Source organism: Bos mutus, chromosome 5, assembly GCF_027580195.1.
Source record: "Bos mutus isolate GX-2022 chromosome 5, NWIPB_WYAK_1.1, whole genome shotgun sequence".
Lineage (NCBI taxonomy): Eukaryota > Metazoa > Chordata > Mammalia > Artiodactyla > Bovidae > Bos > Bos mutus.
The window spans coordinates 79,768,963-79,913,141 of NC_091621.1; the positions used below are offsets into that span (position 1 = coordinate 79,768,963).

A 144,179-nucleotide genomic window follows, 5' to 3' on the forward strand; every position below is an offset into this window, starting at 1 on the left:
GAGACATGGAGAATATTAAAACACCTATACCAAACTTCTAGAGATGAAAACTATAATGACTGAGATGAAAAATACATTCAATTGGATTAACAGTAAATTATACATTGCTGAAGAAAAAGTTGGTAAGGTTATAGATACATTAAAAGAAACCATAAAAATGAAACAGTAAAGAAAAAACAACTTATAAAAATGAAAATGATTTGTTGGAGCTATGGAAAAACTGCCAGTGATTAATGTGCTTATCACTGCAATCTCCGAAGGAGGAGTGAAGGAGTGAAAATATTTGAAGAAATAATGGCTGAAAATTTTCTAAATCCAATGCATTTCAAGAATTCAATAAACCCCAGAACAAGAAAAACAGACCAGACCACACCAACATGCATTTACTACAGTATCTTCAGAAAGTTACCCCTTTGAGTTTCAATTTTACCATCTAATATTACTTATTTTCTGTTTTGTTCTAAGATCTAATGAATTAGAGCTTGCAAAAAAGGTTAGAAAATTGTAAAACACCCATCACTATATTAATATGATGATAGTTGAAATTATACAACACATTATTGTGATGAATCAGTTTCAGAATTGGCTGATCACTCCCCATGACTGTCAGTCTGTTTTTTTCTGCTTTCATTGAATTACCCTTTACAGCCAGAACATAGCAACAAGGTTATAGAGAGAAAAGAAATTGCAGTTACAGTGCCTACCCTCCAAGAATTTACCATAATGTTAGACAAATATACATAAAAAGAAATTTAATCAAAACACAAATTGAACAATACCATTATACTTGAATCTTTATATACATGCATTCTCAACATGAAATACAGTTGATTTACAATGTTGTGCCAATCACTGCTCTACAGCAAAGTGACTCTACATGAATCTTGGGGGGCTGGATGCTGGCTTGAGTACTGTGATGGGAACTGGGTGGATTTAACCATTATAGATTTCATAAAGTGCTTTAATCTTAAGCTGGGTTTTGAAGGCTTAGAAAGATACTGCACTAAAGCTATGAAGGCAGTGGGCCTATCGGAAGGAATGGATGTAGAGATGGACATGAACTAGTTCTCAGGGCAGAGAAGAACAAGGTCTGAATGGGGATTGAGAAATCCTGGATTTTGTCCCTAATTACCAAGCAGGAGACTCTGCAGCCTCCTCATTGGCAAATGAGATTGAAGGGAGCTCTAGTATTTTGTATGGCTCCAAAATCCGGGTTCAAATCCTCTAAAAATATTGAGTTGTTTTGGAAGCACACATATTTTTTTGGTTCCAGTAAGAGTCAAAACCATAGCCTCTTAGGATATGATAATATTAAGATAAGGGTGATGAGCCAGGGTACAGAATCTAGAAACCACACAGAAGGAATTTAGGAGCCATTTAAATCTTGGGAGCAGGAAAATCATATGGTCGATCATCTATGATATTTGAAAATCCTGGAAAACACATAATAAGAAGCAGCCATTCACTGATCCCGAGGTAGAGAGAATCTAGACAAACTACAGCCGGGCAAGTGTCTTCTAAGGTTAGTTTTCCTGTGCACTGATCAGCATTAGAACACGGTTAACAGAGTCTCCTGTTCTGGGCTAGGTGGGCCTTGATTGAAATATCTCAGTATTTTCCCAGAAGAAATCAGACTCAAAATGTAAGTATCCAACCAGAAGTTTATTATGGAAGAATCACACATCTTAATTCCCCCTTGACCTTCACTTCGTTTCATATTCATTACTTTTCAACCTGTGGGCAGGAAAGAGGGATGCAGCCAGACAAGAACGTTTAAGGAACAATTAAGCGATTTGTATGTTTCTATATAGTTCAGTAATGCTACTGCAAGGGAATACAAAACCAGGCACCAGGCTCTGGAAAGAGACTTTTGTCCAGTCTCATTTGGCCCCTCGGCGCTGCCGGAAATAACGGTCGTAGGCAGCGTTGTATCCGTACACCATGGCATAGCGTTCGCAAAGTTTGAAGTCATCACAAGCTTCCCGGTTGAGCTCGTATTGAGGCTTGTTGAGTTCTCGGATTCTAGAAAGTGAGGAAAAAAAAAAAAAAAAAAAGCCCAAATTGAGAGGCGTAAAGGAAGTGGAGAAGTAAGAAAAAAAGAATGCGAAAATACCGTAGAGAGATCCCATAGTGTTAGTGGATCGGGTGTGTCTCTTTGTGACCCCATGCACTGTAGCCAGCCAGGTTCCTCTGTCCATGGAATTTTCCAGGCAAGAATACTGGAGTGGGTAGCCATTCCCTTCTCCAGGGGATCTTCCTGACTCAGGAATCGAACCCAGGTCTCCTTCACTGCAGGTGGATTCTTTACAGTCTGAGCCACCAGGGATTCCCCCAAGATGAAGAGATATTTACAGAACAAGGAGGAAAGGTGAAAGAGGGGGAATTTTCTTTTTCAATAAAAACAGAAATTTTCTGTCTTTCCTCCTTTACCTCCTCCCTCCCTTTCCTTTCTGGGCCTTTCACAGAATAGTCTTCTAGAAATTCACTTGGTTTTCTACATTGTTTTTAAATTCTTTGATTTTGGAATATGCTTAGAAATAATTCATATTATCGAAAAAAAAAAATCCATTTCTCCCTCCATTCAGATCTGGGAATAATGATCTCCCCCATCGCGTGTCATCACCTACCTCTCTTGGGCTTTCGCTCTCCATCTCTGTTGTGGTGATATAAAGCTGTTAGCGTTTCTCCTGTTAATGAAGGGATCTTAAAACAGAAAATAGGTGGAGTTTTAGGCAATCGGTCATTGATAATATTTCTGTGAGTATTCTCTGACACAAATATATTTGAAAACTCACTCATTCATTTGTGTATTTCATGTAACTATGAAAATTAGTTTCATAGTTTCATAACTATGAAGAGTAAAGGGGGAGATAAAGCAAATTTCATAAACTGCCTGATCCAAAGAAATTAATAACCTACATGTGGGTTACTAGAGACTTGGCACACAGGCTACTGTAGACCTTGCTTGTTTATTTTGCTTTGGGTCGTCATTTTGCCTTTCTCGATTTTGGTATTTCTACTCGAGTGTATTTTTCATTCCTATAAGGAGAAATCCTCTTTGTCCTGAGGCCTTAAAACATAATTTTAGATTTTCAGTAAATGAACAGTTTAAACATCATAAAACCATAAACACATTAAAGATAAGCATGTTATTTATTTCTCTACTCAGTCTTTATAAGTATTTATATTTATATTCAATAGTGTCCAGCAGAATGCTGATGTGTGTGGTCTCCCAGCTGACTTGGCCGCCAAGCCTGTACTTTGTCATTTGTCACTAGTCCTCATTTTCCATCTGTGTGGTTGTTGTGGTGCCAACTTGAAATTTCCAAATGAGATTTTATGGTTCGTAAGTATGTCGAAAGCATACTTGCCATCTTACAAATTTAAAAATTGCTCATCTGGTGATTTTTTTTATAGTCATTGACTTTTAAAATTTACTTTACTTTTCCAAAAGATATCCTCTTTTTCCTCTCTGTTATGGGTATTATCATTTTGTCTTTTTAAGAATTAGGAGATTCTTCAATACCTGAGATTCCAATAAGGAATTCAAATATTTACTTACTGATTTCATAGGATTCCAGGCTTTCGTGAGATTCTGGAATAAAAAAAAAAAAAAGATTCATTTTATTGTTACTTTTTACAGACCACAGGAGTTTAAATATAGGGAAGGAAGGGAAGGGAAGAGTCAAAAAGATGGGAGGAGTATATTTGGCAGTGTGGTTATTACAAATTTCAGGCATTTAGGATTTATGAGCTGTTTCTCTAGCTCTGTTCTTGCTGGGATACGTCTATTCTTTAGTTTTTCTGGTGTTAAAGGAGCCAGTGGCCCTGGTTTAAGCTAAAATTTTCTAAGAGCTATGAAGTCTTTAGGCTGGTAAAATAATTTAAGTGCTGCATGTAAGTCTCCAGGGAGCCTTCCTTGATTTAATTTGGGACCTGAAATCAAGGAAGGGACATAACATTGAGGAGACAGGCAAGACTCTCCAGGCAGGCTGGGCAGATGGCTTGGCCGGGCTTCTCCACGACAGGTTCCTAAGAGGTTCTGAAAGCCTCTTAAGAACCTGTGTTAAACTGACAGCCACAGAAACCACTGGCTTCAGCTGACATCTCACATTGGGCACGATGCCAGGTCAGAGAAAGAACTGAGACGATGCCGAAGGAAAAGATTTCTTCTTTCTCCCATTCTCCTAGGCAAAGCAGGTAAATTTGGCAATAAGAAACTCATAGTTATAAGCATATGAGTGTGCTTGAAAAGTTAAAAAGAAAGTGAAAAACCAAATACTCTGATACAGAAAACTGGCAAATAATTTCAAGACTAAGGAGTAAACTACAGATAGCTGTTAATATAATTGAGGCTCAAGGAAACCTAGAATATCCACATAATTGAACCATAAGACTGAATGACCTAAATCATGTTGCCTGAGATTTCTTTTCATTAGCTTTGAACAGACACACATATATTTAACAACACAGAGAACCAGGCAAAATTGGTCTTTTAACAATAGAAACTAAGAAGGTGATTTTTCTCTGAGATTCTTTAAATGTAAAACTTTTTTTTTAAATTCATTCACTAAAAAAAATGTTAACTTCATGAGATTGTTCTTCTCCTAAAGAAGGCCATACATATCACTTCGAGTGAAAACTGGTTTTCTTAAAGGTAAGTGATTCAACCAGTACCCTTAACCAATTGTAACCAAAGTCAAAATAAACATCCTTATTTGTTTAAATGAGAGCTTAGGGGCTGGAGAGTTGATATCTTTTTTTTTTTTTCCCTGAAATAGCAAAGTTTCCAGGTATAGAGCAACTTACCATAGAAAGAACTTGTCTGTTAAGTTACATACAAGAGTCTGGATATTGAAGAGGTAAAAAATATGATGAAAAAAAAAAAAGACTTGATGGAGCAGATCAGTGCTCAAAGGACTTGGGAAATGTCAAATTCATGGTCCTCTAAGATTATAAGAGCAAAAAGGAAAGAAGAGAAGGAGGGAGAGGAAAAAATCCATGAAAACTGAAGTCAGAGGCAGAAAAGAAAAAAACAAAAACAGAGAGAGAGCAGGAGAAAGTTCTCACCATAACACAGAGCTGCCACGGCCAAGGCAGCCAGGATGGAGAGAAGGAGCAGGCTCTTCATGGTGTCTCCGGGTCACTTGCACCGTCTCCTGGAGCAGCAGTGGGGAGAGACAACTACAGGCTGTTGGTGAAAGGCTGTGGGGTTTTTATAAGAATCAGAGCAGCTGAAAGGGGTGGAACCAGTGGGAGGGGGCCGGAGAAGGTGGAGACTGGTTGGCATTCAATGAGCACTGGGACTTTTCCCAAATACTCATTCCTTCCAGATATTATCTACTCCGGGTGGGCAGTTTTCCCTCACTCCTGGACCTGACTTGTATGGCAGGATACTGCCCTGGTACACAAGTTGTGGCTGCCCTATGTTTGGGTCAGACCTGGGCTCAGGTCCACAGAGAAGGGAGTTGCCACAAACACGTGTTTGCCTTTCTAATTCCTTCTCTGGTCTGCCCTCTCTGGCCTTGACTTTGGGTCTTTCAGGTTTGGTCCATACACAAAGCCATAGTGTTCTCTTCACTCCCCTGATGGATGGATGCGAGGTTCTGGGGGAGAAAGGACTTCACTTTCTGTGCTGGTTCTAATTTAGAATTATTTTCCTAGTAGGGCTGAACTGTTAATCCTAACCACTTGGGTGTTCGCCTGGTGATATACCCCTTTCGCAGTTTTTCCAAGTGCTCAGCAGGACGGGGATGGCCAAGGACCCCCTGGCTTCTGTTTCCTCCATTGGCTCAGCAGCAACTTGCCCATCCAGTTTTGTGACTTGAGTGCAGACCTGCACACTGATGCCCTCTTAGGCTGGCTATCACTCATCTAAAGTGCAGCAAGGATACCCACCTCACATTGTCTGAAGGCATTGTCTTGATAATGAAATAATTCAATACGCTTTTAGTGAGTGGCAGATGAGATGCAAGGTACCTGCTAGGTGATGTGGGGACCTAGAGACAAACAAGACAGTCCCTAAGGAGGTAAGAACCTCCTTATTATTCACTTTGCTCTTGAGCTGTCCTGTATCCTCCAAGACAGATTTTCACAAACACACACCTTCACAAACACACACCTCCATAAACACACACCTCCATCAGAATCAGAAGCTCTATTTCTCTATTTCTTATTGCAATCCTTCTATTGCAATTTGGTGTCTCTGGTTGTCTTGTAGACAAAGATCTTTTATTTTTTTATCCTCTTGGACAATCAGAAAACCTTTTCTATCAGATGTGTCCCTGTTGCCTGGGTACCCAAGAGTCTTCTCAACAGAAAAATAGACTTGTGTCACAGAACAGCAGATGTGGAAGAGCTAAAGTTGCAGAACCTCTAACTTGGGCTGGAAGAGCAAAAGGGGCTGCAATGGGGTGAGTGGGTATACTTTTCAATGAAGATTAATTTCTAGGAGCAATGATGAACAGCTAGACAGAGCCTTTTACCTCACTGTTTTTGCCTTATTGGGGTGGACTTCCCTGGTAGCTCAGACGGTAAAGAATCTGCCTACAATGCAGGAATCCTGGGTTTGATCCCTGGGTCAAGAAGACCCCCTGGAGAAGGGAATGGCTACCTACTCCAGGGCCTGGAGAATCCCAAGGACAGAGGAGCCTGGTGGGCTACTGTCCATGGGGTCGCAAAAAGTCAGACATGACTGAGGGACTAACACTTTCACTTTTACAGATTCTCTCTTCTCCAGCTACAAACGTGCTTTATGATGTACACTAGCTCCATCTTTTTCCAGTTGATTCTAACAATCCCCTCTACTCCCAAATGCAGAGAGCAGTTATGCTCTGTCAGCTTTCTGATCTCATAATTATTTATTTTTCCATTCTCTAAATCCAAACTTGAAAATCTTATATTTCTCTTTCCAATTTAAAGTGAAGTGAAGTCGCTCAGTCATGTCCAACTCTTTGTGACCCTGTGGACTGTAGCCCACCAGGCTCCTCCATCCATGGGATTCTCCAGGCAAGAACACTAGAGTGGGTTGTCATTTCCTTCTCCAGGGGATCTTCCCGACCCAGGGATCGTACCCAGATCTCCCGCATTGCAGGCAGACACTTTAACCTCTGAGCCACCAGGGAAGCCCAATTTAAGCTTCACCTTTTTTTCACAAGTCATTTTAAACACAGCCTCCACTGGGTTTCCTAAACGTTTATGCATCTCTTTTTATTGTCCTTTTTTTTTTTTTTTAAATAAAGGATTTATTATTTTCTTCTCAGGAAAAACAGGAAGTTAGGGAAAAACATTACATTTTACAGCCCATATTAGTTTGCAGTTGATCCTAACTCTTCCTGGCACAACTGTCAACATCTTTAGCTGTTTTAACCAGAACCAAGGTGTTCATTCTCAATAGAACATACACAGATGACGCTGAAAGACTGCAAGTTTTCCTCTGAGAGTAGCATCAGACTTGTTTTGGGTTTTGTAAGGCTAACACTTCCTTTTGGAAACTGTCCCTCATAAGTCTCTCATCTTTCCTTTCACTGTTTCCATCTCTGCCTGAGTTCTCCTATGCTCAATTCCATTTATGTAGGATTCGTAAATGATTAGCATTCATGCATGTGTGAGAATTCAGAGCCCTTCTATTTCTTTCCTCCCGTATCACTTGGTCTTTTCTAGTGCCAACTGGCTATCTAAATTGTCTCAAAGACAATTCTGTATGTGTCAACTCCAGTCATGTATCCTTATAAAGAGGATTTGGACTAACTCGATGGAGCTTTTGTATGGGAAAAGGCCAAGATTGACTTATGAGAGAGAGAAAAAAATAGGGGTAGAAAAAGTGGAGGGGGAGAAACGAGGAAGAGCTTTGTAGGCTTGGTTTGCTGGATGGGGGAGTTTAAGGAAGAGATTGAATTATAGAGAGAAAAGCTTTGAGACAGCTGTAGGATGTGAGACATATTGAAAATAAGACATGAAAACAGACAAATCAGAATGGCTTTGGTTATGAATAGTATTGTTTAAGGTTGTAAAGGATTGAGAACTGGCAAAAAATATTAAAATTGTATTTAATTAATGTTGGCTGCTAGTTTGCATTTTTAAAATTTGGATGTCTTGTAAAGACCAGACCACATGAAGTTTTAACTTATATTTGGATTTTTGAAATCCAAATTAAAAACATTTATATAGTTATTTCCCCCTAATTACTCAAGAGAAATATTTTTCAGTGAAGAGAATATTTGAGGACACTCCCAGAAGTGAAAACCAAGCTCTGAGAAAGGCAATGATAGGATTACCAGTTTTTATTTAGATTGTGTGGGAATTTTCTCATGTGAAATTGGCAGTGTGGTATAATCCAGGCAACAGAAATACAAGATCTCCTATTCTACCTGTCTCAGGAGGAGAAGACAAGGAAGGCCACACCTTTCAGAACCAGAAGTAGCCTCAAGGTTTTAGTCATCCATCCATCAATCCATCTCACAAATTTATTGAGCATTTATTTCGGAGAAGGCAATGGCACCCCACTCCAGTACTGTTGCTTGGAAAATCCCATGGACGGAGGAGCCTGGTAGGCTGCAGTCCATTCGGTCACTAAGAGTCGGGCACGACTGAGCGACTTCCCTTTCACTTTTCACTTTCATGCATTGGAGAAGAAATGGCAACCCACTCCAGTATTCTTGCCTGGAGAATCCCAGGGACAGAGGACCCTAGTGGGCTGCCGTCTATGGGGTCGCACAGAGTCGGACATGACTGAAGTGACTTAGCAGCAGCAGTAGCAGCAACTCTAAGCTGGAAATACAGGGACAAAAAATGGAGATATAATCTCTGCTGTCATGAATAAAGTGTGTTTTTAGATCACAAATTTAATCAGTGGCTCTTCTTATATGGACATTTGTTTAGATAGCCGATTGGCACTAGAGAAGACCAAGTGATATGCTTTCTCATTGGACTGACTTTTTTATGGACACTCAGGAGTGCCTTTGTTTGCAGAGCCTCGTGAAAAACACTGAGGACAAGCTCAGAATTCAAGGAGAGAATTTGACTCGGGGAAGGTTGGCAAAGCTGCCAGGAATTACTAGGGGAGAAGTTCCTCAGAAAAACTTGTGCTGGGACATATGCCAAAAGAGTTATTGCTTTTCTGCAGCATTTCTGTGACTAAAATAATGGTACAGTATTAAGGACTGATGCTAAAGCTTCAATACTTTGGTCACCTAATGCAAAGAGCTGACTCATTGGAAAAGACCCTGATGTTGGGGAAGATTGAAGGCAAAAGGAGAAGGGGGTGGCAGAGAATGAATTGGTTGGACAGTATCACATACTCAATGGACATGAATTTGAGCAAACTCTGGGAGATAGTGAAGGACAGGGAACCCTGGTATGTGCAATCCACAGGGTCACAGAGAGTCGGACACGACTTAGCATCTGAACAACAACAAATAAAGTGAATGTATTTCTCCACCAATCCTACATCTTCCTCTTTCTCTTCTTTCTTGCCCTTTCTCTGGGGTAGAGACTGCTACCTTTATTTCAGACTGCTAGGCATTTTGTCTTTTTTAGGAATTTTCCTGGCTCCCATCAAGCTTTTTTTTTTTTTTTTTCTGTCCCATGAAATTCAGCTTTATTTACACAATGTTGGTTTTATGAGTTCATATTATTATTTTACTGGCAGCACTAAAACCTCACTCTTGCCAGTAAAGCGGAAAAGGCAAAGAAGAGAAGAGGAGGAAGCAACAGCCCTGAAAATAAAAACAGGAATCACTTTCTAGGACGCCAAAAGGCAATGAATTGAAAAACATCTAACCAATTTTATGAGACAATGCCCACCTCTTTGTTCTATTCCTTTAAGGGAAGCTCCTTGAATGGATTCTTCATCTCATATTCATGAATCCACATAGCTTTCTGTGAATCAAATTCCTCAGTCTTTTTCTTAATTTGTCTTGTAGCTGAACTAAGTGGAAAATCAATCTTTGTCAAAATCAAGTATGGGAGGAGCATCTTGGAAACTTATGCACAAAATTCTGGGGAAATGTGAAGAAAGCTGGATAAACTGAACTCCTGGCTAGGAATGGCTGTAATTTTTCTCTTCTTACTATATAGATGATTTCCTATACCCTTTTCTTTTCTATTAAACCTTCATTTAAAAAAATGTAATAGCAGATATAAAAAATACAACTATCAAAGTAATATATCATACATCAAGTCTCTGCTATATACTAAGTACTGTGATAATCACTTTTTAGTCATTGTGTTTTTTACTTCTCATAATAATCCTACATACCAAACATAATTATTTACATATTGTATATGAGAAAATTAAGCTCAAAGAAGTTGCATATTTAAACCAAGGCCATATAGCAATTAAGTGGCAAAGATGAGATTCAAACACAGGGTTGTTTGACTTAAAAGAGTATGATTTTAACCACTGATACAATCACACATTATTTCCTAATGTTCTGATTTCTACTTAAATAATTCTGTGATTGTGTCTGCAGGGAACATTGAATTCCCAGTTTCAGAGCTAAAGATAAAATCAAACAAGGATATACATATTTAATATAATAATTTATTCAATGTCCTCTAAATTTTGACAATAGAAATCACGATTTTCATAATGCCATTTCATCTTAGATAGTTTAATGACATAAAATCAAAGAAAAGGGATGCATTTGGTATTGGAACCCAAGTCCCTCATTTCTCTATCCAGCACTCTGCATGCAAAATTGCCTGTCCAAACAAGCTCCAACTCAAAAAGTTCCTTGCCCAAACCTTTCAGCTTGCTTCAGAAATCACCAAGTCATCTGGTTTCGTATAAGAATATAGGCTCCACGGTGTCTACAAAGCCAATTTCTACAGTTACTTATACCAAACCAGATGACAGTCAGCAAACGTGAGTGTTCATAGTTTGGGATGAGACTTGGTGATTCCTGAAGCAAGCTGAAAGGTTTGGGGAAGCAACCTATTTGGCATAAGAATACAGGCTCCACGGTGTCTACAAAGCCAATTTCTACAGTTACTTAGACCCCAAGAAAAGCTGGAAATCTAGACTCAATTTACAAAATGCTCCTTCAACTCAAAGCAAAACAGAGAACAGGTTCTGTGTCTCGAATCTTGGCCAGACATGAAGTTGGGGAAGGCTGGCTGCTTACTCATCAGACTCTGACTGCTTCCTGTGGGAAAGGTGTGAAGTTGAAGTCTGGGGAACTTTTCTCATGGCACCACGACCTTAGCTGGAAGGGAAGGGGCCCCATTAGATCTGTTCTCCTCCCATCCCACCCTTTGCCACACCCTGTGTTCTCCTTTCATTATTCCAGCTCACCAACATAAAAATAGTTCTTCCTATATTCAGGAAATTTACAATGGTAAGAAATAGAGTCAAGTAACTTGCAGGAACTGAAGAAGGTATTGGTGACTGGCAGAAACAGGAGGTTTGGAGATGGGGCTGGTAAAACGTGATATGAGAAGGGTGAAATGGTGTCTCTATGGGTAAGACGAAAGCAGTGCTCGGTTGTGTTCAACTCTTGGAGACACCATGGACTACCGCCCACAAAGCTCCTCTGCCCATGGAGTTTTCCAGGCAAGAATACTGGAGTGGGTTGCCATTTTCTTCTTCCAGGGGATCTTCCAGAACTAGGGATTGAACCTGCATCTCTGAGGTTGGCAGGTGGATTTCTTTATCACTGCACCACCTGGGAAGCCCAAGGTGAATGCAGAGCAGGACTGTTTTAAACATTTGTAAAAATCTAAAGGGAAGGGAAAGGATGATACCTTCGTTCACCAAATCACAACACACAAGAACTTGAGAGTACAGTTTTAAATTACAAAAAGTAGTTTCAGGGAAGATAAAACAATAGCTTTAAACAATAGTGAATGATTCAAGAGAAATTTAAGTAAGCATAATAATGGTATCATTATTAATAAGACGTTAAAGATAGTTAACCACTTTTAAAGTTGACCTGAAGAAATGATAATATGTTCTTTGAACTCCCAGCTGGATGGACCTTGAGTATAATCCAAAAGTACATCATTTAAGTGGAAATTTAACTAATTCTTAAGGTGATTTTAGCTTTAGGTAGTAAACCGAGTAGGCTTCCCTGGTGGATCGGTAGTAGAGAATCCATCTGCCAATGCAGGAGACCGCGAGTTCAATCCCTGGAAGGAGTGATGATCCCTTGGTTTTACTCCACCTTGGTATTCCTTCTGTATGTTTGCTACTTCCTCAGAGAAACAATCTTCATATAAGCTAGACTGGGTTCTGAAGAAAGGTCCTGTAATAGGTAAATAATCCTACTGTTTGAGGGATGTTATTTTTGGAAATGACCTAAGTGTCCACCCACAGATGACTGGATAAAGAGAAAGTGGTACCTAGACAATGGAAAGTTATTGTGTGACATTTGACAAGTCATTTAAGTTCCTGAGCCTCATATTTCTCAGTGACACAGTTAGGGGATATAAAACTTGACTGATGGGACTGTTGATTGGATTAAATAAAACAACACATGCAGAGTTTTCTCCACTAATGATTGGATGTAATGCCATCAAGTACACACACACACACACCCACACACACACAATGTTATTTCAAAAAAGATTGGCTTAACTCCATTGGTTTAGTGTTAAACCATATTTTTGGTTTGGTTTGGACATATATTTTGATTTTCCCCCAATAGTCAAGGAATAGATCAAAACAGAGGAGAGAAGGCGAAAAGTGGGAGCAATTGAATCAGCAAGGTTTCATCCAGTGGGAACCAAATTGGAAGCCGGAAGGGCTCAGTTTAGTTCCAACACTGCTGCAAAATGCCTGTGTGACTTTTGAACAAAACATTTAATTCTCTTTCTAAACATGAGTTGTAATAGACTGCTATAATTGTGTGCTTCTAAATTATTTAATCCTTGGAATAGGTAAACAAGATAGAGAAATAATTTTATAATCCAGGGTTTGAAGGAACACTGTGTTCTTAGTGCTGTTTTGCAAGTGTTTCTTCCAGGGCTGATGGGTATTTGGGTGTCCACTCTGGGCTTGAAAACCACTAGCAAGATGCTTTGCAAAAACTTCATCCAAATCACTGCTTCTCAGTCAGCCCTCTCATTTCCCAGTGTTGTCAGATAATTTCATTCATTCAAGCTAGACTTTGATGTGCTTTGAAATCCTTGGGACACACACACACACACACACAAAAGGCAATCTTTTTAGCCAGGGTTTGGTCACTAGAAAAAAGTCTCATGGCAGAGATCTAAAACTCTGCAATTCCTCTCCTTTGTCTCATCATCTAGTCACTGCAAACCCTGGAAATCGGATGAGATTCAGAAAAAGTTGAAAGAGGACAGGAAGGAAAAATCTCCAGGTTAACAGTAGAGAGAGCATAATGCAGAGCATGTATTTGCTAATCAAGCTAAAAAGTGAACAGGCTGTGAATAAGAGATTGTTTTCACATCTGACTGCTCCCTGATAGAACTATGATGGAAAATACTGTTGTGAAGTGTGGGTTGGTATGACCTGTGGAAATTTAATTTGGCCTGCTTGTTGCTGTTCTCTTAAACAGCCTATAGCCAGTGTTTGTCAGAATCTTGGAGTCATCATCCTCGACTGTGATTTTTCCAATTTATCATTCTCCATGCTTCCTGTCTTTCTTGTAATCCTAGGTTATTTCATTTCTTTCCACCTTGAAATTTTAAAATACATTTTTATTCTATTGAGGAGAATGAAAGGATTTTTTCACTTGAATGCTTTCTTTGGCTTTTGGTAGGAGATAAATGAGTTGGAGTAAGGATGGGATCAAAAGGAAGAGGAGAGAAACTACAGGGAACAAGATGTAATGTAAATTTTGGTTTTGTTTTGCTTTGAGAGAGCAACAGAAGGGCAGGTGAAATAGATATGGGCTGTGGTGTAGGATGTGTAAGGAGGACAGTCCAGCGTGAACTCTTATTTGTCTTGCTCTCCCATCAAACTGTGAGGTTTTTGAGGTTGGCCACTGGAAATATGTGTGTGTGTGTGTATATATATATATATATATTTCTTTCTTTTTGTTTGTTTGTGCTTTGCAGCATGCAGGATCTTAGTTCCCATACCAGGGTTCGAACCTGTGCCCTCTGCAATGGAAGTGTGCAGTCTTAATCTCTGGACCACCCGGGAATTTCCTAGCCAGTTGGATATTATTCATCTTTCAAACCTCCAACAACTGTCTGGTGTTTGAATTGAGCCAATATCCTTCTTATCTAGGTCTGGTGACCTAGTAGATAGTGGAAGAGAGCATGTGTTTGGAGTTAGCAAGATTGAATTTGAATTCTGTTCTCTCACTGAGTGATCTGCTGTTTGTTTAATTCTCATTTTCTTTATCTAAAGAATGGGGATGCTGATGAAGAATAGCTTATAGAGTTGGGTGTGCAGGTGTGTCCTTAGTTGCTCAGTCGTGTCTGATTCTTCTGTGATCCCCTGGATTGTAGCCCACCAGGCTCCTCTGTCCATGGAATTCTCCAGGCAAGAATACTGGAGTGGGTTCCCATTTCCTTTTCATGGGATCTTCCCAACCTGGGGATCGAACTCGTATCTCCTGCCTCTCCTGCATTTGCAGGCAGATTCTTTACCACTGAGCCACCTGGGAAGCCCCTAACGGACTTGTAATGATGACTAAGGCACAGTGCTGACATATAGTAAATGTTCCATGAAAGTAGCTCTTATTTTTACTTTTGCTGTGTGACCCTGGATAAGTCATTTCCTCACTGTAGCATGTGAAGGATGATAATCATTACATAAATTGCAAAGATTTAATCAGATAATCCTTGTAGAATACCTAGTGTCTGAAATACAGTAGCTGCTCATTAAATACTGGTTTCGGTCCTTATATCCCAGTTGTCTGTTTCACTCTTTTCCTTCACTTTTTCACCTGCATGTGACCAGTCCTTCAGCCAAACTGAGTAACTTATTCAAAGATGGTGCAGTGTTTGCCATCACATCTTTTGCTCATTGCATCATCTTTTTTTCTGCATTCCTGCCTCTGTCTATAGCAACCCTGGGCATATTTTAAGGCCTAATCTCAAATACCACTTGCTTCGTGATGTATTACATAAGTAAGCTTCCCAACTGGGTTATTTCTCCTTCCTTCAAACACTCCCTTAGCATTCTGTTTTCTTTCTTTCTGAAACAGAGAAAGGCCATGCAAGGAAATGTGTGGTTCATGCCTTACAAAACCCTAAACTCTTATTTTATTTCTTTACCAGTGCATACCTTCTTCCTTTTTCAAATTATAGGTCTTCTGTTCTCTGTATGTGTCATAAACCCACTCCCCAAATATTGATAGTACAGTCAGCAGTCTCCTACTTATCCACCAATCCAGACACATTTATCCACCAGACTCTAACTGATTATCTAGGAAACCTTCATCTCTAGAAAGACTGGATTCTTTCTTGTGGAAAGAAGAAAAAAAATTATTTTGTTGAATTCACATATTGAGTTAACTGCCTTTGGTGTGTCCTCATAGTAACCCTAGGACTCCCTTTCATAAATCACACCTGATTTCATTGCAAAATATTGGAACTGTTTACATGAGTGAATCCTACACTGAATTTTAAGCTCCTCAAAGGGAAATCAGAACTTGTATTCTATTCGTCTTTGTAGCCCTAGTCCCATATACATTGCCTTATCTGCTAACCATGTGCGGTGTTTGAAAATCATAAGAACTAGGTGAAGATACCCTTAACAATCCACTCTAGCAGTCTCATAACACACACAGAATATTCCTGTCCATTTGTTGAAGCACAAATTTAATTCCTTGTGAAAACAGAAAATTGCTGTACTTTGAAAAACTGAATATGTATGCTCAAAAAAGGGGAAAATACTATTTCTCTCATATTTTTTCTACATTTGGCTCATATGGCTACCCAACTATTAAATTAGCTAATTATCCGCTTTATGAAATGGAAATATTCCTGAAAAACTTCCAGATGATAACATTGTAAAATTAAGTTATGGTTTAAATACATGAAAAAAGTATCCCCTCTCTTTAAAGAAAATCACTTGAATAGCAAGAATGCTTCTGGAAGAGCAAAACAAGAAATGCTCCCTTTATCATGTGTGGGATGTAAATTTTTCCCTTATGTACTTTTCTTTACATCTAGACTTTTACATATTGATGAAACCTGTACATATCAGTTGAGGTCATGTAAAGAAACTGACTCCATGTATAGCAGCCAACATTGCAGATAATAGATAAAAGAATTTCAATGGACCAAAAATAAGAACATATGAAAGATGGCCATATCATGTTTTTCATTAAGTTGATTAATTTTTATTTATTAAATAATATTATTTCACTTCTTTCTTTTCTCTTCATTTTTCTGGTTCACCCAAGCAAGCCTTTCATCTATACCAACTATCTTAAAAAAAAAAAGCACAGTTTTTTTCAAAAGGAAAAATATGAATGTCTTATCTATAATATAAACAAAGTTAATTCTTGAAAAAGAGACTGCAAGGCTATTCAAAAAGCTTCTTGCGGCTCGCTCTCTACATGCAATTTTTTTTTTTTTTTTTGCATTCACTGAACATTTGCTGAATAGCTGAAGGGAAGAAAATTTTGTTCCATTTTCCTTTTCCCAGAAGTTGTGCTGTATTTCTTGGAATGAATTTCAGTCCTTTCTTTCCATCTTCAGATAACGATGACATATGAACTTTCTCACAAGGTCAGCAGCCAGAGCTAGAGGATTTGTGGGGATATATGTTTTGAAGCCAAAAAATCTTGGGAATGAGAAAGAACTTGAATACAGATATTGGCTGTTCTCTATACTGTGGACTCTCCAGAAAAGATGGGCTTAAATATTTAGTATTTTGGTGCTGGAAATGAATCAAATGGACAATGGTGCAAAAGTAAAAATGTGGAGGTCAATTTTGACCTTGGCTAGTGTGGCAACTTGAACTTGGATTTCTCAGCTGAACATTTGGTCTTCATATTATGCTTTGTACCTAAACTCACCCCTTCAAGAGCCAGGCACAGTTCCTCTGGTTGGCTGAGGTTTTTCCTGTGTGTTCTCAGAGATAAATAAAACAACCAACTCACTGCTCCTCTTGCCAATGTGTCTTTCCATTGCACAAAAAGAAAACAACCATATGGGCTGCCATGAATAGAATTGGCAAGGCTGGCTTGTAGGGATAACTTCCATACGGTGTAAGATTAGAATTAATCATTCAAACAAAGACAGTTAAAGACCCTTCAGGCATTTTAAGTGTTCTGAAAGAAAAAAAAAAGATCAAGAAAGGAAAAGATACTGAAACATTTCAGAGTCTCTCTAAATAAATTTATACAGGCCCTGGCATATAGCATATTATTTAAACTATCTAGGACTTAAATAATACTTTAAGGAAAAAATGTTCACTATTGGCATACACCAAAATTGATTAAAAAATAGAATAAATACATACAAAAGAGGCAATTCTTAGTACTCTTCAAAGAGGATCAGTAAATAAAAGGTATGCAAACAACCAAGCAAATCGACAATAAAAATTCACACATGCATATGAACACAAGAGTCTAAAATATTATCTTGATAAAGAGAATATAATTTATCCTTATAAAGTTCTTATGGAGAAGGTGACACTCGGAGTTGTCAATTGACTTGCCCAAAAAGATATCATAGGATCATAGGCTTGGATGCCTTGGATTTCACCTGACTTCAAACAGTTCTCTGTCTGCATGTTTGTATATGAGTGTATGTATCATTTGTATTGGATTGGATATCATTTTTATATTAGATTATAGGTATCTAATGAGTGAAGATCATGTATTCTAATATTCATAATATCTGTGTTCTAATGTAATACATAAATCATTGCCTGGTAAATGATAAACACTTAAAAATTATTTGCTGAATAAAATTTATAAAAACAAGTCAACATATTACTGACAAGGCAATTTCTAAGCACAATAATGATAATACATTCATTTGCTAATTTTCTACAATCACTTTTAAACTACTTACTGTATTTTCAGTTCAGTTCAGTCGCTCAGTCGTGTCTGACTCTTTGCGACCCCATGAATTGCGGCACGCCAGGCCTCCCTGTCTATCACTCAAACTCATGTCCATCGAGTCGGTGATGCCATCCAGCCATCTCATCATCTGTCGTCCCCTTCTCCTCCTGCCCCCAATCCCTCCCAGCATCAGAGTCTTTTCCAATGAGTCAACTCTTCGCATGAGGTGGCCAAAGTACTGGAGTTTCAGCTTCAGCATCATTCCTTCCAAAGAACACCCAGGACTGATCTCTTTTAGAATGGACTTGTTGGATCTCCTTACAGTCCAAGGGACTCTCAAGAGTCTTCTCCAACACCACAGTTCAAAAGCATCAGTTCTTCAGTGCTCAGCTTTCTTCACAGTCCAACTCTCACATCCATACATGACCACTGGAAAAGCCATAGCTTTGACTAGACAGAGCTTTGTGGGCAAAGTAATGTCTCTGCTTTTGAATATGCTATCTAGGTTGGTCATAACTTTCCTTCCAAGAAATAAGCATCTTTTAATTTCATGGCTTCAATCACCATCTGCAGTGATTTTGGAGCCCAGAAAAACAAAGTCTGACACTGTTTCCACTGTTTCCCCATCTATTTGCCATGAAGTGATGGGACCAGATGCCATGATCTTAGTTTTCTGAATGTTGAGCTTTAAGCCAACTTTTTCACTCTCTACTTTCACTTTCATCAAGAGGCTCTTTAGTTCCTCTTCACTTTGTGCCATAAGGGTGATGTCATCTGCATATCTGAGGTTATTGATATTTCTTCCGGCAATCTTGATTCCAGCTTGCGCTTCCTCCAGCCCAGCGTTTCTCATGATGTACTCTGCATATAAGTTAAATAAGCAGAGTGACAATATACAGGCTTGACATACTCCTTTAGAGATTTGGAACCAGTCTGTTGTTCCATGTTCAGTTCTAACTGTTGCTTCTTGACATGCATATAGGTTTCTCAAGAGGCACTGTATTCTAGATACTGTATTAATTAGAATTCATATCAGTCTCAAGAATTTTATAGTATATAGATGGCTAGGAGGATATATAAATAAATAATTGTAAGTACCATGATAAATCTTTCATCAGTTATATAAAAAAACATAGTACTGTAGTCTAGTCTTAATAAGTGGTAATTCTAGTTAATGTAAATGGGCCAAACTCACCAATTAACATACAGACTATGGCTTCCCTGGTGGCTCAGATAGTAAAGAACCTGCCTGCAGGTGCAGGAGATGTGGGTTCAACTCCTGGGCCAGGAAGATCCCCTGGAGAAAGGAAGGGCAACCCACTCTGGTATTCTTGCCTGGAGAATCCTATGGATAGAGGAGCCTGGTAGGCTATGGTCAATAGAGTTGCAAAGAGTTGGACTTGACTGAAGTGACTTAGCATGCATGCATGAGTTAAATGTATAAAGGAGGTAATAAGAACAGGAAGAGAAAGAGTCTTACAGGCTCAAGGAATGATAACTATATAAATTGTAAAGTGGTGCAAAAATCCTTAACAAAATTCTAGCAATCAGAATCCAACAACATATTAAAAGATCATACATCATGACCAAGTGGGCTTTATCCCAGGGATACAAGGATTCTTCAATATCTGCAAATCAATCAATGTAATACACCACATTAACAAATTGAAAAATAAAAGCCATATGATTATCTCAATAGATGCAGAGAAAGCCTTTGACAAAATTCAACATCCATTTATGATAAAAACCCTCCAGAAAGCAGGAATAGAAGGAACATACCTCAACATAATAAAAGCTATATATGACAAACCCACAGCAAACATTATCCTCAGTGGTGAAAAATTGAAAGCATTTCCCCGAAAGTCAGGAACAAGACAAGGGTGCCCACTTTCACCACTACTATTCAACATAATTTTGGAAGTTTTGGCCACAGCAATCAGAGCAGAAAAAGAAATAAAAGGAATCCAAATTGGAAAAGAAGAAGTAAAACTTTCACTGTTTGCAGATGACATGATCCTCTACATAGAAAACCCTAAAGACTCCACCAGAAAATTACTAGAGCTAATCAATGAATATAGTAAAGTTGCAGGATATAAAATCAACACACAGAAATCCCTGCATTCCTATACACTAATAATGAGAAAATAAAGAAATTAAGGAAACAATTCCATTCACCATTGCAACGAAAATAATAAAATACTTAGGAATATATCTACCTAAAGAAACAAAAGACTTATATATAGAAAACTATAAAACACTGATGAAAGAAATCAAAGAGGACACGAGTAGATGGAGAAATACACCATGTTCACGGATCAGAAGAATCAATACAGTGAAAATGAGTATACTACCCAAAGCAATCCATAGATTCAATGCAATCCCTATCAAGCTACCACCGGTATTTTTCACAGAGCTAGAACAAATAATTTCACAATTTGTATGGAAATACAAAAAACCTCGAATAGCCAAAGCAATCTTGAGAAAGAAGAATGAAACTGGTGGAATCACCCTGCCTGACTGCAGGCTCTACTACAAAGCCATAGTCATCAAGACAGTATGGTACTGGCACAAAGACAGAAATATAGATCAGTGGAACAAAATAGAAATCCCAGAAATAAATCCACGCACCTATGGACACTTTATTTTTGGCAAAGGAGGCAAGAATATACAATGGAGAAAAGACAATCTCTTTAACAAGTGGTGCTGGGAAAACTGGTCAACCACTTGTAAAAGAATGAAACTAGAGCACTTTCTAACACCATACACAAAAATAAACTCAAAATGGATTAAAGATCTAAACATAAGACCAGAAACTATAAAACTCCTAGAGGAGAATATAGGCAAAACACTCTCCAACATAAATCACAGCAGGATCCTCTATGACCCACCTCCCAGAATATTGGGAATAAAAGCAAAAATAAACAAATGGGACCTAATTAAAATTAAAAGCTTCTGCACAACAGAGGAAACTATAAGCAAGGTGAAAAGACAGCCTTCAGAATGGGAGAAAATAATAGCAAATGAAGCAACTGACAAAGAATTGATCTGAAAAATATACAAGCAACTCCTGCAGCTCAATTCCAGAAAAATAAACGATCCAATCAAAAAATGGGCCAAAGAACTAAACAGACATTTCTCCAAAGAAGACATACAGATGGCTAACAAACACATGAAAAGATGCTCAACATCACTCATTATCAGAGAAATGCAAATCAAAACCACAATGAAGTACCATTTCACACCAGTTGGAATGGCTGTGATACAAAAGTCTACAAGCAATAAATGCTGGAGAGGGTGTGGAGAAAAGGGAACCCTCTTACACTGTTGGTGGGAAGGCAAACTAGTTCAGCCACTATGGAGAACAGTGTGGAGATTCCTTTAAAAACTGGAAATAGAACTGCCATACGACCCAGCAATCCCACTGCTGGGCATACACATCGAGGAAGCCAGAATTGAAAGAGACACACGTACCCCAATGTTCATCGCAGCACTGTTTATAATAGCCAGGACATGGAAGCAACCTAGATGTCCATTGGCAGACAAATGGATAAGAAAGCTGTGGTACATATACACAATGGAGTATTACTCAGCCATTAAAAAGAATACATTTGAATCAGTTCTAATGAGGTGGATGAAACTGGAGCCAATTATACAGAGTGAAGTAAGCCAGAAAGAAAAACACCAATACAGTATACTAATGCATATATATGGAATTTAGAAAGATAGTAACGATAACCCTGTATGCGAGACAGCAGAAGAGACTCAGTTGTATACAACAGTCTTATGGACTCTGTGGGAAAGGGCAAGGGTGGGATGATTTGGGAGAATGGCATTGAAACATGTATAATATCATATGTGAAACGAATCGCCAGTCCAGGTTTGATGCATGATACAGGATGCTCAGGGCTGATGCACTGGGATGACCCAGAGGGATGGTATGGGGAGGGAGGTGGGAGGGGAGTTCAGGATGGTGAACACGTATACACCCGTGGCAGATTCATGTTGATGTACCGCAAAACCAATATAATATTGTAAGGTAATTAGCCTCCAATTAAAATAAATAAATTTATATTTAAAAAGTTGTAAAGTGGAATTAGGCATTGTGTTTTTTAAAAGCACAAGATCTTAAGTGTACTAACCATACACATACATACATACATACCATACACACACACACACATATGTACAAGGTAGCTATGTGAGGTGATAAATGAGTTAACCTGACTATAGTAATTGTTTCACACATTGCTCAAAAAATCACACTGTACAACCTAAATAGATACAATTTTTGTCAATTTTACCTCAATAAAACCAAAACACAGAAGATAAGTCTGGGGAATTAGGCAGGACCATGTGAAAATGCCAAAGGTCAAACTTTTGAAAATCCTTTTAAAAAAAAAACTTTAAAAACTTATTTCTTTATTTGGCTGCACTGGGTCTTAGTTGCAACATGCATGTCTTTAGTTGCAGCATGTGAGATCTAGTTCTCTGACCAGGGAATGAACCCAGGTTCCCTTCATTGGGAACATAGACTCTTCGCCACTGAACCACCAGGGAAGTCCCATAACTTCTTTGAACCTTAAAGGTATTTGAAAACCATTGAAAAACTTTAAGAAAGAAAAGAGTGATATAATTAAATTGTGTTTTTAAAAATGAGTCTGGCTGCAGTGAAGATAATAGATTAGAAAGAGGTAAGAGTTTATGCATGGAGATCAGTTTAGGAGGTCAGTGTAGTAGCTCATGTACAGAGTGATGGGAGCTTAAACCAAGAAAATGTTGAAATGGAACAAAGGAAGAGGGATATGAAAGTTATTTAGAAGGTAACATTGAACAAATCAATGTAGAGATAAAGGTGTGTTGTCAAAGATGGAGGCCCTTGTTTTTGGTATGCACAAATTGGTGCTAATTGAGATTAGTTCATAGCTTGTGGGAGAAATGAAAATGGATATATATAGTGAGTTGAAATGCTTTCATGATATCTAGTTAGAAATATAGCGTAGGTGGTTGGGGTTCAGTGTCTCATCTGAAGTGGAAATACAAATTTGAGTGTCATCAGCTCATGCAAATAAAGTGGCTACATTTATTTTTTAAAATAAATGGAAATACACCTTTTCCTAAATGGTTTCCCATCTGTCTTCCTCCACAGAATAGATGGCTTTGTATTCAGGGATGAGGAAGGGGATGAATGAGTCCTTAGGAGTAAGTGACTGTCATTTCCTTTTGCTTACTATTTTTCAACTCTTTCACCAATAACTATAATAAACCAAATTATAATAGTAGTAATAATAAAATCAAACAATATATTGCACAATCTCAACAAAATTAAGCTATATATAGTGAATTTAAACCACTTAAGTCCACTGGAATGATTTGTTCAGAGTAGGCGATCAATACATATTTGCTGCTTGACCAAGTCACACGAAAAGTATTACTAAATCACTTTATAATGATGGCTTATAATTGAGTTTGTTGTAAGAACCATAACGATGGCCATAAATACTTTTATGTATTTGAGAAGACAAGAGAAAGCCCTTCCAAACATGGAGAAGCTGACATTGGCTACCATAGTTCAGCGACCTGGCTTAACCTCAGACCCAAAGTTTCAGGCTGTCACTTAGCCTTTGGTGGGCTGTGGGCCTTCACACCTAATATAATTTGGCAAACACAAAGTGTTTTATAAGACAGGTGATGTGGAAAATACTCGGTAATTTTGCCAGTGTTTTTAACCACTCACCGTCCCAAATGCTGCCTAAGTCAAATTAATTTACAAAGGTCTTGTATTTTCCATGTCCTTTTCCATTCCCTCTCTAGGGACCAAGGACTTGGCATGAACCCTAGCTCTAGTAGCCCCATGGGATCAGGCTGAATAGTTAGTTGTCTGGAAAGACCATAAAAAGACACGATTTAAGAGGCAAGTTCAAGGAAAGTAAGTCAAGGGTAAAGCCAGAGGGACAATATATTATACACTGGTGCCTAGGGTAGAGTTTGGGGCAATAGACAGGAAATGTGGTAAGAAATCAAGAGATCAGTGATAGGTGTCCTACCCAAATGCTAGGATACAAGAATATGGAAGAAGATCTGAATGTAGTTGTGAAGACCTTTGCAAATTAATAAATAATTAATAAAATAAAAAATAAAACAAAGGTGTCAGGAGTTTCTTTTATTGGGGTTGGGCAATGGGGGCATTTAAAAGTTCAGGATCGTCTCAGACACCTGAGTTCTTTTGCAGTACAATCCTCCTTTCTTTTGGAATGTTTCCCTTTCCCTTTGCTAACTTAAATCCTTTCTGTTTTCTGCACACCAATTCAAGTCCTATATCTTGTGTAAATGTTGATATAATATTTAATAGGCCTGAGACTAGTGTGGGAAAATCCATTTCCTAATGAAAATGCCAAGTCACTATAGCATGTTTGTTTTAGGAAGTAAATTTTGCCATCTTTGGTGTGTCTTAAAGTATTGTGTCCTCTTTTCTCCAGAACTTTCAGCAAATTCTTCTCTTTTCTTTTTTTACCATTAAAATTTTATTTATTTATATATTTATTTCTTTATTTTTGACTGTGCTGGGTCTTTGTTGCTGTGTGCAGGCTTTCTCTCATTGAGGTGAATGGAGGCTACTCTCTAGGTGTGGTATGTGGGCTTCTCCTTGGGGTGGCTTCTCTGTTGCAAAGCAGAGAACTCAAGTGGCGTGGGCTCAATAGTTGTGATGCACTGGCTTAATTGCCCTGTGGCACGTGGGATCTTCCCTGGGCAAACAATCAAACTTGTGTTCCCTGCATTGGCAGGTGAATTCTTACCACTGGATCACCAGGGAAACCCCTCTCTTCTTTTGCTTTGGAAAAGTTGTCTATTTTCAGGGAATAATTACTGAGGATGTCTTAGCACATTAAATTTAATGTGTCATATACTTCATGAGGGTTTCCTAGGTGGCGCTCAGTTCAGTTCAGTCACTCAGTCATGTCCGACTCTTTGCAACCCCATGAACCACAGCACACCAGGCCTCCCTGTCCATCACCCACTCCTGGAGTCTACCCAAACTCATGTTGATTGAGTCGGTGATGCCATCCAACCAGCTCATCCTCTGTTGTCCCCTTCTCCTCCTGCCTTCAATCTTTCCCAGCATCAGGGTCTTTTCAAATGAGTCAGCTCTTCGCATCAGGTGGCCAAAGTATTGGACTTTCAGCTTCAACGTCAGTCCTTCCAATGAACATTCAGGACTTATATCCTTTAGGATGGACTGGTTGGATCTCCTTGCAGTCCAAGGGACTCTCAACAGTCTTCTCCAACAAAAGCATCAATTCTTTAGTGCTCACCTTTCTTTATAGTCCAACTGCCACATCCATGCATGACTACTGGAAAAACCATAGCCTTGACTAGATGGGCCTTTGTTGGCAAAGTAATGTCTCTGCTTTTTAATATGCTGTCTAGGTTGGTCATAACTTTCCTTCCAAGGAGTAAGTGTCTTTTAATTTCATGGCTGCAGTCACCATCTGCAGTGATTTTGAAGTCCAAAAAAAATAAAGTCAGCCACTGTTTCCACTGTTTCTACATCTATTTGCCATGAAGTGATGGGACTGGATGCCATTATCTTTGTTTTCTGAATGTTGAGCTTTAGCCCAACTTTTTCACTCTCTTTCACTTTCATCAAGAGGCTCTTTAGTTCTTCTTCACTTTCTGCCATAAGCGTGGTGTCATCTGCATATCTGAGGTTATTGATATTTCTTCCAGCAATCTTGATTCCAGCTTGTGCTTTCTCCAGCCCAGCATTTCTTTTATGTACTCTGCATATAAGTTAAATAAGCAGGGTGACAATATACAGCCTTGACGTACTCCTTTTCCTATTTGGAACCAGTCTGTTGTTCCAGACTGGTTCCTGACTGTTGCTTCCTGACCTGCATACAGGTTTCTCAAGAGGCATGTCAGGTGGTCTGGTATTCCCATCTCTTTCAGAATTTTCCACAGTTTATTATGATCCACAGAGTCAAAGGCTTTGGCATAGTCAATAAAACAGAAATAGATGTTTTTCTGGAACTCTCTTGCTTTTTCGATGATCCAGCGGATGTTGGCAATTTGACCTCTGGTTCCTCTGCCTTTTCTAAAACCAGCTTGAACATCTGGAAGTTCACAGTTCATGTATTGCTGAAGCCTGGCTTGGAGAATTTTGAGCATTACTTTACTAGCATGTGAGACGCTAGTGGTAAAGAAATTGCTGCCAATGTAGGAAATATGGTTTTGATTCCTGGGTTGGGAAGATCCCCTGGAGGAGGGTGTGGCAACCCACCCCAGTATACTTGCCTGGAGAATTCCATGGACAGAAGAGCTGGCGGGCTACAGTTTATGGGGTCACATGGAGTCTGACATGAGTGAAGCAACTTAGCCCACAGCACATAATACTTCTTGCAGGTTACGAATCATGTTTTACTTATATTGCTTTATATACTTTTGAATAATAAGGATATCTATCATTCATGAAGTCCCACATATATTCCAGATATTTCACCTTTATTATTTTTATTTTCATAAAAACTGTTCCAGATATGGATATTATTCCCATTTTGGGTTTAGCAAGGTTGTGCTTAGTCACTCAATCATGTCCAACTCTTTGCTACCCTATGGACTGTATGTAGCCCATCAGACTACTCTGTCCTTGGAATTCTCCAGAAAAGAGCACTGGAGTGGGTTGCCATACCCTCCCCCAGGGGATCTTCCCAACCCAGGGATCGAATCCAGGTCTCCTGCATTGCAGGTGGATTCTTTACCACCTGAGCCACCAGTGAAGCCCTTAGAAAGTTTAACTTGCTCAAAGATTGAACCAGTAGATGCTGGGGTTGAGATCAGAACTCAGGTTTGATCTCTCTTCTCTACACTAGGCTGTCCTGGAACATTTGTTGACTTAATTGATTTGAATTGATTAAAATTGTTGATAATTTATGTTCCCCATCTCCTAGAGTTTCTGTGATATCTCCAGAGCCAGTCTAAACAGGAGCTGATGAGAGAGAGAGAAGGAGAAAAAGAGAGAGATCCGCATTTTGTGCCTTCTGTTTCAAGTGAGAAAAGCTTCCATTTCTTCTCTTTTGGTTTTTGTCTTTCTTCTTTTATGTCTTTTCTACTTTTTGTACTTTTACTTGCTCATAAACACACTCATTTATTTTAAGAAAATTAATTTTCTTGCATATCGATCCTTCTTACCACCTCCCTGATACAATTTTCCATCAGTAAATGGCTGGTCTAATCTAAAAATTTTGCAAAAGCTCTTTAGATAATGAGTTAAATTTTAAAAAGTTAATTTATTTAACAGGGGTTGCTAATTTCTATGGCCTTCCAAAGGGGAGGGAAATATACATACAGTTTCTTAGAGGAGAAAACCAATAGATTCCAGCAAAGATATTCTTGGAGGCAGCGAAGCTAATTTTCTAAACCAAATAGATAAACTCTGTAGAGTCTCTTGATTTGTTCAGATCTGGTCCTGAGGTTTGCGGCTCTACTTACTCTGCTCCAGCCTTGTGTTCAAGAGCCTTCTATAGGCTCAGATAGCTCTGAGTCTTTTGATGGTCATGGTCATGGGCTCATACATTATCAGAGCATCATAGATGTGATGGTGGAAAGAAACTATTTAAAACAGGTTTGGAGATGTTTCCCAGAGATCAAAGCTATGTATTGTGCTCTCAGTGTGTGCTATATGCTTTGTAAATATAGATATATATATCATGATATATAATATATCATTTAAATATATAATATATAATAAATTAATAATGGGAATAAGAGGAATGAGACCCAAGGAAAGTTCCAGAGAGACCCATTTGAGTGGGGCCCTTGATGATTGATGAGGGGCTGCCAACAAGGAAAGGTGGGGGTGGGCATTTCTAGGTAAAATGAACAGTTAATACCTTAGTACAAACCAGGCAAAGGAAAAACAAAGAAAGCTTGTGAAGTGTGTGACAACTGCCCATTTTTAAATATTTCTCAAGTAGGATAACAGATACGTGCTCTGTGCTAAGTTGTTTACTTGTGCTATTTCACTTAATCTTCACCTAGGAAGTTAGTATCAAAGAACTGATGCTTTTGAACTGTGATGTTGGAGAAGACTCTTGAGAGTCCCTTGGACTTCAAGGAGATCCAGCCAGTCCATCCTAAAGGAAGTCAGTCCTGAATATTCATTAGAAGGACTGATGCTGAAGCTGATGTTCCAATGCTTTGGCCACCTGATGCGAAGAACTGACTCATTAGAAAAGACCCTGATGCTGGGAATGATTGAAGGCAGGAGGAGAAGGGGATGACAGAGGATGAGATGGTTGGATGGCATCACTGACTCAATGGACATGAGTTTGAGTAATCTCCAGGAGTTGGTGATAGACAGGGAAGCCTGGTATGCCGCAGTTCATGGGGTTGCAAAGAATCGAACATGACTGAACGACTGAGCTGAATTGAACTGAACTGAGGAAATTAGTTCTGTTATGATTCCCATTTTACATGGTAGAAACTGAGGCACAGAGAAACCAGTAATGTTTTGAGAGTCCGTACTTTTATTACACTATTGGTAAGTAGTAGAATCAGACTGTCTGCCCCCAGAGTCTGTGTGCTAAATGCTATGTTATATTTCCTTCCACATGTTTTTTGAACTAGAAATAAATAGTAGTGTTAGTTCCTTCTGTGGGGCACTTGTGTCTTTCACTAATTGTAAACCCCTATGTATTTTTAATTAATTTTTATTGTAGTATAGTTGCTTCCCTAGTGACTCAGTGGTTAAGAATCCTCCAGCGATGTGGGAAGATCTTCCCTAGGCTGGGAAGATCCCCTGGAGAAGGGCATGGCAGCCCACTCCAATATTCTTGCCTGGGGAATCCCCATGGACAGAGGAACCTGGTGGGCTACAGTCCATGGGGTCACAAAGAGTTGGACATGACTGAGTGACTAGGTACATAGTTGTTTTACAATGTTGTATTAGTTTCTGCTGCACAGCAAAGTGAATCAGTTACATGCATATTTCCTCCTTTTTAGATTTCCTTCCCATTCAGGTCACCATAGAGCACTGAATAGAAGTCCCTGTGCTGAACAGTAGGTTCTCATTAGTTGTCTGCTTTATACATAGTGTCAATAGTGTGTATATATATCAATACCAATCTCCTAAGTTATCTCACTCCTGCTTCCCTTGGTAACCTTAAATTTGTTTTCTACATCTGTGACTCTATTTCTGCTTTGCAAATAAGTTCATCTGTATCATTTTTCTAGATTTCACATATAAGTGATATTTTAAGATATTTGTCTTTTTCTTTCTGACTTACTTCATTCTGTATGACAATCTCTAGGCTCACCACCTATGTCATTGTAAATGGCACTATTTTGTTCCTTTTTTATCACTGAGTAATATTCCATTGTATAATATACTGCATCTTTTTTTATCCATTCCTCTGTTGATGGACATCCATGTCCTGGCTGTTGTAAATAGGGCTGCAATAGCCTATAAATCCTTAAATTTTAATAGCCCTTCATAACATCTCCTGAGGAGAGAGGGAAAAAAAAGCAGATCTAAAGGAAAAGAAAACCCTTAAAAGTAGAAGGGAGAGGGCCAAAAATAAACTCAATCCTGGGTTTAGTTATAGGTCTGAATATCATGTTGAGACAGGAAGTGATAAAGACCACCATCCTTGGTTAACACTAGAAGGGCAGTGAGAGCCCCCAAAACATGGAAGGCAAGATTCAGACAAAAATGTGTCTCATTCACTGGGATGAATGTGCCAACTTTCATCAAAGGAAGATAAAGGCTCCTGCTAGGGTTTAGGTAATTCACGTTACTGCCAGTTGCCTTTAGGAATTTCTTGTATTCTGGGCTCTATTTTTCACTGAGGTGCTTTACACAGATCTGAGGGAATAAGCACATGTTGGAGCCCTGGATTCTGAAGGCTTTGGGGGAGCAGATTTGTGAGAAAAGAGTGGGAAGGAAGCAAGGAGGAGGATGTTTATTTTTAATAAAGAGACCCTGCCCTCCCTTCCTGAACTCAAATCTGTCTAGACTTGTTTTTTCCATTTTGCACAATGTTCACAACAACAGAATAAATGTATTAAAGTCAAACAAGCTGGGGGCTGAGTTTTGGCATGGAGAGTCGGACAGGAATAGAATCAGCTGCTTTTGAGTTGAGTCGAATAATTGATTTACAAACCAGTGGTAGATTAAGGCTGTGCTGGCCTGAACTGAACCAAAGTTATTTTCATTCTGAGGAGACAATAAGGAAGCGATGTGTCTGGCCTGGCGCCCAGGACAGGAACTATCAGTCCGTTCTGCACTCTTTGTCCTTCAGTTTTCCAAAACTGACAATGTTAGTTCAAGGAGTCTTTGCAGTCACGTTTCGCATCACCTATTTTGTGTGGTGGGAACTAGGTTGCAGAGAAGTAAGATGTCTCCCTTGTTAGTGCTGGATCAAACCTTGTCTCAAACAGTACCTACAAAGGGGCAGGGGGTGGCGGGGGGGTGTGGCTTCTCTGGTGGCTCAGACAGTAAAGAATCCACCTGCAATGCAGGAGACCTGGGTTTGATCCCTGGGTTGGGATGATCCCCTGGAGGTGGGCATGGCAACCCACTCCAGTATTCTTTCCGGGAGAATCTCCATGGACAGAGGAGCCTGGTGGGCTATAGTCCATGGGGTCTCAAAAAAGTCGGACATGACTAAGCACAGCATAGCGCCTACAAAGGGGGAGTTTCAGTTTTGGCTCTTCTGGGTTGAGAAATTAATGTGGAAACAATTTGGCTTGAAATACAGCTGATCATACATTCTGAGTTAACTCTTTATGAATTGATAGACTCCATGTTTGAGGATTCTGCTGTTTTGTCCCTTCTCCTTCTTAGCCATTCAAGACTGCCTTTTATAGTACATCTGGACAAGGGTGTGTGTGTGTGTGTGTGAGTCCAGGCCAAAGTCAATGTGTATTTTTACATCTCAGAATGTTTTACATTCCTCAACTCATTTAATCTTGACTATATAAATGTGAGGAGTTAAGAAAGTTATGACAACCCTATTTTATATGCTGGGAAAATGAGACCTACGATATTCCCAAGATGACATGCTGAATTTAATGGGCAAGTCCAGATTCAAACCCAAATGTCCCCTCTCTTCATGATGAAGAGGGACTTCATCATGTCCCCCTTCTACTGTTCCCTCCTATTAATGTGAATTAGAGAAGTTGTCTACCTCCTATTAATGTGAATTAGAGAAGTTGGAAGGTATGTGTGCTCCTAGGTTTAGTTTCACAAGAGATACTTCTGTTTCTTCAATATGTTGGGCTAATTTTGAAAAGCGTTTGGATTCTTAAGAGTTACTTCTTTTTTGGACTCTATTATTTTAAATTTTAATTCTCCATGTCTAGTCTAAAGAGACAGATCCTTTCATATACCTCTTTGTGGACTATCCACACCCAACACTTCTAGTGGCCAATCATATTATTATGACAAATTATTAGCGGTAAGATGTCTTAATCAAACAAAACCTGTGACAGTCTCTTAAAAAGTGTTTGTTTATTTGTTCATTTGGCTGCATTGGGTCTTAGTTGCAGCATGCTAAATCTTCATTGTGTTATGCAGGATCTTTCGTTGTGTCTCACAGAGTCTCTAGTTGTGGCACGTGGGCTCGGTAGATGCACTACATGGGCTTAGTTGCTCCAGGGCAAAGATCCCTGATGAGGGACTGAGCCCATGTACTCTGCATTGCAAGGTGGAGTTTTAACCACTAGACTACTGGGGAAGTCCCCATGACCATCTTTTAAGTGCTGAACAGAGGAGTAACTCTGATGGAAGGGACAGTTGCCAGGAGAGGTGATTTTTTCCTTAAGAGATTTCCTACTCCCTTGACTTTTCTTCCTTTTCATACAACTGTGACCACTTTGCTCAGATTCTAAGGGGTCAATCCCTCATAGGAAAAAATTAAAATCTTTTATCTCGATGGATTATTGAGTATCTGTTTTTTTAAGGATAAACTGAAACATGGTCAAGAATTTGTAGAGGTGCGTGAGAAATCACCGTTGGCTTCCCAAATGAAAAAGCCTTTGCTGTGGTTTGGATTCTATTCTGTTTTTGGTGACTAAGAGTTGTATCTATTATGTGGTTTGTTCCAAATACATCCCTTTTAAGATCCCGCTTGATGGTTATCACAGTCTTTCTCATTCATTCCTTCCTTATATCACAATAAAGTCCTTTTAAAATTTATTCTTAAAATTTCTATCTCTTCTTGGAAGTTGAGAACATTGTGGTTAAAACCAGATATTTTGAAAACTATGCGAAAAATGTGTTTTGTGACTTTTCAGACATGGCTTGTGCTAATAAGATGCTAAAATGTAATTAAAATCATGCAATTAGAAAATGGTGACTTTCTCCCTGAAGAAGTCCTGATGAACTTGAATATGCTGTAATTTAGCAAATTGGAAAATGAGACGGTGGAAGGAGAAAGAGAGGGTCATAAGTTGATGGCAATTCTAAAACTGTCACCTTTGGTAAATTGCCATTTTAACACTTGGTCTAGCTTCCATAATTATACCCAGGCTTAACCTCACTGACTACCATTCTTTTCCAAACACTGGTTGGCCCCAGCCTTGCAATAGTTCTCTGACCCGTTAGCCTGTTGCCTTACAAATCAACATCCCATCATTGGCTGCTACCATTCTTGCATTGCACCATCGTGTAAATATCTTACCACAAAACCACCTGCCTGCCCACAAACACCTCACATTTCCACTTGTTGACTGACTTAGCCTCTTCCCCTCTCCAGCCCTGGCATATTATTAGTGGTGTGAAGGGAAACGAGCAGGTGGAGTGAGCAGAATGAGTCAATGCAAGTAATTATTCCCCATTTTCATTCAGTGGCACGTCTGCCCAAGTGCAGTGGAGTGCCCATTGAGACCAGTAAGAGTCTCATGGTCACGGTGATAAAAGTGGATGGTGTGGGACAGGGCCAGGACTTTCAATATACTGTTCAACATGTACCTGCTTCCTTCCGGATACTTCTTTCCCTGAATATGACCCTTTGTGCTCAGCGCTCATATTATAACTCAACTTGTCTCAACCTCTCCCCCACGTAGTCACCTGGAGCAATATCCTAGGATAGGTAAAGATGGAGGAAGAAGTGGAGACAGAGACCATGCATTAGTGGGAAAGTAATAAAGGATGGAACTCAGGGTTGGCAATTATTAGCAAGAAAGTGAACATACAAGAAGGAATGAGGAACAGGAAGTGGAGACAGGAAGGTAAGGCACTGTTGATATTGTTAAATATCTTTTCCCACGTAAAGGGAAAAGATATTTAACAAGCAATGTGCATGCGTGTGTGCTCAGTCATGTCCAACTCTTTGAGACTCCATGGATTATAGCCCACCAGGCTCCTATGTTCATGGGATTTTCCAAGCAAGAATATTGGAGTGGGTTGCCATTTTCTCCTCCAGGGGATCTTCCTGACCCAGGGATCTCACTCTTGTCTCCAGGGGCTCCTGCTTTGGCAGGCAGATTCTTTACCACTGAGCCACCTGGGAAACATGATTTGCATCAAATGATCAGCGTCCGGGTATAAAGGCGCCTTCTCCATTCTCCAATTTGGTATGACCCTGCAAAGACATTTCAGCACTTAATAGCCCCATGGGATAATCTGAGACGTTATGTGACAATATCACATACCAGCTTTTCCTTCTGCCCAATCCAATCTTCTTCATTTCCTCATAGGTCCTAAGAACACTGCCCACCACCCTCTGCCCCGCTGCAATAAACTTCCTGTAAGGAAATTCAGTCTCAGAGTCTTCTTTCTGGGAAATAGGACCTGAAACACTACATATTTGTTAATTTTTAAATTCTTACTTCACTACAGCTGGAATTACATCAAATCTCATCTATTTTTTTCTTCCTCGAGCCTAGGCTAAAACCATGTTACCATATTAAGAATAGTGGGTCTAATGTAGACATCGAATCCTGCTATTAAGACCGAGTGCAACTGTTTGGACAATGACACATTAAAGTCTGGATTCCACACAACTTTTCAAAACCCATACATGCAGCTTAACCTCCTCATCCTTCACTCTCCCTAACCTTCTGCTCTAGTGTAACTCAGAGATTTTGCTGTGAAACTCACAGAAACAATGACCTCTGGTTGTGAAATAGAAAAGAAAGAATGACACCCTGACCTACATTAGATATGATTTGAATGCAGGTGAATCTCACACCTGTTTACAGAGGTATGATTTTAAAATTCATTTGTTTCTTTGATTTCTCAAGTATATTTTCTCCAAAGGTTTGGAATGTAAAAGAAGTTTTAAATGTTCTTCTTTTTCTGTTCTTATGTCTCTGGATGTAAAAGTGCTATAATTAGGGGCATGCGTCAGATACCATCCCACTTCCTGTTTATTTTCCTTGCTTAGGAAACCAGATCCTTTTCAGGAAGGTGAAATACATGGCGAATGTTGTTAGTCGCTCAGTTGTGTCTAGTGTCTGACTCTTTGTGAGCCCGTGGGCTGTAGCCCTCCAGGCTCCTCTGTCCGTGGGATTTTCCAGGCATGAATACTAGAATGGGTTGCCATTTCCTTCTCCAAGGGATCTTCCTGACCCAGGGATGGAACCCAGGTCTCTTGCATTGCAGGCAGATTCCTTACCGTCTGAACCACACAGGGCTGGTTCCAAACTCGATTGTGAAATAAAGTTTGTCTGTGGTGAGCCTCTTCCCTTTTGTGGGGTACCCCTGTCACTTTGCCTTTTCTCTTCCCCTGACTCTGGGGTCTCCCCAGCCCACTGCCAGCCTCTTACCCATCTCTCCCCATAGCTCTCCATTCCTTTTTATCCAGGTTTCCCTGCTCTACTTTTCTCTATCCATGACCCAGAATCAGTCTGATGGACTCTGTGCTGCCTGTTGTCACTACAGTTGAAACTTCCCCATTCTGTCGTTCATCAGTCAAGGCCAACTTTCTCTCTTAGGAGGCATTTCTGCCTGACTTACTTGTAGTTGATTAGTATTTAAATAAATGAGTGGACATATGAATAAGTGAAGTGCTCTCTCATAATGGGCCACTTAGCACCCGTCTTATCCCCACACACCCAAGGTATATGTGTATTCATAAGGGCCTGATAAAGACAGTATGCCTTCCTTTATAGCCTGACCAAACCAGGTGAGTTGACAGAGAAACCCCATGACAGGTGAGTGGTAGAAGATTGCAGATAAACAATGAATGTTTCTGATGACTTGACATCTGGGAATTTGCTGCCCCTGGAGAGACTGCTCCTCCCAGAGCTAGCCAATCCTAGCGATAATAAACAATTCACCTGACAGAGTTTCTTTCATATGCAAACCAACAAATCCATACTTTATACCCAGACCACTTCCTTTACTGAGCTCTCACAAGAATCTCATCACATTCTGGAACACAGTCCATTTGCTCTAATAGCACCAGGGCCAGGTTCAAGGCAACTAAGGACAGATTCTATAGCCCAGAGTCTCTGAAATTATTTATATCAGTCCATCCAGCGTACCCTGCCTTGACTGTTCCTTCCCACAAAAACCACAATGAAGGCCCTTGCCCACATTTCCCCCTTGGTCCTTCTGTCTCTTGACCAACCCTGGTGCTTCCCCATGTGGTTCTTTGTGACAGAGCTGTTCCTTCCTCTTGGGAACTGTGAGTAACAAGCTCTCTTTTCAGTGACGATCATCTCCTGATCTGTTGGCTTCACCATATCTGGGTAATAATAAAGCTTACATTTTACAAGTTATAGTTATTTCAAGGGAGGATGGGCTGGAGCTCAGTGGTAGAGCACATGCATAGCAAGAATGAGGCCCTGGATTCAACTCCCAGTACCTCCATATTTGATAAAACCAAAACTTTTAAAGTTTCAACTATTTCTCCAATCTCAGGTGTGAGGCCCCGCCCCCCATGCTAATTCTTTTAAGACCTGAAGGAAGCTTCTCCTTTGCTATAAGTTCAGATGATTAGAGAAATGATTATTATCCAGAAAAGGGAGGGTAGCATTAAATTAAAAAAATAAAAGTAATGATTGAGACTTTTCTGGCAGTCCAGTGGCTAAGACTTCACCTTCTCGTGCAGGGGGTACAGGTTACATGCGTTGGGGCGATCCTACATGCGTTGGGGCCAAAACACCAGAACATAAAACAAAAACATTATTGTAACAAATTCAATAAAGACTTTACACAAATGGTCCACATCAGAAAAAGTCTTCAAAAAAAGTAGTGACAAACCTTATTTAATATATGATGTCACCTTGAGATCTCAAAAAAAAATCCTATGAATTATTATTGTATTATCCTTGATGAGTGGAAGTTCTAAGTGGTTTTTCCAAGGTCACAGAGAGGTGAATCTCAAATACAAACTTTCCTGGCATTCCTCTGACTCATGCTGCTCCCACTCCTTCCTTCTGTCATAGTCTTCCAAACCATCCAATAGCTTTTACAAAGTATTGTATAACATCACCACTTCCTTCATAATTTAAGGACAAAAATATGGCAGTCTTGCCAACTAGGACTAATGAATGGTTGGTTCCACAGTGAAAAATAGCTGTGACATATTAATATTTAGATATTTCAACAATAATACAGCCTTGGGGAAAGGAATATAGAGTCTTAGGAAGATAATTACACAAAGAGAGGATCTAGAGATGACAGAAGTTTCTAGTACTAAGTCTGATCTTTAGTGAATGAATGAGAACCTTTAGAAATTTCTTCTTTCTAGAGAAGTTCCATTCTTTGCTCATAAGTCCCTGGTGGCTCAGATGGTAAAGAATCTACCTGCAAAGCAGGAGACCCAGGTTCAGTCCCTGGGTTGGGAAGATCCCCTGGAGAAGGGAATGGCTACCCATTCCAGTATTCTTGCCTAGAGAGTTCCATGGACAGAGGAGTCTGGCAGGCTACAGTCTATGTGGTTGCAAAGAGTCAGACACAACTGAGCAACTAACACTTTCCCATACAAAGAACAAGATTGGCCGTGAAGGAGACAGACAAGAATATCTTTCAGTTTTGGAGAAACATAAACCTAAAAGGAATAATTAAACACTATAAGATAAAAAGAAACATACAAAGTACAAAGTATAATGAAATTGCTGTTGAAGGTCATCAACAGAAAAATACCCTGTAAAGATGTTAAGATCTGTGTAGTCAATGCTGACCATAGTTATTGGCAGGAAGACTTCAAGTAAAATAATTGAAAAATGAACCCAATATTGAACAGAATATAGCTCATGGGAATTTATGTGTTCAGTTCAGTTCAGCTCAGCTCAGTCGCTCAGTCATGTCCGACTCTTTGCGACTCCATGAATTGCAGCACACCTGGCCTTCCTGTCCATCACCAACTCACGGAGTTCACTCAAATTCATGTCGGTGATGCCATCCAGCCACCTCATCCTCTGTCGTCCCCTTCTCTTCCTGCCCCCAATCCCTCCCAGCATCAGAGTCTTTTCCAATGAGTCAACTCTTCGCATGAGGTGGCCGAAGTGCTGGAGTTTCAGCTTTAGCATCATTCCTTCCAAAGAACACCCAGGACTGATTTCCTTTAGAATGGACTGGTTGGATCTCCTATTTATGTGTTGCTGCTGCTGCTGCTAAGTCACGACCGTCGTGTCCGACTCTGTGCGACCCCATAGACGGCAGCCCACCAGGCTCCTCTGTCTCTGGGATTCTCCAAATACCAACAAGGGTTTGGAATCCCATTCTTTTAAGCAAAAGAGAGGGAATGTTGACATAAGAGGAAAAGAGGAAATAATAAAGAAAATCAAATGACTTGGAAATTTTTTTAATTTGGATTACGACGAATATGGAGGAAAGAAGACAGGTTAGGAAGGTTTAAGAGCAATCAGCAAGGAGTTAAAAGTACTGTTTAGAGATGGTAATTGGCAGCCATTAGGAATTTCCATGCAGTATAAGTTAGAAGAAACGAGCTTGTGTGGTTAGTGGACCTCAGCAGGATATCAGGAAGAATTTCCTGATGGTAAATATCAAAAGTTCTGGTTCGCAGGATCAAAGGGCAGCTTCTGGGATGTGCCTATCCCAGGAATATTTTTCAGCCTCAAGCAGGAGACTGTTTGGGTGGTTTTCAGCAGCCCTGTGGATGGATGGGTCTGCCTCCTTGGAATCCGCTGGTCTCATGTTGCCGAGGGGCGTGCCCTCCACCGCTGCTTTCATGGACTCCCAGCCAGCAGCCAACTCCCAGCTCACAGGCCATGGAGTTTTCCCCCCAGAAAGGAACAACTAAGTCTTTCAGTGTCTGTTCCCCACTTGGACCAGCCCTTAGGTATACACTGTGGTTTTTCAGCTCTTCAGCACTTAGGCACTTTCCTTCGGAGCCAAAGGCCTCCTGGGAACAGTGCAGCATTTGTGTGTTGACAGTAACAGCCTGTGGGCCAGAGACACTCAGCCAAACTCTCCCTCTGTCCCACATGGGCTGGATCACACCCCTCATCTGCAATAACCCACACTCGGTCAGCCCCAGCTTGCCCCCAGCGCCCAAGCACCCCACTTCTCTTCCCCCCTTCCCCAACTTCTTACCTAGTTCAATCCCCAGCTCCACTACCATGTTTATCCCAGTGGTCATGCAGGATGATCTCCACCAGCTCCCATCCCACCCACAGGGAACAGTGACACAGAGGTGGCTCATGGCCTGACTCTGAACAGTAGGCACTGAAGAGGGAGGTCCACTCTGCTGAGCTGGGCAGGGGGTATTTACAAGAGGTTAGGTCTGCAAAGAGATGCCAGCCTTTTCCTATAAGATAGGGCTTTTAATTTATCATGTGGTTGTTGATTCACATGGGGAGTTAGGAACGCGAAACAAGCATAGAGTTGTACACGGTCTGTTTCTGCCGAGTTCAGAGACTTGGAAATACCGTTAGACTTCTGGCATGAAGACAATTCCAGACAGGTGTTTAAAACCATGTTTGTGTCCTTGGCTCTGAGTCAGAGAGGGACAAGGGCTTATGAAGAGTAGGGTTTCAACCCTTAGGCAGCTCTACAAGAGGTTGTATGTAAGTCTCGTGCAGTATGAATTCAATATTAAATGACCCATCAGAACAGTCTCCCTCTAAGAATGCTCCCCATTCCCCAACTTCCCTTGCCCTCCACTTTACAGCAAGAGCACAGTGTTTCTCTTAAAACCTCCATCCAGTGTATGGGTCCCTTCAGTATGAATGTAGAAGAGAAAAATCAGATGGGTAGTAGAGAATATAGAAAATTTTAAAGAAAGGGCAAGTAGAGTAATTGAGATTTTAAGGAACAAACTGGAGTTGTGTGTGTGTGTGTGTGTGTGTGTGTGTGTGAAGCTTGGTGAGTCTGTTATTTAATGTCTCTGAGATTTGAGTCTTTTTATTGACTCCTTTTTATTCAGCATAAAGTAGTTACTTGATTGTATGCAGAAGAAACAGGGAAGCAATCAGAGTTCCACCTTTGACGTCTTCTCTTTTGCTTCATGATTTTGTCTCTGAAAAACATCATGACATGGATATTCAGCTCTGGAGCCCAATCTTGTTTTTGAACTCTGAGACTAACAAATTGAGCTATTTAATCCCTCTTGAAAACCCTAAATCCATCTTCCACTGTTATCTCATGAACTCCTCATATGAATTTGACTCGTTTCCCATCGATATTGTACACAGAATGGTAAAATCCAAAATTCAGCTCCTTTGAATATGCAAGACCTTCCCCAAAGTGCTTTTGGAGTTCTATTTTGGTTTGCTTCCCATGACTATGGGCTTCCCTGATAGCTCAGTTGGTAAAGAATCCACCTGCAATGCAGGAGACCCCGGTTCAATTCCTGGGTCAGGAAGATCCCCGGGAGAAGCGATAGGCTACCTACTCCAGTATTCTTGGGCTTCCCTTGTAGCTTAGCTGGTAGAGAATCCACCTGCAATGCGGGAGATGTGGGTTCGATCCTTGGGTTTGGAAGATCCCCTGGAGAAGGGATAGGCTACCCACTCCAATATTGTGGCCTGGAGAATCCCATGGACTGTAGTGCATAGGGTCACAAAGAGTCTGACATGACTGAGCGACATTCACTCACTCCCATGATTACATCCTAAAAAGAGTCTCGACCCTGACCACTATATCTTCCCACTCCTTTACTTTTAATCAAATCCAGTGGAGGTCAAAGAATTTTTATTCAACAGAAAATTAAAGGGACTGAGAGGTAAAATGGATCTGATTCGATGGACATGAGTTTGAGCAAGCTCTGGGAGTTGGTGATGGACAGGGAAGCCTGGCATTCTGCAGTCCATGGAGTTTCACAGAGTCGGACATGACTGAGCAACAGAACTGAACTGAACTGAGAGGGAAAAAAAACCTCAACTTGCTTTACCTGCAGTTTCATACTTACCAATCCCTTCCCTTTCAGGAATCCATCACAAAAATTTTGCACTTGCTCTACTAAGACTTCTGTTATAGGCAATGTATCCCACTTATCATCCAGAGTCTGGTAAATTGCTAAAGCAGGCAGTTCAGCCATCTTTAGTTTGAAAAATGATATCGCCTTTTCATTTTGCTTCACTCCACTGTCCACTAGAATAAAAAGAATCTGCAGTTGGGGAAATTTGAAAGAGAAAGATCTGTCTGAGGTCCTTGGAAGAAAGAGACACTTGGTGATTGTTGCAGTTTACACTGATTGAATTCAGGGTCTGTGCCACACAATTTAAATCTTCATTGAATTAAAATGAATTTCTCCTTTTACTTTGCATTGTTTTAGGTCTATTTAATTTAATTTTAAGAACAAAGCATTGGAAGACAGTTTAATGATTAGCTAAGGGAGAAAGTATTCTTTTTAAATGTTGCCTCTAGTACTTTCTAGCTGTCTGACTTTGGGTGCATTACTTGGCCTCTCTGAGATTCAGTGTTCTCATTGGATTTTGTTGGGGGGAGACTGAATGAGAGAATAGATAATATTTCTAATACAGTTTTTAGCATATATAGTAAGATGATGGGACGGATTGGGGGCAAGAGGAGAAGGGGACGACAGAGGATGAAATGGCTGGATGGCATCACCAACTCGATGGACATGAGTCTGAGTGCCAGGAGTTGGTAATGGACAGGGAGGCCTGGTGTGCTGTGATTCATGGGGTCGCAAAGAGTCAGACACCACTGAGCAACTGAACTGAACTGATAGTAAGTGCTTGATAGGGCTTCCCTGGTGGCTCAGATGGTAAATAATTGTTAACTATTTTATATTATTAAATCAAACCTTTTGCCCAATGAGGAAATCTCCTTGATAACAGTCTAGTTAGAGAGTTATCTATATTTAGTAACACTGAAAACTTCCAGTGTTAGGGAAACAACCACCAGAAAGATTTTTTTTTTTTACCAAACAGCCCTCATCACTGGGGTCTCTAGTTCAATGCAGTAGACTTGAAGTAGTTGAAGTTTTACTATTTCAGTGACATAAGCAGAACTGCACAAAGTGGGGAAGGGAAAGAAAAATATTTATTGCCTATCCAGTGGGTAATAGGTACAAGATATGTGTTTTATGTGAGAAATAAGCCCTGAGGTCTAAAACTTCAGAGTTTATAGTGAGGAGTAAATAAATCATGGGGCTTCCCTGGTGGCTCAGTGGTAAAGAATCTTCCAGCAATTCAGGAGACATGGGTTTGATCCCTGGGTCAGGAAGATCCCCTGGAAGAGGGCATGGCAACCCACTCCAGGATTCTTGGCTGGAAAATCCCATGGACGAGGAGCCTGGCAGGCTACCAGGCCATAGAGTCACCAGGAGTCGGACATAACTGAAGCTACTTGGCACAGCATAGATATATGAAGCTATCATGACTAACAGGTGATTTTTATGTTCAGTCTCTTTGGATCTCTATTTTTTGTCCAACCATCAATGAATAAAAAAGAAATAGACTTACTGCTAATGGAAGATATGATTAAATACATCTTTAACAGTTTAAAATACATCTTATGTTTTAAGGCAGAGTAATGGGATTTATTATATTCCAGTTCTCACTTCGTTATCTCTTAACCATAATTATTTTCCACATTTCTCTCACTTCCCTAGCCCCATCTCTCTTTTTCTGGTGTCCTACAGCTGAGTATTCAAAAGAGAATCTCCCCGTCCAGACTTACCCTCCCCTGGAAGAGCTTAGCTGCCTCCTGAAATCTGTGCAAGTTTTCTTCAAACTCCGAGGAGGCCTTGTTCATAATCAGTAGAAGATGAATCGGAATCATACTATTGAATAGGCCAATTGCAGTCTGGCAAATTGAAATGTATTAAAGCAGAATGAAAGAGAAAAGGAGGGGAAAAAATATTAGTGTTAACTCAGTGACTAGGCACACTGGACCATAAATGATAGCTGTCCACCCATCATACCAATGGCAATTCCTACAAGATGGCTTTGGATCAGTTTCACTCTCCTAGTTTTCATGTAATTTAGTAGACCCCTCATCCCCACACTGAACAGGGTGGAGCTGAGTAACCAAAAGGATACTGCAGTAGTGATGGAGTGTGACCTCCAAGGGTTAGGTCATAGAAGACATAGTAGCATCTGCTTTGTTCTCTCCTGTATCACTTACTCTCTTATACTGTCCGCTCAACCAGCCCTGGGAAGAGATTCACGTAGTTCCTATGAAGGAACTAAGTTCTCCTGCTAACAACCACCACTGACTTGCCAATCAGGTGACTGAATCATCTGGGAAGAAATCTTCCAGCCCCCATCAAACCTTCAGATGATTACCTCCCTGACCAATGGCTGCAACCTCACATGAGCCCCTGGGATCAGAGGCCCCCATCCCTAGCCACTCCCAAACTTGACCCACAGAAACTGTATCAGATAATCAATTATTTTTCTGTTCTAAGTTGTTACATTTTGGAGTAAACTGTTATGCATCATTAGACAACAAATATACCATGGAATATTTTAGTCACTTCTTTCAACTCCTTTTGAAATGTGGCAAGGGCAGTCAGATTTTGGGAATTCCCTGGTGGTCCGGTGGTTAGGACTCCAAGCTTTCACTGTTGGAAGTGTGGGTTCATTCCCTGATTAGGGAACAAAGATCCTGCTGGCCACACAGCACAGCAAAAAACAAAGCAAAACAAATAAAAAACCAAGAGAAGCCAGATACACTTAAAATGGGATTTTGAATCCTTCTTAGTAGTGTACACTTTTGAGTGCTGATGATGTGCTGGGTAGTGTTTTCAGGTCTTTATGTATAATAACTAATTTAATCCTCAAAGTCCCAGTTTTATAAATAAAGACATTAAGGTGCAAGATCTCCTAAAGTCACATAAGTGATGAGCTGGAATTCTCAGCAGGCAGAGTGACTTAAGAGTCTGTACTTAAAGAGTACAGACTCTATACATGAGACTCTATACATGAGGCTATCTATGAGACTCCTATTCAGCTGATGACAAAACCTCAACAAAATCAACTCAGCCCTAAGCACGGTTGAGTTAGTTCATTTCAGGTCAGCCATAAGATAACTGCTTCAGGAGATGGGAAGTTTGGCCTTTCTTTGCTGATTAGAGATGGTGATTTCCCCTGAGGCTGTGGATGGTCGAGTGGAGGAGACAGCTGTGAGGCAGAGGGAGGAGAGAAGGGAGACTATAAAACTATGACTCTAGCCCCCTTCATTTCCCTTTTCAGAAACAGTGCTGCAACTGTCTCTATTTTAAACAAAATCCCATTTCTTCTTACCTCCCCCTTCTGAATACAGAGAGTATTGCTATAAAACTAGCATGTGCACAGAGAGAGCTGTAGGTTAATGAACAAAGTCTCAGAATGATGGGAATGGGAATCACTAAATAATCCCATGGAAGGAGGAGCCTGGTAGGCTGCAGTCCATGGGGTTGCTAAGAGTCGGACATGACTGAGCGACCTCACTTTCACTTTTCACTTTCATGCATTGGAGAAGGAAATGGCAACCCACTCCAGTGTTTTTGCCTTGAGAATCCCAGCGACAGGGGAGCCTGATGGGCTTCCATCTATGGGGTCACACAGAGTCGGACATGACTGAGGTGACTTAGCAGTAGCAGCAGAAGCTACATACTACCCTGTAGAGAATTTTCAGCTCTACTGGCCGACGTGTAGGCAAGGAGGATCCAATAAGTTCTTTCCAGAAACTTTCTCCCTGGAGTTTAAAACAGGGGACTCTCCCCAAGATTTATCCTCTATCTATTCTAGGAAGGTAGATTGCATGCTATAAATTTAAGTAACAAAACAAGAGACAATTTATAGCATGCAATCTACCTTCCTAGAATAGATAGAGGATAAATCTTGGGGAGAGTCAAGAAACCAAAGCTAAAGAGTCAAATGATATAGTGGAAGGATAGAGGAAGAGACTGAACATTGCAGAAATGATGAGTTTAATCCTAATAGACACAGTCCAATTTTCATCTTGAAGCCAAATGTTGAGTGTATGCATTAACAGTGCACAGGAGGTCAACTACGGGACTTGGAATTTCTGTCCAGTTGCTACTGGTGCAAACCTCTGCACCAGAAACAGATGAGAAATAACCATAGTAGTGTGTGCAGGTCTCAAAAAGAGAAAAACACTACTTTTGGGAAATGAAAAAGTCATGATAAAACTTGGTTCTCTGGAGAAATTCTTTCCTAATTTCTTCTTGATATGAGTTGGTGTCACCTCTAATGTAGAACTTAACAAAATGTGTCATTGTTCTATAAGATGAGAGACGGCCCAATCATCAGAACTTAGGAAGGCTAGTCTTTGCCTCTGCCCTCATTCACCTGTGGAATTCCAGGACCCTGGGTCATAAACCAGGCACTGGAAGATCATCTTTTCTGGTCCCCAATGCACTCCTGGTAGCCTTATAGACAATGACCAGAATGATAATGGTCTAGGCACTTTTCAATGCCTTTTAAATTATTGCTACCAGTGACCCTGGGATGCATGTGTTTGAAATCTTAGCAGAAGTGGAAATGGGATCACCATTCTATGGAGACAAACATGGTGTGAGAGGCGGACAGGAATTTGGTCAACAGGAAAAGAAATGTTTTCTGTTGTAGGCTATGTGGGGGAACGGAAAAACCACAGGACTCAGTCAGACAGATCAGTCGTGAAAAATGCTGGGTCAAGTGGACAGGGCTGTCACTGAACTTCAAATGACAAGTTGTAGGGCTGGAGGAAGTTACTTCACTTTTCTGAACTCCCATTTCCTCTCCTATAAAATGGAAATAGACAATATGACTTCATGCATCATCAAATTTTCTGCCTTCAGTGATGTCTTTTCTACTTACTGTGTAATATTGAATGTTGCTTGGAACTTGAGAGTCCTCCTCTATAAAATGGACATAATAATCTCCTCTCTTCTACCTCAAAAAAATATGTGAGTATTATATGAAAAAGTGACATAAAAGGGTTTTGTTAGTTCTGAAAAGCATGACGTGCATATAAAGTACTGTTATGAGAGAATATGCAGCATTTCGGAGCTGAGGTAGATCACTGGAAATCAACACTCCCATCACCTAATGATGTAAGTTCGGGAAGGTAAAAGGTAGGACATATAAGGTAATTCTATAAGCTGTAGGTGTTAGAAGGCCAGAAGATTATCTGGACAGGTGGACCAACACCTTCACCCAGGTTGTAGACCGAATGCAACAACCAAGGAATACACCCAGAAAGAAACCTGAGACTCCAGGAGGGTCTAGGCAAGTGCCAATTGTACCCGACAGAACTGCTGGTCATGAGTCTGCAAGGAGGTAGACACAGAAAATGAGAATAGGTGTGTAAAAACTTTTTAGAAATTTTACATTGCTGCAACATCCAAATATGTGATCAGTGTTTTTAAACAGCTCATTTGTATTTTATAAAAATATTGGTCTCTAATGCTTTAGGAAAAAAAATTGACCTTCAGCATTTTTGCAATTGTGGCAAGCTTGCCATCTTGTTTGAGAAGCATGGTCTAGAATGCTGGTCACATCAGAGTTGCTTCACTGAACTCTCTTGCAACCAAACTCAGAAGTTTTTGATTAGTCACCTCAACTTTGCATTCTGACTCTCTTACTAGTCATGTAACGTGTCATCTCACTTTTCTATTTCTTTCTTTGTTGGGTAAGAACAAGTTTATCAATCTTAAGGGTTGTAGTAGGGATGGCAATATAAACAATTTTGAGTTGATTTAATGGTGGTTACTGTTATTATGGGCTGCCCTGGTAGCTCCGTTGGTAAAGAATCCACCTGCAGTGCAGGAGACCCTGGTTTGATTCCTGGGTTGGGAAGATCCACTGGAGAAGGGATAGGCTACCCATTTCAGTATTCTTGGGCTTCCCTTGTGGCTCAGCTGGTAAAGACTCCACCTGCAATGCAGGAGACCTGGGTTCGATCCCTGGGTTGGGAAGATCCCCTGGAAAAGGAAACGGCAATCCAGTCCAGTACTCTTGCTTGGGAAATCCCATGGACAGAGGTGCCTGGTGGGCTACAGTCCATGGGGTTCCAAAAGAGTCTGACATGACTTAGTGACTAAACAACAATAACAACAATAACAACAATAACAACTGTTATTATTCATTAAAAGATCAGAATGCTTGGAGGACAAGATTTCTCCTATGAAGGCAATTACCCTCCCTGACAAAAGGACTTCTGGGTCTAGAGACAGGGGCTACTTACTATAGCGTTGTACTCTGTAACCAAGCGGAGGTTGTTGCTCTCAATGAAACGGCTTAACTTGGTGGCATCCATGCTTTCAAAGTCTTCACCCTTTAAATCCAGTTGTTTGTTATCTACCTGGATCACACAGAAAGGATAAAATTGTCACTGTTCTGTCATCAATAAATGTTTCTGAACTATTAACCTCAAGTCAGGCACTAACTCAAGCTCCAAAGACAGAAAGGTAAATGTTTCTGGCCCTCGAGGAATGCACTGTCCTGTGGGGCACAGAGAAGTAAACAGGAACATCCCACAGAAGGTGACAAGTATCATCACAGACCCGTATGTCACCTAAGGAAGAGGAGAAATGCTTCCAGGAAGAGACAGCTCCTAATCAACGGCTAAGACTTGGTCAGATGAATGAGGATGGGATGGGAGTTTTAAATAACAAACAGTGCTTGCAAAAGGCAAAAAAATGATAGGTGTTCCGTTCTAGAAGCTGCAGTTAGGTTAGCTCGACTATAGCAGTGAATGTTAAGTGCAGTAGGAGAGAGACATGTACAGTGGGGTGGAAAGTGACTGCAGCTGGCCAGACTCCTCTATCTTTGTGATTTCCCAGGCAAGGATACTGGAGTGGGTTGCCATTTCCTTCTCCAGGGGATCTTCCTGACCCAGGGATCAAACCCAGGTCTTCTGCATTGCAGCAGATTCTTTAGGATCAGAGCCATCAGGGCAATGGGGTAGGCAGGGCAAATTCCCAAAGAACCTTGAGGTCAAGATAAGTAATTAAATTCTAACCTGAGGGCAAGGGGAGCCACTTAGAGGATCAGATTTATGTTTTATTTACATACATTTCTAATGTGAAATAAAACACACATTTGTGTGTGTGTGCAGAGAAAAGCACCAAATGGAAAATATAAAGCTCAGAAAATTGTCACAGAGTAAACAACTGTGGAACCACCACTCAGGGAAAGACATAGAATATTGCCAGAATGTCTGAACCCCTCTGAGATCTTTCTATTGTTGTTTAGTAGCTAAGTTGTGTATGACTCTTTGCGACCCCATGGACTGCAGCATGCCAGGCTTCCCTGTCCTCCATGATCTCCCAGAGTTTGCTCAAGTTCATGTCCATTTTATAATCCGTTATTTTTCTGCCAACGTTCACCATTATCCTGACTTTTACAATGACGATTTTCATTCTTTATAGCTTTACTGCTTAAAAATTCACCTCACTGTTACAGTTGAGTTTCTTTTTAAAAATATTATGTAGGGACTTCCCTGGTGGTCCAGTGGTTAAGATTCCATGCTTCTAATGCAGGTGGTGTGGGTTTGGTTCTTGGCTGGGGAACTAAGATCCCACATGCAGTGGGGATGCACAAAAAAAATGATGTAAGTGGAAACAGACAATGTTTTTTTTGTGTATCTCAATTATTTTGTTTTTAAGAGTTATCCATATTATTGCATATAGCTGTAATATGTTCATTTTCCTTGCTGTAATAGTATCCCATTGTATAAATATGCAAAATCTTATTTTACTACTGATGGATATTGAGGTTGTTTCCAGTTTCTGGTTATTAAAATAATGCTGCAATGAACTCTCTTGTTCATTTCTCTTGGAACTCATGCCTCTGTATCTATTGAGCATGTATTTAGGATTGAAATTTTCAATTATAGGATATGTATATTTTTGACGTGCATTTTGATGTTTATTTGGGAGATAAGGCAAAGCTATTTTCTAAAATGAATAGTAATGTATACTTGCATCTGTACTGTTTGAGAGATCCCAATGCTTTACATCCTGGCCAGCACTTGGTATTATCTGCCTTTCTAATTTATTCATTTTGATGAATATGTGGTAGTATTTCATTGTGGTTTAACCTCCAATTCCCCAATTAACTAGTTATATATCATCTTTTTTGAAGTTTCCGTTCAAGTCACTTGCCTATTTTTCTATTGAGTTGATCCTTTCCTTGTTGATTTGAAGATGTTTTATATATTATGGATATGAGCCCTTTATGGTTCTATATTACATATCTTTTCTCACTGGGGACTATTTTAATGGTAACTGAATATGAATAGAAGTTAATTTCAATGTAGTCATCAACCTTTTTGTTTATAACTAGTGTGCATTTTTGTTTTGTTTTGTTTAAAATGCTTTGACTACACCAAAGTGCTGAGATCCAGAAGTGCTGACATTTACTCAACTGACGACTTAATCACCTAATGATTGTGGTTTTTTTTTTTTTTTCACAACTCAAACTTATGAAATACATAAATGCCAAAGTACAGAAAATATTTGTCTTTAAAAAAAGAATCTTGAAAAAAAAATCATCGAAACTACAGGATATTTTAAAATGTGAGTTCCCTTTGCATATTTAATTGTTTTAAAATTCACACTATTTGAGAGAAAGCCTGGGAGAGAACTATGAAAGCAGGAGAAAATGTCATCCTACGTGGGGCCTCGCCCACCCTTCTCCCATCCCTCTCCTCCAGGAGAAAGAAAGTGAGCACAAAGGATTTTTAAAGCTGCATAATGCCCAGGTTGTGCTAGTGGTAAAGAATCTGGCTGCAAATGCAGGAGAGGCAGGAGATACGAGTTCAATCCCCAGGTCGGGAAGATCCCATGGAGGAGGAAATGGCAACCCACTCCAGTATTCGTGCCTGGAGAATTCCATGGACAAAGGAGCCTGGCGGGCTACAGTCCATGGGGTTGCAGAGTCAGACACGACTAAAGCGACCTAGCAATGTACGTTTCCTTCCTAAGGTTTTGCTAATTGTACAACCATCAGAATCACTACTGTAATCACAACCAGGGTCCTTTTTATGTTTAACATGTCTAAATACTTTCTGGTTATTTTTCTAGAAACTTGGAAGCCTGGTGTCTACACCACAGTGGATAGAACCGTGCTCAGAGCCAGGAGCTCCTCCCTCGCTGCTCTCTTTTCCCGGCAAACCCTCGCATTTCCCAGAACAGGATGAACAGGAAATGCCAGCTACTCCAGGTGGCTCTGGACTTGAGGAATGCAGTATATGGGAGGCAGAGTTTGTGAAGTGGTGATAACATTCCCTAAGAAGCAAAGATCTTTCATAAAAGCCATCCTCCCGAAGCCTCTCCAGTTGGTCATGGCTCTTTAAATGAAGCATACCTGATTATTTCTCTATTTCTTACACCAACAAACTCTGGAGCGCTCATGTGTAGGGTTCCTGGAAATATTTAAACAGGAAACCTCCCTTCTGTAAAGGGAATTTATTTGCATAATGCCCTGGAAAGAAAATCCGACCCTGGATCCCAGAGTGGGAGAAAATATTTTTTAATATATTTTTCCAGTTTTTGGAAAGAATTTTCCTTGAAAAATCATATTATTTTTCTCCTCAAGAAAAGGGGCACCAGAAGAAAAACAGAAACAGTAAACCAGAAGGGTTGTCACCTTACAATATAATTTTGAGGTTCCCCAAGAGTATCAGATGTAGATTATTATATGAGTCAGACACTGTATCATACCAATGGATTTCATCATTCCTTTTCTGTTTGTTAGTATTTTGGCAATACTCCTTTGAATTAATTCTGGTAGATTCCTGTAATTAACAACCCAGCTTTTTGTAAAACATTAAAGTTGTTTTAGTTTGCACCAGCTACAATATTAAATATCTTGGCTACCATGGAGAAATCATTTGTTCAGTACACGCCCTCTCGCCTCTGGGGTTTGTTTTTATAAGCTAATTGGTTACCATATACTTGGTACATATATACTTTAGGATTTCTCTGGTGGTCTAATGCTTGGGAATCTGCCTGCCAATGCAGGAGACATGGGTTCTAATCCTGGTCCAGGAAGATCCCACATGCTGCAGAGCAACAGAGCCCATGCACCGTAACTACTGAGCCTGGACTCCAGGACCTGTGAGCTGAAACCACCGAGCCCACGTGCCCTCGAGCCCACAATAATGAGAAGCCCACACACCGCAACTAGAGAGTAGTCCCTGCTCACCACAACTAGAGAAAGCCGTGCACAGCAGTGAAGGCCCCGTGCAGCCAAAAATAAATACATTTATATATATATATATATATATATACTTTAGAAAAAATATTTTAAAATTTGGCAAATCTTATTTATTGCCTTCCTTATCAGTTTATTTTTATGTACTCTGCTCTGATTCTTTGCTTGGCTAGGTGCATTTCTTATAACAGGTTTCCAGGAATAATTGTGAAAGGCGTGAAGGGATGCCTCTACTCTATTACTATCCCGTTGGGTCAAAGTTAGACTAATTCTATTTCTTCAAATAGAAGTGATGGAGAATACTCAAAATGAGGTACACATTCAAATAATATCTGAGATTCCATTTTAGGACAGGCTCACGGTTTATTCAACACAGGATTAGGGTAACAGTAAGTGTCCTATTGAGAGTAGGGGGCTGTCTATGGCCATACCACCCTGAATGCCCTGAATTTCACTTGATCTCAGAAGCTAAGCAGGGTCGGCCCTGGTTAGTGCTTGGTTGGGCGAGTGGGGAGGGACTTCACACTAGTGCTAAGACAAGCTGTGTCCTCACACAGACAAGTTGTCATACACAACATTTTAATTTTTTCTCAGTCACGTTTAAATAGTTGGCCTGAACTATTTTTACAGACTGATGCATTCCATAAATATAGCAAATGCTGCACTCTTTTCTCTCCCATATAACTGTCAACTCATATTTCCACTTATTATTTCAGCTTATTTCTAAACATGTTCTTACAGTGGAAATTTGCTGTATGGGCTAATTCTGAAATTTCTTTGCCAAAATATGTCATACATGTGTGTGTGTGTGTGTGTCTGTGTGTGTGCTCAGTCATTCAGTCATGTCTGACTCTTTGGGATCCCATGGACTATAGCACACCAGGCTTATTTGTCCATGGAATTTCCCAGGCAAGAATAATGGAGTAGGTTGCCATTTCCTACTCCAGCAGATCTTCCTGACCCAGGGATCCAACCCGCATCTCTTGTACCTCCCACACTGGCAGGTGAATTCTTCACTACTGCTGCTGCTAAGTTGCTTCAGTTGTGTCCGACTCTGTGTGATCCCACAGACAGCAGCCCACCAGGTTTTTCTGTCTCTGGGCAAGATTCTCCAGGCAAGAATACTGGAGCGGGTTGCCTTTTCCTTCTCACTACTGCACCAACTGGGAAAACCCAAAATATGTCATGTCTAGGTTAAATCTTGAGAAATAAGATGGGGGTTTGATTAAATAGTGCTAGGGGAGAGAGAAATTGTTTAGGAAAAACATTTTTTGTTTTCTTTGGCTTTATTTAATGAGGAGCATTAGAGTAGGTAGAATATAGGAGTAAAAACAGGCTTTTTTCAGAGTTAAATACTGTAGAAAGTCACTATAATAAGGTAGAAAAGGTAGCTTTGGAGTCGGCCATACTGGATATGGGCTTCCCTCTTAGTTCAGTTGGTAAAGAATCCGCGTGCAGCACAGGAGAACCCGGTTCAATTCCTGGGTTGAGAAGATCTGCTGGAGAAGGGGTAGCCTACCCACTCCAGCATTCTTGGGCTTCCCTTGTGGCTCAGCTGGTAAAGAATCCGCCTGCAATGCAGGAGACCTGAGTTTGATCCCTGGGTTGGGAAGATCTCCTGGAGAAGGGAAAGGCTACCCACTCCAGTATTCTGGCCTGGAGAATGCTGGGTATGAGTTAGATGTTTGTGACTCTATAGTTCTGAAAGTCTAGACATCAGAATCAGGCTCATGGAACTTTAGTTTCTTTATTGATAATGCAGGGTCGATAATGGGCTTCCCTGGTGACTCAGACAGTAAAGAATCCCCCTGCAGTGATGGAGACCTGGGTTCGATCCCTGGGTCAGGAAGATCCCCTGGGTGAGGGCATGGCAACTCACTCCAGTATTCTTGCCTGGAAAATCCCATGGATAGAAGAGCCTGGTGGGCTTCAGTCTATGGGCTCGCAAAGAGTCAGACACGACTGAGTGACTAAGTGCACACAGGGATGATAATAATAATTTCATCAGATTCTAGTGCCTATCATAAATTAGGCACTAAAACAAACAGATGAAATTCTAGATCTTAAATAAAAGAAAGTATCAGAAGATCTGCAGTTGGTTCACATTTCCCAGTGTCAAGGAGAAGTCTTAACTGCAGACATAAAAGGGCCTCCTAATGGGTCTACACAGAGCCACAGAGACCAACGGGCAGGAATCCGTGAAACCCATGTCCATTGTGTAAGTATGTCTGTTCACTCCCAGACCACCCCTACAGGACACAGGAACTGATTATCATTTCTAAACATTGGGATCCTCTTCTGAAGGGCACAGTCACATTGTATGGTATTTTTTGAGTATATTAAAAGCCTCAGTTTGTTCAATGCCAAACTTTTAAATATACCTCAATTTAAGAAAACACTAAAAAAAAGAGGATAGTTTTGGTTGATGTTCTTTTTCTTTTTTAAAAAAATTATCCCAAAAACTTGAATAATAATCCTAGTAAAATTTGGACTGAATTTTTGAAAGTGTAGGACTCCAAAATCACTGCAGATGGTGATGGCAGCCATGAAATTAAAAGATGCTTACTCCTGGGAAGGAAAGTTATGACCATCCTAGACAGAATATTAAAAAGCACAGACATTATTTTGCCAACAAAGGTCCATCTAGTCAAGGCTATGGTTTTTCCAGTGGTCATGTGTGGATGTGAGAGTTGGAGTATAAAGAAAGCTGAATGCAGAAGAATTGATGCTTTTGAACTGTGGTGTTGGAGAAGACTGTTGAGAGTCCCTTGGACTGCAAGGAGATCCAACCAGTCCATCCTAAAGGAGATCGGTCCTGGGTGTTCATTGGAAGGACTGATGCTGACGCTGAAACTCCAATACTCTGGCCACCTCATGCGAAGAGTTGACTCATTGGAAAAGACCCTGATGCTGGGAAAGATTGAGGGCAGGAGGAGAAGGGGACGACAGAGGATGAGCTGGTTGGATGGTATCACTGACTCGACGGACATGGGTTTGGGTGGACTCTGGGAGTTGGTGATGGACAGGGAGTCCTGGCATGCTGTGATTCATGGGGTTGCAAAGAGTCAGACACGACTGAGCCACTGAACTGAAACTGAGGAGAAAATGTTTATCTAAGAGTTGTCACCACAGACCTGCCAATGGAGCAGGGTGCTTGTTTTCGGTGTGGCACATAAATAATCTTTCCACAGAGGTTCCAAGAGTTCATTTGGAGTAGGTAGGTCTGTCACTGGTGGGAAACAACCAGCAGATTCTAAAGAAGCGTGAGCAGCTCTGGGAAGTCATCAACAGGGCTTTGTAGAGAATAAATCGTAAACAAAGTTAAAGCGTTCGTTAGAGGTCGTAAAACCTGCAGAGACACTGGAAGCAACAAGCACTTGTTTTTCTTCCCAAATGTGTCTCTTGGTGGAACTAGAACTTTTAAATCAGGCTTTCATAAGACTATAAACAACAAACTGGGAAAGAAGTACTTGTGGATCTGTAGCTAATTGGAGTTTTTTGTATGGACAGGTTGCTACAAATAGTTCAACGGTACCAGGAAATGCATTAGTGTAACCTTCTATATCTTTCTTTAAAAAAGCATCTTTTTTTTTTTAACTGAAGTATAGTTAACTTACAATATTATGTTAGTCTCTGGTATACAGCAAAGTGATTCAATTATGTATTTTATATATATAATGTATGTATATTTTCATATTCTTTTCCATTATGGTTTATTATAGTATATTGAATATAGCTCCCTGTGAAATACACTAAGACCTTATTATTGGTCTATTTTATACACAGCTTATATCTTTCTCACCAAAACTCTTCACAGAAGGATTTGATTTAATCCTATTTTACAGTGCAAACCAGCAGCTTCTGTCCAGGTGGGGGAAGAACTGCTGAAGGGACTCAGGCATCTTCAGACAGAGTTTTGGGAATGAGTAAATTCCTCAAACACTTTCTGAATGTCTTCGAGGTACCAGAGACCTACTGTAGACCTTTGGGACACAAAGATGAATAAGTCATGGTTCCTGCCTTGCATAAGCTCATGGTCTAGTAGGGTAAAGGTGAAACAGACACAGAAATACATCACATGCACTCTAAAGTGGTCAGTTTCATGGGATTTTAGCAGAAACTCTGTCCGTGCTCAGTCGTGTCCGACTCTTTGAGACCCTATGGATTGTAGCCTGCCAGGATCCTCTGTCCATGGGATTTTCCAGGCAAGACTACTGGACTGGGTTGCCACTTCCTACTCCAGGGGTTCCTGACCCAGGGATCAAACTTGAGTCTCCTGCATCTCCTGCATTGGCAGGCATATTCTTTACCACTGTGTGACCTGGGAAGCTTTAGAGGAGTAGTTAGGACAATTTGGAGATTCCAGGGAGCCTTTCTGAAGGATAAGCTGCTGGAACTGATTCACTGGAATATGAGGAGGAGTTGGTTGGGTGAGCCTAAGAGAAAAGGGCCTGAGCGGGGCTGGCATTCTATGCAGAGAATTAGCCCACGTGACATGATAAAATCATGTCCTCATACTGTGTATAGTTGGGTATTGAAATGGTAGAGACTAGGGTGGGAATGTGCTAGAAAAGGGAATGGAGAAGCAGGTAGTGGCCTGGTCATAAAAACTACACATTTAAATGTCTTGATTTTGTTCTTGTAATATGGGGGAATATTGAAGAGTTTTTTAAGAAGGAGGTGTCATGGTCAAATGTCTATTTTAAATCCATCATTGTCATACCAATCTAGAAAGTGAATAAGAAATAGTGAAGGGAAACCTATTAAGAAGGTACTGACAATATTTATGCCAAAGGTGCCAAGAGTCTAAGCGAGGAACAAAATGGAAAGAGCAGAGGAAAAGTCAATTTTGTGCATTACACCATCAGTACATTAATTGAATCAATAATAATACTGCAGGAGCAACAAAAGATTCAGGCAGCTATAGACACAGAAAATACTTCAATCTATTTAATAAAGATGGAAGTATTAACTGGATAATAAAACAACGTGTAATGGCCATGGCTGTGGGACTGGCTAAATCAGACCTCTATCACGGAGCCTCACCAGTGGCAACACTGAGTTTTCATTGCTGTTAAGGGACCTCCCTCATAGCTTAGACAGTAAAGAATCTGCCTGCAGTGAAGGAGACCTAGGTTCAATCCCTGGGTCAGGAAGATCCCCTGAAGAAGAGAATGGATACTCACTCCAGTATTTTTGCCTGGAGAATTCCATCGACAGAGGAGCCTGGTGGGCTACAGTTCATAGGGTCCCAAAGAGTTGGACATAATTGAGCCACTAACCCTTTCCCTTACATTTATGAACTCATTATTGTTGATTACTGTCTTCCTTCAGAAGTATCACTTGTATTTTTTGTGTCTCTACAAATATTTTGATGGTGCCTGAATAAACTGATGTAATAGAAAGTAAAAAGAAGAGTGAAGGAGAACACAGGCTCCAAATACAGGGTGGGAGGTATGATCGGCAAAGACCAGAGACTGAATGAACATAGCTATTCAGTAAAATAGTGTTTTCGTGGGAAGAATGTGACACAGCGAGGGAAGATGACAAATTCAGTTTTGACTAAGTGAAGACTGCAGTCAGTTCAGTTCAGTTCAGTTGCTCAGTCATCTCTGACTCTTTGCAACCCCATGGACTGCAGCACACCAGGCTTCCCTGTCTATCACCAACTCCTGGAGCTTGCTCAAACTCCAGGCCTGCAGTACTTATGAGGATATTCAAATAGTTATATCCAGCAAGCATCTGAATCATGGAGAGGTCCAGGCTAGAGATAAAACATGCCAAATCCTCAACAAACACATAACTGTCAAACATAAGAAAAGATCCTGTTATTGAAGACTTACTCATTCATTCATTAATTGATTCATTCACAGGCAGAACACAGAGGAATTTAAGGGCAGTGAAAATCCTGGAATACCATAACAATAGATTTATGCCATTACTCATTGTCCAAAGCCATATATTGTAGAACACCAAGAGTGAGCTATGATGTAAACTATAGAGTTTGGTTGGTTATGACATTTTAATGTAGCCTAATCGGCTGTGACAAATCTACCACTCTCGTGGAGATGCTGCTGATGGGGGAGGCCATGGATGTGTGTGGCAGGAGATATAAGGGGAATCTTTGCATTTTACTCTCAATTCTGCTCTGAAATTGAAACTGCTCTAAATAAATAAAGCCTTTTTCAAAAAAAGAAATGATTCATTCACATATTCATTTATTCAATAAATACTTATGAGTACCTGCTACATGGCAGGCACTTTTATTTTTTATTTTGTTTTTTTAAAGATGCTTACCTAAATTTATTTTTAGTTTATATTTGGCCACAGATTACCCCATGCAGAATCTTAGTTCTCTGATCAGGGATCAAACCCATGGCCCTGCAGTGGAATTGCAGATTATTAACCACCGGACCACCAAGGAAGTCCTGACAGATGCTGTTAAATGCTCAGTGGTTGAAGTAGTGAATAAGACAGTCTCTGCCTCCATGGATTCTATAACTTAGATTGGGAAGAGCATTGGGTCAGGCAGTAGTATGGATAGAGAAAGAGAAGAACTCAAGGAGACTAAAAGAAGAGTTGGACCGAGAGAAGCAGGTTCCTAGATCAAGGAAAGAGAGACTATTAAAGAGAAAAGAGTGGCTAACAACGTCAAATATGGCATAAATGGTCAGTAAAATAAGATCTAAACAATGTTGGTTGGGTTTGGAGATATGGAAGCCATGGTGACCTGGTTGAAAGCAGTTTTAATGGAGTGATATGCAAATTAGATAACAATGTATTAAGAGCTTAAAGAAAGCTGAAGACAATACAAAATACATTTTAAAGAGATTTGGGTGAAGAATGTAAGAGAGAGAGAAGATAAAGAGGAGAGGGAAGGACATTCAGACCAGAAATTTTGAAACTTTAATGTCTGCTCAGTTTCTTATTTCCAGTGGACTCTGGTCATCTTCACTTTGACATTCCACCAACAACATAAACTCAACAACCAAAGAAAACATCAGAAATACCTACTTCTGTTATAACCTCACTATTCCTTAGATACTGTGACTTTCAACCTCTCCTCCTTTCCATAATTTGATATCTGATCCTTGCAGTAGTGTGGACAGAGAAAGAGAAGAACTCAAGGAGGCTAAAAGAAGAGATGGACCCAGAGAAGCAGGTGCCCAGGTCAAGGAAAGAGAATATGGTGCTGTTTTCTTCACTTTCTGCTGCTACCTCTTTGCTATAGATCCTTAGTACACGATCTATCTAGTCAGCCTAATAAAAGTTCTCTTTATTCTTGTCTTTATGCCTAATCATCCATCTGACTCATTGCTGCCAAAATAATCTTGCGCAAACACATTTCTGTTCATGCTATTCCCCTGATCTAAAGGCTTGAGGGGCTGCCCAGAGCCAGTCAACTTAAGTGCAAACTCATTAAGCTGGTATTCAAATTTCTCGACAATATGGTTCCAATCAAATTGCTCTTTTATTCATCTGCCCAAAACATGTTCCCTGAGATCCAGTCAGGTTGGCTTGATCACTCTTTTCCAAGTTTAACTTTTTTCCCCATTTTGTCCATAAATTCTCCTCTATGTTGTCCAAATTTTATCTGTTCTTTAAATCCCAGTTCAGTTGCCTCCTTCATAACTTATTTTGGTCAGAATTCCTACTCTGCTTTTTTTTTTAATCCATTTTTTATTCTTTTTATTAGAATATATTACCCTTAACACTGTTGATAATGGCATTAACATTAGAAACTGTGTTGATGTCAGTACTGAGAACGTCCTTAAGAAGGGAACAAAGGAACTGTGTTCTAATAGTCACTGAAATCTTAACCCACTGTTGATTTTCTTCATTGTAAAAGAGACAGGGAAACTGTAGGGGTTTGGGAGATGGCTCAAAGGAGGAAAACAGCATGTTATATTTTGCACATTTCTGGATTAATGTGTGCAGGCAATACAGAAGGTCCAGAATATGGAATAACTCTTAAGGCCATTCAGCCAGAACTTGGATCATAGGTTACAAAGCTGATGTTTTGGGCCAAGTCATTTAGTGCTTATCCTGCTTTGACCAGTTAAACTCTTATAATGTTTCACCTGGAGAAAGAAATGGCTACCCACTCCAGTATTCTTGCCTGAAGAATTCCATGGGCAGAGGAGCCTGGAGGGCTCAAATAGGGGCCTGGAGGTCCATGGGATCTCAAATAATCGAAGACGACTGAGCAACTAACACACACACACACACACAATATTTTACCCATGGTAATGCTGTTTGTATTATCGATACTTGTATGTTATGTTTATAATCTCTACCATATTTTAAGAGCTACGAGAGGGGAGAATATACTCAATGTGTTTTAAGGATCATTACCTTGCATAGAGAACCCAGTAGTTGTTAACATATGTTTGATAAATGTAAGCAAACTCTCAAAGATATGAAGATATTAAAAAGCATATATATATGGAAATATAAAAATATCTGACCCAGGGATCAAATCCAGGTCTCCCACATTGCAGGCAGATTCTTTACTGTCTGAGCCACCATGGAAGCCCCATAAAAGCATTTATTATAGAACTTCAGTAATATAAAATATTTGAGATTATCTAATTATCTATGGAGAGCTAACCAGGAGACCTGAGTTCAATCCCTAGATTGGGAAGATCCCCTGGAGAAGGGAATGGCAACCCGCTTCAGTATTCTTGCCTAGAGAGTCCATGGGGTTGCAAAGAGTCAGACATGACTGAGGGACTAATACACACACTGAATTATCTATAAATAGGAAAATGGCTAACTAAGCTATGCCATGTCCAAATTATGGAGCTGTATGCAGTAGTTTTTTTCTTGGTACTTTTTCTTTTTAAAATTTATTTATTTTAATTAGAGTATAATTACTTTACAATGCTGTGTTAATTTCTGCTGTAAAACATGAATCAGCTACATGTATACATATATCCCCTCCCTCCTGAGCCTCCCTCCCACTCCCCTTTTGTTTTATAGATGAAAGAACTGAAGCCAAGAAAGTGTTTTGTGACCTGCCCAAGTCACATGGCTGCTCGGTGACAAAGCGGTGCTGAAAATCTTATGTCCTGACCCGCAGTCCAGGCCTCTTCCCATTTCACGACAGCATCTGTTTAGGAAGCTTGAGTTGAGCCATCCTCCTCACATGGTCCCTGAAGCCGGCATCACTGTTGTGATTCAAGATCTAGACTCCTTTCTGGTCTCAGAAGTCTGTGTATTCACAACCCAAGGAAGAACTAGAAGGCTGGAGCTGCCCACCTGACTTACCAGACGGAAGAGGGAAATGGTGTTCCCAGTGATGTTGTAGTGAGCCAGAACCTCGGAGGCAGTGCTGATCCCAAAAGACACGTCTTGGAAATTTTGCACCACACTGTGGATTAGGGACACTGCCGGTACTTCTGAATCCTAAAGACAAGAAGGAAAAAAAAGAAAAGAAAAAGAAAAAATCCCACAGGTTGTTTCTGGAGGAAAGAGACTAGGGAGTAGAAATATGCTCACACTTATCTAATCAAAGTGTCCAGTGAGACAACATTGACCTCTAAAAATGTAGGCTGGCTTCTCAGGGACATGGTTGAATTTTCCAGGCTGGGTGGGTTAATAGGTAACTATGACAGAGTGGCTAAGTCTAGAACACCTATCTGGCTTTACCATAGAACTTGTAGTTTGCTGGGCTTCACTGGTGGCTCAGCCGGTAAAGAATCTGCCTGTAATGCAGGAGACCCAGGGTCAGGAAGATTCCCCTGGAGAAGGACATGGCTATCCACTCTAGTTTTCTTGCCTGGAGAATTCCATGGACACAGGAGCCTGGCGGGCTACCATCCGTGGGGTCGCAAAGAGTCAGACATGACTGAATGACTAACTTGTAGTTTGTTAGTAGCTGAGAGGGGGCTCAAAATCACAAAGACCTGAAGAGTTGGCCTCCACAGTCATTGATAAACCAAAGGAGGCAAATATTTGGGGAATAATTTGTAGAGGAAAGAAGAAACGTAAAAATCAGAAATAGGTGCTGTCAAAAGAACCAAAAAGGAGAAAATAAAAATAAGAGAAATTAAAGTGGAAGCTTAGAAGTTTTATTAACAAGGCTGTGTAGGACGTTGGGGTGCTCTCTCCACTGTGTGTAAGCCATGAAGACACTGTTCAGGCGTTGCTCTACCTCTAGAACCAAGGCCTGCAAGACAGAGCAGGGAAGCCTGTTCTGAATAATGATTCCAGACCTTCTACAGCAAGCTGGCCTTATTTCCCTGCAGTCATGGGACCCTCCTCCCCAGAAGCTCTGAGCAATAAACAGCCATGAACATGTTTGTCCTTGACATTTCTCTGGCAAGAAAAGGAAATGTGCTCAGAGAAAAGATCATGGTTAGCCTTGCAGCTGGGGTCAAGTAGAGGGAGTTGGCACTTTGCTCATCCAAAAGAGCGTGTGGAGTTCATTTTAGGTTATGAACAATTGTTCTTCAAGGCTTCATCTTTTTAAAAAAATCTGCTCCTTAGAATTGAATTGCTCTCGGAGCAAACAGCGACACCTGGTGGCCATTTGAGTTATCGCACCCTCCTCCAGTTCTGCCTTGGCACTCCTGCCTGAGTGTAGGCTGCTGTTTTTGTCTACAGGTCAGATCTCTCTCTCATCACTGAAAAATTTGCCCCCAGGCCTCACCCCCACTCCCCCACCCCACTCCCGTCTTCCTCCCCTACTTATATCTCATCGATTTTATTTCCAGCTGTGTACACAGAAAAGACAAGATGATGGTGATTTAGAATTAATGAATAGAAACAGACAAGGTCTGAGAGGAGAGAGTAGGGGATTAATTAGCTGTGAAATCACCAGATGTTACCTCCAGAGAAAAAGAAAAATGCTGGAATAATGTCTTCTCCTTTATGGTTGATTTTTTTAGCCAGGCAGCCGATCTGGAAGATTGGCTAAGACCTTCAGTATGCAAAATGTCATCCTTATTCAACATTTCAGAGCAAACAAACGAAAAAAAAAAAAAGTGTGTATGCATGCTCAGTTGCACAGTTGTGTCAGACTCTTTTCGACCCGGTGGACTGTAACTCACCAGGCTCCTCTGTCCATGGGATTTCCCAGGCAAGAATACTGGGGTGGGTTGCCATTTCTTACTCCAGGGGATCTTCCCAACCCAGGGATTGAACCTGTGTTTCCTTCATTGGCAGGTGGATTCTTTACCATGGAGCCACCTGGGAAGCAAAAGAAGAGTGGGGGACTCCTTACTTGGTAAAAGGTTCTAGACTGGAGGCAGCTATTCACAAATGTGTTGCCAGCTTGATACAAGTTGGTTTACTCTGGGCCCTGCCTTGGAAATTAAAATACTGACTGAAGCTTCAAAGCATATACAGATGGGGAGACCCAGACAGCAGCCTCAGAACTCTCAAAACAAATATGAGAAAGATATGATTCAGAGACTGGGAACATCTAGAAATTGTGAGATCTTGATTGACAAGCTAAAATTAGACTCTGCCCTTTGACTTTTAATGCAGTATCATCCGGCCAGCAAGTAACTAGCATGGCTCCCTTAAGGTAGCATATTTCTAGTCACAGAGGGTCAGACACGACTGAGCGACTGAAGTGAACTGAACTGGGAGAAGGGCAGGTGGCAATATCTGAACAAACCTGGAAGAAGCCTATGACAGCCACCTCAGCAGCAGCAATGAATTCCATGGCAGCTTGGACATCTGTGAGCCGCATGGGTTCCTGGGCACCAGGACCATCTAGACAGAGATGAGGGTAGGGGTGGGAGGAAGAGAGAGAGAGAGACAGAGAGTTTGCAGGTACCAAGTGGAGAAAAAGCAACTCTAAATCACAAAGGCATCTCTATTTTTCCTCTTCATACTAAGGCCAAAGAGATTTAGGAGTGCAGTTGTCATTCCAAGGCTTTATTTCTTTACTAACTTGTGGAAGGGGGACTCCTCTCATAATAGCCCATTTTAAAATAATATTTATTTATTTATTTGGCTGCTCCAAATCTTAGTTGTGGCATGCAGAATCTTCAGTTGCAGTAGTGGGATCTAGTTCCCTGACCAGGGATCGAACCTGGGGCCCCCAGCATTGGGAGCACGAAGACTTAAGTCATGGGACCACCAGGGAAGTCCATAATAGCCTATTTCTGAAGGAGTCAGACTCTCCTCTTCTCTACTAGGCAAGGCAGATCTTTATCTAGCATTTCCTGAAAAGTTCCTAGGTTTGGGGAACAAATACCCAGAGTTCCACCAATATTCCCTTCCCTTCTCCCAAAAACAGTTTCACCCCCTGGTCACTCAAGTGCTCTTTTCTTTTACCTGATGATTCCTGAACTTCTGCAACAACTTCCGGGGACAGTTTGCGTGGAGAGAAATAACAGAAACAGGCATCTGGACGGCATGGCTTCCATTTTCCTGCTCTCGCTCCACGCCCTGGTCTCGGTGTTTGGAGCCTCTGACTCAGGGCAGCCCACTCTGCAGTTAATGGATTGTGGCATAATTTGTGCTCTGGGAACACTGCAGCTGACTCCGGGGCAGGGGGACCTTCAACTTTTGAGATAAGAGACAGGATTCGGTAACAGGGCCTCGGAACAAAACCAATCAGAAGAAAGTCAGGCTAGTTCCTTTAAATAAAACAAAACATTCTATGCCAAGTGTTGACTTAGGCACTACAGACATAGCAATAATGGTGATCTGATCACCTCTCCCAGCTTAGATTGTTAATATGAAAAATGGGCAATTAAATAGATCATTTAAATGTAAAATGGAAAGTGATTAAAAAATTGGGAAGCTCATAGGGTGCTAGGAGAAGATGAACTAAGGACATTTTGGACAATGATGGTGTCTGGTGAAAGCTTTCTTCCTGCAGGGGGTGCCCAAGCAGTGCGTGTGTGCAGACTCAGTCATGTCTGACTCCAGGGAGGAATACTGGAATCGGCTGCCATGTCCTTCTCCTTGGATCTTCCCCACACACAGATCGAACCCGCGTCTCCTGCGCTGGCAGGCGGTTTTACCACTGCACCGCCTGGGAAGCATGCCTAAGCAGAGTCCTGGGCAAATAAAACTTTTCTAGGCAATAAAGGTGGAAAGGGAGTTTCATGTAAAGAGCCAAAGCACTGAGATGCAAATGTGACGTGCAAATTACTAATAAGATAATTATTAGTAATTGAGTATTACCAGAAAATGGAATAATAAATCTTGGCAGAAAGGCATTCTGAGGCCAGATCCCAGGGGACCTTGTATACTAAGTGTAGGAGCTTCAGCTATATTTTTCAGGTGATGGGAAGCCACTGAAGAGCTTAAGCAGAAGAGAAAAAGTGCCTAATGTGGCCCAAGTGCCTGTGGAAATCCAAGGGATTCTCAAAGGCAGGGGATATATAAGCCTCAAGCTTAGTAGAAACTTCTATCCATGGGTTTGCAAAGAGTCAGACACGACTGAAGCGACTTAGCATGCATGCACTATATGATAATAAAATACACTGAAGGACTTCCCTGGTGGTGCAGTGGTTGGGAATCTGCCTGAAGATAAAGGGAACACAGATTCCATCTCTGGTCCAGAAAGATCCCACATGCCTTGGAGCAACTGAGCTCATGAGCCACAACTACTGACTCCGTGCTCTAGAGCCTAGGAGCTGGAACTACTGAGTCTGTACTTTAGAGCCTGTGCTCTGAAGTAAGAGAAGCAGCTCCAATGAAAAGCCTGAGCACCACAATGAAGAGTAGCCCCTGTTCACCACAACTAGAGACAGACTGTGTGCAGCAAGACCCAGCAGGGCCAAAGATAAAAAAAAAAATTAATTATGGGACACTGAGTGTCCCATAATTCAAGTAACTGTAGAAACGGATTGCTCTTAATTTCTCAAAAAAAAAAAAAAAAAAAAGCTGCTACAATAGACCAGGAAGGCTCCAAGAAGGTGGAGTGAAAGGAATTGATAAGACACAGCTTGAAGGGATAAACACTAGTCATTGCATAAGTGTCTGAGGAAGGTAAGAACCTGTGTGTCTGGAAAAAAGGCAGCTGGGTCCAGCAATGGTGGGTCTATTTCTTAGATTGAGAGAGGAAGGAGGGGAATGAAAAGGGGTCTTGGGAAAGATCTCGAAAACACTGCTCTTTGGCATTTAACCTATTACTAGTAATGGATTTGGTAAATGGATACTTTAAAATTTCAGTCCAGAAAAAAAAAAAATTAATTAAAAGAAATCCTCCTTGCTTCTATTTGACCCTTGTTCAATCTCTGGTCAGGGAACTAGATCCTTCGTGCTGCAACTAATATCCACCACAGCAAGTGAAAGTCGTGTCCGACTCTTCGCCATCCCCTGGACTGTAGTCTGCCAGGCTCCTCTGTCCATGGAATTCTCCAGGGAAGAATACTGGAGTGGGTTGCCATCCCCTTCTCCAGGGGATCTTCCTGACCCAGGGATCAAACCCAGGTCTCTTGCATTGCAGGCAGATTCTGTAAAGATGGTAATGTCTGAATCACCAGGGAAGCCACAGCAAAGCAAATTAAAAAAAGAAGAAGAAGAAGAAGAAGAATACCATGCTTATTTAAAAAAAATAAATAAATTGAGATTTTTCTAGCATTTGCACTGAAACAGGGGGCAAAACCACTCCCAGTTATGTAAAACCTCCTGTACTGAGCTCTGCCCACCTATTCTGAGGAAACGCACGAATGGGGACCTTCCAGTTTCCATATTTGCTTGAAGGGAGAATGCAGAGAAAGGAGGGTCTCAGTCAGCTCTTATAACTGCTTTATTCTTGTTCTCTTGTGCTGTTTACAGTGTCTCCCAGAAAAGAAAAACCCCAGTTGGCAGGGAACGTGATGATTGACCTTCACTGAACCAGCAGTAACCACAGGAGAATCCAGGGGTGGGAGGGAGAGACAAGGACCTGAGACAGAAGGACTGTGCTAGTGTGCCCATTTTCTGATCTGCAGTTGCTCAAATGGGAATAAAAGAAGGAATATTAAATGATCGTCTATGGGACAGAGAACTTCGGAGATCTGGGCATGATCAGAAGGAGGGCAGGACGAAAGCCCAATTTTAAGCATCTTGTTCGGCTATCACTGGGAGACTCCGTGTGGGAAAGGGTGCAGTGCTAAGAGGGTGGAGGGTGCTGGGAAAGGGCCCCAACTGTGATCAGGGAGGAGGGACCAAGGGCTCTTCTGGATGGCAAAGATAGGCAGAGCGAAGGGCTGGGGCGCTCATTCTGTCCAGTCCTTCTTAATGGACAGGTTCCACTCCCAGGTGAGGTGGTCATGCTTATCGTCATCGGTGAAGAAGGACTTGTTGTGGTAAGTGCCTCGGGCCAGCATGCCCTTGGGGGCCTCCTCAATTGGAGTCAGAAACTCATATTCCTCTGGCCGAGGCCCGTAGCTGCCCACCATGAACGTTGCTTTATCCACTGGGAAAAAAGAAAAGTTTATTAGGGTGAGAGCCTGTGTGACAATTTGGAGCAGAGCTCACTGTGATCAAAGCCAAGAGTAATAGTTTCCAAGCCTGGCTAAATATCAGATTTACCTGGAGCAACTTTTTTTTTTTCCTTAAAAAACATTTTTTAAAGTTGGAATCTCTTCATAATGTAGTATACTTTGACCCACTCTCAATCTATGGTTAGTACTATTGTAAGTCCCAAGAATCAGTGTCTTTAACTCTGAGATTTAGGAAAGCTGAGGAATTAGTGCCCTAAATCAATGAGGATCAAGACTCTATGAAAATGTAGCAGATTATATCATAAAAAACAAACAAACAACAAAAAGAATTCCAGGTACTCCAAAGGTACACACTTCCAGTTACAAGATAAGTAAGTCCAGGGGATCTTCTCAACCCAGGAATCGAACTTGGGTGTCCTGTATTGCAGGCAGATTCTTTACCAACTGAGCCAGGGAAGCCCTAAAGTACAGTGTGGTGACCATAGTTCACAATACTATGTTGTGTATTTGAAAGTTGCAGAGAGAGTTGATCTTAAAAGTTCTCATCACAAGAAAAAAAACTGAAACTGTGTGGTGATGGGGGTTAATTAGACTAATCACGGTAATTATTTTACAATATGTACAGGTACAGGTCATTATGTTGTATACCTAAAACTAACACTATGTTATATGCCAATTATATCTCAATTAAAAAAACCCTGAAACTAATTGAGACCAGAGTTCTGATCTCAGCCCTGCTACTATTTACGTTTCGGGGATTCAGTTTCTTTTCTATATAATACACCTTGAGGATCTTCTATCTACAAACTATCATTCTGTGGATAGTTGCAAGAGATAAGGTAACAGCTGGTGATCAGAATGAACAGAAATCATGGATGGAATAATTAGATGAAATGGGAAAACCAATAATTTGGTTTTTTTTTTTTTAATAATGGTGAACTGAAACAGATGGTAAAAATAGCCAACCAGAGTTATTAAAAGGTGAGCAACTGGGATATATATTAAGAATAATAAGGACTAGAAAGTTTAAGTAAAGGTAGGTGGGCAGGCAGGCAGGTGATGTTTAAATTGGCTGTTATTTTGAATAAGTTTGGAGGAATAGCTGCAGACATTCTTGACAACCTTTTGCCCAAGTGATACATCAGAGTCTTTACACCCAAAGGAAAATAGGAAACTGAACTATGTTTTCGTGAGACTAGGTATTGGAAGAGCAAGGACGATCTTTAAGGTTAACTATCTTCTGTGGGATTTGAGTCATTAAGTGGGTCTTTGCTGCTACTGCTGAGTCGCTTCAGTCGTGTCCGACTCTGTGCGACCCCATAGACGGCAGCCCACTAGGCTCCTCTGTCCCTGGGGTTCTCCAGGCAAGAACACTGGAGTGGGTTTCCATTTTCATCTCCAATGCATGAAAGTGAAAAGTGAAAGTGAAGTCGCTTAGTCGTGCTCCATGCTAACTGATCATTGTCTTCCTTAGTCCTCTTTGATGGATTTGGTGGAACTGACCTATGCACTACTGATTCACCCCTCTAGGGGACGCTGTTTCACACCATTAGGTTAACGAAACGTTTAAAGTGCTTTCATCCGCCTTCCACCTTTCATTTTTCTCTGCTCTTATTAACAGAACCCAACTGAACATGCACCGTTTAGGTGCAGCTTGTCAAGGAAACTGTAGATTAAATAATGTGATATTATTTGTTTTAGTTACAAAGTGAAAGTGAAGTCACTCAGTCCTGTCTGACTCTTTGCAACCCCATGGACTGTAGCCTACCAGGCTCCTCCGTCCATGGGATTTTCCAGGCAAGAGTACTGGAGTGGGGTGCCATTGCCTTCTCCAGGGGGTCTTCCTACACAGGGATCGAACCTGGGTCTCCTGCATTGTAGGCAGACGCTTCACCATCTGAGCCGCTTTTCTCAGTTCTAGAAAGAGTTCCCCCCCCCCCCCTATTCTTTGGCCAGGAAATTGAGCACCGCAGCCCACCCCTCCCCGCTGGCACCTGCCTATCATATGCTACTAGCACCTCCCATTTGGGTAGGTCTTTCCTCTCGGATTTCTCTGACACTCAGGTTTTTTTGGAGAAGGAAATGGCAACCCACTCCAGTGTTCTTGCCTGGAGACTCCCAGGGATGGGGGAGCCTGGTGGGCTGCCGTCTATGGGGTCACACAGAGTCGGACACGACTGAAGCGACTTAGCAGCAGCAGCAGCAGGTTTTTTACTTGTGAACTGCGTTTTTAAAAAATTCAAGAGTACATTTATGTACTTGAATTCAAACTTGGTTGTGTTTGCTTGCGTGCTATGTTGCTTAGGTCGTGTCCGACTCTTTGCGACCCTATGGACTGTAGCCCTCCAGGCTCCTCTGTCCATGGGATTCTCCAGGCAAGAATATTGGAGTCGGTTGCCATGCCTTCCTCCGGAGGATCTTCCCGAGCCAGGGATCGAATTCTTATTCTTCCCCTTTATAAGTAATAAAATTGGATTTCAGAAGCAGAATGCTGAAGGTCGGTGGCTGACCCAGTCTTAACTAGGTTTCTGTTAACATGGAAGTAAGTATATGTGTGGCTCTCCAAGGGTGAATGTCCACAGCTGTCATCAGATTCTTCAATGAATTTAGGACTAAACATCGCTAATAACCCGAAGTTTACGTGTCCCTGAGAAGCGGAGTTTGGTACAGTGGTAAGTGTGCATACTTTACCTTTCACCCCCGTCCGGTAGGTGTGTTGAACATACTTCAGTCCTGACACAATATCCTTGTTCACCTGTAGGTGGGAAGGAGCCAAGTGATTCAGATTAAAGAGGGTCTTCAATTTTTCCTCATATTTCATGCTGATCTGACCTAACTGAGGCTTCTCTAAGGATGAAAGGACTGAAGATTTAGTTCAGAATAAGTTACTACCATCATGTAGCCTGGCGATGAGGCAGAGATTAAAGAGAGGAAGTCACAAGACTCAATGTTACCGAAGCTGGTTCCAATTGTTGAATACTATGATTTTTGGTGTGGGGGAGGAGATGGTTAATTAAAACAGTCTCAGTATTCTACATTACGTCTCTCCTTCCTCCATGGCCCAGAGAAGGGTCTTGAGCTCCTTCTCCCTGAAGACTGTCCATAAGGCCTTTCTTGTTTTTAGGTTACAAAGGCATTAATGGAAACTATTATGTAAATATCTGAAAACCCTAATCTCAGAAATGATCCACCAAACATATGAAGAACAAACAGGGAGAAAAGTCGTAATGGACAGTTGGACCTAGAAGATGATTTTGCTTGTAGCATAACTGTGATTGGAGTCTAGAGATGAGATGAGTCACAGGAAAACACCCCCCTCGGATGAAAATAATGGGTGAAATCCATTTGCCTCTGGCATATAGTTTGGATGGCTGTCGTTCTCAGAAGTTGTCTGGAATCTTGCCACTTTCCCAAGCCTTTCAAAGAAAATTTACTAAAGTGGAATGAAAATATAGACAGCTCGAGCACTTTATTTTTCCATGATTCATTCTACCTAGGGCTGAACCGGTCTGTTAATTTTATACCATGGTCATGTTTATACAAGCAAATTAAAGTGGGCACAACCCCATTAGCTGGATGGCTTGGTTAATTGTTCACCCATGTAAGAATGAAAGAGTATTGTTTCTCCTTGACAATAACCAGGGCTCTGTTTTTATTTTGGACAGAACAATTAGAGCAGTCTCTCAGTGATACATTTTGTTTTGTTGGCAATGGGGTAGTGTAGCCATGAATACTTCTTGCTTAGGTTTGGAACAGTCAGTCAGCAAAACCTGTAGCATAAAGCTATTGAAAGCAGACAGAAGGAAAACAGCTTCATTGAAGAAAGAGTGATAAAATGAAACCCGAACTTTCTAATTCTTCTAACTTCTGCATGTGACTCATAGATATAGGAAAAAAACCCACATCCTTCTAGAAGCCTTTAAGCTGGTCTCCTGGGCATAGTAGAAGATGTGGTCTGGTGGGTAAAAGACCAAAAAAAGACGGAAATGGTGGTGGAGTGGTAATAAGGACTTCAAAAAAGAAAAACTCCTGTTTTTCTACTGCTCCACAGATCGTCCATTTAATATAAACATGGTTGAGATGGACAAAAGGGAAGTGTGAATATTCCTTGTTATTCCCTGCCTCTGCCTGCCCACCCTTCCCGATTGTCTTCCACCCCATGAGGAAGAAGCTTTGGGAACTAAAACCGAGAGCCCAGATTTAGGGAGAAATAGAAATTAACAAACGTATGCCAATGTGATAATGTAAGAAATTTGATTTTTTTTCTTCTTCTGATTACAGGAAGAATTGAAACTTCATACAAACATACAGGGCCATATACTTACTTTGAAGTTAATTTTGACTCTATATTCAACACCTTCCTTTAGGACAAAGGTTTCTTTTTTAAGGGCTTCCAGATCCCCTGTAGATGTGAATTTTAAAAGAGTTAATTCTCACTGAAAGGACATTCACAAGGAGATGAATGAAGTTGAAGCTCCTGAGCCATTTTCTGGACTCCTCAGAGCAACACGGTCCCTATGGTCCTCAGGTCAAAGAATGTTTGAGATTAGTCGCTCCACAAATACACATTTGGAATTCCTGAAATCTTATAGCCGATATGAAAGAAACATGATAGAGCTTTCCCTCCAAGTTTGACTGCAACCTTAAGAATATGCAAGACTTTATGCTTAAAGACTCTGCCCCCAGTCCTCAAATATATAGGAGAAAAATATTATGTAAGAATGCCAGCTATTTGTTTTTGTAGATTTGTTAACGTGTGTTGTGTTTTCTAAGCTTTAGAAAATGTGCTTGTTTGGTTCCTTTTTATCATTCTAAAAAATATGTAAAATTAAAAAATTAAAAAAATAGATTTTTGCTTTTGCATTTGCAATTTCATACTTTTTTTTTTTTTCTTAAGGAAAAGAAAGCTTATCACTTAAGTTCTAAAGGCTTCAGGCTCCATAAAACCAGGATCTGCCCCCTAATTCCTGTACCTTGGTTAGAGAGGTGGTCTTTGTTCCTTTCCCAAAGTGATCCTGTATAATTTGACATTTGGGGTGACTGTGTGTGTGTGTGTGTGTGTTTTGCACAGTTTTGTGCAGATGCTTCATGCATATAGCTGGCACCAGCCTCCTCTGTATACATCTAGGATTCACTTCAGTAGCTTTTTTTTCGCTGATAGAAAACCAAGCTTATTTTGTTGCTGGGAAAAAGGGACAGGGACCAAGTTTTCCCTGCAGGATCGATGATTGAGCCTTTCCGAACAGAGCAGGTTTCCTTAGTACTACTTCAGACCTTATCTTGCAAAATGACAGTTGTACCTGTTAACTTTACACAATTTCTCACAGGAAGAGGTCTGAGGCCCGGTGAGAGAGAGAGAGAATTTCTTTCTGAGAGATGCTAGAACGTGGGGGTAGTTGAATGTGGGACTCTGCTCTAATGATTTCAGTTGAACAGGAAGTGTGTCTTTTCAGCCTCCAATTTCCTCCCTCTGACAAAAGCCCATATAAGGTAAAGAGTGGTTGTCTTATGAGAGGGGAACTACCTTGCTCCTAAGCTTGCTGTTCTAGAGGCATGCTCTGTTCTGTCTCATGAGTCTATTTTATGAATCTGGTAATAATAATAATTATTATTTTTTTCACTAAAGACCTGCCTTTGATGTCCCCAACCCCTGGCTTGGTGGCCCTTTCCTCATTTCTCCCAGTGGCCTACTTTCCCCCAAATCAGCCACCTTTCCAGTCTCTCATCATCTCCTCCAGACCTAAGTTTCAGGAAAGGACTTGATCTTGGCAGCAATAAAGTGAAAGAAAATAACATGTTAAGTTGTACATCTTTAGTGAGGAAAGTTGCTTCTTTCAAAGAATCAGAGTTTTAAGCTAAAAAGGTACTGCATATTTCACAATGGAATTCCTAGCATTAATCAGGAGGTCTTAGATTTCTTCTTGCCTTCAGGTAAGTTCTGTAGCTGACACAGGATCAATATTTTCTCTGATCTTTATATTGTATGTGTGTGTGTTTGTGTATGTGTGTGTGTGCACTCAGTTATGTCTGATTCCTTGTGATTCCATGGACTGTAGCCTGCCAGGCTCCTCTGTCCATGGGATTTCCCAGGCAAGAGTACTGGAGTGGGTTGCCATTTCCTGCTCCGGGGGATCTTCCCAAGCCAAAGATCAAACCCAAGTCTCCTGTGTCTCCTGCATTGGCAGGTGGATTCTTGACCACTGTGCCACTTGGGAAGCTGTTTACTTTACTAGGTTTTTTTTTTTTGGCTGGGACAAGGGACAAAAACCATGCCCTTGTCCTCATGATGACATGAGGCCCCACCAAACAGAAGAGCTGTGATCACTTACCAGTGAGGTCCATGGTGATTGGTCCTGGGGCACTTTCACAAACAAGGGTCAGGCGGGTGACAGTGACATTGGGGGCTGTTGGGTCTGCAGAAATTATAAGGCACTGTGAGCACAGAGAAGAGGTATATACATACAGGGTGTGTGTGTATACATTTCAAGTAGGAAAGAGAGAAGATGAAAAAGAAAAATGGATCTCTGTCTCTAGAGGAGAAATAAAGATGGAAGTGGCAGATTCACCAGGCTTGGTCTTAGTGACCTTGGACCTTCCTGTGAAGCTATTTCTGCTTCAGGTACTTGTAAGTGTGTTAGTTGCTCAGTCGTGCCCAACTCTTTGTGACCCCATGGACTGCAGCCCACTAGGCTCCTCTGTCCATGAGATTTTCCAGGCAAGGATACTGGAGGGGGGGTTGCCATTTCCTTCTCCAGGGGATCTTCCCAACCCAGGGATCGAACCCAGGTACTTGTAGGCCCACCTTATTCATCAATAGCAAACATTTCCAGAGTGGCTAGGGGTAAGGTACTCTGCTGGTTGGGCAGGGTGCATCCGTATATTTGGACCATGTCTGACTCTGCCATTGTGTGTTGGAAATGATGGATGTTAGGTAAGGAGTGAGACGGAGAAAAAGAGAACGTGAGAGACCATGGAGAGAATCCAATTCTGAGTAATAGTCTGAAACTCCTAAATCCTTCCTATGTGTTATTTTTGTCTATTTCAAGGCAACGTACCCTTTATCTCCAAAGAAAACTTAATCATCCATCTATAACTTGGTTTGGCACATGGAGACTGCAGCTCACTCCCTTAACCTTAGAAGCACTTGGGAAACTCTTCTTTGCACCTGCTCCTGAGTAGCTCAAATGTCTGCCTTCTCTGTGCCCCTCGACCTGCCCCACTCTGTCTCCTCACACACACATACCTGCTACCACAGGACCGTCCCCCAGGAGCGTTTTCTTGTACTTAGTTAGACTTTCATCATCTTTGTCCATCTCCTGCAGCTCCTTCAGGGACTTCTGTGGGGGGGGCTTGTAGTTGAGCTTGCCATCCAGCTCATCGTCATCCTCTTCCACGTGTGGTTCTGGGGCCTTTTCAGTCATTTTGATCTAGAGGGAGACAGAAAGAAAGACAGTGAGGATCTATTGGCCAAAAGTCCGTGGATATGAGCTATGCTTGAGGGGCTGCTCTTAGTCTTGTCGTTCTTAAGTCACTAAGTCCTGTCCCACTCTTTGCGATCCCATGGACTATAGCCTGCCAGGCTCCTCTGTCCATGGGATTTCTCAGACAAGAATACTGGAGTGGGTTGCCATTTCCTTCTCCAGGGGATCTTCCTGGCCCAGGGATTGAACCCACATCTCCTGCACTGGCAGATGGATTCTTTACCACTGAATCATCAGGAAAGCCCACTCTTAGTGCTATTTTTGCCCTAATAAACTTCTGTAATTGTCAATGATTTTCCAGAAGATTTCCCTCTGATTCAGCCTCATTCTATTTCACAAAATAAGAATATAACACATTCTAGGTTTTCCTTTGACATGTCTGAATGTTTTCATTCTGTGATGAATCCCTCCTATTCACTCAATGAAACTGACAGTAAGTAACTCACTTGTGAATTCTATAAAACAAGTGAAGCAACACAGCACAAGCTGTCCTGAACAATGAACGAACAGCCCCAGTTCAGAGAGTTATAGAAATGATCATAGTCCTACAAATCTAGCCAGTCTTGCAGGTGTCAAAGTGCTCAGCATGTATCAATACAATCCCAGTCATAATGGTGTCAAGTACTTGGTAAAGCAAGTTAGTTTTTCCCCATTCATTGCATATTTCCCTGAACTCCTGCAAGAGCTCAAAAGCAAGTCATGAGAAGTTTTAGCCCCTGTGATATCTGCCTGAGTGTCCTCCCCCGGCTCCCAACATTGCTAATAATTCCCCAAGGCCAGCTAGTGGGTTTTGTTTCTCTCTCACTTTAAAAATTTATTTGGCTGCCCTGGCTCTTCATTGCATTATATGGGATTTAGTTCCCCAATCAGGGATCAAACTCAGGGCCCCTGCATTGGGAGCGCAGAGTCTTAGACACTGGACCACCAAAAAGTCTCTTGAATCTCCCGAAACACTTGAATACTTGTCATTTTATAAGTGCTCATTGATTGGGTTAATAGGTTCTATATCTAACGAGCTTCTGTTCTTTTGAAATAACACAAAATAATAGAGGACTCCAACTTTTAGACAAATTGCAACTGTCTCTTTAGTACCCTTCTGTCCATCTCCACTTCTCCTTTAGTACCTCCTTCCCTTCTCCAGATCTCCTGTGACCTTATGCTCTCAGACCTTACCTGGGCATACCCTGTTTTCTTCCTTCATCATCTACATTTACTTGTTTTATGTTAAAACATCAAGGGAAGATCTAATACAATTATTTACACTTAAATGTTAATGACTGATTGTAAATTTTAAAATTATTTTTCTTAAAGCAGGTATAGTCAGAGCTTTTCAGAGTTGAAATGAACCTTGGAGGTGATATAGTCCAAAAACTTGCTAGTCACTCAGTCGTGTCCAACTCTTTGTGACCCCATGGACCGTAGCCCACCAGGCTCCTCTGTCCATGGAATTCTTCAGGCTGTAATACTGGAGTGGGTAGCCATTCTCTTCCCCTTGTTTTATCACTGAGAAACTCGAAACCCAGAGCTTAAGAGAATTGCCCAAGTTCATGTATCTCAATGAGATGCCCTGTCCTAATAAAGAGGAAGGAATCTCTAGGAAGAATTTCAGGCCTGGGGTTGGCAGAAATGGAGCTATTTGGGGGAAACAAGGGAGATATTTAGACAAGGAGATAATTTCCTGGTTTCCTTTCATTCTGCTCCCAGGGTAACTCTTCCCTGCCTTGGGTAAAGGCTTTACTGTTCCGAAGTGGTAGAACTCTAAGACAATACCTATCACATCTCCTCTTGAGTGACCCTGCCAAGTTCTATAAGGTTCCTCTGAGAGTTTGAAGCTATCTGTGGCCAAAATCAGTTGTGGTTTCAAATTTAATGTTGCTATTATTGGCAATGGGAAGAAAAATAATTTGGAAGTGAAGCTAAACAAAAGCAATTTTAACAGGAAAAAAAAAAAAAAAGGAAAGGAAAAAAAATGATATCTCTTGGCTCATCTATCTTCTTCCAGAAAAATAACAAGCTGAACACTATAAGCCTTGATCAACTCTGCAAACAGTATTGCATTGCCTGAGTCCACTTCCTGTGCAGGAAGGAAGCTTGTAGGCCTGTTGCTATGGCAACTCTTGCTTCTGCCGAAGAACCAGAACCACTCAGAGCTGAGTCTCTAGAGAACAGCACAATCAACAGAGTGACTAATTCAAGTCCTATTCCAAACAACACTCAGGGAAAGTGAATAAACTGGCTGGAAAAACGATGAAGGATGCAGTTGGTGGAGGTTGTAGGCTGTGGGTAGTTTAAGGACAACCATTAAGCCACAGATAAAGAACAACGCAGATGAGACTAATTAGATGAGACAGGTTCTCCTCTGGTGACACTAAGGAGCCTGACCAAATACCCAGGGTAGAGGTCACATAAAAAAACTGCCGACAGAGCATCAGCAAAGCTATCACCTTATGAGGACATTTCAGCACTGTAGAGAGGCCTTTCTGGAAAGTATTACTTGGTTCTCACAAGTCATGCGCTTAAAGTTTGACTACGAAAGGATGACACCACATCCAGGCACTAATTAGCTCAAGGTGATTTTAATAATCTGTAGGGAAATGACAACCCACTCTAGTATTCCTGCCTAGAAAAATTCCGTGGACAGAGGAGCCTGGCAGGCTATAGTCCATGAGGTTGTAAAGAGTCGGACATGATTGAGTGACTGAGCACACACACAGGGAATTGTAATTCTGTACCCTCAAATCTCAATTTTGAAAGGAGAGGGAAACAGAGACAGAGAGAAAGATCTAGTCTAGGACAGTATTTTCTAACTTTTGATAGTGTCATACTTGGCAACATAATTTATCTGTCATCTAGATCTTGATTTTTTAATTGGTAAATCAGAGACATGTCACTTTTAAATTTCCTTGATCCACTGCAAACATATAATAATTGCTCAATGAAAATGAGCCACACATTTATTTAAAGACATTGAAGAACAGAGAATAATGTGGGATTATGATATGAAATTGTGGCAATCAAGAGGAGGAAATTTGGGACCAAATGAAAATAATTTGGTCTAATTATATAGCATAAGAAAAAGAGATATGAAGTCAGATGACTCCAAATCAGTTCACTCTGAAAAGCTGATTAGAAAAAAGAAAAAAAGATGAAAATGTCATAAAATGACAAATAAAGGACTGGAAAGCACTTCTCAGGGAAAGCCCTTCTGAAAGCAAAATGAAGGTCACAAATATTTGATGAGCATCTAGCATTTACAAGACACTGTTCTTTAGCACATACTGATGTTTAAGTTATTCTCCAAAGTGGAAAAAGTTGGGGGATGAGCAATCTATCCATACCAAAAATGCCCAGCTGGTTTGATTGGTGGTTCTTAATCTTTCTGGAGATTGCAAGTCTCTTTAAAAATCTAGTAAGAGTCATGGTCCTTATAAAAGGAGAAAAGCAAAAGCCCATGAAATTGTGCAAGCAGCACAGGGATTCGTGGAGCCCTGAAGTCCTTCATAGACTCTACTGGAGTCCATGATTAAGAACATGACCTTGAAACTATAACTTTTGGAAACAGTGAAGCAAAGCATTGAGTGTTAAGCATGGACTTCCCTGGTGGCTCAGATGGTAAAGCATCTGCCTACAATGCGGGAGACCCAGGTTTGATCCCTGGATTGGGAAAACCCTCTGGAGAAGGAAACAGCAACCCACTCCAGTACTCTTGGCTGGAAAATCCCATGGACAGAGGAGTGTGGACAGACATTCCATGGGGTCGCCAAGAGTTGGACACAACTAAGTGACTTCACTTTCTTTTTCACTTTTTGCTTCTCTCTGAAGCCTAGCCCGACCAATGACACAACTCAGCCTCAAGCCAAGGATCATGTCTGTGAACCTGAAACCCTGGACCTGCAGAGGCAGGAGGAGATACTGAGTAATGTCTGGATCTCAGGGAACATGACCATAGTCCAGCAGAAGAGCTGTGGTTTGGGAAGAGTTCTGGGTCAATCTACTTGATTTTGGATAATTATCCCCTCAATGAACTAGGCCTCATCATGCATGAGTTTTCATTCTGGCTTTGCTACTGACTAGCTATGACCCTGTGAGCAAATTTTCCAACCCCTGTGATCTTCCTTTCCTCATCTTGGGAGGTGACAGGTTAGGGGAGACCATCTCTAGGTGCTTCCTTTTCTAAGGTTGCTACCTGTAGTCAGGTGTCAGCTCAGTTGTCCTTCAGTTACCTTATTTCACCTGTATAAAAGGCTATCTGCCTCTGTTTTATTATTTCATATTGTTTATTTATGTGAATTCCCCAAAGAGTATGCATTTTCAATTTTACAATTCATTTCTGGGAAATTTCAGATTCTCCCAAAGCCCCAACTGGTTAATATATCTTGACAACAGTTTCCCAAGCTGTGTATGTATAGTGAACTACAAGTATCATTTTTCTCCTTTTAAAAATAGTTTAAAACTTTTTTGTTTGTGTTGTGTGTGTGTTTTGTTTGTTTTTCTTGTTGTTTGTTTGTTTTTTGGCTGCACCATGTGCCTTGCAGGATCTTAGTTTCCTGACCAGAAATTGAACCCTGGCCATGGCAGTGAAACCACAGAGTCCTAGCTACTGGACCACTGGGGAACTCCCTCATTTTTCTCTTTTTATCCTTCCATTTTGTAGGAATTTTAGGGAAATGCCAGGTTGCTCTCCAATTGCATCATCTAAAGAACAGCTTTTGTGTGTGTGTTGGAGTATAGCCAATTAACAATGTTGTGATGGTTTCAGGTGAACAGTGAAGGGACTCAGTCATACATATACATGTATCCATCCCACCCCAAACTCCACTCCCATCCAGGCTGCCACATACCATTGAGTAGAGTTCCCTGTGCTGTACAGTAGGTGTTTGTTGGTTATCCATTTTAGGAATAGCAGTGTGTACATGCCCATCCCAAACTCCTTAATTATTCCTTCCCCCCACTACCCACCACCCCCAAAACCATAAATTCATTCAGTAAGTCTGTGAAGAACATCTGGTTTTGTTATTGATAACAATAATTCTACCAGCTATCACGCGTAGCGCTAAACCCTGTCCCGAGGATTATCTCACTTAGTCCTCACCACAGCCTTAAGCATGGCTGTTATCATCATTCCCTTCTACAGATTAGGGAACCAAACTTGAAGTAAATAACTTGCCCGAGAAAGCATGCTGTGTAAGTGACAGCATGAATATGAGCCCGGGCGGAGGTTTCTGACAGCAGGCTCTAAGCTCTGTCACTCCAGCTGTGTTTATTAAGAAGCAATAATGAAATTAGAGAGCTTATTGGTTATCTTGAGAATCTCCATGGGGGATGCTGCACAGGCAGAGGTGAGTGCTGCTTTGCAAAACTCTGCAGGGCAGCTTTAGCAAGTCAGGGAAGTGTCATCTAAAGAGAATTTCGGTGCAACTCTACCCCATGTCCCCTTGCGCAAGCTGCTAAACCTCTGCTCCAGTTTTGGCCTCTGCAGAGTGAAACGGTTGCCTTCAAAGATCTCTGAGGCTCCTTCATAATTCAGTGATTCTAAGGCTGTCCTTAATTTAAACAAGGTTGTAAACCAAGAAAGGGAAAGAGGAAGTGGATGTGAGGCTGGGGAGAACCCAGATCATCAGCATAGAATATTCTAGATTGGGCTGTGCTCACCTCCCTCTGGGGCTTGTACCCTGTTCCACAAAGAGCAGGGCTGTGTCGCTTGTTTTCATGCTGTGTTTGATTACAGTTCTTTACACAGTAAAAGTGAAATGAAAGTGAAAGTGAAGTGGCTCAGTCGTGTCCAACTCTTTGCAACCCCGTGGACTGTAGCCCACCAGGGTCCCCCGTCCATGGGATTCTCCAGGCAAGAATACTGGAGTGGGTTGCCATTTCCTTCTCCAGGGGATCTTCCCGACCCAGGCATCGAACCCAGGTCTCCCGCATTGCGGGCAGACGCTTTAACCTCTGAGCCGCCTGGGAAGCCCTAACGTGAAATGGGGAATTATCAATTACATATTTAATAAGGCCCCAAAGCACATATGCTTTTCTTTTCTGTTTTCATGTGCTCACCTCTCTAGTTATCTTTATTTCCTGCTTCACAGATGCCTATACAGGTGAATTTTCACAGCGAACCCTCACACCCATGTTTACTGCTCAGTGAAACAGGGTCAAGCATTAGATGGGCTGAGGCAGGAACTTAATCCTCTCAGGCTCAATTAAAATGCCAAATTAAATTAGGGTGGGTATTCATGGCATGGGTATAACAGCACAAATCAGTGTTTTTGTTTAAAAATTCAGTGAAATTTCCAAGACACCGGAAGTGACATACACCTAAGAATTTACCAGTCTCAGGATGCAGCACACTCTTCTGGTTCATAACGCAGTTCTGAATAAGTGGAAGGCAAAGACAAGGTAAAACTCTTGAATTTAGATGAAACAAACCACCTGGTTAATTCATAAAACAATGACCCTTTGTTGTGTCTCTTGGGATTTGAGCACTGAGTCAGATAGACTAGAGATTCAAAATGTGTGTCCATGATTGACGTTCCAGGATGTAAGGGTGTTATTAGCCTCACTGAGCCTGAGTTTTTTTTTACCAGTAAAGTGGGAGTCATAAGCTTTTCTGATGGAGTTGAAGAGTTAGAGAAGACGTGAAAAGTTCTGGGACTATTCTGGCCAACAGTAGATGTTCAATTACCCTCTGTTCCCTTCTTCTCCTCGCTTCTTCATGATACTCCGTGTTTGCTGGTTTCAGCTTCAGCGAGGTACCTGACTGCCAGACACCAAGGCTTTCTTTGGGCTCTGCCATGTTGACAAAGTCCTCTCCTTCCTCCTTAAAAATAGATTTGGTTTCTTTGAGGAGCATGGAAGAGACAAGAGGTTCTGGGAACTGCCAGGATTGTTTAGGAACTGAATCAGCCTGTAAAATGCAATCGTCACTATTCTAGTTCTTTAAAGAGCAATTTAATTTTAGATTCTATTTATTGCTCCCTTTCCTAAGTGAAGCCAGAGGTCATTCTGGGACTGATGGGAAATGATAGGAGACACAGGCACAGCAAATAGAGAGATTGTCCTTTGGCTCTGGAGGAAAGCGCAGTGGAGACTTAACTCAAGCCCTGAAATTGCCTAATCACACAACCTGATGCACCGGCCAGGAGGATTAGACAGAAGAGGTAGAGTTGAGGGAGGAATAGAAAGAAATGGGGAAGTGCCAGAAGTAGGGGGTTTCCAGCAGAGAAGTACCTATGTGAGCATCAGCATTCTATGTCCCCAGTCATCTTTACTTCCTGATGTCTAGGATATGCCCACTTTCCCCAAACTGGAGGTCATTGGTCTACAGCAGGTCATGGTGAGCTGGACTGTCTCTGAAGGACCACAGACGTTTCGGAGCCAGTCGAGGAGGATTTGGGTCTGCTCTGCTGCCTGGTGATTTGGCTTCACTGGGGAATCTAACTTTAACCCCCGGGACACAGCACGCTGTCTCGGTTCTAAATTCCTTTCTGGTGTGTCACTATTCCCAAATGACCCAGAGGAATTGATGCTTCCAATTGGGAGCTGCTCTCTACTGCCTCCACCCCACCAAGAGCAACTGCAACTGCAGAGCCGGAAGACAGCAACCAATCCAGTGCCTGAGAGGACAGTGTCCTCTTACATGCATTAAACATTAAGATCAAGCCAGAGGTGGGGTACAGATTCTTAGAAGCAGAATTCTTTAGTGATTCCCTTGAAGTAATTATTTCCCAAGATATAATACGTTATTCCTCCCTGGGCATTCATAGTACGGTTGGTCCTCTCTTGATACCAAGAGCACGGGACTTGCAGCATCCATGGATTTTGGTATCAAGGAGGATGGGTGTGATCCTAGAACCAATGCCCCATGGACACCTAGATTTATATGCAAAAGGAGAGAGAACTCAGTGGATGCATTCAGCTTTTCTGAGTGTCTACTATGTAAAGTCACAGTTCTAGGTGCTTTCATGAATACTCATTTTAAATAATCTGCAAAGAAAATTGCATAAAGGCAGCCATTATTGGGCAAAAGGTTACACTGCAATTAGTCCACTCACAGAGGTTTTAAATTAAACATGAAAAATTATGGCTCAGATGGTAAAGAATCCACCTGCAATACAGGAGACCAGGATTCCATCCCTGGGTTAGGAAGATCGCCTGGAGAAGGTAAGGGCAACCCACTCTAGTATTCTTGCCTGGAGAATCCCACGGACAGAGGAGCCTGGCAGGCTACAGTCCATGGGGTCACAAGGAGTCAGACACAACTGAGCAACTGACACTTTTCCAAAGACAATTTTTATAAGCACACATGGTGAATAGTAACTCTTCTAAGAAAACCCAAGCGAGACCAGAATGTGGAAACCACTAGGGAGGGACTCAGTAATTCTTTATTAAGTGGATAAGTATTGAAGTTTCAAAAGGAACACGAGACCCATCTGTGGGGGGTGCCAGTATGGACTCTAATACAAGATCTGGGGTGACAATAATACTGACCCAGAACAAAGATGCTCAGAATGGGGGCTTAAAGAACATTTCTGCCATGGTGCATTTCCTAAAATGTTCTTCTGAGGCAGCATAGCTACTGATTGTTTTTTGCATCAGTGTGTGACTTCAGTAAAGTCATTGCATACTTCTGAGCCTTCTTGTCCTCTCAGTGTCCTCATGGGATTCAGTTTTATACGTTTCTCACACCAGATCTGACACACAGAAGGCCCTCCATATAAGCTGGTTCTCTTTATCTTCTTAACTTTTATTGCCCCTCACCCCCACTCCTCAGGGTGTCTCTCTATCGGCCTGCTGAAGTTGGAATCTATTGTGCGCCCATGAATTGGCCAAGGCCCTCATGTTCCCATCAGACTGACCTAGCTATTTTGAGCTTCCACTGAAAACAGAACCTGCTCATTGCTCAGAGCATACTGCCTGAGGGACAAGCTCATGTTCTCCCAAATAACAGAGGACCATAGTCCAGTGCCTGGAGGTTATTGGCCTTTGTTCAGCTATAACCTGCTTATTCTTCATGGGCTGTATCTGTGTAGTATGGGTGGTGAATGAACTTTTATTTCAGAATTGCACACATATCAGGAAAGAATAAAACGATCTTACTGTGCTTGTGTCATATCCAGTTATGGGAGGGGCCTTTTCTTATAAATGTAATGAAATCCAGCAATGGCGAAGATAAATGGCAACTGCCTATGACTGAACTTCCTGGATGCCAGCACAGACCTCTTGACTTCCCTTGCTTGAGCATCCAATATGCTAACTCTGAATCCAGTGTTTCTTGGTCTCTCCATGAAGATACAACCATGGGACCTCCAAGTCAAGGCATCTACCTTCCCCTACCTTGAACAGAACACCTCAGAGTTTATCTGACTTATACCACAAATTACCCTAGGTCCAGAGTTTAACCCACTCCAGTATGCTTGCCTGAGAAATGCCAGGGACAGAGGAGCCCAATGTGCTCTGAGGTCACAAAAAGAGCCCGATATGACTTAGCAACTAAACAAAAAACCAGAGTTGAAGTACAGACCATGTTTGTAACATGTGCTACCTGGAACATCCTTTAAAAGAGAAGAAAGTATTTCAGGTCACACCTAAAGCACTTCTCATGACTGCCAAAACCAGACCACAACATTTGGAAGGCCCACTGACTAGGTGTCCTAGCTGAGCCTACTTGAATTTTACTAGAATGCCTCTCTTAATAAGGGGCTTCCCTGATGGCTCAGCAGCTAAAGAATCCACACGCAATGAAGGAGACAGGAGATGCAGGGTTCAATCTGGGTTGGGAAGATCCCCTGGAAGAAGAAATGGCAACCCATTCCAGTATTCTTGCCTGAAAAACCCCTGGACAGAGAAGCCTGTCAGGCTACAGTCCATGGGATCTCAAAGAGTCAGATAGAGCATGCCAGCAAAGAGCAACCAAGCGTGCATTTCTCAATAAATTGTTGGGTGTCTTCTGGGTTTCCTTTTAGCCCTCTCAGATGTAAAGAGCTGGTCTTGGCAACGGCAGCAGTTATCTTTCTGCCCACCTCACTGGCTTTTGCTAGTGGTAGAAATGTCATCTCGGTAGACTGATGAATCAATAGCCATGCGTTCTGCTATGCTCTCCACTGGGTTGTTAAATCTCATTGGACCCCAGGGGGGGCTTTCATTATATATTTCCTTTATGTGCCCAGAAAATTCTTTCCGTGGAGAACAGTTTCATGTTTTTTTTTTTTTTTTTTTTCCTTTTCAACCCATCTCTTTAAGTCTGCTTAAAAACAGGAAACCACACATCTCCACCCCAGCACCAACCAACTTACCATGCACCAGCTTGGTTCGTAACAGCTTGGTTCTACAGTCTTTTTGCTTCTGAGGTTGGCCAGATGCCGGCTTCGACCTTGTAGGAACCCGGCCAGGCACTGCCGGCGGGTGCCCTTGGAATCCTTCTCCAGGACATGAAGGATGGGTCTCCTGGGCAGGCGTGCACGCCCTCCCTCATAGACCAGCCTCCCCTGAGTCACTGTTGCCATTCCCTGCCCAGACTTCCCCTTCTCTGCAGCCTCCTTAATAACTTTCTTATCATGGTTTATTTTAAAGAGGAACAACCCCTCTTAAAATAAATAAACTGTACAGGCGGTAGCCAGGTTTAGAAATTTCTTGCATTTGTCTGTGCTCACCTGCAGCCTTCCCCACCCCGAAGGGATCTCAACTTACTGTCAGTGGTCCACGTCTCCGTCCTGGGTGCCTCTGCCTCTCAAGCCTGACTTCTGAGTACTGGCAGTTAGAACAGGAAGGAAGTTGTGAGAAAAAAAAAAAAATGTTTTAAACCTACTCAAAGAGGAAACCCTGGGCTGTCTCAAATCCTGTTCCTTCAAGCTGCGTATCTCTTGATCAGCCAACTCTGAGCAGCACTCTTGATGATTCATGGTGCAGGCTACAGCATGACCACCCAGGTGAACACACAGCTGCCTGAGGGTTCAGACAAGGGTCTGCAGCCTATCATTGTGAGTGCTGTGAATAATTGTATGGCTGCACCTAAAAATCAAGCTATTTCAGTGCATACACTTCTGAGGCAAGTTGTCTAAAACCAGTAGCAGAAAATTCGCATAGGCCTTACTTTGTATGACTAACTTCTGTTCCTTTGGGGTCTCTGCCAGCTCCCTTATCAGCCAGATATGTTGAAAGTTTGCTGGCAGTGAATACTGCTAAGGGGTGCTAAGAAATTATGAATTTTAACTACACGTATTTAGCCCTAAATCTTAACATTGGTCCTCAAATTGGTTTTTAGAGTTTTGTTGGTCAGAATTTCAAGATGTGGCTTGTATGCCAGCACAAATCATCACATGCTATGTATTGTAGTTTTCACTAATTTTTCTTTTAAAAAGTCAAAGCCTTGTTTTGATTTAACCTAAGGATTGCAGATAGCAAGATAAAACTTCATTAATTCATAGTCTTCTAAGTCAGAACTTGTTATAATTTAACAAGTGCTAAAACTGACTTTGTACCTTATTTGAGGAAATGGCTTGTGAAGTAATTTGAATGGGAACAAGTTACAGAGGCCATATTTAAATCATTTGAGGGAAGTTTTTAAAGCACCCAAACCACATTTTCATTAGAAATCTCCACAACTGCTGCCAATAATAAATGGTTATTATTAATATTTAAATATTCAGTATTTCGGGGCTTCCCAGGTGGTGCTAGTGGTAAAAAACCCACCTACCAATACAGGAGATGTAAGAGATGTGGGTTCGATCCTTGGGTGGAGAAGACCCCCTGGAGGAGGGCATGGCAACCCACTCCAGTATACATGCCTGGAGAATCCCTTGGATAGAAGAGTCTGATGGGCTATGGTCCATAGCATCACAAATAATCAGACATGAGTGAAGTGACTTAATACACATGCATTCAGTATTTACATTGTTCCAATATGTTTAGAGCTGATTAATTATGCAAATATATTTGGAGAAACTGACATTAATTTTGTTGTCATTGAAGTGTAATGCATTTTGTTTACTTCATTTTGTATATTGATGGCACCAGCTAAATCTTATCTTTAGTCAATGGAACTAAAGTAATCAAGGAAGTGGTGATCATTTGATGGAAGAAAAGAGATTAATCTAGAAAAATATGAAAAGAAAAACAGTAAAAGTACTGAAAACAAAAAACAGATTTAGTCTATACATTTCAGGATGATGTAGATACCAAAGAGCTTTTGAAACAAAGAGGATGACCATATTATAAATAGAAGCAAATATTAATTTACTCAGTAGACAGTAAATTTTGTAGCACAGAACTCTCAAGAGAGGACATATTTCTTCTTTCAAGAATATTTTTTGAGCACATAGTTCCTCCAGGTCCTGTTCTAGACACTGCATCTAGATACAGGGTCGGCAAATGCAAAGTATCAAGATACAGCTGCAGGCAGCAGTCACAATCTCAAAATCTCTGCTCGCTTGTGGAATTTATGATCTGGGAGAAGATAATTTCCAAATAGGTCAAGTTTTAAAACAGGAAGAGTTACCATATGATCCAGCTATCCCGCTGCTGAGCATACTTCCAGAAAAGACAAAAGCCCTAATCTGAAAAGATACACACATCCCAATATTCACAGCAGCACTGTTTACAATAGCCAAGACATGGAGGCAACCTAAATGTTCATTGATAGATGAATGGATAAAGAAGGTGTGATGTATACACACACACACACACACACACACACATACGTAGATGTTATATTTATATATCTGTGCTGCTAAGTCGCTTCAGTCGTGTCCGACTCTGTGCGACCCCATAGATGGCAGCCCACCAGGCTCCCCCGTCCCTGGGATTCTCCAGGCAAGAACACTGGAGTGGGTTGCCGTTTCCTTCTCCAATGCATGAAAGTGAGGTCACCCAGTCGCGTCCGACTCCCAGAGACCCCATGGACCACAGCCCACCAGGCTCCTCCGTCCATGAGACCCTCCAGGCAAGAGTACCGGAGTGGGTTGCCATATATATAGATATTTATATATCTATATACACACGCGATAGAACATTACTCAGATATAAGGAAATGGCAACCCACTCCAGTGTTCTTGCCTGGAGAATCCCAGGGACGGGGGAGCCTGGTGGGCTGCCGTCTATGGGGTCGCACAGAGTCGGACACGACTGAAGCGACTTAGCAGCAGCAGCAGATATAAGAAAAGAATGAAATAATGCCATTTGCAGCAATGTGGATGGACCTAAAGATCATCATACTAAAGTGAAGTAAGTCAAAGAGAAGCATTATATGACACCACTTACATGTGGAATCCAAAAAATAATGATACAAATGAACTTATTTACAAAACAGAAACAGACTCCCAGACATGGGAAACAAACTTATAGTTACCAAAGGGGAAATCCCAAGGAGTTTGGGATTAACAGATAACACTACTATACAACAAGATCCTACTGGGTGGTACGGGGAACTTTTTCAGTATCTTGTGCTGTGCTCACTGTGTGCGTCGCTCAGTCGTGTCTGACTCTGTGCGTCGCTCAGTCGTGTCTAACTCTGTGCAACACGGTGGACTGTAGCCTGCCAGGCTCCTCTGTCCATGGGGATTCTCCAGGCAAGAATACTGGAGCGGGTTGCCATGCCCTCCTCCAGGGATTCTCAACCCAGGGACTGAATCCAGGTCTTCTGCATTGCAAGTGGATTCTTCACCATCTGAGCCACCAGGGAAGCATTATCTTGTAATACCTGTAATGGAAAAGAATCTGAAGAAGAATCCATACAACTAAAACTAACACAACACTGTAAATCAACTATACCTCAATTAAAAAAAAAAACACAACATAGGTAAATACATTATTTGGAACAAGAAGGACTTGAAGAATCTGGAATGGTAGATTCAGTGGGTTCCACTACCCATTTCTTATGCTATTTGGGAAGACATCATTAGTCAAACAGGGTGTTTTTTCCTACTAAGCTCAATGTGTCGTCAAAATTATTCCTAATGTGCTGCTTTAGGCACAGACATTAGAAGATATGGAAACCCCTAAAAGTGTCTGTGATATCAATATATATATGCGGTGTTTCTGTGCATTTACTGGAGTTGGGGGGGAGGGGAGAGCATTCCTAACTTTCATCAAATTTTCAAGGAAGTCCATGACCTCAAATGGATTGAGTTGCTAATGAAGAGCCTCTTTTCTTTCTTTTTAAAAAAAGTTTTATTTATTTATTTATTTTGGCCACACTGCACACCATGCAGGATCCCAGTTCCCAGGCCAGGGATATAACCTGTGCCCCCTGTAATGAAAGTGAGGAATCCCAACCACTGGACCACCAGGTAAGCCCCTAGAGTCTCTTCTTGATGATACGATGGTGGACTTTCAGTAAGTTGGAGGACAATTTCATATTCTTCTAAAATGACTTTCAGCATCACTGTCAGGGCTGGGGTCTACCTGAAATTACCATTTCTCACTTTCTTCTGCTGTAGTTCATTTTTTAGAACCCACCTGCCTATCCAGGAGACATAAGAGATGCGGGTTCCATCCTTGGGTCTGGAAGATCCCCTGGAGGAGGATATGACTACCCACTCCAGTATTTTTGCCTTTGAAATTCCATGGACAGAGGAGCCTGGTGGGCTACAGTCTATGGGGTCCCAAGAGTCAGATACGACTTAGTGACTAAACCACCACCAGTAGAAGTATATCTAAATTAGACAGAATTGGGACCTCCCTGGTGGTCCAGTGGCTAAGATTTCGCTCTCTCAATGCAGGGCCTCATTTGATCCCTGATTCGGGATCTAGATCTTGCATGCTGTAACAATGAGTTTGCATACCTCAGCTGAGACCTGACACAGCCAAATAAATAAATAAATAACCTTAGAAATTAAATAAAATAAATGAGAGTTACCTACATGCTACCACCAATTCTATCTCTTTTCTGGGGTAAGAATATTGCTTCGGGAAAGGATGAGCATGAGAGTGGTCACGGAGACCAACCTTCCTTTTTCTTCCTGTCTTTTATATATATGACATTTTAAACTACACTATTCAGGGTTTCATAGCCTTGGCATAAAAACTCATTTCTTAAGTCAACAAACCCTTGATCATTCCCAGTCTATGCCAGGGCAGGACTTGTGCACAGGTACAGAGATAAACAAGACACAGTCCTACATCTGTGCAGCTAGTCTTAGTTGCCAAAGATGTAACGGGGGAAAACAAACAAATGGAAAACTTTTGTTAGTTTAGGAAAAGTAATATACCTGGGATATTATGAGAGCACTAAGTTACCATATCAGAGAAGGCTTCTTGGAGGAAGTGACTACAGCTCTTAGTCTCAAAGGATAGTAGGTAGTTGACATGGGGAGGGCTGGAACAGGAAGAGAAGGCATTTGTGGAAAGGGTCACGTATATGTGCAAAGTCGCTTTAGTCGAGTCCGACTTTTTGAGACCCTATGGACTATAGCCTGCCAGGCTGCTTAGTCCATGGCATTCTCCAGGCAAGAATACTGAAGTGGGTTGCCATATCCTCCTCCAGGGGATCTCCCCTCCCCTGAGATCAAACCCGTGTCTCTTGCATTGGCAGGCAGGTTCCTTACCATTAGCGCCACCTGGGAAGCCTTAGGAGAAAAGAGGAAGCATGAGCAGAGATGTAGCATCCTTAAATAATATGATATGTGCAGGGGATTACAAGAAAGCAGCTCAAGGTGGCTGGACCTCAAAATGTGCATCACACAAGGAGAAGAAGCATGCCTGGAGGTGGGCAGGTGCAGGTACAGATCACAGTAGATGACTTATGTTGGTAAACAAGGAGCTTGGTTTTGATCCTGTCCATGGTTTAGAGTCATTGAAAGTGAAGAAAGAATATGTTTTCCTCTGTAGTTTACACTGGTAGCTGTGTGGATAAATTTGACGGGAACAAAAACTGTTTGGTGACAGTTTGCTGCTAAGTCACTTCAGTCATGTCCGACTCTGTGTGACCCCATAGACGGCAGCCCACCAGGCTCCCCTGTCCCTGGGATTCTCCAGGCAAGAACACTGGAGTGGGTTGCCATTTCCTTCTCCAATGCATGAAAGTGAAAAGTGAAAGGGAAGTCGCTCAGTCATGTCCAACTCTTAGCAACCCCATGGACTGCAGCCCTCCAGGCTCCTCCATCCATGGAATTTTCCAGGCAAGAGTACTGGAGTGGGGTGCCATCGCCTTCTCCGTGACAGTTTAGGCCTGAACTACAGCGCTCATAGTAGAGACAGAGGCAGATTTGAGAAATATATAAGTGAAATTGGCCTGGCTTGTTGGTTAATGAGACGTGAAGGATGAGGGTGAAGAGGAGTGAGGAATCAAAGATGACTTATGGATTTCTTGCCAGAATGAATGGGTCCTTGGTAGGTGTAGTAGGTAAGGGAGTTAGAGAAGGCGAGGTGAGGAAAAAGAATGAGACCGGCACTTTACAGGAACTGATCAGCTTTAATGAGGCGAGAAGGGGCAGTAGTCAGATTAGTGAGCTGCTGCACTAACCCAAGAAAAGAGTGAGTATATTTAGGCATATATGTGGAAATCTACTGTCTTAAGGGAGCCTGTTCTCCAGGGTTGTTTGGAGTAGGTATCTCTTAAATGGCTGGGGCAAGGAATTCTGGAGATCGGCCAGAGGCTGACTGGCTGGGAACTGGGCATAATCGAGGAGAGAGTTCTTTGTTTTGCATAGAATGGTGGGGGGAACCCCAAGGGGAGTTTTAACTCCAGGCTATTTGAGCCCTGTAACTATCCTTCAGTAGGAAAACAAGTTGAGATAGAGAACACAGAGGAAGGAACAGAGGTGTTGGGGGAGATAAAGACTTGAGTTTGAAGATGTTGAGCATCAAGTCTGAAAGACACTGGGTCATTTCTAGGAAGTGATTTCAGACTGTAAGTGAGATATAGAAAACTGAATTTCAAATCTAAATTGATGATTTACACTTCATCAAGTTATACTGCTATTGCCAAGTCACTTCAGTCGTGTCCGACTCTGTGTGACCCCATAGACGGCAGCCCACCAGGCTCCCCCGTCCCTGGGATTCTCTAGGCAAGAACACTGGAGTGGGTTGCCATTTCCTTCTCCAATGCATGAAAAGTGAAAGTGAAGTCGCTCAGTCGTGTCCGACCCTCAGTGACCCCATGGACTTCTATGACCCCTGCAGCCTTCCAGGCTCCTCCATCCATGGGATTTTCCAGGCAGGAGTACTGGAGTGGGGTGCCATTATACGCACTAACTTAAACCAGGTTATCCAAAGTATGGTTTGAGGATCAGCAGATCAGCACCCATGAATTTGTTAGAAATGGAAATCCTTAGGCCTGATTTCAGGCCTACTGTATCAGAATCTCAAGGGTTGGTGCCAGGAAGCTGTTAAAAAAAAAAAAAAACAAACCCAAAAACGCTGAGGTAAATTGTAAAGTTTGAGAAACACTGGTTTAAACCATGAAAACGGATGAGATATTCCATTGCTGAACTCACTTATAAGCTTTAGGAGATTTTAAAATATAGATTTCTTAGGATTTTCTAATCATGTCATCTGTGACTAGAAACAGGTGTTTTTTTTTTTCCCTGTTTGTCTCCAATCTTTGTGGTTTCTGTTATTTTATGCCTGGTTGCACTGGCCAGAGCTTTCAGTTCCATGTTGGTAAGAGTGATGAGAGCAGACATTCTTGACTTGTTCCTTATCTTAGAGAGACAGCATTCGGGCTTTCACAATTAAATGTGCTGTTTCTGTAGATGCTTTTTATTAGTTTCTCTCTATTTCTAGTTTGTTGAGAGTTTTTATCATTAATAGATGCTGGATTTTGTGAAATGCTTCCTGCATCAGTTAATATGATCATACAATTTTTCTTCTTTAGTTTGTTGATGTAGAGCCTTATGTTGACTGAGTTTTGGATATTGAACAAATCTTGCATATATAGAATAAACTCCACTAGGTCTTGATGTATTAGCATTTTTATATATTACTGTATTAGATAACGGAGAAGGCAATGGCACCCCACTCCAGTACTCTTGCCTGGAAAATCCCATGGGCAGAGGAACCTGGTAGGCTGCAGTCCATGCGGTGGCTAAGAGGTGGACACGACTGAGCGACTTCAATTTCACTTTTCACTTTTCACTTTCATGCATTGGAGAAGGAAATGGCAACCCACTCCAGTGTTCTTGCCTGGAGAATCCCAGGGACAGGGGAGCCTGGTGGGCTGCCGTCTATGGGGTCACACAGAGTCGGACATGACTGAAGTGACTTAGCAGCAGTAGCAGTATTAGATAAAGTAATATTTTAAGGGTTTTTACATCTGAATTCACAAGAGATACTGGTCTGCATTTTTCCTTTTTGCTGTTTTTGTTTGATTTTGGTGTCAAAATGTTTCATGAAGATACGGGTAAAGGGGTCAACTATATGGTGATATATGGTAACTGGACCTGTGGTGGTGATCACTTTGTAGTGTATACAGATGTTAAACTATAATTCTTCCACCTGAATCTTACATAAAAATAATTTTAAAAATCCATGAGGGTAAAACTGGTCTCATAAAATGAGTTGAGAAGTGTACTCTTCTATTTTCTGAAAGGGAATATTGTATTTTTAATGAGGTTATTTTTTCAAGATTAAGAGTGTTATTTTCATGGATACACCTACAGAGTGTCATACTGAGTGACGTAAGTCAGACAGAGAAGGAGAAATATTGTATGATATCCCTTACACGTGGAATATAAAAAGAAATAATGCAAATGAACTAAAGGGACTCATAGACTTAGAGAACGAACTTATGGTTGCCAGGGGGAAGGATGCAGGGAAGGGATTGTTAGGGAGTTTGGGAGGGACATGTACACACTGCTGTACTTGAAATGGATAACCAACAAGGACCTACTGTGTAGCACAGGGAACTCTGCTCAATGTTATGTGGCAGCCTGGATTGGAGAGGAGTTTGGGGGAGAATGACTACATGTATATGTATGACAGAATCCCTTCACTGTTCACCGGAAACTGTCACAACATTGTTTGTTAATTGGCTATACCCCATACAAAATAAAAAGTTAAAAAAAAAAAAAAAGAATGTTGTTCTGAAGAATTCCTAAACATGGAAAGTGTTAAGAGAAGAGGGACCAGCCTTGTACATTCCTCCTTCACATTTAGAATGTTCCTCTCTAGAGTCCACTGTGCATTAATAGAGGGGGAAGTTCAGTCTAGGAGGTTCAAAATGTGGAAGAGATGTGACTTTGATATGTGTCTTCCGACTCCCTGGTATTTTAAGAAACACTAAAGAAAGATTAGAGATTAGCATTCGTGTAAGCAGCTTATAGGATAGCTAAAATTTTAATCACATTCTAATGACTTAGTACCTGCCCTTTAACTTTTTTCCTGTATATAATTAATAACACTTCCCCATCCACTGGAAAAGATCAAGAACCAAGGATTATAGCACTAGGGAGCAAAGATTTTTTTTAAATAGGTATTTTATGATATTTAGGTTTAAACTGGCTTTAGGAAAACTCATGTGGTATACAATTCTATAGGTTTTGACAAGTGCACAGAGTTGTATATCTACCTCTAATATCATTTCATCACCCTTGAAAAATTCCTTTCATTTCCCTTTATAGTCAGCTCCTCCTCTCAGCTCCTGGGAATCACTGATTTGTTTGCCCATGCCATAGCTTTACCTTTCCAAGAATATCATAAATAAAATCAGACAGCATAGAGCCTTTGACTTTGATTCTTTCACTTGGAAAAATGTGCTTAATATTTATCTATTAAATAATGTCATGACATCTATGTCACTTCATCTATCCATAAGTTCTCTCTTTTTCTTCTCACTCAACAAGTTTCCTGCTGGCTTTGCTTCTTCTTTCTCTCTCTCTTTTAAACATTTTTAGTGTTTTTGCACTGGCTTTTTTCCTTTATTTCTTGGCTACAACATGTTGCATGTAGAATCTTAGTTCCCCGACCAGGGATCGAACCAACATCTCCTTCACTTGAAGCAGGTTGTCTTAATCACTAGAGCACCAGGGAAGCCGCTGGCTTTGTTTCTTTTGCCTATGAAATCAAGACACACTCAAACTTCTTCCAGGAAATTACTTGGCCATTGATCATCTTAAACAAGATGAAACAGCTTTGAACAAGGCTGTGTGACCCTATTACCTGATAGGTAGGATCAGAGACAGATAACTGACGAAAAATATGCCACACTAGGCAAGGCAATGACCGGTGAAGTGACGTGGTAGGAGAACTCTGTCCAACAAAGGCAGAGCATGTTGACCGACTGACCAGCCTATTCCCATCCTCTAAGACTCAGCGGTAGCAGGAGTCGTAGAGATAGTGGCAGGAAGAGCATCCACTTGGAGCAGGAAAACATGGGTGCACTTCCTGAAAGTACAAGGTGACCAGATCTTTAGAATGGCAGTGTTTTTCTTTTAATTAAACTTTTTTTTTTTTTTTTTTGGTTGCACCATGCAGCACAGGGAACTTCCCTGACCAGGGATGGAACTTATGCCCTCTGCAGTAAAAGTGCAGAGTTTTAACCAGGGAAATCTAGAATGTCAGTGTTTTGAACAATGTTTCATTCTCCATATAACCTTCTTGACAGTGACTGAATTCCCTGTTTTTCACACTCCACCTCAAATCCCATAATTTTTTCATCGCTGTTTCTTTTTAGATGTTCAACATTTCCTTCTGTCATTTTTTTTTCTGTTTCAATAGCTTCCTTTATTATTCTTATGGGGTATTTGGGTGACAGATTCTTCTAATCTTCCTTTTTCTGAGGATGTCTTTATTTCTCCTTCATTCCTGAAGGATCAGTTCACTTGATAATAGAATTCAAAAGTTGACATTTTTTTTTTCTTTTGAGATGTGAAAAATGTGCCACTTCCTTCCAGCCCCCACTGTTTTTGATGAGAAATCCTCTGTCCTTCACCAAAAAAAAAAAAAAAATGGAGATGGTGGGAGGGTTCAGCAGAGAAGTATCAAAACATCCATGGGTCTGATGGAGAGAAAGATGGGAGTAATAATGGAGACAGGGAAGGATGGGGAAGCCTGGTGTGCTGCAGTCCATGGGGTCCTGAAGAGTCGGACACAACTGAGCGACTGAACAATGATGGAGACAAAGAAGAGTGGAAGGACCCATCCAGAGACAAAGCACCCTGCCACCTTTGTGAGGTGCTTGCTGCCGTCAAAACTCCTCTAATGTTGGGAGCTACCAAGGGAAAGCTTACTGAAAAGAACCCTTAAGCTGGTTAGCTGCCCATGTAATCTGCTTGGGTGGGCAGGTTAAGAATCTTTTCTTGCCTAGAAAGGATAAATTGACCTTCTTTCTGTATAATCTTACAGAGTACACGTTTCTTAAAAGTGACAATTTAGAGAAGCACATTGCAATTTTCCAGCAATGTGTAAGAGTGACCAGAACAAGGAATCTTGGTCCAGGTTCACTTTGTATTCATATAGTAGAAAGGTAGCTGAATATGCAAGATACTTGCAGGGTTGGGTCTTACTACTGGCTCCCCTTCTAACTTTATATGCAGCCTTTTAAAAATATTTTATTTTTTATTGATGTATAATTGACTTAAAATACCTTATTGGTTTCAAGTATAGATCATCATTATTGTTCAGGTGCTCAGTCATGTCTGACTCTTTGTGACCCCATGGTCTTTACTGGTGGCTAAGTAGGTAAAGAATCTGCCTGCAATGCTGGAGACCTGGGTTCAATTCCTGGTTGGGAAGACCTCCTGAAGAAGGAAATGGCAACCCACTTCAGTATTTTTGCTTGGAGAATCCATGGACAGAGAATCCTAGTGGGCTACAGTCCATGGGTCACAAAGAGTCAGACTGCAGCACGCCAGGCTTCCCTATCCATCACTATCTCCCAGAGTTTGCACAAACTCATGTCACCCACTCCAGTACTCTTACCTGGAAAATCCCATGGACAGAGGACTCTGATGGGCCACAGTCCATGGGGTCGCACAGAGTCGGACACTACTGAAGCGACTTAGCAGCAGCAGCAGCGTGTCTATTAAGTCGGTGGTGCCATCCAACCATCTTGTCCTATGTTGTCCCCTTCTCCTCCTTCCTTCAATCTTTCCCAGCATCAGGGTCACTGGCCAAAGTATTGGAGCTTTAGCTTCAACAGCAGTCCTTCCAACGAATATTCAGAGTTAATTTCCTTTAGGATTGATTGGTTTGATCTTCTTGCAGTCCAAGAGACTCTCAAGAGTGTTCTTCAGCACCATAGTTTGGAAGCATCAATTCTTTGGTGCTCAGCCTTCTTTATGGTCCAATTTTCAATATTTTTATTTTTTATATGTGCAGTCTTGAATAAATCTTTTGATTTCTGTATGATGAATTTGTCAAGAGAGCTTAATGGTATTGACATATGAGTTATTGTGTGTGTTAGTCACTCAGTTGTGTTCGACTCTTTGTGACCACATGGACTGGGACCTGCCGGTTTTCTCCATCCATGGGATTTTCCAGGCAAGAAGACTGGAGTGGGTTGCCATTTCCTTCTCCAGGCCTTGGAGTTAAGATCCTTTCAAAACTGTATAAAGTGAGTATAAATTCATACTAGTGGCTCAATGCAATTGGAAGACTGAAGTCAAGTGTTACACTGAGTGGGATTATAGCCTGGACCCTTTGGGTGTAAAAGATCCAGTAATCAATTCTCAAATATAGAGTTATCAGTTAAGAGTCTCCAGCTATAGCTTGGGCTCCTTCTCAGTTACATATCACTGGACCTTAGGTTATTCCTGATTTGTGGTTTCATCTTTCAGAGAAAAATTAATATAACATGATTTAGGGAGAGATGCTGGTATTTTTCATTGTCATGGTTCACACAATCAGTTCTCAGTGAGGCAGTTTGCAGCGTAAGAATTACGTGACAATGATGTGTGTGTGTATGTGTGTGAGAGAGAGGGAGAAGAGAGAGAGAAACAGTATGTGTGAGTGTGTGTGTTTGTCAAAGAAAGGGAAGGGTGGGGGGTAAAAACTAAAGGTAACAATGGAGAAGGGAAAAAGGTATTGAATTATAATCTGCAAATCTCCCCCTTGGAAATCAACACTTTGTGTATGTTTATGAATTCAATACCTGTTTGTGGATAGGAGAGAGCCCAAGTCAGTTTGTAAGAGCATCCGATTATCAGCAAAGCCTGCCCCAGTCTCACCCCACACTCTTCCAACTTCTTTGCACCTAGGCCGATGCTCTTAAGCCTATGACGATGCGATTAGGTAGCATGAGGGTATTACAGAGAGATAAATCAGGATGCAAGATCCTTTATTCATCTACTGTGAAGAAGGCAGCTGGACAGCTTATAAGAGAAACATTTAACTCTGTGAGTATTTCTCAACTTCTGGACAGTTTAAACAGGATGTAATCAAAGGGGTTTTGTGGGAGTTTGGGGGTTCAATCTGGCTCTAAAACCAAGAAATAGAAGAAAATAACACACTGAACCTGTGGGTCTGGACCAGGGTTGGGGATGGAAATGGGCAAAAACATGGAGAAAACACATCAAAACTTCCTTATGTGACAAGCTAGTAAGTGAAACTTCATTTTTACAAGGTCACTGCAAACCTTGATTACTAACCCCAAACTGACCCTCCCTTTTTGGCGGCTCTGTAGAAAACAGCTTTCTGGAAAAGGAGGGATCTGGGGCACTCGATGACCACAGAACAAACAGTCCTTTACTCCCAGGATGTGCTTGGAAACTTGGTCCAGCCATCAAGAGGATGACAGGGGAGAGGGAGGATGAGGGTAAGGAGCCCAGAGTCAGCCGGGGAATGACCACAGTGCAAGGAGGGTGTGCCCAACCATCTCCCTCCAAGGTCAAAGTGTATGTTTGTTCCTAGCTGAAGCAACGTACTTGCTGGACTTTTGTTTTTGTTTTTTAATGGCTTTGGTTTGGGTCTTGTTTGACTCTCTGAATTATTTGATTTTCTTTGCCTCAGCAGGACTCTGGGTGACATCTCTGGGTCCAAGGGCATCAGTGGAGGAGACAGGTCCTCTGCCTGTCTTCTCCCCATCCTTGGCCATCAACAACAGAATTGGTTATCTGCTCATATCTTTGCTAAGAAAGAGGGAAAAGAAATCTAGGATGATAATCATAGCATCCAAGAGCCTGACTCAAGAATCTTCAGAAACTGCCCTTATTTAGCTGGAGTTTATGAAGCGTACCCTCTTGCTTCCTACGACTGAGCTCTGCTGCCTTGGGTCTAAGGCAATGCCAAGCTCAGTTCCCTGCAAAACTATGCCTTGAAATCTTACATTGCTGCATCCACTTCTCTCATCAGGAGAACACTTTGTAATCTTCAAAAGGGGAAGGGCTAACATTGTTTTAAAAACAGGAAAACATTCTGCCTCCCAAAGGAATGAATTACTTGACCCTTTGGAGGCAAAAATATGAAACGTCAGCTTGTAGCTAAAATCATGTCTGATACTGTATTCAGGTTTATTCAGCTCCATGGAGGTCCTTGGAGTTCCCAGGAAAACATGGTCAGGATAAGTTCAGCCATAGGTGATACCTGTGGCTGACAGGACTGACTTCCAAGGCAGGACAGGGTCATATTTGTTCTGCTCCTCCCAAGGGTTTTACAGGGAAAATTGGAGGGTAAATCTATGACAGAAACACCCTAGCAATTGGTGGACAGTCCTACACACTCAGAAATGAAATACTGTACCTGAAATGCGCAATGAATATGAAAGAGTTATTCATAGGGCAAATCTTGAGTGCCATGAGGATCCAGAGATTAGCCAGGCAACTGTTACATAACTTTCCGAGGAGAATTCTTTTACAGAATGCATTGCACTTAAAATTAGACATGAACTCGGTCCTGGCCTAGAGTTGTAACTTCAGAATTAGATAAACATACAAAAGAAACTCGCCAGAGAAAGGGGGAAGTGTAATCTGGGGGACATAGAAATCAATTTCAAATTCTTTGGGGTTACCGTTACAGGTATCAAAGAAATCCAAGGACAGCTTAAGAGGGAATTTTGAGACCAGAAGTGGGGAATAGTTAGAGTGTTAGAATGATGCAGAGGATTACCCAAGAAGTGGAGATAGCAATTACTTCTCTGGTGTTTGTCAAGGACTCTTCATGGTCCCAGGGGAATGGGTGTGGATCCAGATGAACCTGTGCTGCAACCATAAATTTGTTTTCAGGGTTCCCTTGACTGTCAGAAGGTCTACTACATAGTTACTACGTTTTGAGTACTTTTCACCAAAAGCTGTACATAGTTTCCTCTTATTTTCCCCATTACCCTAAAAAGAAAAAAATATTTGATTCATTTTTAGATAGAATGAGATCCAGAGAAGTTATACAACCTATCCAAGTTCATATTAAACAGTTTGGTGGAACAGGAATTTGAAATTATTTCTGTTTGATCCAAAGGCATCTACTCTTGACACTGTTTTGCCCCCAAAGGGTGATTTGGCTGATGAAGCAAATTTACCTTTGCTATTGTCGTTTAGTTGATAAACCCTGTCCGACTCTTACGCAACCTCATGGATGCAGCCCACCAGGCTCCTCTGTCCATGGGATTTCTGAGGAAGGAATACTGGAGTGGATTGCCGTTTCCTTCTCCAGAAGATCTTCCTGACCCAGGGACTGAACCTGTGTCCTCTGCATTGGCAGGCGGGTTCTTTACCACCGAGCCACATTATAGATTTGGGGTCTTACTTGGTTGGACCCCAGTTACAGTTGCCAGATATTATAGAAGATGCCCAGTTACATGTGAATTTCAGAAAAACAACAACAACAGTTTCTAAGTTGCTGCTGCTGCTGCTAAGTTGCTTCAGTCGTGTCCGACTCTGTGTGATCCCATAGATGGCAGCCCACCAGGCTCCTCCAGCCCTGGAATTCTCCAGGCAAGAACACTGGAGTGGGTTGCCATTTCCTTCTCCTAGTTTCTATGTATGTACCATGAAATCCATGAAATATTTGGGATATACTTATCCCAAATAAAATCGTTTGTTGTTTATCTGAAATTCAAACTTAACTGGATGTCTTGTATCTTGATTTGCTAAATCTGGCAATCCTAAGCTTAGTAGGCTCTCCAGATTGGAGAAAAGTTTGTAGTCTCTCATTGCTTTGAAAGAATCGGGAAGTATAGAAAGGTTGATCTGAGAGTAACTCTCCAGTTTTCCTTTGTGGCTTTGGCAGAGTTGGGGTGTATCAGTCACTGATGGCACAGGGTGAGAGTAATGTTGCCCTTGGCTGCCCTCCAGCCAGTCCCATGGTCCCAACCACACTTGGGAGAGGCACAGACTAGGCCTGTTTACCAGGGCAGGAGAGGACCTGCAGCACAGAACTGGATTCAGTGGGCAGAGGAGCTGGCAGAACATTTCCCCAAACCACTGAGGGCTTTATGAGGTGAGGGTCGGCTGATGTCTCCCCTATGGCTTGATGGAGAAGATCACACGGTTGGGATCTCAAGACCCAGGGTTCAAGGCATTTGTTCAGTCTCTTCGTTTATGTATTCACTCATTGGACAAATATATGTGGCACACATACTCTGTACTGGGTACTCCTGTAGGTTCTGAGGGTACAGGAATAAATAAATACTGAAAAAAACAGTTTCATGGGGCATATTCCAGTGAAGGATTAAGACAAGATCCACTGGTGACTTCCCTTGCACTCCAGTGCTCAAGATATCACCCTCCAATGCAGAGGTGTGGGTTTAATCAGTGGTCAGGGAGCTAAGAATCCCTCGTGCCTCATGGCCAAAAAGCCAAAACTTAAAAAAAAAGCAGCAATATTGTAACAAACTCCATAAAGACTTTAAAAATGGTCCACATCAAAATAAATAAATAAATAAAATAAATAAAGAAAGAAAAAAGACAAGATCAACTGCACGCACAGGTGATCCAGGGCCTTGGCCAGCTTCACCATCCTTCCTGGTTCTAGCTCACAGCGTCATCAGTGTGTTTCTATCAGACAAGTTGAGGACTGGCAGGAGAGAATGAAAATAGTAATTGAGGAAAAGAAAATAGGAAAAACATCTTAGAGGCAAGGATTTATTAATAATTTAACCTGATTTTGAGAGTCATAAGAAAAAGTTGATAAATTTTACAATATAAGATTTGAGGGGTGTGACCTCAAACACCAAAACCTGTAAGATAAGACAGAGGAGCTGGCGTAAGAGAGCCAGTGTGCGTGTACTGACCCACAGCAGGTGCCAGACACGGCCTGGGGCAGGCAGGAGGGTCTCCGACCTAGAGAACAGGAGGAGGGTCTCCCCAGGCCGGCCTCAGTGTCCGCACTTGCAGGGATGAGCACAGAGGTGATGGGGAGCGTGGGAAGCAGCTAGCCAGAAAGGCCAAGGCTTGGAGGCCATAGCCCACCAGCTGGAACTGCCACCAAATAAAAGTGCTAAGAGGCCAGCACGGTGTCCATCTGTTCAGACACAAGGAGGGCAGTCAGGCCCTCTCTGCTGAGGCCCCGACCCTGATGGAGGGACAAGGCTGGGGCTCCCACTCCGTCTCCTTGAGCAAGATTTGAGGGATGTATTCTGGGTTCCCCTTGTGGCTCAGCTGGTAAAAATCTGCCTGCAATGCAGGAGACCTGGGTTCAATCCCTGGGTTGGGAAGATCCCCTGGAGAAGGGAAAGGCTACGCACTCCAGTATTCTGGCCTGGAGAATTTCAAGGACTGTGTAGTCTACGGGGTCACAAAGAGTCAGACACAACTGAGAGACTTTCGCTCGTCTTGAATATTAAATGCGTTGGCATGTTTATATTTAGAATATTACCTGAAATCTAGTAGCTATGTAAATGTTAGCATGTGTAAGGTAACACTGACAGCTACCATCCCAATAGACCATGGGATTGCAAAGAGTTGGACATGACTGAGTGATTTTCACTTTTACTGTTGTAGCAGAGAGAGAGAGAGAGAGAGACAGAGAGAGAGAGAACATGGTTACATGAGCCTAGCATCGTCAGGGAGAAGGAAGTTAAGGATACTAGCATAAATTTATAATGGATGAAATATGAAATATGCCTATCTATGAAGACAGGCAGTAGGTCATGGAAGAGGTTGGTTCAAGGTAGGAGTTTAAGGTTTTGGAGCTTTTTCAGTGTCTCCCTTCCCAGATTAAGCACTATCAACCTTTGTGATAGAAAAGGAAGAAGAAAAAAAATCTTTTAGTTTAGCCTGTCATATTAATTTGTTATCACATGGTATTGTAACATGTAATAACAGTAATTTGTTACGTTCTTTGCACTTAAAGAATGACAATGTATCTTTTTGTAGCTAAAATGTGAGTCTGGGAAAACCATATTGGATAAGTTCTTGATTTGGATAGGAGAAAAAGTTGAAGTTCCCCGAGAAATAAGTGGCTAAAGAATTTATCTGGTAGGGGATTTAAAGTACAAACTTATGACTTAATCATCTCCTATTGTCTTCCGTGTGTGTGTGTGAGTGTGTGTGTGTGTTTGTGAGTGTGTATTGGGAATGTACTGAATGCTTTTGTAGTGTCAGTATACCTGGTTCAGAGTTACCCCTATCCAGACAGCTACACTGCCACCTCCCATAACTAGAAAAGAAGTCTTTGGATCACATGAGGATTAAATTAAATATGGACCATAAAGAACACAGGCCATAAGAATGGGTCAATAAACATTTAGAATCAGAATACTTTACAGTTAGATGGAAAAATATGTAAAGCTTACGGAACATTTCAGTGCTGCCAAGGCTAGATAGTCTTCAGCACATTTCTCTCCCCTTACAGATGGTGGAACTGGTGGTCAATGAAAAGGACATAATTATTATACATTCACACAGAAAGCTGGTGGCAGACTTACTGGAACAACAAATCTACCTAGATTTATCAGTTTTTGGCTTATAGCCCACTCTGCTGGCTGCCTCCATTGACGTATACCTTATTTTCTTAGATAGTAACTTCTTTAAAAGATGGTAACTTCTCCCTTTTGCTGTCAATAAAAAATGCCAAACTTCTTTATCAAGATGCTTTTCTCCCCGTCCCCCTGCCCCTGAAGATTATTGTAAAGGTCTAGTAAACAATGGTCTTCATACATTGAATAATCTTTCTTTCTCTCTCTCCCACTGTCCAAAGAGCCGGAAAGAAAACCATCAGCCGTCGAAACATTAGCAGAATGAGCGACAATACTGTGTTGGCTCCTCCAACTTCAAACCAGGGTCCCACCACCCCACGCAAAGGGCCCCCCAAGTTCAAGCAGAGGCAGACTCGTCAGTTCAAGAGCAAGCCTCCTAAGAAAGGTGTGAAAGGGTAAGACCAAAATGAAAAAGGTTTCTTAGTTTTTTCAGAGATTAATGCTCACCATATTAAATAGATATAAACTTTTCCACCTCACCCTCTGTTTCCTAACACAATCTTTGCTGAATCATATTTTTTCAGTCCTGGAATCCTTTCTCTCTCAGCTCCCACATATACAGCCAAATTTAACGTGGAAAATGGACCCTTTCACAGTGACCTTTGGCTTGACCTTCCAGACTCTTCTTGACCACTCTCCTTTGCTGATGTAAACTGTGCTTTAATTGGAGCACAGAATCACTGGCTGCTTCTAGAACACAGTTTATTTTTCTGCCTTCAGATTTTCTCTCTTCAGTTCTTTGTTTTTCTCTTTTTCTCCCTGGCAAAATCTGATTTATTTTTCAACACACACTCATGTTAATTTCTTTTGGAAACCATTACGGACTCTCTTAGACAAACATTATCATTCCTTCCATGTTTGCATTTTGTACATTCAGCTATTGTAACTTGCACTTTTTTATAGTGCATCTATTTCTTTCATCTGTTGCCTAAGACTGAGGTCCCTGAGAGAAAATTTGTGTGTTTGTTTTTTCCTTAACTCTCAGTACCTAATACAATTTCAGGAACAAAGCAGATGCTTAATATGCACTCTTGGATAAACTAAACAAATGGATAAATTAATCATTTTAATGACTTTTCATATTGCTTTCTCATTCCAATTTTTAGTTTAAAAAGTAGAGCTTGACCACGTTGCCCCACTGATCATTTTATTTTTTTTCTTTCTGGGTCTCAATTGTCTTAGGTTACATTTTTACAGAGGGAAACTCTCTTCTGGGACACATTGTTTAAAACCTGCTTGAGTGACACTTCCTTTCCCCGAGTTCAATGCAAACAAAAGGGTTTTCTCAAATACAAGAACTGAAGCCTCTTCTTTCCCCTTGAATCAGGAAACTCTTCACATGACTCATTCCAGGATCTTTTGGCCCCGGTATCAGCTAACTTCTCTTGTGTTTTTTCCCTAGATTTGGAGATGACATTCCAGGCATGGAGGGACTAGGAACAGGTGAGCAATCTGAATATTTAATCTTACCCCTGGACTTTGACCATTTTTTCTGCTTCAGGCCTCAAGGAGCAGTTCAACGTTATTGGAAATACATAAAGCAGCAGATTTTTTTGAAGACCTAGGAATGTAGGGTTTTAATTTAACTTCCTAAATAAGTATGTGTGTGCCCAGAGGCAAAAACTCAGAGAAATCAGACTAGTCCCAAAGTTCAGTGAATCCTTGTGTTTCATTATATACTCTAGAAGGTGTAGGCTTCCTTGGTGGCACAGTGGTAAAGATCTGCCTGCTAATGCAGGAGATGGACGGGTAGTGGGAAGATCCCCTGGAGGAGGAAATGGCAATCCACTCCAGTATTCTTGCCTGAGAACCCCATGGACAGGGAAGACTGGCAGGCTACAGTCTATGGGATCACAAAGGAATCAGACACAACTGAGTGTACACATACACACACACACACACACACACACACACACACACACTCTCTCTCTCTCTCTCTCTCTCTTTCTCAGGCATACAATGGTGAATTGTAGACATTCACAGTAGAACAACTCTCAGAATGAGTCTAGCCCAACTCCTTTATTTTTCAGGAGAGAAATCTGAAACATAGAGGAATTAAATGACAATCTTAGGCCACAGAGTGAGCTATTGGAAACAAGGGTGGGGCCTGGAGAGCCTTTCCTCTGCACCGGGCCAGCCACTTCCTCACAAGCTTCCTCTTTTTTACACATCCTCTGGTGCTCAGAACAGGGCCCTAGACACTAAAGTATCTGGAGTAATAAGTTTTAATTGGCTAGAATTTTTATTTGTTGGATGATGCATGCAAACTACTTCACATTCTCTTTAAAAAATTAATAGACTTTAAATTTTAAAGAAATTTTAGGTTTGTGGAAAAATTAGGCAGAATTTTTAAGGGATTCCTACAGATCCCTTCTGCCACCTTCTTCCCCCGTACATCAGTCATACCCCCTATTATTAACCTCTTGCATTAGTGTGGTACATTTGTTATACTTTATAAACCAATATTAACACATTTTTATTAGCTGAAATTGCTTGTTCATTCTTTGTGTTGTCCAGTTCTTAGGTATCCACCATTACAGGTTCATATGGAATCACTAGCCCCCACATCTCCTGTGCTCTATCTGTTCATTCCTTTCTCTCCATAAACTCCTGACAACCAGAAATCTTTCTACTGTCTCTATTGTTGCTGTTGTTCAGTCACTCAGTCGTGTCTGACTCTTTGTGACCCCATGGGCTGCTACACTCCAGGCTTCCCTGTCCTTCTCTCTCTCCCAGAGCTTGCTCAAACTCATGTCCATTGAGTCAGTGATGCCATCCAACCATCTCATCCTCTATCACCCCCTTCTCCTCCTGCTCTATAGTTTTGCCTTTTCCAGATAGTTCTACAGTTAGAATCCTATAGTAAGAGCTCTTTCACTTAGTAATATTTATCTAAACTTCCTCCATGTCTTGACATGATTTGATAGCTCATTTCTTTTTTATCACTGGCTATTTTATTGTATGGTTGTATCACAGTTTATTTATCCTGTTGATAGGCATCTTGATTGCTTCCAGGTTTTGGCAATTATGAATAAAGCTACTATAAACTTCTTTGTGCAGATTTTGTGTGTGGACACAAGTTTTCAACTCATCCAATACACTTTTGACAAATGATGGCATTCATAGCAATCAGTTTCCTTTCTGGGTAACTCTCAGTATATTTACTTTTTTAATTTATTTTTAATTGGAGGATAATTGCTTTACAATATTGTGTCTGTTTCTGCCATACATCCACATGGATCAGTCGTAAGCATACATATGATTTACTTTTTATTGTCTGATGCCACTCCTCAGATCTCAAATAGAATTTCTAGTTACTTTGATAAAGCTCATCTGCTATTCTTCTAAATCAAATGCTTCTCTATTTTGACCATGTGTATCTAAGACCGGCAAATTCACTTTGGACTTTGGAATATATTCTTAACTCTGCCAAACTATTTGGAATAGTGACAAGAGGTTTATTCTGAGGGAAATTCTGAAGTCTTTGACCTGGTTCTAGTTCAGTCTCTACAACCATGAGATTTTTTTTTCTCCAGGTATTTAACCTCTTTGGGTATCAGCTAGCTTCTCTGTAACTTGGGAACAATATTATAACTTTTAACAATACATAAAGGAGCTTGAGAGCAGTCAGAGAAGCCCAAGGAATGCATCTGGTTGGTAGGTAGTAGGGAAACCAGATTTCCAGACCATGCGAATTTAAAGCACTCCAAGATACAGGTTTGATCCCTGGATTGGGAAGATCTACTGGAGAAGGGAATGGCAACCCACTCCAGTATTCTGGCCTGGGAAATCCCATGGACAGGGCAGCCTGGAGGGCTACAGTCCATGGAGTCACAGACAGTTTTAAACACGACTTAGCGACTAAACAACCACAGCAACAACTTCTCACTGTAACCCATGGCCTAACTAGAATTCCACCTCTGTCCCCTCCTTAGTGTTTTGGTGAGACTTCGAATGATCAGAGAACTACACTCCCACAGAATAGTCCCAGTCCAAAGTCTTGGAGCATCTCCCCAGAAAGGATGCCAAATAAAACTAACACAGATCCTGGGGGAGCCTGTTTAGGGGGAATCAGAACCCCGAGGAGGGTTAATGAAACAATTGTTCTGATCCTTCCTGGGATGAGGGCCCATTCTTCCCCATCATCTGGGCAACAGATGGGAAACAGGGGCGAGGTGTCTCTGCCTGAACCATGTCCTTTTGTGCAGAAGAGGCTCTTCTGGGGGGTGAGGTTGGCTTATGGTTCTTCTGTCTCTTGCAGATATAACTGTGATCTGTCCTTGGGAGGCATTCAGCCACTTGGAGTTGCACGAGCTGGCTCAGTTTGGGATCATCTGAGCCACTGGAGGTTCTGCCGCTCTCATTAGCATCTGCTGCAACTTTAATTACTTCTGCCCTATGGATCTGCCGGAATTTTGACATGCAGGTGTCGGAAGTGGTTTCACCACAAACTCACTTCCTTCAAGTGACTACTAAGAGTTGTCTTAGTGCCAGACTCTTTCATGCAGTATAGTTTAACTCAGAATAGTGAGTGAAATCAACTTGCAATGAGGCATTTCCAACATCACCCCTTTTTCCTATCAGCTGGTTAGAAGTCATCCATATTTCTCTAAAGTCCTTCATATCTGTTTTTGCTTAGGCACTCATTACTTTTGGTAGAAGGCTTTTAAGATATCATTTATGTCCCTCCTCTCCCCTTTTCTTTAATAAAGGATATATTTACCTTGAATATCGTGATGAAGTTGTATTAAATGCTATAAGCAAATATCTGTGGCCTTGTTCTGAGACCCAATTAAACAAAGAAGGCACATTTACACAGGAAGTAAGCCCCGTGCATGCAAAAAAGCGTGGGATTAATAGGCAAGTTCTGATTTGACTTTGTCATGATCTCTCGGGGTCTAAATTTTATTGCACCAGGTTATCCCTGAGACCTGATGCAGCTTTAAACTGTACAGTTTTGAGCTGGTGGCAAACTGGAGATGTAAACTCAAGACCCTGACAATGAGTCTTCTTTTCAGTACCTTGGTTCCATTGATTGAAAACCTGTTTATCCTTTAAAGTTTAGACTTACATACAAAAGCTAGGTTATGGAATCCAAAAGATAAAATGATGGTTTGCTTCACCCCGGGCTTCCCTGTGGCTCAGATGGTAAAGCATCTGCCTGCAATGCCGGATACCCAGGTTCGATCCCTGGGTCAGGAAGATCCCCTGGAGAAGGAAATGGCAACCCACTTCAGTACTCTTGCCTGAAAAACTCCGTGGACTGTCGCCTGAGGAGCCTGGTAGGTGACAGTCCATGGAGTCCCAAAGAGTTGGACATGACTGAGCGACTTCACTTTGCTTCACTCCAAAGTTGTGTCAAATGTAATATGTGCACACAGCTATGTTTCCCCAATACTTTCAAGGCAGTTGTGCAATTCAGGGGCTTTCTATCTGACCTGGATGCTTTAGGGTACTAGCAGTATTCATTTCTTCATGTCAGTTTTGTAATTTGTGGTAAAAGAATGAAGTAAATTAACTGAAAAGAAAGGCAGAATGATAGAGGGGAAAGAGTTTTGGGTTCAAGGAGCAAGCGTCTTTTAATTTCATGGCTGCAGTCACCATCTGCAGTGATTTTGTCGCTCCCCAAAATAAAGTCTGTCACTCTTTCCATTGTTTCATCATCTATTTGCCATGAAGTGATGGGACCAGATGCCATGATCTTAGTTTTCTGAATGTTGAGCTTTAAGCCAACTTTTTCATTCTCCTCTTTCACTCTCATCAAGAGGCTTTTTAGTTCTTCTTCACTTTCTGCCATAAGGATGGTGTCATCTGCATATCTGAGGGTATTGATTTTTCTTCCTGCAATTTTGATCCCAGTTTGTGCTTCATCCAGTTTGGCATTTTGCATGATGTATTCTGCATATAAGTTAAATAAGAGGGTGACAATATACAGCCTTGATGTACTCCTTTCCCAGTTTGGAACCAGGCCATTGTTTCATGTCCGGTTCTAACTGCTGCTTCTTGACCTACATACAGATTTCTCAGGAGGCCGGTAAGGTGGTCTGGTATTTCCAAGTGTTTGAGAATTTTCCACAGTTTGTTGTGATCCACAAAATCAAAGGCTTTAGCATAGTCAACGGAATAGAAGTAGATGTTTTTCTGGGCTTCTCTTGCTTTTTCATGCAATGAATGTTGGCAATTTGTTCTCTGGTTTCTCTGCCTTTTCTAAATCCAGCTTGAACATCTGGAAGTTCTCAGTTCAAGTACTGTTGAAGTCTAGCTTGCCCGGATAGAATTCCATTTGTCTCTTCTTTATGTTGCTGAGACCAAGCTCATACTGCTTACTGCATGACAGGCCAATAAATCAAGAGATGAGTCATTTGGGAAAGAATGGTGACTTTGTTTGGAAAGCCAGCAGACCTAGAAGATGGTGGACTAGAGTCCTGAAGAACTGTGTTGCCTAGGTTTGGATGCTACTTTATTTTATAGAACAAAGTAGGAGAGATGTCAGGAGATAACGGAGAAGGCAATGACAACCTACTCCAGTACTCTTGCCTGGAAAATCCCATTTACAGAGGAGCCTGGTAGGCTGTAATCCATGGGGTTGAGAAGAGTCGGACACAACTGAGTGACTTCACTTTCACTTTTCACTTTCATGCGGAGAAGGAAATGGCTTGCCTGGAGAATCCCAGGGATGGGGGAGCCTGGTGGGCTGCCGTCTATGGGGTCCCACAGAGTTGGACACGACTGAAGTGACTTAGCAGCAGCAGCAGCAGGAGGTAAAATTTTAAAAGGTGATAAATTTTTTCAAGTATTTTCTGATTTTAGCCATAATCCAAAGGAAACTGTTAATTTCTTCTTTCCTGCATCCATTTATAAGTGGGCCTGGTCAGGATGTTTCCAGTGAGCTTAAACAAAGATATTTTAGCCCAACATTCAGACATGGGAGCCAGGGTTCCCAGAGATGGGCTGTCATGTATACTTTGCATGTGTGCGTGCTCTGGTGTGTCTGATTCTTTGTGACCCCATGGACTACAGCCCACCAGGCTCCTCTGTCCATGGAATTTTCTAGGCAAGAATACTGGAGTGGGTTGCCACTTCCTTTTCCAGGGGATCGTCCCCACCCAAGGAGAGAACCCAAGTCTCCTGCATGTCTTGCTTTGGCAGGTGGATTCTTTACCACTGAGCCACCTGGGAAGCCCTATGTATACTTCAAGTTATAGGTAACATCCCTTTAGTGATTAACTTATAGCAAAAGAACTAGAATAGAAAGGTTAAAGTAAAAGAAGCAGATCCAATATGGAGTCACATTTGTTCTTCCCTATGGCACCCCACCCCAGTACTCTTGCCTGGAAAATCCCATGGATGGAGGAGCCTGGTAGGCGGAGTCCATGGGGTCGCTAAGAGTCAGACACGACTGAGCGACTTCACTTTCACTTTTCCCTTTCATGCATTGGAGAAGGAAATGGCAGCCCACTCCAGTGTTCTTGCCTGGAGAATCCCAGGGACAGGGAGCCTAGTGGGCTGACGTCTATGGGGTGGCACAGAGTCGGACACGACTGAAGCGACTTAGCAGCAGCAGCAGTACACTTAGTGAAAGAAAGTGAAGTTGCTCAGTTGTGTCCAACTCTTTGCAACCCCATGGACTGTAACCTACCAGGCTCCCCTGTCCATGGGATTTTCCAGGCAAGGGTACTGGAGTGGGTTGCCATTTCCTTCTCCAGGAGATCTTCCCAACCCAGGGATCAAACCCAGGTCTCCTCCATTGCAGGCAGACACTTTACCATAGGTCTAAATTTAAAAGTGTAACTATGACATGCAAGGTGACTAGTGGTAAGGATGCCTTACCACCCTCAGGAACTCCTGCCTCCACTAGTGTGCCTGTTTTCGAGGAGTTGCTTTGTTGGCAGCCAGAACCTTTAGTCTGCACTTGCTCTTCCCAGTGGAAGGGTGTGCCTTTCATTTAGGGAGGCCTGTGCTCTTCTCCAGCTGGAAGCCTGTCCACATTCATCTTACTTTGCAAATGTTTTCTAAATGTGAAGCACTAACTTTGACACAACACAATTCACCCAAAGGAACACAGCCAAGGGCCCCGATGGAGAAGGATCTAGAAACCACCCTACATGAAGACCTGTTGAAGAATGTGTAACAGTTAGGCTGAAATAGAAAATGATCGTTGCCAGCAAATTTTTTAAAAAGTTGTAGTGAACAGGATTTCCTGTAAAATTCTAGTAATTAATGGTAAGTTAGAATAGATATAATTTATTTAGTATTTCCAGTTTTATTGAGATATAATTGACATACAGCACTATATAAATTTAGGTGTACTACATAATGATTTTGACTTAAGTTTGTCATGAAACAATTATCACAATAAGTTTAGTGAACATCCATCATCTTCTATAGATACAAAATTAAAGAAATAGGAAAAAAATGTTTTTCATACGACAGAACTTTTAGAATTTATTCTCAACAGTTTTTACATATAACATATAGCAGTATTAACTATATTTATCATCTTTCTGGGGCCTGTTATACAATTTTTGGACTTCCTTTTTAGCTCAGTGGGTAAAGAATCCACTTGCAATGCAGGAGATGCAGGAGGCAGGGGTTCTATCCCCAAGTTGGGAAGCTCCCCTGGGGCTTGGCAACCCACTCCAGTATTCTTTCCTGGAGAATCCCATGGACAGAGGGTCCTGGCAGACTACAGTCCATGGGGTCACAAAGAGTCAGAAATGACCAAAGCGACTGAGCACACAGCATGCAGGTTACACCAATAGTACTAATTTATCTTATAACTGTTTGTATCTTTTGACTGTCTTCATCTAATTCCCTCTCCTCCCAACACCCCACCCCTTGGTAACCACAAATCTGTTCTCTTTTTCTATGAATTTGTTTGCTTGTTTGTTTGACTTTGAAGTATATTTTACCTACAACACTACATTAGTTCCTGTTACAAAACATGGTGTGGAATAGACATAAAGCTCTTTCAAAGTCTAAAGTTTCATTCTTTCTATTCTTAAATTCTAAATCTATCTTTTCTAGTATTTTAATAAGAAACAAGAAAATCCTGATTGCACAAACAGCACATATGAAACAGATAAAGCTAAATTATTGTCCCTATCAAAGTCCCAGGAGTGGAGATGCCATATTAAGACAGAGTGAGGAGATTTTTAACAAAGGGACTTGCGGGGAGCGAGCTCCGCCCCTGGCAAAGGTCATGAAGAAGGAGGCTTGGCATACGCAAAGGCGGGATCAAGCCTCAGGAGTCTCCCTGGAAATTCTCCAGCAATCTACCCCCAAAACCAGAGTCTGCCTACTTTCTGCTTTGTGCTTTCACCTACACCTCTGACTTTACGGGGGGCTGTCCCCCACTACCTCTCTCTGAAAAAAGAGTTAGCTTAGAGCTCCGGTTAATAATTCCTGGGTGTGACAGGGTTTCAACCTACAAACTCCTTTGGAAATCCTCTAGCCTGCCTGAATAGGTTTTTCCAGCCACATGTGATTGCTCAGAGCCTCCCAACTGTGAGAGGCATGAGATGTTCTAAACTGTCTAAACACAGATTCCTTTGAGCAGTTAAAAGATTGATTAGAAATTGTATTGGTGAAGGATTTTCACTTTTTGGGCCAATGTTTGCTGCTAAGTTTCCATATCCCTTACCTGCTGTGTCCCTGGCAGTGTATTGATTAATATAATTGGTGTAAATAGTAGCTTTAATGTTTGTAACCTGGGACCCTTGAGTTAATTCTTTTTCTTGTTATAGCCCACCACACCTTTGCTCTGTAGGAATGCAACTTTATCTAATGCTTTTGGAGGGTGGCGCTTGACTTATCACCTTTAGAGAAAAATAAGTTTTCTGAAGAAAGGGTCTTAAAATGTTAACAGGCCTCCGGGCCAGAAGATGATGCAAATCACCTAAGCTTTTGCATATGATAAGTTTGCAGGAAGAAAGCCTGGCTTGCTGCATGACTCTACCCCTTCCCCCATTATCCTCTATACATAACTTAAGGTATAAAAACTACTTTGGAAAATAAAGCGCAGGCCTTGTTCACCGAAACTTGGTCTCACCATGTCGTTCTTTCTCTTACCTTCTGGCTGAATTATTCAGCCTCTTTTCTCCACTGAATTTCCTCACTAAGCTATCCTTATTTCAGCCTCTTTTCTCCACTGAATTTCCTCACTGAGCTATCCTCATTCTATTAGTCTTTATATCCTTAATTAATGTTTAATTAAGCAATTGTTTCCTGATCTTCGCCTACGCCGTCTCTCCTTCGAATACCCTGGATCAGCCGGGGCTGGTCCCGGGCAGGGACTATTTGCAAAATTTGGGAAGTGTTAAGCAGAATCTACAAAAGGTAGTAGAGTACCTGGGGCTACATGACCAAATTAGACCTAGAGGAACCCTAAGGTCAGCTCTAATCATAAGAAACCACCACCATCCACCACCCACCTGGTGAAAGGGAGGTGGTCTTTAGTAGTGAGATACTGCCAACCCACCCTGATCACATGGGCAGTCAGGAGGGGAGGGAGGAGGCTAATTAATACCCCAACGTTGTTCTCCTGTGCTCTACTCTTGCCCTGATGCCTCCCGTTGGATAAATCTAACTTTGAAGCAAAGGAGCTTATCAATGTGATTAGTAGGGTCCACTTTCAACACCAAAGATCAGGTGGAGAAGGGTGGAAAGTGCAGACACTTTGTCAGCCAGTGATGTTCACTTCGAAGTGGGAAATAGCATGGGTACTTGAAACCTCCAAATGTGATTCTAAAGATAAACCTTGGAAGTGGAGGAAGCACGGTGTCAAATATGAAGAACACAACAGATGAAAGAGAACAATTGCAGAAATTCTCATCAATTTTTAGGATTTGGAGGATTAATAAAAAATCTTTTATGTTTTGTTGATAAATAAGAGCTGTTGAGAATCTCTTGTTAAAATGCACAAAATTTGAGCCCCACTCCAGGTTTTCTGAATAAGAATCTTTAAGGAAGATATCTTAGAATCTGTATTTTTAACGAGTCCCCAATAATTCTTTTTTAAAACACCTTTATTTTATTTTGTATTTTTCACCATGGAGGATCTTAATTCCCCAATCAGTGATCAAACCTATGCCTCCTGCAGTGGGAGTGCAGAGTCTTACACACTGGATCACCAGAGAAGTCCCTCCCCAATGATTCTTATATTTGTACCAGTTTGCACCCTGATGTGGTCCAAGACTACATTTTAAACATTAGGAATTAGCTAATGCCAAACATGTTGCCACCCAGTGACTGATTTAAGTGGTTCTCTGTGTTAGTCACTCAGTCGTGTCTGATGCTTTGCGACCCCATGACTGTATGTAGTCTGCCAGGCTGCACGGTCCATAGAATTCTCCAAGAATACTGGAGTGGGGAGCCATTCCCTTCTTCAGAGGATCTTCCCAACCCAGGGAATCAAACCTGTGTCTCCTGCATTGCAGGCAGATTCTTTACTGTCTGAGCCACCAGCTGCTGCTGCTGCTGCCGCCGCCAAGTCGCTTCAGTCGTGTCCGACTCTGTGCGACCCCATAGATGGCCTCCCACCAGGCTCCCCCGTCCCTGGGATTCTCCAGGCAAGAACACTGGAGTGGGTTGCCATTTCCTTCTGGGAAGCCCTTATTTGTCTCTAGTAACATACGTAATGTGTGAGAATAGGGCCTAATAGCGTGAGTTCTGACTCAGACTGTTGTGTTGACTAATAGAATAGATAATGCCTCCCTCCTCCACACCTAACCCAGTTAAGTGCTTCTCCAGTTGCAGAGAATGTCAAAGAGTTCAGAATCTAAGTGTTGGACAAATTCCAAGAAGCTAGAGCCAAATAGGCACCATTATTCCTAGGGCTGACCTCTTGCCGTGGCCTTGAGTGGCCACTCTCCCTCTGTAGCCTCAGTCACTCCCTGTCCTTGTCTGCCTCCTCTGGCAGGAGTAGGTGGACCAGGGGCATAAAGAGCTTTTTCTGGACAGGTGGTGGCAGTGAACCCCACTTATCCTCCACCTCTTTCCTGTTTGTTGGTATCCTTGGGTAGAAGTTGGGGGTGATGGGGCTGGTGAGGTAGGCACCAACCCCCATTCCAGAGTTCCAAGAATCACAGTTAGAGCAGAAAATAGTATATAAGGAAAAAAAAATGCTCCTCTGGTATACATACCTGAGGCAGATAGACACAGCTGCTATTAAACAATTGCTATGGTGCTGTTGACCTTGATTGTGAAAAAAATCAAGAAGCACTGTAAACTGAGGAAAGGAGAGCATTTTCTCAACAACTAGAGATGTGAAGGGAAAAGACACACAGACAAGAATAATCAGTAAGCCCAATATTCAGTGCAAGAAGGAAAATGATCACACAAGACTGAACAACATCAAAACAAATATTATGAGAACTAAGCAAATATGACACTGAATTATTTAAAACAGAGACACAGAGGAGGGCTTATGTTTTATAGAAGACTAGAGGGGAAGGGTTACACAGGCCACAAAAATAGCATGTTTGTGTAAACTCGCTTGTGCTTTTTGCAACTGGAAATGAGCTGCTTGATTTCTAACATCACTATGGCAGAGTCAGACTGCTGAAAACTGAAATTTACAAGTGAGGATCATGGGGAAGATTCTCCACATCAGTCACACCATCTCCTTGGGGAAAAACAGACAGGAAGCCAGGCCTCTGCCTGGCTGTGCTGCACAGAGCCTGCTAAGTAATCAGGAATTCACTCATCTTCTCTGGGCCCAGTGTGTGAGAATTAAAGCAAGGTTATTGCATTAAATAATTGACAAGTATAAAATGCTAAAAACCAGGTAATAAATCTAGACATATTTCAAACATGAACAAACCGTTTCTTTTATGGCCAGAAGTCCTAAGGCGCTGAGCCTGTTTCCAGCTTATTGCATTGAATGGTTAACTACTTTCACATTTCTCCAGGGTCCCCTAAACTAAATCGTATGTAGTGCTGCCACCTGCTGTCATGAATGAGCACTTCATGAACACTGTGAAGACCTTATCTAACAGACTTTTGAATCCATTGGGCTGATTCTGAATTTGTTCCTTTCTATTGACCAGTTTGAACTGTTATGCCACTTGGCTATTCATATTTGAAGTGCAGTGAAGTGAAATCGCTCAGTTGTGTCCGACTCTTTGCGACCCCATCGACTGTAGCCTACCAGGCTCCTCTGTCCATGGGATTTTCCAGGCAAGAATACTGGAGTGGGTTGCCATTTCCTTCTCCAGGAGATCTTCCCGACCCCAGGATTGAACCCGGGTCTCCTGCATTGTAGGCAGACACGTTACCGTCTGAGCCACCAGGGAAGTCTTATTCATATTTATCATGTACATATTTGTCTACCCACAACATTAAAAGAGTATACAAGTGAACATAAACATTGAAAGAGTATACAAGTGAACATAAATTCAATGTAAGTCTTGTTTCCACTCAGTGCCCTATGTTCATATCCAATGTGACCGTTACCTTTAAGGAAAGGGGAATTTATGAATGAGTAATATTCCATTGTATATATGTACCACATCTTCTTTACCCATTTTTCTGTTGATGGATATTTAGGTTGCTTCCATGTTTTTGTTATTGTCCTGCAACTAACATTGGGGTGCATGTATCTTTTTGAATTATAGTTTTCTCTGAATATGTGCCCAGGAGTGGCATTATAGGAATCATCTATTAACTCTATTTTTACTTTTTAAAGGAACCTCCACACTGTCCTCCATAGTGGCTGTACCAATTTACATTTCCACCGACAGTGTAGGAGGTTTCCTTTTTCTCCACTGCCCCTCAGTATTTATTAATATTATTTGTAGACTTTCTCTTGATGGCCATTATGACCAGTGTGAGGTGATACTTCATTGTAGTTTTTTGTGCCTGGAAAATTCCATGTATGGAGGAGTCTGGTGGGCTACAGTCCATGGGATTGCAAAGAGTTGGACATGGCTGAGCGACTTCACAAAAATTAGCGATTTGGGCATCTTTTCCTGTGCCTGTTGGCCATCTGTATGTCTTCTTCTTCTAGAAATGTCTATTAGATCTTTTCATTTTTTGAATATTCCTCAGCCATAAAAAAGAATGAAATAATGCAATTTGCAGCAACATGGGGACCTACAGATTATCATACTAAGTGAAGTAAGCCAGACAAAGACAAATATCATATGATCTTGCTTATATGTGGACTCTAAAAAAAGATACAAATGAACTTATTTACAAAACAGAAAGAGACTTGCAGACATAGAAAACAAATTTATGATTATCAAAGGAGAAAGGGGAAGGGGAGGGATAAATTAGGTGGTTGAGATTAATAGATACTACTACTATATATAAAATAGATAATCAATAAGGACCTGTATAGCACATACATATATATATATATATATTCTTTTTGAATCTTTACCCATATGAGTTATTATAAAACATTGACTATATATACTATATTAATATTTCATTATGTATTATATTTATATTATATACATAATGTATACATTATATATTAATATGCATCAAAATTTTTACCCTTAGTATTAGAAAATATTGACTATTATATATTAGTACATCAATTAGCATTATATATTACTACATATCATTTTTTACTTTTATAAGTTATTACAAAATGTTGACTATATAATAATTAATTAACATATATTAAGATATTATATTGTGCTTCCCAGGTGGAGCTAATGGTAAAGAACTCACCTGCCAATGCAGGAGACATAAGAGACATGGGTTCAGTCCCTGGATCAGGAATATCCCCTGGAGGAGAGCATAGCAATCCACTCCAGTATTCTTGCCTGGAGAATCCCACGCACAGAGGAGCCTGGAAGGCTACAGTCCATGGAGTCTCACAGAGTTGGACATGACTGAAGTGACTTAGTACCCACACGCAATATATTATACTAATCTTATTATATTAATATATATTATATACACATATACATATTATATTAATATATATTCAATAATTAATATATTACTATATATTCAATATTTTGTAATAACTTTTTAAGGGTAAAAATTCAAAAAAAGAATATATATATATATATATGAATCAATGTGCTATACATTTGAAACTAATGTCATACTGTAAATCAACTGTACTTTGATAAATAAGTAGATAAATAACAATAGAAAAGGAAAAAAGAGAAAGAGAATTTGGACACAGACACAGACATGCAGAGGGAAGATGGCCATGTGACAATAAAGGCCAAGATAGGAGTTGTGCTGTGACAGCCAAGAAACACCTGTACTCTCAGAAGCCGGGTGAAGCAGGGAAAGATGCTTCCTTAGAGACTTGAGGCTGACACAGAAGTGAAGGTGTAATAGGTTTGGCTGATAAAGCACCTGTCAGGCATCTCAGAAATACCTGGGTGGCTTGGGGGAATGGGCAGCAGACTCAACTTCCTTCAGTGATGGTGAGGTCCAAACCAGAGAATTTGGTTTTGTGATTGTTTCTTGGCCATGCTGCATGGCTCGCAGAATCTTAATTCCCTGACTAAGGACTGAGCCTGCTCCCTCAGCAGTGAAAGTGCTGAGTCCTAACCACTGGACCACCAGGGAATTCCCTATGATTATTATTTTGAAACCACGTTTACACTCAAGCTGTTACAACTTGTGTGTGTTTGTGTGGGTGTGTGTTGCTCAATTGAGTCTCTTTGTGACCCCATGGACTGTAGACAGCCAGGCCTCTCTGTCCATGGGATTCTCCAGGCAAGAATACGGGAGTGGGTTGCCATTTCCTTTTCCAGGGGATCTTCCCAACCCAGGGATTGAACCTGCGTCTTCAGGATCGGCAGGTGGATTCTTTACCATGGAACCACCTGGAAAGCACAACAACACAATTCACAAGCTGTTGGAGAGCGTTTATTTATCATAAATACTTGAAAGTTAGGGGAAGTAAGCCTGGTCTGTGGGTGGTGTTGATGGCTACAATGATTTTTCCTCAAAATATTTCTTAGTTCTTTATGGTGTGTAGTTCCTACCAGCAAGACTAAGAGAGCTATAAAGCAAAACAAAGGCAAAATCTTCATAGAACTGGACTTAGACTGCCATCTTGTGGATGTTTGGATTTGCAATCTAGTGCTGACAAAACAAATAGCTAAACAAATGTACACATTCATTTTTAAGGTATGTGAAAACTATTGGAAGAGATTCGATTATTCACTGAAGGCCCTCATGTTGCAGAAGAAAAGCTTGAGGCCCAGAGGATGAAATGACCTCGTGACATTTTCATTTGGTCAGTCTGATGGGCAATTTTGATATATCAACTATGCACTCCCAGCTCAGTAATGAAGACTGAGTAAGTCCCAGGTTGGACAGATATGAGATTTGGGGTGAGATTAAAGAACTGGACATCAAACAACAGACTGGTTCCAATAGGAAAAGGAGTACGTCAAAGCTGTATATTGTCACCCTGCTTAGTTAACTTATATGCAGAGTACATCATGAGAAATGCTGGGCTGGATGAAGCACAAGCTGGAATCAAGATTGCCAGGAGAAATGTCAATCACCTCAGATATGCAGATGACACCACCCTTATGGCAGAAAGTGAAGAGGAACTAAAGAGCCTCTTGATGAAAGTGAAAGAGGAGAGTGAAAAAGTTGGCTTAAAGCTCAACATTCAGAAAACCAAGATCATGGCATCTGGTCTCATCACTTCATGGCAAATAGACAGGGAAACAGTGGAAACAGTGGCTGATTTTATTTTTGGGGGGCTCCAAAATCACTGTAGATGGTGATTGCAGCCATGGAATTAAAAAACACTTGCTCCTTGGAAGGAAAGTTATGACCAACCTAGACAGCATATTAAAAAGCAGAGACATTACTTTGCCAACAAAATTCCGTCTAGTCAAAGCTATGGTTTTTCCAGTAGTCATGTATGGATGTGAGAGTTGGACTATAAAGAAAGCTGAGGGCTGAAGAATTGATGCTTTTGAACTGTGGTGTTGGAGAAGACTCTTGAGGGTCCCTTGGACTGCAAGGAGATCCAACCAGTCCATCCTAAAGGAGATCGGTCCTGGGAGTTCATTGGAAGGTTCAATTGGGTGTTCAGTCGGAGTTGAAGCTGAAACTCCAATACTTTGGCCACCTGGTGAGAAGAGCTGACTCATTTGAAAAGACCTTGATGCTGGGAAAGATTGAGGGCAGGGGGAGAAGGGGACAACAGAGGATGAAATGATTGGATGGCATCACTGACTCAATGGACATGAGTTTGGATAGGCTCTGGGAGTTGGTGATGGACAGGGAGGCCTGGCGTGCTGCAATTCATGGGGTTGCAAAGAGTCGGACACGACTGAGTGACTGAACAGAACTAAAAGATAGGATGAGGTTCAAGAATGAGAATGAGGCGAGAGATTGTTCTTAATATATTATTTTATCACAATCTTAGTGTTATAAAAACAGTATAAAAACATGTTTTGTAAAGCTAAAGAGCTTGTTCCACCAGCAAAGTACTCATTATATGTTTTCACTTCTCCGCTTCTTAGAGGTGACTCTTTCTATGCTTTTGCTTCTATTTTTTATCTTCTTGTAGTTACCACAACTTTAAGTAATAGGCTTATATCTTTATTTAATCACCATTTAGAGACTTCTTGCTATAAAAGATGAAATATTATCTTATACCATTGACTACTTGCCCCATCTATTCTTATTCCCTAAATTCAGTCCCTACCAGAGCCTCTGTCTTACTGGACCACTCTGGACTCGTTATCTTCCAACCTCATAGAATTACTGTGTCATCCCAGACACCCTCGTTTTTTAGATCACACTTGTGTTTTCCTTTCTAGAAATGTTTATGATTATCTTTTATCCTTGGTGATCTAAAAATGACAAAGATTTTTCACACATCCTTCTCAGCTATCAGGGAATCCTTCTCTGTTGAAAAGTTCTGTCTTTCCAAGTTTGAGGATTCTTTCTATTAAAACTGTCTTTGATAATATCCTCTCCACCATTTTCTCTGTCCCCTTTTCTCTGGAATTCTAAATCAAAAGATAGGTTCTCTTTTTTCTCTTGTATTATATTTCTTTCTCTTTATTGTTTTGCTTCCATTTTTTGACATTTCTCTTTTTTATTTTTCTATTATTTATTGGGTTTGTTGGCAATTCTATTTTTAACCTCTTTACTGTCCTTTGCTTGCTCCTTTTTCTTTGCATAGATTCATGGACACAAAGTCTTTTCGAATATCTTGAATTCTCATTTTTTTCCTTGTGATTTCATTTTTGTTTTTCTCTTCTTTTCTTCTCTTTTTGGTGCTCTCATGTCTGGCTATCTTTGATTATCTTCATATTTAAGAATGAGAGATGGCATCTGGTACAGGCATCCCCTCTGCTAAATTGATTTCCAATTGCTTTCCTGATAGGCTGCTCCATGGAGTGGAAATTCTGAGATGGAGTTGTTTACACAAATGGGAGCTTGTGGAATGAAATGTAAAATGAAATGATGTGGGGATGGCTGTCAGGTGGGGTTCCTTCAAAAGTGAGAGTGAGAAAACTTTACTGTGGGCACCAGCTAGAAGCCTCAGCTCCCCAGATGAAGGAGGTGTAGAGAGGAGAAATGAACTGTCATACCTCTTCTCTGTTTATATGTTCAATAAAGCCATCTTTTTCTAGGACTCAGACCAATCTTTCCTCCTGAGTCCAGAGCCCCACTGAGATTCTAGTTGGCAGATCATGGCAACCCCTCCCCATATTGGCCCCCTTATGGAACATTTCAGGCTTTGACTTCCTTTAGAGTGGTCCATCAATATAATCCCAATTGTTTTCTGTTTTCCAGGAATTTATTGAAACCTCTCATCTATTGGTTATTTTCGTCCCTTATACCTGCTGTTTTCTGGATTTTGTGTGTGTGTGTGTGTGTGTGTGTGTTTTGGAACTATTTCAGTGTGTTCTGGGAGGTACAGCATATAAATACACTTAGCCAGTCCAGCAACTTGAACAATTTGTTAGAATCCTTTTGATGTTAAATTGTTGTATTTTATTAGTGCTAGTGTGGCTTTCTGATTCTCAATAAAATATTCTGCCTCTTATTTGTGTATTTGTGTTTTTAGGATGCTGGTTTAATGATATGGAAGTTGTTTCATACCTACTTTTTAGAGTAGGAATTCACAAAGGAACTTGGAGGCAGTTTCTGTCTCTTCCGGACTGAAGACCTTCATGTACTCCGGAACAAGATGTGCACTTTGGCACATAGAAAACATAGCATATTATTCCTGCCTTCTGGGAGTTTAGATACAGCAGGGACACGATTATTCAAGAAAAAGAGAAATCAATAAAAGACATTACATCATGAAATATTAAATTGTATAAAACAGGCTGATTGCCCTTTGAGCTTTTTTAGCTGGGTGAGAAACATAAGGCCTGGAGATTGCATGGATGACTTCTTAGGGGAGCTAGAATCTGAGCTGAAGAGGGGACCACAGTCAGAGAGAAGATGGGTGGGTGAGAATGATCAAGGTACATTCAGAGGTCCATTGAGGCCCATGAGGACTAGATGGAGGCCAGCCTTTTATTGTCTGATGAATGAAACAAAACCTAATCAAATGTGTGGAATCATGTCCTCAGTTAGTAAACATGAATTGAGCATCTTCTATGTGCAAAGTACTATGTCAGGCACTGGATGAATAAAACAGGAAAAAGGATGTGAGAAAGCAATCTTTGTCCCTCATTGAAAGTGAAGGTAAAAGGGTTAGTCATTCAGTCCTGTCCAACTCTGCAACCCCATGGTATGTAGCCTGCCAGGCTCCTCTGTCCATGGGATTCTCCAGGCAAGAATACTGGAGTAGGTTGCCATTCCCTTCTCCTGGGGATCTTCCCCACACAGGAATCAAACCCAGGTCTCCTGCATTGCCAGCTCACTCTTTACCATCTGAGCCACTTTCAAATGGCTCTCACCTTCAAATTGTCCTGATTAGATTACATAAATAAACACAGCTGATGGAAACATGAAAATATACATAAAGATGACTCCCATTTTAGGTCACTCAGTTTCCTCACTTGTAAAATCAGGTGATAGAATCTCCAAGTCTCCTTTTAAAGATTATTCAATAAATTTTTAGCCTATTTCATTTTTAATCCAGAAGCTATCAAGCTGCTGGAAATGAATGTCATGGACAGGCAGAGTTGAATTAATCAATATTCACTGGTTTTTCAATGATAAATATTAATGGTAGCAATATGATTAATCTTTTAACTATTGTAATTGGTTTTATAACATTGTAGAAGGTACTTCCCTGGTGGCTCAGATGGTAAAGAATCTGTCTACAATGTGGAGATCTGGGTTCAGTCCCTGGGTTGGGAAGATCCTCTGGAGAAGGGAATAGCTACCCACTCCAGTATTCTTGCCTGGAGAATCCCATGGACAGAGAAGCCTGAAGAGCTACAGTCCATGTGATCACAAAGAGCTGGACATGACCGAGTGACGAACACACAGTAGGGCAATAAAGCACTTCTTATAAGAGTCTTATTGTGAAAATGTAGAAGGACTACAGTTTGGGCCAGGGCTAAACTTATTATTCTTAGTCAATAAAACAGGTGCAAAGGCCACTGGGGAAATGGGAAAGGAGAGAAATAATTATACCCAGAAGTTTAGGAACATTCTCAATGTGAGAATGAGCTTAACTAGAGGCTTGAGTGTCTCATTTCAGAAAAATGGAGTAATAAATTTTTAAGTTTATTTATTTTTTTCATTTTTCAGCAAGGTAGATTCATTCTTAGTGTGTGTAGGAAGGAAATTGTCTAAAGACTGTAGAGAAAATTCAGGAAACACACCTTGGCTTCCAACTTTTTTCCCACTCTTTCAAATCCTTCGATCTAAATGCATTTACATTCCCCACAGTGTGCTCACCAGAGACTATATTCCAGAACTGTATAACTTTAACACTTGCAATTTGTTAATTAGTATTGTTTCCAGTTGCAAGTAATAGGACATGTGTTTATTTTTTAACCTCCACTTTCTTTAATCATAAAATGTAGAGTGGACATATGTAGATTCTAGTGACAGTTCCGGTGCTCAAAGATGTCCTGGACTGGATTTTCATGTCTTTTTCATGACTTCAAGATGGCTGCTTCAGTACCAGCCATCACATCCATGTTTAAGACAGGATGAAGAAAATATGGAAAAGATCCAAAAATAGCCAGAGAATAAAACACTTACACCTATCCTCACCCCAGTAGACTTTCGTTAATGGATCAGAGCTACATTACATGGTTACCTCTAAGCAAAGTGGACTATGAAGCTTTTCAGCTGCTATACAAAGAGACCCCTAGGATGAAGGGGTTGGGAATAGCTTTGGGGTACAGTCATTAATGTCTGACCCATTTTCCCATAAATCAGCAGCATATTTTAAACAAATAAATGCCTAAGCTTATGGATTTTCCCTACAAGGATTTGCCAAGATAGTTTATGGATTGATATTCATCTACTTATCTATTCAACAAATATTTATATTAAGCCTTACTCTGAGCCAAGTGCTATCACAATGATAAGTAAATGGCACAGTCTGTTCCCTCAGGGACTTTCCAGTGGAGATTGATAAATTGGAACAAAAGGAGAACATCTAAATCAGCTTGAAATTGGAAGGGTATGGGCAGAAATATACCATGTGCCAGGCTCTGTCTTATGTATGGAAAATACAAAGTCCAAAGAAATTCTCAGTCCAGTGGAAAGGGAAAGATAAGTGGAATAAGGGATCTAATAGAGGTCTTGTTGCCTGAGTTTTTCCATTATGAGGCCTGCAGGCCCAGGGAATCACTGCTTTTCTTATCCATTTTAAGACAGGAGTCTCTTAGTTGTTTCCTAGCATCTGTTAGAGCTCAAAGTTCAGGGCCTCAGAAACAATATTCTCTTGAAGCCATGTAACTCACATTGGGATGTAAACCCACAGTCTTTTAACTGAGATCACATACCTGGTCTCAGGATTTAATGAAGCTCAGGTTCTTGATGTCTCATCACAGAAAGAATTCAGTGAGAGACAAAATGACAGGTAAGAAGTGGACTTATTTAGAGAGAAACACACTCCACAGACAGAGTGTAGGTCATCTCAGAAGGTGAGAGCAGCCCCAGGGTACGGGCTTGTCAGTTTTTATAAGAGTGGGTAATTTCATACCCATGGGATGAGATGGGTGAGACGGTTGAATGGCATCACCGACTCAATGGACATGAATTTGAGTTTGAGTAAACTCCAGGAGTTGGTGATGGACAGGGAGTCCTGGTGTGCTGCTGTCCATGGGATCACAAAGAGTCGATACAACTGAGTGAATGAACTGAACTGAACTGAACTGGACTGAATTTCATAGGCTAATGTGCTGGGGTCCAGCCCCAGCTGATCCAGGATATTCGAAGGAGAGACGGCGTAGGCGACCTATTTATTTAAATATTTATCAAAGATATAATGAGTAATAGAATGAGGATAGCTCAGTGAGGAAATTCAGTGGAGAAAAGAGGCTGAAATAAGGATAGCTCAGTAGGAAAATTCAGTGAAGAAAAGAGGCGGAATAAAATTCCAAAGCAAGGAATTTATGTCACCTACAAAGGCCGCAGGCGTCCTCCCGTTCTCCCGGAGAGGAGACACTAAGGCCTCCCCGGTCAGATCTTAGAAGCCCAGGCAAAATTAGTAGGCTTGATGAGTTTCCCTGCCTCAGAGGAAAAATTCAGCGAGAAGGTGAAAGAAAGAACGACATGGGGAGACCAAATTTCGGTGAACAAAAAGAGGCGTACTTTATTTTCCAAAGTAGTTTTATACCTTAAGTTGTGCATAGAGGATAATGGGGGAAAGGATGGAGTCATGCAAGGACAGCAGTTCCTGGTCCTAATCGAAGCCAGGCTTTCAAACTTATCATATGCAAAAGTTTAGGTGATTTACATCATCTTCTGGCCAGGAAGCCTGTTAACATTTTAAGAAACTTATTTTTCTCTAAAGGTGATTATTCCAAAGTCAGGCGCCAGCCTCCAAAAAGCACTGGACAAAGCTGCATTCCTATAGGGCAAAGGTGAGGTGGGCTCAATCAAGAAAAGAATTAACTCAAGGGTGCAAGGTTACAAACATTGAGGCTACTACTTACATTTCTATACACCCATTATATCAATCAATACACTGTCAAGGACACAGTAGGTAAGGGGTATGGAGACTTAGCAGCAAACATTGGCCCAATAAGTGAAAAACCCTTCACCAATACAATTTCTAATCAATCTTTTAACTACTCAAAGGAATCTGTGTTTAGACAGTTTAGAACATCTCATGCCTCTCACAGTTGGGAGGCTTTGAACAATCACATGTGGCCGGAAAAACCTATTCAGGCAGGCTAGAGGATTTCCAAAGGAGTTTGTAGGTTGAAACACTGTCACACCCAGGAATTATTAACTGGAGCTGTAAGCTAACTCTTTTTTCAGAGAGAGGTAGTCTGGGACAGCCCCCGTAAAGTCAGAGGTGTAGGTGAAAGCACAAAGCAGAAAGTAGGCAGACTCTGGTTTTGGGGGTAGATGCTCGAGAATTTCCAGGGGGACTCCTGAGGCTCGATCCCGCCTTTGCATATGCTGAGCCTCCTTCCTCATGACCTTTGCCATGGGCGGAGTTCCTCACACTGGCTCCAGGCAGTGATAGAATTCCAATTGAGCTATTCCAGATCCTGAAAGATGATGCTGTGGAAAGTGCTGCACTCAATATGCAATATGCATTCAATATGCAATATGCCGGTTCCCAGCACTAATGAGTAGGAGTATTCCAGCTATTTTGGGGAAGGGGTGGAGATTTCCAGGAATTGGGTCACTGCCTACTTTTTGACCTTTATAGTCAGCCTTGGAACTGTCTGTCATGGAGCCTGTGGGTGTGTGATTTAGCTTGCTGATAAGTTACAATGAGCATATACTGAGGCTCAAGGTCTCATGGAAGATGACTCATCTGTCATCTTGGACCTATTTGGTACTAATCAGTTTTTGTCATGCATGTCTTATGCTTATTTCATTCTCTTAAAGGTTGTGAGAAATCTGTATGCAGGTCAGGAAGCAACAGTTAGAACTGGACATGGAACAACAGACTGGTTCCAAATAGGAAAAGGAGTATGTCAAGACTGTATATTATCACCCTGCTTATTTAACTTATATGCAGAGTACATCATGAGAAATACTGGACTGGAAGAAGCACAAGCTGGAATCAAGATTGCTGGGAGAAATATCAATAACCTCAGATATGCAGATGGCACCACCCTTATGGCAGAAAGTGAAGAGGAACTCAAAAGCCTCTTGATGAAAGTGAAAGTGGAGAGTGAAAAAGTTGGCTTAAAGCTCAACATTCAGAAAACGAAGATATGGCATCCGGTCCCATCACTTCATGGCAAATAGATGGGGAAACAGTGGAAACAGTGTCAGACTTTAATTTTTTGGGCTCCAAAATCACTGCAGATGGTGACTGCAGCCATGAAATTAAAAGACGCTTACTCCTTGGAAGGAAAGTTATGACCAACCTAGATAGCATATTCAAAAATAGAGACATTACTTTGCCAACAAAGGTCTGTCTAGTCAAGTCTATAGTTTTTCCTGTGGTCATGTATGGATGTGAGAGTTGGACTGTGAAGAAAGCTGAGCGCCAAAGAATTGATGCCTTTGAACTGTGGTGTTGGAGAAGACTCTTGAGAGTCCCTTGGACTGCAAGGAGATCCAACCAGTCCATTCTGAAGGAGATCAGCCCTAGGATTTCTTTGGAGGGAATGATGCTGAAGCTGAAACTCCAGTATTTTGGCCACCTCATGCGAAGAGTTGACTCATTGGAAAAGACTCTGATGCTGGGAGGGATTGGGGCAGGAGGAGAAGGGGACGACGAGGATGAGATGGCTGGATGGCATACTGACTCAATGGACGTGAGTCTGAGTGAACTCCGGGAGTTGGTGATGGACAGGGAGACCTGGCGTGCTGCGATTCATGGGGTCGCAAAGAGTCGGACACGACTGAGCGACTGAACTGAACTGAACTGAAAGGTTGTGCCCTGCCCCCTTTCTTCCTGTTTCACTTTCTGCTCTCTACAGGCTTTCCTTAGTTAGATTTTCTGGTATACACACACACATCCTCTTCTTTTATTCTCTAGATTTATTCAACTGAAGATCCCATATCTTCTTTCTTCACTCCATCTTTTCTTTCACTTCTATATCTTCTTTTCTTTCAATAGTCATCTTAAACTCGTGAAGAAGTTTCATAAGTCCTTTGCCTAAAGTGTTCACCTAGATCTGACATTCAATCAGTATGATCATGTGGGTTGTTCAGATATTGATATTTTCACAACATAGGCAAGTAACTACCACCCTGAGCCCCCTAAGTTTTCCCTGCACCCCCACAACCTAGCCTCTTCTCCTCAGAATCAGAAACCAAGAGGTTAATACCTAACATTGCCTAAGACCTTTAGAATTTGGCCCTATTGCCCATGCCTTACTGGTTATTAAATATTGTTAATATCTCTTCTGAGCTGTTCAGTAGAATACAGAGTCTGAAAAGCTCAAATACCTCCAGGGCCAGTAGGTGACGGAACTGGGTAAAGCTGACTGAGCAGAACCAGAGATTGTGCTACATTTTAGATGACATCTACAAGCAGTAGCCACTAGGAATTTGGAGTAAGCTACAAATAGGTGATTTGTCACTGAAGCTTTAAAAGAAGCATCAGTCCCTGAAACATCTTCTCTAGGTTTTAATTTCTCCTACAAAATCTGCACCTGCGGCTCATCAGAAAAACTCTTTGAGATGGATCATTTCAGACACCCATGGAATATGTCTGGGACACTAGAACATCGTCAAAGAAAGTATGCAGCCCACCCAACTCAATGAGCTGGCCTTGAGCTGATGTGTCTGTCTTAAGGCTCTTCCCAGAAAGCAACAAATCTTAGGTGTTCTTTTATCAGGTACATGCTGTCAATCGGGCTGCTTATCCTGAGCCACTGACAGTTGAAACAATGGCTTATGGCAGAGAGAAAGTTAATGTAAAATGTCAATTCAGGTAAATTGGAGAAATTGATTATTTTTGTAAAATTTTCGTTCATCACATTAGGGAAAGGATGTGGATTGAATATACCATTTTTTCCCATGGACCTAACACTACTGGCCATTAGAAGCCATTGATCACTCAAAATTTCTCTTCTATTTAATTTTAGTATCATATTGGTCTTTGGAACTTCAGGTTTCACATTTCCTCCATAATCAGCTTTCCATTGGAAGATGAGGGCTTCCTATACTGTTTTTCTAAAATTATGTAATTTGGGGGTATTTTGGTTAGCCAACATTGATAGAACATTTATTATATGTTTGATGCATGCATGCTAAGCCACTTCAGTCATGTCTGACTCTGTGTGACCCTATGGACTGTAGCCCCCCCAGGCTTCTCTGTCCATGGGGATTCTCCAGGCAAGAATACTGGAGTCGGTTTCCATGCCCTCCTCCAGGGGATCTTCCCTACCCAGGGATTGAACCCAAGTTTCTTATGTTTCCTGCATTGGCAGGCAGGTTATTTACCACTAGCACCACCTGGGAAGCCCATATATTTAGTACTGGTATGCAGCATTTACTGAAATATTAGCCTAAAATAAGTAAAAATAGCTTGATTTATAAATAAGAGAAATTGAGGCTTTCCAGTTACATTATGTGCCCTACATAGAAACCTTCAAGTTGCAAACTTCCAGGGATGTGAAGGTGCATTCACCTATCCAATCACGTACGTTATTAGGAGTTCACGTGTCTGGTGTACACTCTCATGTGCGTTCATCCTCTAAAGTGGCTGTGCGTTTGTGTGCTTCACTGCACAGGGCATAGAATACAGAAGTACAGTATCTTTATCTCAAGCCCAGGACATCCAGAAGCATTAAAGTAGCAGTGATGTAGCTGGTTGTCGCTATTTAGTCACAAAGCTGTGGTGAACTCTTTTGCAACCCTGTGGACTATAGCCTGCCAGGCTCTTCTGTCCATAGGCTTTCCCAGGCAAAAATACTGCAGCAGGTTGCCATTTCCTTCTTCAGGAGATCTTTTTGACCTAGTGATGGAACGAACCCCCATCTCCTGTGTCTCCTGCATTGGTGCGTTATTTACCACTACGCCACCTGGGCAGCCCGATGTAGCTGGTACTACTGTACTTTTCAACGCACTGGACTGTAAGATTAAAAATGTTTTTTTTTTTGTGTTTGTATATTATTTGTATGAAGAGTATTTTAAACCGATATCAGTACAGTGCTCTATATCCAATTGTGTAGGTTGGGTGCCTAGGCTAACTTTGTAGGACTTACAAACAAATTAGACTTATGAATGCACTATCAGAATGGACACTTGTTCATATGGAAGGGACTTTCTGTAATTGCTAGATGAGAGGACAGTGGAGCCATGCCTCCAACCTAAATCTATTCAAAGCCATAAATTTGTCCCCCCAAACACAAAAATCCATGTGTCTGTCATATCCACCGTGCTCTCACCTTCACCCAGAACTTGTCTAAAAGCAATGGTTCACAGAACACATCCCTGGCTCCCTGGTGCTTTTGCTCACTCCAGAGCCAACAGTACTGTGTTGATGCCTGCAGAACACTGATCTAACTCTATTGTAAAGGACTGCTTACTTCTGTCACCCCAACTTGACAGGAAGGGCTTTTTTCATTGTTTTCTTCCAGCACTTGGCCTAATGAAGAGCATGTAGCTGGGATTTAACAAATATTCATTGAATAAATGGATGAAAGATTCCAGGCTCACCAAACATATGCTCAACGTTGCCTTCAGTGCTTGATCTACCTTGGGGGAATTTCCATCTGCTTCGACTACTGTCAGATCTCCATCATTAAACATGTGGTGGTTGTCACATTGATAACAGATATTTGTTGGTGACGAATCTGATAAACTGATGCAGAGAAATAACTTCTCTGATTACTTTCAGGAGCAGTGAGAAATGCCTTCGAGTGGACATGGTAATAACTGTACATTTTATTGAGATTATACTGGCTGTGCTTCTTTCGCTGCACGTGGTATAAACCCAGTTCACAATCGCTTAGCAAAAAGGATATTGATAACTTTTAACCTATAACTGGGAAGCGGAGTATTGAAGTCGCCTTTAGACCTTGGTGGGTCCCAGAGCTGCACAATTTTGTTTCTGTTTCTATCTCTGTGCCTGCTTCCTTTCTCTTGATTTTGTGCTTCTCACTCTGGCTTCATTCTGCAGAAAATCTCTTTCTATTTGAGCAAAAAGGAAGGGCCAGGATAGGAAGAGCATAGGTCAATGGTTCTCAGAGTGCTCCCAGCAGAGTTAGCATTATCTGGATTCTGGCTGGAAATGCAAATTCTCGGGGCTTTTCCCAGACTTACTGCATGAGAAACTCTGGTAGTGGAGACCAGTAATCTGTGCTTTTTAAAGCCCTCCAGATGACCGTGATACACACTACAAGTTGAAAACCACTGGATTAAGGATGAGAATGAGGTGAAACGAATGGACTTCCCTCAGTGACCTTTCATGTACAGAAGTGCAGGAGCACGAATGTGGCCCCAAATGAGAGCTGTATGTCTGGAATTCATCTGAAGTACACAGCACTCATTTGAGGAGAGCCTAGTTCATTCATCTTGTTGTTGTTGTTTGTTGTTCAGTCACTCAGTAGTGTCCATCTCTTTGCCACCCCATGGGCTGCAGCACGCCAGGCCTCCCAGTTCCTCACCACTTTCAGAGTTTGCCCAAGTTCATGTCCATTGAGTTGGTGATGCCATCCATCATTCACCTTAATGATATATTTATGCTTATTTTATAAAGTCTTTAAAAAGTAAAGGATTTGAGAAAATTTAGCTCCACCTTTTAAGAGTGACAGAAAAATGGGAGGACACTGGGGTCTGTGTTCCATGCAAGAAAGGCATTCAGGGTCAAAATCCCAAAGTTTCCTAAGAATTTGGAGAGCTCTGCAGCTTCCCAACTTTTTTTAGAATTTTGTTTTTAATTTTGTAAAAATTTAAGTACTTTTTTTTCCGTTTTTTGCTCTATAGTAATAGAATTCTTGGAATGAAAAGTGTTGTTTGGGGAGACAGCACAAAGGAAGAAAGTTAGGGGAGAATTGTGATCCACTCTGTAACCAGTCTTGAGGAAATAGATATCCCAGTAAAGGGACTTCCCTGGTGGTCCAGTGCTTAAGAATTCACCTTCCAAGGCAGGATGTGTGAGTTCAATCCCTGGTCAGGGAACTAAAATTCCACATGCCTCTGGACAACTAAGACCCAATACAGCCAAACAAATATTAAAAAAGAAAAAGAAATCCCAGTAGATGAAAACAGAAGTCACAGCTCAGAGGAGGGGAAAACTGCCTAAATTCCTTGTATTTCCTGAAATAGAGTCTCCCTCTCCACCCCCAGTCCCCTCCTCCACCGGGGTGACAAAAGCTCCTGAGGGACCTCAGTTCCCTTAGCAGTGGTAAAAAGTCACTTTGGAAGGCTGTGTTCTTCATTATCTTTCTTTTCAGATTTAACTGTTTTTGTTCTTGTTTGGTCTTTTAATTAAAAAAAATGAGAGACTTTCAGGATAGTCAAGATGGTGGCAGCAGCTTGGCAGTAGCTTAGCTGAAATAAAAGTGGCAAGAACTAAGAGAGAACTAAAAAATAACTATAAATAATAGAACTATTCAGAATGAAATAACCCTAAGAAGTTATTCTAAATAAAAATAACTCTAAACAATAATAATATGATAATAGCAAACACTCATTGATCTTTTATTATGTGCTAGGCCCTTTGGTGTCTAACTCAATGAAACTAAGAGCCATGCCATGTAGGGCCATCCAAGATGGACGGGTCAAGGTGGAGAGTTCTGACAAAATGCGGTCCACTGGAGAAGGGAATGGCAAACCACTTCAGTATTCTTGCCTTGAGAACCCCATGAACAGTATGAAAAGGCAAAAAGATAGGACACTGAAAGATGAACTCCTCAGGTTGGTAGGTGCCAAATATGCTACTGGAGATCAGTGAAGAAATAACTCCAGAAAGAATGAAGGGATGGATCCAAAGCAAAAACAACACCCAGTTGTGGATGTGCCTGGTGATAGAAGAAAGTCTGATGCCATACAGAGCAATATTGCATAGGAACCTGGAATGTTAGGTCCATGAATCAAGGCAAATTAGAAGTGATCAAACAAGAGATGGCAAGAGTGAACATTTTAGGAATCAGCAAACTAAGATGGACTGGAATGGGTGAATTTAACTCAGATGACCATTATATCTACTACTGTGGGCAGGAATCCCTTAGAAGAAATGGAGCAGCCATCATAGTCAACAAAGGGTCTGAAATGCAGTAGTTGGATGCAATCTCAAAAATGAAAGAATGATCTCTGTTCATTTCCAAGGCAAACCATTCCACATCATGGTAATCCAAGTCTATGCCCCAACCAGTACTGCTGAAAAAGATGAAGTTGAATGGTTCTATGAAGACCTACAAGATGTTATAGAACTAACACCCAAAAAAGATGTACTTTTCATTATAGGGGACTGGAATACAAAAGTAGGAAGTCAAGAAACACTTGGAGTAACAGGCAAATTTGGCCTTGGAATATGGAATGAAGCAGGACAAAGGCTAGTAGAGATTTGCCAAAAGAATGCACTGGTCATAGCAAACACCCTCTGCCAACAACACAAGAGAAGACTCTACACATGACATCACCAGATGGTCAATACCAAAATCAGATTGATGATATTCTTTGCAGCCAAAGATGGAGAAGCTCTATACAGTCAGCAAAAACAAGACTGGGAGCTGACTGTGGCTCAGATCATGAACTCCTTATTGCCAAATTCAGACTGAAATTGAAGAAAGTAGGGAAAACCACTAGACCATTCAGGTATGACCTAAATCAAATCTCTTACGATTATACAGTGGAGGTGAGAAACAGATTCAAGGGATTGGGTCTGATAGACAGAGTGCTTGAAGAACTATGGAATGAGGTTCATGACATTGTACAGGAGACAGGGATCAAGACCATCCCCAAGGAAAAGAAATGCAAAAAGGCAAAATGGTTGTCTGAGGAGGGCTTACAAATAGCTGAGAGAAGAAGAGAAAGGCAAAGGAGAAAAGGGAAGATATACCCATTTGAATTCAGAGTTCCAAAGAATAGCAAGGAGCGATAAGAAAGCCTTCCTCAGCAATCAATGCAAAGAAATAGAGGAAAACAATAGAATGGGAAAGACTAGAGGTCTCTGCAAGAAAATTAGAGATATCAAGGGAACATTTCTTACAAAGATGGACACAAATAAAGGACAGAAATGGTATGGACCTAACACAAATAAAGGACAGAAATGGTATGAACCTAACAGAGGCAGAAGAAGTGGCAAGAATACACAGAAGAATTATACAAAAAAGCTCTTCATGACCCAGATAATCACAATGGTATCATCACTCACCTAGAGCCAGACATCCTGGAATGTGAAATCAAGTGGGCCTTAGGAAGCATCAATATTTACAAAGCTAGTGGAGGTGATGGAGTTTCAGTTGAGCTATTTCAAATCCTAAAAGATGATGCTGTGAAAGTGCTGCACTCAATATGCCAGCAAATTTGGAAAACTCAGCAGTGGCCACAAGACGGGAAAAGATCAGTCTTCATTGCAATCCCAAAGAAAGACAATGCCAAAGAATGCTCAAACTACTGCACAGTTGCACTCATCTCACAGACTAGTAATGCTCAAAATTCTCCAAGCCAGGCTTCAACAGTACATGAACCATGAACTTCCATATGTTCAAGCTGGTTTTAGGAAAGGCAGAGGAACCAGAGGTCAAATTGCCAACATCTGCTGGATCATCGAAAAAGCAAGAGAGTTCCAGAAAAACATCTACTTCTGCTTTATTGACTATGCCAAAGCCTTTGACTGTGTGGATCACAATAAACTGTGGAAAATTCTGAAAGAGATGGGAATACCAGACCACCTGGCCTGTCTCCAGAGAAACATGTATGCAGGTCAGGAAGCAACAGTTAGAACTGTCCATGGAACAGCAGACTGGTTCCAAAGCGGGAAAGGAGTACGTCAAGGCTATATATTGTCACCCTGCTTTTTTAACTTTTATGCAGAGTACATCATGAGAAATGCTGGGCTGCATGAAGCATAAGCTGGAATCAAGATTGCTGGGAAAAATATAAATAATCTCAGATATGCAGATGACACCACCCTTATGGCAGAAAGAGAAGAACTAAAGAGCCTCTTGATGAAAGTGAAACAGGAGAGTGAAAAAGTTGGCTTAAAACTCAACATTCAGAAAACTAAGATCATGGCATCCAGTCCCATCACTTCATGGCAAGTAGATGGGGAAACAGGGACAGACTTTATATTTTGGGACTCCAAAATCACTGCAGATGGTGACTGCAGCCATGAAATTAAAAGACATTTACTCCTTGGAAGAAAAGTTATGACCAGCCTAGACAGCATATTAAAAAGCAGAGACATTACTTTGCCAACAAAGGTCTGTCTAGTCAAAGCTATGGTTTTTCCAGTAGTCATGTATGGATGTGAGAGTTGGACCATAAAGAAAGCTTAGCACTGAAGAATTGATGCTTTTGAGCTGTGGTGTTGGAGAAGACTCTTGAGAGTCCCTTGGACTACAAGGAGATCCAACCAGTCCATCCTAAAGGAAATCAGTCCTGAATATTCATTGGAAGGACTGGTGTTGAAGCTGAAACTCCAATACTTTGGACACCTGATGAGAAGAGCTGACTCATTTGAAAAGACCCTGATGCTGGGAAAGATTGAAGGTGGGAGGAGAAGGAGACAACAGAGGATGAGATGGTTCGATGGCATCACCAACTCAATGGACGTGAGTTTGAGTAAACTCTGGGAGTTGGTGATGGACAGGGAAGCCTGGCGTGCTGTAGTCCATGAGGTCACAAAGAGTCGGATATGACTGAGAGACTGAACTGAACTGAACTGAGGCCCTTCAGTTGTATTGACACATTTAGTGTTTGCAACTACTGCCCATTTTATAAATGGAGAAAACCAACACAGCTTATCCAATTCACACAGTATTTTGATTATAAATCTGTTAAGCTTTGTCCTTAGTTCTTATGCAGTTTATCATCCCGTAAGGTTACCTCTTGAGAGAAAGTGAACCTTATCAAAGTATGCAGATGTTTGTTAACATTTAATACACCTTAGTGTTGGGAAGCCACGGCATGTAGTTTTCCTTAGGAGTCCCTCCAGACAAAAATGGGATCTAATCACCATCCTACCCTCATCCTGACCCTGTCATTACAGCTAAGACATCAGAGAGGACATTAACTTCTTACTGAGAAGCATTTCCGTCTGCTGACCTTCCACAGGGGTCAGTAGCATTACCTGTGACTTAGATTCTTCTTCACAATTCCATGAAATTCTTTGCTGTGAAGGTTAAAGGCACTTTCTATCAGAATCTTTTTTTTTTTTAATGGGAAAAGCTAACTTGAACCTAACTTGTGAAAAAACACATGAACCTTTGAAGGCAAAGTAACCTGTAACCTGACTTCACAGAACAACTGACATTCACATGCTGAGTTTCACTGTTAATTCATCCTGATTCTTGAAGAGTGCTCAGAATGTTCATTGCATTTTTAATTTCATTGCTGGCTTAGCTGATGGGCTCTGCTTTTCTCATCTGAGCCATATTAAGAGTCAAGCAAGATCTTAAATCATTCTACAGGAATAAATTTATAAACTCTGTTTACTTCAAGTTTCTGGTTGACACATAAATTTAGCAGCTACAAATTTACAGATAGCATTACCAAAAAGCTATTAAGCTATTCTCTTAGAGATAATATTTATAAATGAAATATAATTACCACCTAAAGCATGCTCTTTCCAGAGCTAAAAGCAATAAAGCTAAAGTAATAAAGAATTTACAATTAGTTCTCCTGGGAGAAGGAGGCCTCCAGCAGAGTGAGAAGAAGCTGGGGTGATTCATGGCCCTGGGATGGGGAAAGTAGAAAGAAGAGAAGGGGATAAAGAGAGGAGCTTGGCTTTTCCAGGCAGTGGGCATATCCCAGGCTGCCCTAAGAGAGCAGACTTTGGCGCCCAGAGAGACCAAAAGTTTCTTGCCCTCACTGGGGGAAGAATTTTTAAAGTACTTTTCCAACCTGATAGAAACTTTCTCATGGGAATGCTTTGTTCACAGATGTTTTCCCCAAAGAGTTCTCTTATTTTCCCGGATAGCTGCATCTTGAAAAAAAATTAAATGAATACAACCCCAATAACCTACATAGTATGTGGCCATTGTCCTTGATGTTTAAATTCAGGTCAGTAAATAATTATCGAGCAGCTACTATATACAAGATACATTGTAGGTATTTTGAGAGTATCAAGATGGAGTAAGATATGATCCCTGTACTCAGGAAGTTTAACATTTTAAAGAGGAGGGACTTTCCTGGTGGTCCAGTGCTTGAGACACCATGCTTCCATTGCAGAGGATGCAGGTTCGATTCCTGGTTAGGGAACTAAGGTCCCACATGCCATATGGTACGGCCAAAAAACAGGAGGAAAAAAAAATAAAAAAGCAAGATAATGAGATAGCTATTTAAAAAAAATTCGGTTATTTTTTAAAAAAAATTTCAAAGGGGAGAGAAGACATGTGATTGCAATCACTAATATTAGCTATTCTGTGCCAGGCTTTGTTCTCAATGCTTTACACGTGTTAACTCATTTAATCCTCATAGTAACCCTATAAGAGGATGGCGTTATTTAACTTAATAGATGAGGAAACTGAGTTTGAGCCTTATTATAGAACTTGTCAAACATTACACAGCAAAGCTGTGAAACTCGAGACAGCAAGAGGTGAAATATTTGCCTTTAATTCTTACACTAAATCATTATCAGAGCCTGGGCTATAATTCATTTGGAGCCCCCTGATTCTCTGCACAAGGCTCCTTTTATTAAAGTACGAGGTCTTTTTGTTTTCTCCTTAATAATGAATGGGGCTAGAAAGGATTTCCATGCTCCATCTGAGACTCCTGCTTGCTTATTCTGAGAAAGTAATTAACTTTAACTCAAACTTTGTTTTTCTAAAGAGCCCCCAAAAGTATTTACTAAGGGTTTTATGAAACCTTAAGCAAAGAACTGTTTGTACAAATACTGTCTTGAAAGAGTGTTCTGGCTAGAACTAATATAAACGTACATTTACTGTTGACTTTAGGAAGGCCTTCATATGAATATCAGTTTTTGAAGTTTATTTATTTAAAAAAAATCTCTCGTTTATCTAAAAATGTATGTTTTGGTTCAGCATATTGGAATCAAAGTTTGTTAGATAATGTTTTTATTGGGAAAACTGGTTTTATTTACATAAAATATCTAAGGCACAACTTAAAAGAAATACAGTGATTTTAAAAATATCCTCTAAGAGATTTTTATGCTTAGTGAAATGTCAGACAAAAACAAATATTTTATGTTATCACTTAATGAGTATAACAACACAGAAATGGATTAAAGAAATAGAGAACAAACTAGTGATTACCAGGCTGGTGGGTGGGGGTGAAATAGAGGTATGGGATTAAAAGACACAAATTGCCATGTATAGAATGAATAAGCAACAAGTATAAATTGTACAGAACAGAGAAGTATAGTTATTTTTAATAACTTTAAATAAAATATAATCTACAAAAAATATTGAATCACTATGCTGTGTACCTGAAATGAATGTATTGTAAATCAGCTATGCAAGCATGCATGCTCAGTCGCTTCAGTCATGTTCAACTCTTTGAGACCTATGGACTGTAGCCTGCCAGGCTCCTCTGTCCATGGGATTCTTCTGGCAAGAATACTGGAGTGGGTTGCCATTTCCTTCTCTAGTGTATCTTCCTAACCCTGGGATCAAACGCACCTCTCTTCTGTCTCCCACATTGGCAGGCGGGTTCTTTACCACTAGCACCACACGGGAAGCCCGAAAACCTACCATGGTGCAGTACTATATAATCGATCGCAGTATTACATATGGTACCCGGGCTAGCTTCTTCAGACCTACAAAAAATTTGACTTCTGAAAGCATTCTTGGAATGGAGTAGAACTCATTCATACGTCGGGGGCTTACTGTACTGTTTTGTCACAATTTTAGTCTCTTTTTATGTCTGATTGGAAATATTCAATGATCTCCTTTAGTCCGCTGCTGCTGCTGCTGCTGCCAAGTCGCTTCGGTCGTGTCCGATTCTGTGCGACCCCACTGACGGCAGCCCACCAGGCTCCCCCGACGCTGGGATTCTCCAGGCAAGAACACTGGAGTGGGTTGCCATTTCCTTCTCCAATGCATGAAAGTGAAGAGTGAAAGTGAAGACGCTCAGTCGTGTCCAACTCTTCGCAACCCCATGGACTGCAGCCCACCAGGCTCCTCCGTCCATGGGAGTTTCCAGGCAAGAGTAGTCGTGGTGACAAATGTCCTTATGACCCAGGAGAAGAGGGAGGGTTACTTTGTTCAGATTAATTCATTAGCTTTGCTAATTACCTTTCTGAAGAGCAAATAGAATTTTGTATGTCTTGAAAAGAAATGATTGTTAAACAGGAGTGACAGCCGCTTGAGTATGGTGGAAAGACTTGAATTTTTAGTGTTAGACTAACAGTTTGAGTTTCAGTACTGCCGTGTACTAGCTTCCTAATCATGAGAAACTCTCTTGGCAGCAATCTTTGGGAAATTAAATTTACATCCAGGTTTGATTATTTTCAGGATTAAAGAAAGACACAGTAAGTATTCATAAATAATGGCTAGTATGTTTCCTACATTAGTAGTAGTAATAGTAGCAATAATAATTAATAATAATACAATATTAATAATGTTACCCCAAAGAGATAGAAATGGCATCTAAAATGCATTTCATCTTTTCACAATTTTGAGGAAGTTAATCCTATATTCCATACCCAAGAAGGGAAGAGTAGGCTATCTTAGAATGCTGAAACAAAAGATTCAGTATTTATTGTGGTGGTCAGACCTCCAAACTCCTCATCCTTTGTAAGCTGTGTTCAGCTCACCCATGTCTCACCTCTGGCAGAGTAGCTGTGTTGGACCTGCGAACTCCCAGGCCCAGACCTGCTCTTCACAATGTGGCAAAAATTCCACTCTGTAACCCTCCCTTGCTCACAATAATTTTGCTGTGCAAAGAGGGTAATGCATGGAAGTTGAAGAATTTCTGAAGAGCTGGCCATGTCTTTCAGATAGCATCTTTCAGGATTCTGACTATATGTGAATTTCAGATGGGTTAGTTTGAAACCACCTGAGAGATCAGCTTCTTGCTCACTGCCTCTCAACCCCTCCCGTTAGTCCCTGGTTTCCAAAATAGAGTGCTGGCTATATCACTGGAACTTGCTTAAATCTGGCTGGCTTAGTCCACACAGTCTTTTAATGCATCAGAGAAACTTCTGTAGTCATTCCACACCAGTTTTGGTCTCTGTAGTTCTGTCTCAGGCTCTTTGGTGGCTTTCCTGCCTCTCCTGATCTGCTCCCTGTATCAGCACTACAATCAGCACCAACCTGGCCCCACAGTCTGTGGCTCCTCTTCTGGCTCGTGGAATAAAACATTCAGGCAGAGATGTCTTTCTATAAAGTGCTCACTAGGGAGCAGCACACTGAAAGTTGTAAAGCCTTTGTGTATGCTTCCACTGGGTGGATCCGTTTAACCTTCTATACAGTATTTTTTTATGAAGGTAAAATGTATACTTTCACAAGAAGTTCTTTGACTATTTTAAAATTAGACTTTCAGAACAAAAACAAACTGGTGATAATACTGACCTGACACTGACTTGTTAGAGAAACTAGGTTTTGTGGGGTGGTAAAATAGGTCCGATGCTGGGAAAGATTGAAGGCAGGAGAAGAAGGGGATGACAGAGGATGAGATGATTGGATGGCATCACTGACTCAATGGACCTGAGTTTGAGCAAGTTCCAGGAAATGGTGAAGGACAGGGAAGCCTAGCGTGCTGCAGATTGTGGGGTTGCAAGGACTCAGACACGAATGAGATACTGAATAACAGCAAGAAAAATAGATTCAGGGTTTACTTTGCAAAGGTCAGAGGACACCTTATTTTTCTTATCCTAAATGACCCCTATCCTTCCATTTTGAGGGGAAAAAATCAAGAAAAATGTTGTCACATAGTTCTCTCCACTTCCTTCATTCTATCTTTTTTTTTTGAAATATGTGCTACTGCCAACAGCAAAGAACTTTCTAAACAAAGCAAAAACTTGTCTTTGCCAAAGGATAAAAAACAGTCAAGCATTGGGATAGACTCCAATAGTGAATAGAAACTAATGCAGTCCTAAATCCCTCTTCTCAGCATGATCCTTAAGCTTGGAACCTTGACATGGAAGAGCAAAGGGTCATTGTATTATGTTGGATGTACTACAGCAGCCAGGCACACAGGTAGAAACTTATTTAAGAGAAATAATTTCTGTGACCTTTGTGTGAAAGTGTTAGTTGATCAGTTGTGTCCGACTCTTTGTGACCCCATGGACTGTAACCCACCAGACTCCTCTGTCCATGGAATTCTCCAGGCAGGAATACTGGAGTGGGTTGTTTTTCCCTTCCCCAGGGGATCTTCCCAACCCAGGGGTCCAACCTGGGTCTCCTGCATTGCAGGCAGATTCTTTATAGCTTGAGTCACCAGGGAAGCCCCATTCTATGACCTTTAAATATCTGAAAATAATATCCTTTTCTCTCTTTTTTATGATGGTCTCCTTTTCTCTCTCTCATACACATACAGTCACTTACACACACCCCATAGGTGTTAATTTTGCTAATTTTGTTAATTTTGCTCAAAACTGATCATGGAAAAGAAAAATGTTAGGAGAGCTCAAGCCCCCTTATCTCAGTAGATGAATCAGACTGTGACAGGTGGGTTGTAGTTAGATGAGACAAAAGCGCAAAATAAACGCTGTTTTTCATGAGCAGCAACAAGTAGAACTTAAATACCCATACAGTTTCAATCCTATTGTACCAAGGGAAAAGAACTGATGTGTGCACATGTGATGTTCTGGTAACAGAAAGCTGCAGTAAGAGAGGGAAGATTAAAAACTAAATGCCTCTGCAGTTGAAACTGGAAAAATGTCAAGTAGAGAGCGTGGAAAAGTGTCAAATGTGAAACAAGGGTCCAGAGGGCAGATAACAAAGATTGGTCCCTGGATTTAAGCTATGTGGGAAGGGAGAAATTGCACTGGATTGGGTGAACTGGAATGGGAAAGAAAGAGGTTTAAGGAAAATGTTTTTGAATGCTTTTTGAACATCCATTTATTTTTGAACAAAAAATGTTTTTTGAAAAAAACATTAGACTTAAGTAATGATAGCACATTTATTATTTATTTATTTAAATTTATTTATTCTTAATTGGAAGATCATTGCTCACAATATTGTGTTGGTTTCTGTCATACATCAACATGAATTAGCCATAGGTATGCATATGTCCACTCCCTCTTGAACCTCCCACGTCCCACCCCTCTAGGTTGTCCCAGAGCACCTGATTTGAGCTCCCTGCTTCATACAGCAAATTTCCACTGGCAGTGATAATGCATTTAAAATACTGTGATACATGTCATGAATGCAAAAATGGAGGGACAATGGTGTGAAAAGACATCTTTGTCCTTTGAGCTGGTCCCACGTGAGGGTAGACAGGAGGAACTCAGAACAGAATTGACAATGCCAGAGAGGGAAGAAAGGAAGCTTGTAACTCAGAGCAAACTGTTGTTTTGTCCTTGAGATGAAATGGAATTTTGCTCTGCTGTTTAGAAATTTACATGACATAGGTCTCAGAATGTTTTTATAAATATTTAATTCTCTAGATGGAATGGAATTAGGTGACCTCCAGCTCTGAAAGATTGAGCAAAGGCAGACCACGAATTTCACATTCAGGTTCTCACGTCTGCACTGTGCTCCTCACCATGGGATACTATTTTTTTTGTCTTTTAATTCTGAAGGCATAATCATTTCCTGTAGTTGCCTGGGACTCATTTTGCCCAGAACTCACCCCTGGAAGCAGGAGATCCATTGTGGAGCTCACACAACAAGCCTTGAGTATGTCTGAGATGGAGAACCTCATGGTCACATTCACTTCTCTGTTTTCCTCACTTGGCTAGTCTGCTATGTCACCAGGAAGCAGTCCTGCAAAGCTAACATGGTTTTGTGGTGTCAAGAATGACCAGGTCACACAGTCCAACTAGGCAATTACTTCAGTGACCTCACTGAAAACACCACCCCCTCTTGCCACTCTCCACTCCCCACTCCATTGAATCCTATTACTTTCTCCAATTTCCATGGTGACAGAAAGTCCTGATGTTAGTCATTCTTTGGGGGAAATGGTTGTAATAAATATTTCAGGGTAGATTATAGCTCTACGTCAAGGTTTTTCAATCTTTACATTTGGGATGCTATTGACATTTGGGGCTAAGTAATCCTGATGCTGGGAAAGATTGAAGGCAAAAGAAGAGGGGCCAGCAGAGGATGAGTTGGTTAGTTTATATCATTGACTCAATGGACATGAATCTGAGCAAACTCCAGATAGTGGAGTGCAGAGGAAACTGGTGTGCTGCTGTCCATGGAGTCCCAGAGAGTAAGACATGACTTAGAAAATGAATAACACCAGTCGATCTCTACTCAGTAGATGTTGTGCCCTAGACATTGCCAAAGGACACTTTGGGGATAAAATCACCTTCTCAATCACCCCGCAGTGATTGAGAAGCACTACCCCCAAAGCATTGTCTTCCATTAGTTACTTACGAATCAGTCCCAACAGTCTAGCAGGGCACCGAGAAAAATGAGAGGTTTCTGGAGCTCAGGGAAATCATTAGTTCAGGAAGCCTCAGGAAGTGGCTACAAAGGATAAATACACACTGGCTCTTATGGGGCAGAGATAACTTCCAGAACCACTATCAGAAGACTGATGAGGGGAAGACAGAGATAAGGGCACAAAGACAACTGAATAGAAAGAGAAGTATTAAGAACAATGTTGCTTTCACTTTATGACTTACACATGTGTGCTTCCATGCTAAGTCACTTCACTCGTGTCCAACTCTTTGTGACCCTATGGACCTTAGCCCACCAGGCTCCTCTCTCCATGGGATTCTCCAGGTAAGAATATTGGAATGGGTAGCCATGCCCTCCTCCTGGGGATCTTCCTGACCCAGGATTGAAACCATGTCTCTTACATCTCCTGCATTGGCAGGCGTGTTCTTTCCAGAAGGAAAACCACAGTGAATAGTCAGGAAACCAAGGATCTGGTCTCCACTCTGCTCACCTCTTCGTTTTTAGACCACGGGTTTATCCTTGGTTTCCTGATCTATAAATTGTAGCAGTGTTTCCAGACCTGGTTATCTCAGATTGTTGTGTTGAGGTAACATATGAGAACATGTTTTGTAACTGTGTTCTCTATGAAAGTGTCAAGAATTACTGTTTTTGTACAGCTGTGCCTCATATATAAGTCAGAAGGCTGAGAGGATGTTTCTTAGATCTGTAGAGGGCCTGGGGCTGGAGTGAGTCAGGTTCATCCTAGAGTAGAATCATGTAGTTTGGTGAAAACCAGGTCATACTTCATATGGATTCTTGGGCATCTGGAGCAGTTATTAACAGTGTGTATATCTGGGACATCCCTGGTTGTCCAGTGGTTTAGACTCTGCTTTATTACTGCAGGAAGTGCAGGTTTGATCGCTGGTCAGGGATCTGAGATCCTGCATGCTGTGTGGTATGGTCATTTTTTTTTTTTTTAATTTAAAAAAGAGTGTATATATCTGAGTATATAGCACAGTAAAATTTTACTGTTAATATCTTCCATATAAAGGAATTTCTGTTAGTCTCAATGTATATTTATGCTTCTTCTGAAAGGGAAAACCGTAGTAAATATGAGTAATAAGTCCACGATACTTTTTGTATTGTTTTCTATAGTAGAAAGAAGATACTTGCCTGGCAAAAACTTAAAAAAAAAATTTAAGTAACTGTATACAGTTATCATTTCTATTTCATGATAAATCTCTTCTCTCTTCTGACCTTGCTAATTTTCTTTTATCTACCAGGACCATTGAAACCTGGGAAACATCTTGCAGCCGTGTGCCATAAAACCAGATGTTCTTTCCCATGAGAAACAATAGTGTAATGAATGTCTCCTTCCCTGCCCCGCTTAGTAGGGTCAATAAACGACA

At 41.2% G+C, this 144,179-nt stretch overlaps 4 protein-coding genes across 5 annotated transcripts; 1 reads left to right on the top strand and 3 right to left on the bottom strand.

Annotated features, from left to right (window-relative positions):
* Positions 1–1,643: 1,643 nt before the first annotated feature.
* Positions 1,644–5,229, bottom strand: MGP (matrix Gla protein). Its single transcript, XM_005903620.3, has 4 exons — positions 5,071–5,229; positions 3,563–3,595; positions 2,628–2,703; positions 1,644–2,022 (listed from the first exon to the last, which is right to left on the bottom strand). Exons 1-4 carry the CDS (start codon positions 5,129–5,131, stop codon positions 1,881–1,883), a joined length of 312 nt encoding a protein of 103 aa, XP_005903682.1. The 5' UTR covers positions 5,132–5,229; the 3' UTR covers positions 1,644–1,880.
* A 33,422-nt stretch (positions 5,230–38,651) lies between these two features.
* On the bottom strand, positions 38,652–65,043 carry ERP27 (endoplasmic reticulum protein 27). Its single transcript, XM_005903621.3, is given in 8 exon segments — positions 38,652–39,367; positions 40,259–40,456; positions 41,995–42,120; positions 46,492–46,608; positions 59,736–59,873; positions 62,092–62,189; positions 62,757–62,800; positions 62,802–65,043. Coding segments are annotated over 8 exon segments (903 nt in total). The 5' UTR covers positions 62,936–65,043; the 3' UTR covers positions 38,652–39,319.
* A 126-nt stretch (positions 65,044–65,169) lies between these two features.
* ARHGDIB (Rho GDP dissociation inhibitor beta) lies at positions 65,170–84,186 on the bottom strand. 2 transcript variants are annotated; one of them, XM_005903623.3, is made up of 6 exons: positions 84,031–84,186; positions 73,110–73,293; positions 72,196–72,279; positions 70,192–70,268; positions 68,558–68,621; positions 65,170–65,838 (listed from the first exon to the last, which is right to left on the bottom strand). In XM_005903623.3, exons 2-6 carry the CDS (start codon positions 73,285–73,287, stop codon positions 65,639–65,641), a joined length of 603 nt encoding a protein of 200 aa, XP_005903685.1. In that variant the 5' UTR covers positions 73,288–73,293; positions 84,031–84,186; the 3' UTR covers positions 65,170–65,638. The 2 variants fall into 2 exon arrangements, with proteins under 2 accessions (XP_005903685.1, XP_014336250.1); XM_014480764.2 differs by lacking the exon at positions 84,031–84,186 and adding an exon at positions 83,637–83,906.
* A 12,344-nt stretch (positions 84,187–96,530) lies between these two features.
* On the top strand, positions 96,531–106,780 carry PDE6H (phosphodiesterase 6H). The gene is made up of 4 exons (XM_005903624.2): positions 96,531–96,611; positions 102,346–102,519; positions 103,527–103,567; positions 106,386–106,780. Exons 2-4 carry the CDS (start codon positions 102,386–102,388, stop codon positions 106,460–106,462), a joined length of 252 nt encoding a protein of 83 aa, XP_005903686.1. The 5' UTR covers positions 96,531–96,611; positions 102,346–102,385; the 3' UTR covers positions 106,463–106,780.
* The last annotated feature ends 37,399 nt before the right edge of the window (positions 106,781–144,179 follow it).

Excerpts from the sequence above, each read along its gene's own strand:
- PDE6H (XM_005903624.2), top strand. The coding sequence starts at position 102,386 with ATGAGCGACAATACTGTGTTGGCTCCTCCAACTTCAAACCAGGGTCCC. Across the intron at positions 102,520-103,526 it reads CCTAAGAAAGGTGTGAAAGG|ATTTGGAGATGACATTCCAG; the intron begins GTAAGACCAAAA and ends TTTTTTCCCTAG. Across the intron at positions 103,568-106,385 it reads CATGGAGGGACTAGGAACAG|ATATAACTGTGATCTGTCCT; the intron begins GTGAGCAATCTG and ends TGTCTCTTGCAG.
- MGP (XM_005903620.3), bottom strand. The coding sequence starts at position 5,131 with ATGAAGAGCCTGCTCCTTCTCTCCATCCTGGCTGCCTTGGCCGTGGCA. Across the intron at positions 2,704-3,562 it reads CCTGGAATCCTATGAAATCA|ATCCCTTCATTAACAGGAGA; the intron begins GTAAGTAAATAT and ends TTCTGTTTTAAG. Across the intron at positions 2,023-2,627 it reads AGAGCGAAAGCCCAAGAGAG|AATCCGAGAACTCAACAAGC; the intron begins GTAGGTGATGAC and ends CTCACTTTCTAG.
- ARHGDIB (XM_014480764.2), bottom strand. The coding sequence starts at position 83,846 with ATGGCAACAGTGACTCAGGGGAGGCTGGTCTATGAGGGAGGGCGTGCA. Across the intron at positions 73,294-83,636 it reads ACGAACCAAGCTGGTGCATG|ATCAAAATGACTGAAAAGGC; the intron begins GTAAGTTGGTTG and ends GTCTCCCTCTAG. Across the intron at positions 68,622-70,191 it reads GAGTCAAAATTAACTTCAAA|GTGAACAAGGATATTGTGTC; the intron begins GTAAGTATATGG and ends TCCCACCTACAG.